Raw genomic sequence first — 144179 nt, forward strand, 5'->3', positions numbered from 1 at the left:
AATTGTTGGGGCAGTAGTTGAGATAGTGGCTTCTCCAACTGATCCCCGCCTACGCCTACGGTTCTCAAACCAAAAGCGTATATTTTTCGGCTCGATTGGACCATACCGTCGGAGTTGTGCTGCAAGCAAGATAGTCTGCTCCACTGAAGGGAGTTCCCCTTGACTGTTGTGGAAGGCCTCCTCTAGAATCTCCAGCTGTGCCTTACTGGGTTTCCATCTTTGAATCAACGATCTAGTGCTACTCTCAGCAACTTGGGGAGTTTTGTGTTTTGGTAACATTTTCAAGTAATGAGATAACTAAGAGACAAGTTGGGAAGAGCTAATCACTACAAACCGAAATGTGATTATTCAAGATGATAGAAAACTGTGATGCTTAGAGTTCGAGGAGGGCGTACCCTTTTTATAAGGGAATGGCCGCGTGTTGTGGAAATCGAGAGAGAGCGACGTGTGTCACGGATATCGAGCAACGCGTTTTGCACAAATCGAGAGAAAACGATATGTGTCACGAGAATCAAGAGAGGGCGACGCGTGTCATGGATATCAATCAACGCATTTTGCACAAATCAAGGGATAACGATGTGTGTCGTGAGAACCGAGAGGGGGTGACGCGTGTCACAGATATCGATTAACGTGTTTTGCACAAATCGATGGAGAACGATGTGTGTCACGAGAATCGAGAGAGTGCGACGCGTGTCACAGATATTGAGCAATGCGTTTTGCACAAATCGAGGGATAGCGACATGTGTCGCGGAAATTGAGCGAGTGACACGTATTGCAAAATTTGCAAACTCTAGGTTCTTTTTATGTTTTTACATCTTTATTAATGCTTTAACTATAATTAATTTCATCCTTAGATCACCACTTGGGTGGGTGGCCTAGTGGTAAGGAACCGGCCGTGCATCCATGTGATCGCGGGTTCGAGTCCCCACTATGCCCAAGTGGTCTCATGCCCTGACCTTGCTTCGGGGGTAAGTGAGCTATAACCGATGATTTCCACCCATGAGGCCCCCCCCTTTTTTTATAACTACAAGAGTACCCCCTTTTATATATATATATATATATATATATATATATATATTTATTCCATTAACATTAGTATTATTATTATTATTATTATTATTATTATTAGATCAAATATATGTTGGGCATGCTTAGCCAATTGATGATTTGACATTGGTTAGTTATTTGAAAGAAATTAGTAAATTTTTATATTGCTTTCATTAAAATATATATATATATATATATATATATATATATATATATTTTTATATAGAAAATTTTAAGTTGTATTAACTTTTATAAATTTATACAAAATTAAAGGTTTCATCAAAATTTGTACTCCTAAATTAAACTTGGATACCTGATGGAAATTGAATATGTAATGAAAAAAAAAAATAGATATATTTAACTTGCACATGCTAAGGGATTATATATATATTGAATTTATTTAAATATTTAAATTATATTTAATTCTTTATAAATTTATACAAAATTAAAATTAAAATTAAAGATTTTGCTAAAATATATTTTCCTAAATTAAGCTTGAATGTTCTGTTGATAACTGAATATGTGATGTAAAAAAAAAATACATATTCATATCCAACTTATACATGCAAAGAAATTTTGGGTAAATTCAGATTTCATAATAGACTGTTTGTTCATATCTATTTGTATGTGTAACACTTCTAAATTCAGTAGGGTCTAATGAGTTATTTCTTATATATTTAGTGAAAATAACAACAGTGAAAATAATTAATTCTCAGATATTATTATTATATTTATATATAAAAAAAAATTCAAATTATTAATGCATTTGACAATTAATTATAAATCATTAATATGGGTACGTGTTTCTACAAACATAAATAACATATTTAAATTAATTAACGTGTCTTCAATAATACTACTATTTTTCTTAGAGAATTTATAATTATTACCTGTCCTTGGGAGCCTTCACGTAAATCTCATTTCCTCCAATGCTACTATCTTGAGGATCCATTCTTAAATAATGATCAAATGTTATTTTAAAATCATAAATCTATTATTAACGTATAATAATATAACAAACTAAAATAAATATTCTAAACTACTCAATCCTACCCAAATCATATTTTATACCTATGCTCTTATAAAATTTATATATTAGATTATACAGAACCTATATCCTATGCTCTGGTAAAATTATTTCTTTAAAGTCTACAGAACCTATAACCTATTGCTCTGATACCAAATGTAACACCCCGACCCCGAGGGGCCTGAGATATTAACTTTTTACTACTGATTTACAGCGGGAGCAAATAAACTCAATTTTTATTACACCAGAGCACTAATCATCCATATTACAATCACTTATTTCAAAAGAAGAAAATTACACGAACGTAAATATCTGAAATCATACTAATATTTCTAGTCAATCTTTATTTTTCTAATCCCCACCCGCATGCTTGCTAAGCCTGATTTCCGACATGTCCTTTAGAGTTATCTGAAATAAAATATGATTGGGGTGAGACGACGCTCAGTAAGTAAATAAGATTATTATTAGTGTGTGGCCAAAATGAGCTTTTAAAGAATTTCGTAAAACAATATTTAATACTATAACTTCAAGACTGCTTTTAGAATAAATATAAATTTAAAAATTTCTACATAAAACTTTTGTCATCAATTTCAACAGTAAATTTCTACAATCATATACTATAACTGCTAAATTAAACTTTTAACTTTAAAACTGTAAAAATATTTAATGATAAACATACATATACTTTTCCTTATATGTTTTCTTTAGATCGTCATTTAAACATTAAAATGATCTTTTTCACGTAAACTTACACTTTTCCTTCAAATCATCAGTAACTTTGTACACGTAATTAAATATGTATAAACATATATTATAAAAACCACCCTTAGGCCTGTTTGCGGTAAGTCATGTTTACCCCCATGACTGGGTTGTGCGGTCCGAAAACTAGACTTAGCTGGCTGGCCGACCAAACTAAATCAACGTACGTAAACTTTAAGTGAGATTTTCCTTATTAAGTCCTGGTGCGGAACCAGGTGTGCACTCAGGAGAAATCCACTAACATAAATAACCACTTTGTAAACAGTGTGGGTGCACTCTGATCCGTATAAACTTTAAGTTGCGGTACCGAACATCTGTAACTTTGAACTTCCGTTGCCATAAGGGGTTTTAAAATCTTATTATAATTTATGCAAATTTAAAAATAATATCGTGAAAATCTCATCTTTACTCATATTTTCATAAAAATGCAACGTAGAAATAAACTCATGCCACCCAATTTTTGTGTTAAAAATATATATAATTTTATTTTTGAATAAGAAAAAATGCTGAAAATTTACCCGAGGGGATTGGAACATTTCTTAACCTAAAAATAGATACAAGTATATTAAAGATAGAACTGGTATAATTAAATATGCGTAAAAGTAAACTCATGGAAATTTTGTGGAATTAAGTAACATAATTAAAATTTACGTACAAAATAAACTCGGGTATGAATTTAAAATAAAAAGAAACTAACATAATCAAAATTTACTTACCTTCTTCTTTTACCGTATGCTATGAACACAATAACTATCTTTAAAAAATGAGATCGGAAAGAGTGGGTGATTGAGAACTTATTTAAAAATTCTCTCTCCACCACAATTTCTTTCACTCACTAATCCTTCTCTTCCTTGGAAAATTATTGTGAAAAATGAAGGTTGAGAGCTCCCTATTTATAGGAAAATTTTGGGGAAGAAATGAAATTTATAAAAGTGTGAGGAGATGGGTGAAATTATAATTTTTAAAAATTAAAGAATGGGCAAGGTATGGGTTGAGTATGAGATAGGGATGGAGGCCATGTGGGAGTGCTTGCCACAATTCCCACTAAATAATTTTTTAATTAATTACTTACCTAATTAATTAATCAATAACTTAATTATTCTATTATTTTATTATTTTTTTCTAATCATTATTATTATCATTGTTATTAATTTTAAACTACTTTTAGTATTTATTTATTTTATTATTTATTTTTGAACAAGAACTAAATTTAAATTTTGAAAACTCATGTGGGCCCCACATGGTCTTGTGGGCCCCACACAACTTCGAGACCCGAATGGATCCTACGTAACTCGAATAACTCTTATACGATTTTATGCATCCTACATAGCTTTGAGACTTGTGTAAACCTCCATACGGCTTCGGGACTCATGTGGGCCCCACACAGTCTTGTGGGCCCCGCATAAGATACCTATATTATTATTATTTTATCATATATTTCTTCAAATTATATCAGTTAAAACATTATTTTATGTACTTATTTACGTATATAAACAGTGTCTTGTGGCTCCGAGACTCATGTGGACCTCACATAGTCTTGTGGGCCCCACATATGATACCTATATTATTATCATCTTATTATGTATTTCTACAAATTATGTCTGTCAAAATACTATTTTATGTATATATACTTATTTACGTGTACAAACAGTGTCTATCCTGTTTATCCTATGAAATTCCATTTTGACCAGGCCGGCCTCAAGGGAGCGACTGAGCCGCAATGGTCTCTGAGCACTCGCTAAGACAAGGTCTTTCTTAGGCATTAAACATGGAATCAATGATCCTACAGAAAAACACTTCTGTATTGATATTAATTTAATGACTATTTTTATTATTTTATTATTATTGTACTTTAATCATATATATATATATTTTTGGGTCATCACAATTCACGCAGCGAAAATAATAAATAACCTAAAAAGAAAATACTAGAGTGCTATATTTACATACGTTGGTCTATAATAATTACAACCTAATCCTTCTCATTGCAAAACCAAAATATATATATATATATATATATATTAACATAAAAAAAAAAAAAATTCGATCTGCTATATTTAACTCACAAAACCACCCTCGACCTGGAGCTATCTAAGCTTGATCACCTGGATAAACTGAAAAGATTTAGCATATGTCGGGGTGAGACACCTCTCAGTAAGGAAGAAATAGTTTATAATAGTGTGTGGCTGAAGTTTTAATAATACAATTAAAATATCCTCCTAAAATGTATACACAGTCTACAAGTAACCCAGATGTCATACCCATAATCACACAAAATCAACGTCATTATCGTCCTTTTACATATTCACAACCATCAGTATTTTCTTGTTAATTTTTGAGAATAGGGAAATCTACACGCCCATACAAGTAGGTTCCCTCTACTCTAGTGCTAACATTAGGGCACTCACCTTTCTTAGTAAGCCCTCAGGTTATGTATTCAGGTAAAAACATCGAGAATGGGGAAGATCACCTGCCCTACAAGTGGCTTCCCTCTACCCTAGTATCCATGAATAACTACCAGAGTACTCGCCTTCCTCAGCAAGCTCTCGGGTGGAATAATCTACTTTACCCAAAATACTTAATTTATTAACATTCGTACAAAGCCAACACAATCGCTTCACAAAAATTTCATGCATATGCTCATATCATAATCAATCCACACAAGATCCAATCACACAACATCAGTGTCCACACAAGACTAATCAACACACAACATCAGTGTCCACATAGAACTAATCATCACACAGTATCAGTGTCCACACAGGACTGGTCCACACAGGACAAACTAACCAACCTGTTCATGGTAAATAGGTAAACAACCTCCTCATAGCACTGCCAATGTTTACCTCACAGTATAAATGGCCATATAACGACCTCCTCATACTACTACCAACGTTATATGACGGTTATATCAGGTATGATATGACGGTTATATCAGGTATGATATAACGACCTCCTCATACCACTGCCAACGTTATATCGTCATTTACATGAATCACACCACAGATTAATAACACACCTGACTAATCAACCATGTCCATGCAATTACCACAGTATACTCAACCATCCAGTATTTTCAGCCAAACAAAGTTCACAATCCAACCAATATATTCAACCAAACAAGATTTATAGCCAAATAACATTAACAATCTTAGTGAATTCATCATTCCACTATGCTCATAATCATTTAATTGTCAAAAAGGTCTCAACCACACAATTTTTCCCAATTTAATACATATATAATTAAAATAGTATTTTCAATATCAGTTTGGTTCAGAAAAATTATACTTTTATATGTAGGATTTTTACCCAATTATAAAATATTTCCCTTTACCTAATTCCAGAAAAGCCCCTTAAAATGATCAGTCCTGCATCCACAGGGTTCCCCGCTCAACACCCTAAAATCCACATCTCTTAGAACAAAACTTCAGTATTTCTTCGCATATAATAATTCCTACAACTAGGGTAAAGCCAAATTTTACATAAAAATCCTTACCTTAAATTTGGGATGAATCCCCAACTAGCTCCACCAACGATCCACTCCAGTAGATTTGTAGAGAACTCTTTCAGGAGCGTTGTGGTAGCTTTAGATTATCGAACTGGTGGAAATTTGGCCCAAAATCCAAGAGAGAAGGGAGAATGGCCGAATTTCTAGAGAGAGAAGGTGAGCATGCAAGAATTCTGCGCTAAAATGAAAGAAAAGTCCTTTTATACCAAAGGATTCGTTGATGAGACACGTCGATTCGTTGACGAATCCTGTACACAGTTCGTCGACGAGACAACCAACTCGTCAACAAATTTCAGTCTATAAAAAAACCCCTCTCGGTTATTCCTCGTCAATGAGACACGTAACCTCGTCGACGAGCTAAGTAGAACATTCGTCGACGAATGCTTGCTGCCACACTCTTTTTCCAACTTATTCCTCCTCCCCTTTTATCTTCTTATAATTTTAAATTATTTAAAATTTTTCTGGTTGTTACATGGTTGGCCGAAGATATGCTAGGGATTGACCATGCAATCATGGAACACAAGTTGTAGGTAGATCCCAACCATAAGCCTGTAAAGCAGAAGAAGAGAAGCTTTGCATTGGAGTGGATCAAAGTGATAGATGAAGAAGTGACGAAACTAGTGCAGGACAAATTTGTCAGGGAGGTCAACTATCTGAAATGGCTAAGCAAGGTCGTTTGGGTAAGGAAATACCTATCAAAGAACAACTCTTTAAATCACTTCCATTGAAATTAGGATAGCTTTCCCAAGAGGGGGAGTGAATTGGTTTATTTTAAAAATTTTAACCTCTTTTGATTGTTTACTTGTATTAATATAACAACAAGAAACTAAATCAATCAACCAATAACCACAACCAAAGCACTCCACAAGATTCTGAAATTTAAACACACAATCCAATCAACCAAAGTATGAAATTTAAACAAACATGCAACATTTGTTAGCCGCCTTGTGAATGTTTGCAACCTGCTTTGAATGATATTTTTGTTTGCATTTCTCTTGATTTACAATTTCCGCAAATTAACCAACGTACTCCCTTTTGGGTTTCTGCAAACGGTTAATTAAAACGTACTTTCTAAATATCAAGAATCTTCCTTAAGTATGATTTTTAAGCCCTACAGCCTGTACTTAGCATTCACAAGAATATGTTGTGCAGAAAGCAAAGAGTAAGGAATAGAGAGACACAAAGATTTTATGAGATTCAGATTCAACACAACCTACTTCCTTGACTTTGGCAAACCACCAAAGGATTCCACTATCGTAGTTCCTTTACCGGGCGGAACAACACCTTTACAAGCGCTCCTTCGAATAGACTGGAGCCCGCCTGTCCAAACGATGTACTCTCGCTTGGTAAATGATCCAACAACCTGAAATCGTCCAATAACTACAAGAGAAAGAACAAGAGAATGTGTACAAAGAGAACTCACACAAAGAGCAAGTTAGTACAATTCAAATCTATGTGCTTCAAAAATCAAATATCAAGAAAGAAATACACTTTGAAGCTTCAAGAATAGAATTCACCAAACTCCTTTTTCTGCAGAAGAGAAATTAGCAGGTATAACTTAGAGATTGATGATCAATGATCTCTAAACACCAGCACTTTCAGTTTGCAAAAGTTGAGCAGGTAGGAACTTTGAGAGCAAGAGAGCTTATGGTAGATTTTTCAATACTTGGTGAGTTTTGATTTAGAAAACCATGTATTTGTAGGCATTCAAAGGGGTTTTCTTGTTGCCCAAGTTTACTTAGAGTATGTCCTATGCTTTTAGAAAGTTTGGAGCCCAAGCAACTAATATTTAAAAAATAATTTTTTTGAAAAATATGCCCGTTAACAGTGTTTTGACGACTGAACACTCGAGTTCAGTCATCTAAAGTTCTTGAGCCTTTTGAAAAAATGAACTGGATATAGGGTCAGATGACCGAGGTCAAGGGTCAGACAACCGAAGAGTCGAGTTTAGACGACTGAGGTCAAGGGTCAGACGTTTGAAGTGCTTCTGCCAGTTACTGTCTTTCACAAATAATTCTTTAAACGACTGAGCTTATTCTTCAGATGAACGAACTTGGAGTTCAGTCATCTGAAGTTGCCACTTCAGGCTTCTGAGCAGAAACTTCAGTCTTCTAAGGTTTTGTTTTTCTGATTTTTCAAACTTAATTCAAAATATGATTTGCTCTCTTTATTTATCCTTTTATAAAACTTTTTTTGGGGTTTTTAAATAGGTCTCTAAGTCCCGATAATCCCCTAAAGAAGCTTCGAAAGATATTTCAATAGATGTTTTGACTTTGAAGTACTTTCCTAAAACCTTATACTCTAAGCCTTGAAATCATCCACTTCATATTTGCTTTGAAATCCCCTTTGGATGTTAGCTTGAGCTGGTTTTAGCTTCCCATGATTTGATCAGTATAGTTGCTTTGAGCTTCTTTTTGGATCACTTGTTAGTTTATGTAGCTTGATGGTCCACAATGATCATTGTTTTCCTGAAACACCAAAACTCAACCATTCTCAGTTAAAATGTCTTTTTTTTTTATCACCAAAATTGATTAAAGAGCCTAGTTAGGCCAACAACTTCCAAGTCAGTGCTACCTTTACCAGCCTCTACTCCTCTAGTAGCTTCACAGAAAGTTACCAACGTTTTGCATCTCCAATCATCTTAAATGCGACATAATGGACCTTTTGCTCATCCGTGTAGTCAAGTATAGCCATGATCTCCTTTATCTCATGTACCCAATTCTCTGTAGCCATTGGATCAGGTCCTCCTACGAAGGTCAAAGGGTTTATTCTCATGAAATCCTTGATGTTGCAGTCTTGACCTGCATGTGGACACTTCTGCTCTCTCGGATTCTTCCTCATTTCTGCCCTGACCTGTCAGGCTATACCTCTCAGCATCATGAAGGTTTCCAAGTCCTCCTCACTGTCCCCGCATCATCTCTTCCTTCAGCCCTTACATCCTCATCCCTAGGATCCATTCTGAAAATAGAACAGGAAAGAGTTAAGAATCCCATATCATAACTCTAACAACACAATCATCAAACTTAAATCCAATATACATCCAAGTTCTCCTTATAAGGACTAGTCTCACAGCTCAGAAACGAAATCATCTAAGGTTTACCGTGGCTTGTCTGAGGCCGTCGACCACTTCAAAAAAATCACAGGAAATAGTCGACATATTTCCGCCTCTAAACTACAAAAAAAACAAAAAATCCTATACTTCTCAACACCTAACCTATCCATCTAGTATCCTCATCCTAACTGATTCCTATACTCAGGTATAAATCATCCCTAAGTTTGTAGAACCCAAAACCTTTTGCTCTGATACCAAATTGTAACACCCCGAACCCAAAACCCCGGTCCAGTGGGTCATATATGAATAAACCGTACTTCGTGGCACCCTGAACCCGCCTTGTGGGACCCGAGTGCCACGTAATCTATTTTCCTATACCTATTATTCCATTAACAATTACGCAGCAAAAACCATAACTACATACCTCAACCAATATAAACCAGAGTTCTCTACGTCTATCTACATTCCAAAATAAACCATTCATCCTTCTATATACACATATATACATATCTCCAAAAATATAATCTACAACTTCCAGTATTCACAACTTAAAAGACTTAAAACATAAAACATAAAACATAAAACTTATACATCCCAAAAGTATTATCAAAGTTTATACCCTTTTCTTTTCTATATCCAAAAATGTGATAACAACCATGAGCTCTCTAAGCTGGATCACGTGGAGGTCCTAAAAAAGATAAATTTGTATTCGCGTGAGACATATCTTAGTAAGGGAAGAGATAATATATTAAATCAGCGTATGGCCGACATGAGGTTTGTAAATAACATATTTCATCATTTGAAAATCATTAACATAATTTTTGAAATCATTTCCTAAGCTTAATCAAAACACATGCAAGATATTTTACCCATGATAATAACCAAGGATTGGGGCGAGTAACCGCCCATACAAGTAGCACCCCTCTGCTCTGATACTTTAGGCAACTCATGGTCACAACTAAAGCATATCAGAGCACTTACCTTACTCAGTAAGTCCTCAGGTTAAAAAGTAATCTCATACTCACACTATTCATACAAAGGTTTACTAGCGAAAACTCCAGAGAAGAAGGAAATTTACATGCCCGTACAAGTAATTTCCCACAGCCCTAATACGTTATGCAGCCTACTGCTACATCTGATACCTACTAGGGCACTCGCCTTTTCCAGCAAGCCCTCGAGCGAAGAGTTTACCCCACCCATAATACGTACTATGTTATACTAGCATAAATAGTGATAATACCATAATACATTATTCTTTCTTTCATTTATTCTGTATTTCTCATCTGTTCATGTTTTCAGCTTTGATATTTCGTAGCATTTCACTTTACGTGACTCTTTCCTATTTTACATCGTTCACATTTCATATTTCATTCACATTTCATTTCATTCTCATTTTCATTTCATTTCCCTTGCATTCATACTATAGCTCCTTTCAGCTGTACGTAAGTTAGTCCACATAGATATACACTAGCCTGCTACTATAGGTCATTTCAGCTGTCATCAGTTAGTCTACAACTTTTTTCAGCTATTCATTGTTTCCATGGTTACATTAACAATCAAATGTAGCATAATTCATAACACATTTTCATTCTCATTGCATTTCCTATATAACCTGCATCTCATACATATAACATAATTTACACAGAATTTCCATTTTACTCATGCCACACAATTTAGTAGTAAAATTTATACATTTCTTGTAAAATAAGCCAACCTACATTTAAAATTTATATACTGAAAATATACCTTTAATTTCTTACATAATTATCCTGAAAAATCTTTCACTTTTATCAGTCCATTTTCACATATACATAACTAATAAAACAGCCCTAGGCTTAGAAATCATAATTTAAACAGTTAGCATTTTTAACCCATAAGAAAATGTATACATATACATAAATTATCCATTTTTTATCTGTTTAATTCATAAAATCCTGGTTTAATATATATTCCCCCTTACCTGATTTCTTGAACTACGCCAACAGGGATCCCAAAACGATGTCTGTGGCGCTCACTTGAACCTTCATTCAATAATCCTAGTTCAATTAAATCAATCCTAAATAAAATACTATTTTTAACATTTCTTAAGCCCATAAATTCCAAATAAATAATTAAACTCTCAAGTGTAACCAATTTACTTAATTCCCTAAATCCCACTCTCGCTTTGGAGTGGTGCCTCGGAAAACCAAATTGAAAATTTACTCCAGCCAAAATGACAACGATTGAGACTAGAACCCTGTGGTGGTGCTCGATCGTCAATTTAGTTGAAGATCTAAGGAGAAATTGAGTAAAAAGTGAGAGTTTATCTTACCCCAGGAGTGGTGTCTGCGTTGCTCTCACGAAAAATCCACTCTGGTAGAAATGTCGGTGGCAGAGCTAGAAATCCAATGGTACCTTCCGTTTTCTGATCGGCCAAATATTTGCAGAGAAAGTTTAGAGAGAGAGAGAGAGAGAGAGAGAGAGAGAGAGAGAGAGAGAGAGGGGTGGCCGTGGAGGAGTGAGAGTTGGAGAGAGAGAAATGAGAGGCAGTACTAGAGAGGCATAAAGCTTCTAGCAAAGATCAAATTGAATTTGATCTTGAATTTGCATGAAATCTTCCAACCACTAACCCTCTAACCTATATAATAATATTATACTAATATCATATATATATATATATATATATATATGTATGTATGTATGTATGCATACTTATATATCTATCATACCATTTATTTAATTACTTTAATTTAATATGCTTAATTAATTATTTGATTAATAATAATTATTTATTTATTTATTTATTTTTCGGGTTGCTACATTCTTCCCTCCTTAAAAAAATTTCATCGTCAAAATTCACTACGCGATCACGTTTCACATTTCTAAAATTTATCAACTAACTATCTCACACAATCCAATACATATCATTATATAAATTTCTACATTATCTATAATTAAATAACATCATCATATAAACTTCGAAATCAACCATAGCCAAATTAAATCATTATTATCTTTATCATAAACCCATACTTGCGCCCCTGGTATTATCTGGCTCAGGCTGAATCAACAAGTAAACTCGTGCTGGACCACCTCTTCCTAGTGGTACTTGCTGTTTCCCCGGGTCCTGTTCGATACATGTATAACAGGCAACGGTTCCTGACAATTCTTCTTGATATGCCTCGATTTACTGCACCTAAAACAATTAGGAGTCCCAAACCAGCATTCACCCCTATGCCTCTTGTTACATTTCAAACATACGGAGTAAGACTGATTACCCTAATAACCAGCCCAGATCCCTTGTCTCTTGCCTCAGACCCACTGTGTTCTTCTTTTTCTTCCCTGATCCCTTACTGACCTCAGCTTGAAAATTGGATGGTGCAGACCTCTTCTTCTGCTCTATAGGCTTTGTGATGCTCTAAATGTTCTTCTCCAACACCGAAGCCTTATCAACCAAGTCTAAGAAATTGTTGACCTGGAATCCCACCACTAGCTCGTAAATTCTGTGTTTCAGTCCTTTTACAAATTTCTTGGCCTTTCATGGCTCGTTCGAGATCAGAAATGGTGCGAAGTGAGATAGCTCCACAAATTTCGCTATACTCCCCAACAGTCATATTCCCCTAGGTCAGGTTAGTAAACTCTTTAATCTTTTCCTCTCTGATAGATAAGGTAAAATACCTGTCAAAGAACAACCCTTTAAATCACTTCCAGGTCAGTGCTATCTTTACCAGCTTCTACTCCTTTAGTAGCTTCACAAAAAGCCACCAGCGTTTTGCATATTCGGTCATCTTAAATGCGGCATAATGGACCTTCTACTCGTCCGTGCAGTCAAGTACAACCATGATCTCCTCTATCTCCTGTACCCAATTCTCTGCAGCCACTGGATCAGGTCCTCCTACAAAGGCCGGAGGGTTCATTCTCATGAACTCCTTGATATTGCAGCCCTGACCTGCAGGTGGACACTTCTACTCTCTCGGATTCTTCCTTATTTCTGCCCTGACCTGTCGGGCTATACCCCTTTGTTAGCCTTACAAGGCTTAACATCCTGTTTTGATGTTAACAAATAAGAGAAACTTAACATATTTGGTTGAGTAATGATATTTCAGGACTCACAAGGATCAAACATATAAATGCTAGAAGTCAAGGATCCATTGCAAGCTTATATTTCAAAGAAGGATGATCATATGAAGCTTAAAGGATGGATCTCAAGATGATATTTTAAAGCTTGAAGAATATGAGAGAGAGCTTGAAAGTATATCAAAACTTGAAGAAAAACAAGTAGCAAAAAAGAAAGCAAAGCAAAAGAAAGCTAAAAGTATATTAAATCTTGAAGACAAGATGGAGCAAAAGCAAGCATGAAGACTTGGGTGCTTAGAATGTCAAAGTCTTAAGAAGTCTTTATGTAAGTACTTCATTCGATTTCAATATGGATACATGAAGCTCTTAGGTTAATTGCTTGGACATAGATACCTTTTAAAATACTTGAAAAAATATTTTTATTAGGTGAAAAGTTATTTCAAAAAGGTTAAAATTGTTTTTGGAATGAAAAGCAACAATCTCGAGATTTTTCAAATTTTGTTATTTTTTCTATATTTGTATTGATGAGCATTTTTCTCTATCAAACACTCCTTATTTTAAAAAGGTTCAATATGAAAGTTATGAGATTGTCTCTTAGCTTTCTGTTGATACTAAGAACGTCCAATTTGGAGTTATATAGAAGAAATCATAAACAAAATTCTGAAGGGTGATTGAAGCTATCAACACCTCAGCAAATTGACTAGTCAGCCAATTGACCAAAATGAACTGGTTTTGTCAACCAATTGACAAGTCAGCAGGCTGACCCTGTATAAACACCTACCCAGTCGCCTGTCTGGCCAACTAACCCTACAAGAAATTAAATTTTGAACTTTAACAAAAAAATTCTGTAAATTAGTTTTTTAAATCTAAACATTATAAAAACTTGAGGGACACTTCAAGCAACTTGGGAGACAAGGAAACTCACTTTATAAATACATGGTTTTGCAAATCAAATTATACCAAACAATTGAAAATCAATTCTCAAAACTAAAACTCTCATACTCTCAAAGCTCTCATGCTCTCATCTTTGCATATCTGAATTGCTGAGATTTTCTAGAAGCAACTAATCAATCCTTCTCTGTGTTTTTGAATTGTTGATTCTCATCTAGAAGGAAAACTTGGTGAAATCTCTTTTAAACTTCAATTGTATTTCACATTGATATTTTGATTGAAGTATACAGTATTTGAAATTGTAGTAATCAACCCTATCTGAGGGTAATTCTTTGTACACAGATTATTGATCTTGTTCTTATAGATTTGACGATTCAAGAATTGTTTGGATCATTGCCCAAGTGTGGTATTTTGCTTGGAGAGGCATTGCTCTAGCCTAGTGAAGGAGTGTTTGAGCGTGGGGTATCGCTTGTAAGGTTTTGTTTCTTCTGGGAAGGAACTAGTTTTAGTGAATCCTTTGGTGGTTTGCCAAAGGCGAGGATGTAGGCTGGGGATAAGCCGAACCTTGTAAAAACCCGGTGTCACTCTCTTTCCCTTACTCCCTTTACTTTCAGCATAAACAAACTTTGTGGATGTTTTAAATTCTTTAATCATATATATTACGTGTATTAGATATTAAATAAATTTAGGCTTAATTTGTTTTTGGGATTGTGGAAACCGAAAGGGAGTACTTTGGTTGATCCATATTTTGCGGAAATCGTAAGAGAGTACGTTGATTGGTGAAACACCCAAAGACTCTTTAAACTGAAAGTTTATTTAACGTCTAAGCTTTTGAAAAGAGTATTGAATGTTATATTGCACTTCATTTTGAGAAAGCAAATTCATTATCACAAGGCTTGCATTAACCACAGGGCTTGAATCAAACTTTCATATATACAGGGCTGCAAACAAACAAAAGCTGAATCTTATATCTTAGTTTGAATATTGTAGTTGATTGGAAATTTGATTGGTTTGGTTGATTGATTGGTTAAGTACTTTGTTGGTATATGGTTGTGGATTGAATATTATTTTAAGTATTTATTGTGTATTTGATAAATCAACAAGAAATCAAGAATTCATTGAAAGAATTAAATTAGGTTAAAGAATTCATTAAATATAATTAAAAGAGGTTAAGGATTCTTGAAAAGAATTAAAAGAAAATTGTTGACCTTATAGGTCACACCCGGTAATGAAAAATACTCTTGTATTTGATAGCTTTCAAATTCGTGTGCAAGTTTATATTAGCAAATCAATTGATGACACATGAAGTAAAGCCTGAAAACCCTAAAAATTATTTCTTATTGTAATTTATATTATTTGGGTATATAATTATTTATATCAGTCTGTAATAATTTCTACATGCCATGCATGTAGGTTTGTAATCTCAAAAATGTCATAGATTGACCATAGTGACCGAATGACCTTAGGGCACCCTTTGGTCGACTGATGCTAGATTTTTGGGCATACTTGAAAAGACCCTAGGTCCCTACATAAATGCACAAAATAGTCCTCATATCACATATATTATCAGGGAAAATAATTGAATAAAACATTAGACTTAATAGGCATAATTGTGAGAGGTCGGGAGACCGAACCCTAGGTGTTCAAAACACCTCGGGTGCCCGAACTGATGGAAAGTCAGTAGTTTGACTAGGCTTCGGGCAACCGAACCTAAAATGACCCTATCGCCCTCGAGCTATCGAACCCTTAGAAGGTTACTTTTCAACAACTCGGGCTGCCGAACTTTTCAGTTCAAAACAGGCCTCGGGCGACCGAATCCCTCAGTTCGATTAACTGAACGTATCTTTAGGCACCCGAACTGCGCACCAAAACTTTCTAACTTTGGTTCAGCCAACCAAGCCCAGACTCTGGCACCCAAACCTTCAAGAGTGGTTTTTCTAACAAAGTCTGTTCGAGCAACCGAACCAAGGTTCAGCCACCCAAATCTTCTCAGGTTACTTATTTTTTACCGAGGTTAAAAATAATTAAACAGGGTTAATTTTCCTAATTGGTTTAAAAACAATTCTAATTATGACCCCTATATCCTAAACGGTTATATTTTGGCCATTGTCTATAAATATGGGTTCATTTGGGAGAATTAACATGAGATTAGCCAAAATCATTAGCAAAAATCTTCTCTATCTCAAAATCTCATTTTGCCCAAAATACTCTCAAATATTCATTCCCTTGATACATCTTGATATTGTGAGAGTTTATTGATTGTCCTTGTGTTTATTAGATAGTGCTAATACTCCTATTTGTTTAGTTGATTGTTTGATATTATTTTTAGGGAGTCAAGCAAGAGTTTTCCCACAGATTTTTATTTGATAAATCTAGTATTGGGAAAAACTCATTAGCTTAATGATCTTTGCATTGTCATTGCAAAGATTCCTATAGCTTGATTTTGTTGTGGAAAATATTTTTAACAAGCTATATTATTCTTTCAAACAACTCTTGAGCATATTTCATTGAAGAAAATATTTTTGAGTTGATTTAAAGATTGTTGCAGCATCTTTGAAACTTTGATTCATTATTGAGATTTGGTATAACTTGTTTCAAAAAACTAGCTTGATTAGAACACCTTTGAACATTATTGTGATCATATCTTGTTGAGTGTTATTTGCACATATATTCACATTACTGAGCTTACATTACATATACTGTTAATGTGCATGTGATAGATTATATTGGGTACATATCTGCTTTACTTGAGAAGCATAATCACTATAGCAGTTGTGTTGTGAAAAAAACTGTTGTATTCCATGTGTGGACTGAGGGGGCGGTAATCCAGCCCATAAGGATTGTTAGGGCCTTCTCCACCCCGAAAGGGGAATTTGTAAAGGTTGAGGTCAACCCTGTGCTAATTGACATGGTTGTATTAGGTGCCGCTCCACCCATTAAGTGAGCATTAGTGGAATCTTCGGGTTTGCGAGCTAGAGGCGGGAACGTAGGCATAGTTGGCCGAACCCTGATAACATTTCTTGTGCATGCTTTTAATTTTCGCATTTTAAATTCCACCACATGAATGTTTGTATTTTACTATTGTGAATGATTGAGTTTATAATTGCATAGACAGACCCTAAGTTGAGTAATACTGTTGCTAGATTAATTGAACCTAGGAGGAAATTTTTAAATACCCAATTGACCCCCTCTTGGGAATACACCAAAACTAACAAAAATTTTAAATCCAATTCACCCCCCTCTTGGGACTACACTTTGGTTTTTATCCTCAGCATCATGGACGTGTCCAAGTCCTCCCCACTAGAAGTCTCCGCATCATCTCTTCCTTCAGCCTCTACATCCTCATCCCTAAGATCCATCCTAAAAATAGGATTGAAAGAGTTAAGAATCCCATATCATAACTCTAACAACACAATCATCAAATTTAAATCTAATATACACCCAAGTTCTCCATATAAGGACTAGTCTCACATCTCATAAACGAAATCATCTAACGTTTACCGTAACTTTTCTTAGGCCGTCAACTGCTTCAAGAAAATCACAGGAAATCATCGATGTATTTACGCCTGTAAACTATAAAACAAAATCCTATACTTCTCAACACCTAACCTATCCATCTAGTATCCTTATCCTAACCGATTCCTATACTTTGGTATAAATCATCCCTAAGTTTGCAGAACCCAAAACCTATTGCTCTGAAACCAAATTGTAACGCCCTGAACCTGAAAACTTGGTTCGGTGCTTTATACCTTAATAAACCGTGCTTTGTGGCTCCCCAAACCCACCTTGTGAGACTTGGGTGTCACGTAATCCATTTTCCTATACCTGTTATTCTATTAATAATTACGCAACAGAAAACGTAACTACAATTCTCAACCAATATAACACCAGAGTTCTATACATCTATCTACATTCCAAAATAAACCATTCATCATTCTATATCCACATATATACATATCTACAAAAACATAATCTCTAATTTCAGTATTCACAACTTAGAAGACTTAAAATATAAAACATAAAACTTATACATCCCAAAAGTATCATCAAAGTTTATACCATTTTCCTTTCTATTTCCAAAAATGCAATAACAACACCGGGCTCTTTAAGCTCGATCACGTGGAGGTCTTGAAAAAGATAAATTTGTATTCGGGTGAGACACATCTCAGTAAGGGAAGAAAAAATATATTAAATCAGCATGTGACCAACATGAGGTTTGTAAATAACATATTATTCATCATTTGCAAATCATTAACACAATTTCTAAAATCATTTCTCGAGCCTAATCAAAACACATGCAAGGTATTTTACCCAAGAGAATACCCAAGGATTGGGGTGATTACCCTTCCATACAAGTAGCACCCCTTTGCTCTGATACTTTAGGCAACGCATGGCCACAAATGAAGCATATTAGGGAACTTACCTTACTCACTAAGCCATCAGGTGAAAAAGTAATCTCGTACTCACACTATCATACAAAGGTTTACTAGCGAAAGCTCCCAAGAATAAGGAAATTTACCCGCCCATACAAGTAATTTCCCTCTTCCCTAATATGTTATGCAGATTACTACTACATCTGATACCTACTAGGTCACTCTTCTTTCTCAGCAAGCCCTCAGGCAAAGAGTTTACCCCGCCCATAATACATACCATGTTATACTAGCCTAAATACTGATAATACCATAATACATTATTTTGTATGTCATTTATTTTGTATTTCTCATCTGTTCATGTTCTCAGCTTTAACATTTCGTAACATTTCACTTTATGTGGCTCTTTCCCATTTTACATTGTTCACATTTCATATTTCATTTCATTTTCATTTTCATTTCATTTCCCTTACATTCGTACTACAGCTCCTTTCAGCTATACATCAGTTTGTCCACATAGATATGCGCTAGCCTGTTACTACTGCTGCTTTCAGCTGTCATCAGTTAGTCTATAACTCCTTTCAGCTGTTCATTGTTTCTATGGTTACATTAACAATTACATGTAGCATAATTCATAACACATTTTCATTCTCATTGCATTTCTTGTATAACCTGCATCTCATACATATAACATAATTTACACTAAATTTTAATTTTACTCATGCCACATAATCTAGTAGTAAACTTCATACATTTCCTGTAAAATAAGTGAACCTACATTTAACATTCATATACTGAAAATATACCTTTAATTTCTTACATAATTGTCCTAAAAAATCTTTCACCTTTATCAGTCCATTTTCACATATACATAACTAATAAAATAGCCCTAGGCTCAGAAATCATAATTTAAATGGTTAGCATTTTTAACCCATAAGAAAATGTATACATATACATAAATTGTCCATTTTTTTATTAGTTCAATTCATAAAATCCTGGTTTAATATATATTTTCCCTTACCAAGTTTCTTAAGCTATGCTAACAGGGACCCCGAAACGATGCTTTTGGTACTCACCCGAACCCTAATTCAATAATCCTAGTTCAATTAAATCAATCCTAAATAAAATACTATTTTAATATTTCCTAAACTCATAAATTTTAAATAAATAATTAGATTCTCAAATATGACTAACTTACTTAATTCCCTAAATCTCACTTTCGCTTTGGAGTGGTGCCTAGGAAACCCAAATTGAAAATTTACTTCGGCCAAAATGACGACAATTGAGACTATGACCCCGTGGTGGTGCCCGATCGTCAATTTAGTTGAAGATTTAAGGAGAAATTGAGTAAAAAGTGAGGGTTTACCTTATCTCAGGAGTGGTGCCTACGTTGGTCTCACGACAAATCTACTTTGATAGAATATGTCGGTGGTGAAGTTATGAATCCAACGACACCTTCCGTTTTCTTATCAACCGAATATTTGCTTAGAAATTTTAGAGAGAGAGAGAGAGAGGTGGTCGTGGAAGAGTGAGAGTTGGAGAGAAAGAAATGAGAGGCAGTACTGGAGGCGTGAAGCTTCTGGCAAAGATCAAATTTAATTTGATCTTGAATTTGCATGAAAACTTCCAACCACTAACCCACTAACCTATATAATAATATTATACTAATATCATATACATATACATATATATATATATATATTATTATTATGACTTACTTTATCATATTATACTATATATATATATATATATATATATGTATACTTATATATCTATTGTACGAATTATTTAATTACTTTAATTTTCTAATGCTTAATTAATTATTTCATTAATAATTATTATTTATTTATTTAATTTTTTTTTTTTTAGGTTACTACTTTTTTTATTTCTATGAGTCATCCAATATCACAAAAATAATAATAATAATAATAATAATAATAATAATAATAATTATGTTATAACTAGTTAGTCAAATTTCATTTTTTTTGACAAATAGGATAATCATTTTAGAAGTTTATTCTTTTGAAAATACTTTGACGAGTTTATGATTTTTGAGGTGGAACAAAATTTTGAATTTTAAAAAAACTAAGCAAGTGATTGTTGTACTAGTTTTCATATAATAAAGATTTTTAGGGTAACCAAAAATAGAGACCATCCCCAATTTTTTTAACCAATAAAATTATTTAAGCATTGCTTCCTTGGCGAGTGACAAGGAATTTAAATTTATGAGCTTAGCCAAAATAATTGAACTTCAATGGGAAAAAAAATCAATGATGCACTGTGGAAATTGATTTACCTAAAATTTATAAACTCATTCATGAGGAGAAACGATTACGAAACCACCATTAACACCCCAACATAACTGACATGCTAAAGTCAATATGCACATTCATGAGGGGGCATAGTTATAAAACCAAAATTAAAACCCTCACATAAATGCCCTTAAATTATCTGTAACCTCCAAAAACACAATAATGCACCTATAAATGCTAAATTGAAAGAGGGTCAACCTGCAATACTATGAAAGGGTACTCTGAGAGGAGGTAAGTATCTCATTCTCACTTACTTTTTTATTACTGTTGCAATTTTAAGCCTCCCACAGTTCCTAACTTAAGCATCAGAGTGATCCCCTAGAGTACATTCTAAGTCCTTCAAGTCATTTACTTTTGGTTCTTTTCAAATGATTGTGGTCAAAGGACAATTCACGAAAGCTATTCGATTTTTGGCAACAACAATTGGTGCCGTCTGTGGGAAACTTTGGGAGGTTTTTCCATCCTTGACCATGGCCGTATTGTATAACTCAAAGTCACAACCTGTTGTGGGTAACTAGTCACTCCAAATAATTCATTCTGCATCGATAGACAATGCTAGTGTACCACTGAATGAATTTATAGCCTTCTAGAAAAGGGTGGAAGACATGTTTGCTATGATCTTGCATTAGAAAAGGGATCATGGAGAACATATTCTAGAGGTTAATAGAATAGAAGCTACATCTAATGGTAAGGTTGCAGCCCCACCAAAAATCGTTGCTAAGACTTTTGATCCAACAAAAAAAGTTAGAAGATGAAAATAGTGTGAGCATCTATGAGTAGCGGTCCCACGAGCAAGAGGAAAATTTCAAAAAAATCAACCAGTTGGAAATGATGATGAAGGAAGTGCACAACTATCCCTCTGTGGTTGACATCTCTTCTATTGATTTCGATTTCTCTTTATCATTGTTGAAGATGAAGTTTCCCTTTTTGATGACCTGCTACATCTCCATATTGTGCGATAGAATGAAGATAGTCATCCTATTCTTCCATGCTAGGTAGTTATTTCCATTGAATATAGGTGGACAATCAACAAATTGTCCCTAGGAGAGTGGTGTGTCTATTATATCCGCCATTTAATCATGCGCTCTAGAATTTACTCCGATAAATCAAGCACCTTGCTCTTATACCACTTGTTAGCCCTAGAGTCGTGTCTAAAGGTGGGTGAATAAACACTTTTGCGAATTTTTATCCTTTTCTATGAAATAGTTAGACTTGGAAAGAAACAAGCAATTAAATCACAATATAAGCAAAATGAATAACATAATAAATAAAAGAGGTATAAGGGAGAAAATCTTAACACCATAGTTTAACGTGGTTCAGCCTCTTGCCTGTGTCCATGCCTTGAGACACACTCAAGGATTCCGAAATCCACGAACTAGTCTCCTTTCAAGGATGGAGAAACCTTTACAATCAGGGAACCAATCCCTTCACGCTCACCAAGAGTCAATCAGTACGGTTCACCAAGAACCCCTTTAATCCGATTCACCAAAAACCTTACGTTCACCAAGAACCCTTTTACAATCAAATGAAAGAGGATAAAATGTAGTTGATACAAAAGATGCTCCTTTTTGAGCTGATTACAACACAAAGCCTCACAATAATCTCTCTTGTAAAGCCCTTTTTTTTTTTTTCCTACTATCAATTACCTTTGATACCATAATAATAATAATAATAATAATAATAAAGACAACCAAGTCAACTCGGAACCAAAGTGGGGTACCGGGGATACATCTGTCCATACATATACTGTATTTATGTAGCGGAAAACATAACACATTTAAACTTTATTTACAACACCAGAGTACTACATGTCTCCAAAATATACACATAACCCCCAAAAATAAATCAACTACTATTTCAAGGTTTATACACCCATAATCTTATTTTCCAAAATAAACCTACATACCTTGCACCACAGGGTGACGTATCCTCTATCTCAGAGCTCGCTCCGTCTGACGTCTCGAATTTCCTAAAATATTTAAGTTCTATAGGGGTGAGACACCTCTCAGTAAGGATGGAATAAATTATTGTCAGTGTGTGACAAATGAGTTTTACTGCAACAATTACCTATACACTTTTCTTATGCTATCCTTAAATAAATAAGGCTTCCATATAATTAAATCGAACTATAGAATTCAAAACACATATATTATTAAATTTTATAATAAATTCATCAACATGTATATATATATATACTTATAACAGCATATCATAGATAACATGATGCAGTTTAATAATTCTACACTCTACATGTTCCATTCACAAATCACATTCGTTGGGATTGAGGCATTACGTCTTGGCGTCCCCCAATCCAGCCATACACATCAGATACTCACTGAGAGGCATTATGTCTCGCCGTCCCTCGCAGCAAGCCCTCGGGCTAAATCTCGAGGATTGGGGCATTATGTCTCGTTGTCACCCTTTTCCATTCTCAATAATCATCATCGGGGCATTACGTCTTGTCGTCCCTCGAGATCTCTTGGTAATTATTATCATCGGGGTGTTACGCCTCGCCGTCCCTTGGGATCTCTCTGTAATTATTATCATCAGGGCGTTACATCTCATCGTCCCCCGAGATCTCTTTGTAATTATTATCATCGGGGCGTTACGTCTCACCGTCCCCTGAGATCTTTTTGTAATTATTATCATTGGGGCGTTACGTCTCGCCATACCTTGGGATCTTTCTGTACTATTACTTTAACAATACCAGTATTTCAATAATTTCCAATTATTCTGGCAATCATGCCAGAACATCGCATCCATAAAGCAGTATAAATCCGCCATTTTCATAATTTAGTATTAAATCACAATTCACAATCCAACGCGGAGTCTATCATCATAAAATAGACTAACTTGTTATTCTCATGCCACACATCTTGAGTATAATTATTAATATAATAATTACCCTCTAAAAGTATAAATTTTGCTAATGATATTGTATACCCTATTCTAGGGTTTTCTCAAACTCATATTACCAGGGTTTTCTCAAATACACGTTTAATAAATCATAATAGTTTTCATACCTATAAAATTATTCAAAAAACCATAAACATTATTCCAATAATCACATATTATAATTTATTTGATTGAATTTCTAAAAATTACTGACATAATTTATTCCCCTTACCTGATTTCCCAAGGAAACGCTCACATGGATCCTAACTAGCACCTACGATGGTTGCACAAAACCCTGCATTTCACAACCCTAACTTCATCATTTCAACCCCAGAATGCCTACATCCTAACATTCCCCAGTCCACAAAAATTAAATAATTAATTAGTATTAAAAACAACTCCCTTACCCTGGTTTTGGGGTGGTGCCTAGGAACCCCAAATCATGATTCCGTTCCGATTATTTTGGAGAGAATCACCCCTGGAACCTCGTGGTGACATTTGATCGTTGAATCAGGCTAAAATTAAGGGAGAATTGAAGAGAGAAGGAAGAGGAACTGAACTCTTAAAGAGAGAAAGAGGAGAGAGGAATTTTTCCACGTTGAAAATGACGGAATGCCCATTTATAGGCTGGTACTCGTCGACGAGGATAAAAGGTTCGTTGACGAGTTAAAGAAGGACACTCGTCGACAAGAACAATGGGTTCGTCGCCAAGTCTTTTAAAGTTTGAAATTCCTGGCTTCAAGATCTCCTTGTCGACAAGCACAGGGCACTCGTCGAAGATTCCCTGCTATATTGCCTCTTCAAATTTCCCCCTTCTTCTTTTCTTTCTTTTTATTTTCTTTTTTTCCTTTTCCTTTATTATTTTCCTTATTATTACTTTTTTTAGGTCTTTACATCTAGTAAAGATTCTTCACAAGAATAAAGAGCAAGAGAGATTTAACCAATGAATGATGAACTAAATGCTTGCAATAATTAATCAATGACTAACCAAGGTGTTTATTAAGTGCTAGTAGCTTGTATTTATTGGCAAAGGGACGAACTAGCTATTATATGACTGTTGGGCATTTACAACATTAAAATACTTTGAAATCTAGTCGTTTTATACCCATTATGGTCAGATTCCCAATGCAAAGCATCAACGGTTTTCTCAAGCCAGAACACCATTTAGCTCTCTACCTAAAACCATCGAAGCACCTGGCCAAACCATCAACGATTTTCCTTGTTTCTTTCCTTTGGGTGCTTAATCTTCGTTTAAACAAAACTAGGACCAAGTGTTTGAAAGATTATAATACTAATGTAGTTTAAACCTTGTCCCTTATGAAAATACATTCGATTATAAGATATTATGCATGAAATGCATTTGAAAACTTGTTTTGTTCTAAGAATTGTTGATATCCTATATAATAGCATGCATATGCAATTGCTCTACTCTTGCTAAATATACTTGCTAGAATCAGAACTACAAGAGTTTCAAAGAATTTCTACCTCAAACACTTCCCAATATACATATGTTTCTACATGTGGTTTAGTTGTTTGTGCTTGAGCTCTTCTGAGTGAGTGTTTGCTTTGATCTTTGTATCTTTGAATGTTCTCCTGATCTTTGCATTTGATCTAGTATCTTCTTATTGTTCATGTACTAAACTTGATGCGCAAAGATTAGTTTAATTCATAATTACTAATGAGTTGTTATCATCAAAATATGTCATTTAGGATTATGTAGCCATTAAGGCTAACAATTAGAACACTTACAACTTTCATAAGACCTATCTCCTAAGTCAAACTTGTCAATCGGCTTTTGGGTTTTACCAATATAGATACATAGATCAAGTCTAAATATTCTAACATAATGAGATTTAATCCTTCCAATTTGAAAATTAGAACCCTTCAACTCTAGAATATTAGACAAGTCTGAAAATAAATTTCAAGAAATAACCTAAAAACATGCCAAGAGTAACTTAAAAACGTGTCAAGTCACTAAAAAAAAATTAATGTGACATTCGATTATTACGTACATTAAACAATCCAATCCATCGTCGTATCCATCCTTTGGGTTAGATAATGACATTTCATTGATTCACTCCCCAACATTTTACAGGCTTTAATTCCATAAGTACCTTTTTTACTTCAAAATATATAATCAACCAAAATGTAAAAAACATATTAAATTTGGGTTAAAAAAAAAAATGCTCCAACTCTTTTCTCACAAATAGGGGAAAGGGAACAAACTATTGGCTTCACCAGTGACGACTATAACTTTCTTAAACTAGATGTTAGACATAATACGCCTAGTTAAGGGTATCCACTATGAAGCTAAAACCTTCAGTCCCCTTTTATCCTATTGAAATCATATTATTTGGATGCCACCTTGGTGACTAACAATTTGATAAAAAACATAATGGTTGATTATACATTGAGGTATACTTATATGTAAAGCAACTCTTATAGGATCACAAAATAAGCTTCGACCTTATGCTTTGATATTACATGTTAGAAAATTTCTATAAGAAAGATCTTCAACTTATTTTATGAACCATGATCATCTAAAGATAAGGAAATTAATTCAAATATATCTTACCATATTTCCAACAAGACAACCAAACTTCGATGCAATTAGATTTTATTTCCTTCTATTCCTATTGATCAAGTCTCTATTATGCAAAAACTACTTAGTCTTCTCTTCCCTTACTCACTTTTATATTTGGTTTAGTAATAGAGATTCTGCCAAACTTGATTGTTAAGTGGAGAGAGGGATCAAGAACCCTTTATATAGAAATCCACAAGTGACTCAATCCATCAAAGAGTCATAAATATACATATGATTGTACCTTGATAAATGTGACACATTCCTTAATAATACATTAATTGAGGAGCTTCATGACTTTGTCCAATGCATCTCTATTATTTCAATGTATCTTGATTGGGAGATTCTTCATTAACCAATATAGATACATGACTTTGGTCATTGAATTTTGCACACTAATAAATAAGGTACATGAATTTGGCCAATGTACCTTTACATATTCATTACTAAATTAACATAAAGCTTATTACTTAATAAATTATTTATATGTGGGCACAAACACTATGTGATCATGAAGATCACACATACATTCATAAAAATTTCCAACAACGTTTGCAATTAATGTATGGCAAATGGGGGGCAAAGCAAGCTAGTGCTAATTGTATTAGGGGTCTCATGCATTAGGTGATTGTGTGGGTTTTTAGGAGATTGGGCTTGGGTTGAATTTGGGATGAGTTGGATCCTATGTGGGCTTGAAAATTGAAAATGTAACTGGCTTCAATGATTGGGTTTAGGTGTGGGTTTTACAAATTAAAGTTCAATTGGACTCAGATTTGAAAATTGAGGGTCCAATTGTGTCTTTAATAGTAGGTTCAAAAGAGAATGAGTGTGGGTTTTGGTTTAAGATTCAATTTCATTGAGGTTTATCCAAATTGAAATTGATATTTGTTCCATTGTTTGTGTTTGGGAAGATGGAGATGAGAGTGGGTTGTGCTGATATAGTGTTTGTAGTTTGATATTTTGGTTTTTATTTGTTAACACTTATCTCATGTTTTTAACAAATTAACACATAGACAAAACATGATGTCAATAGAAAAAAAATTATTCAATATTATGGAGATCATAATTGTGGTCATTAATGGTATCTTTTACTAAGCCTATATTTGAAACTTTTTAAAAGTACTTACTTCTAAAAACGCTTAAAATAAATACTTGTCCCAACCAAAAAAAAAAAAAAAAACATTGTTTGTGTAGTACCCAAATAAATACATCTTGCAAAAACTACCTTTTTTTTTTTTTTTTTCATGGATGGGGAGGGATGGGATGTGAACTTTTTGAAAAAAAAAATAATTGGGATTACTTTTTGAAAACTCAAGCAGTTAATGTAGATTAGGTAGTGGCAAACTTGTAAATTTAAGTTCCTGGCAAACTTGTAAGATTTTCTCCAAGTTGAATTTTAAAAAGGAAGAGTATAGGAGAAATTTGATCTTTGAATGTATCACAAGAATAAGAGAAAAGACCTTCAAGCAATATATATATGGATATAAACTCAAGCCTTTTCAAAAAATCCTTAGAAATTTTCTGTAAAAATATTTTCAAAAATGAAAGGAGGAGAAATTTCAATTTGATCTAGAAAATGAGTATAAAGTATAAATAGGAATCAAAGAATAATCAAATATACTTTCAAAATGATTCTCTTAAATTTTCCAAGTGATAAGGTAGGGTTTATATAGGCAATTTCAAAATATGGTTGTTATATATGCATTTTAATAATAATTTAATTCAATTTTTTATGACCATTGGAAGCTCAAAATGGCTTCAACCTGAAAGGTTCAGTCGACTGACCCAAGGTCCATTCAACCGCCCAAAGGGCGAAATCCCTTTTAGCGCGATTTGGTTTGCTAGGCCAATGATTCGGTATGTCGAATCATTTCATGTATGAAGTCTGGTCAACTAGACCCTTTATATTTGGCCTTGTCTTCTGTTCGGTCGATCGGGCTGAACCATCCGATCAATTGACCCCTATATAAATTTGATTTTTGCCTTTGTTTTGTTTTCAAAAATACTTAACCTATTGTGATTGATTAACTTTGAGTATAAAAAGTTTTTATGAAAATCTTGGGTTCCTAAGGTCAATTTATGGTTGGTGTTTGAGCTCCAATTTAAATCATATGATATGCATACACATTTAACACCTAAATACATTACAACTGAAATAATAACATAAGTCTTCAAGCTTTGCTCTTCTGAAGATCATGGAATACTTCAATTGATGTGTTCAATTAAGTACTTCTTGGCTTCCATTTTGCTTTAGTCACTTATGCTTACAGAAACATAAACATGTTCATACACTTAGCACACAAGTGAGATGTTGTGCTTTGTCATAATCAAAATGGGACAGAACTCAAAAAAGTTAACATCCCGCACAAAATGACCTTGATATTGTAAAGTTGGATGATACCACTGATGGCAACATGATAGAATAGAAAATTGATAATTCCTAGATAGAGGAATATAATAAGGGGTGCACTGAAGTACCATAGATCCCAACTCTGACCCTGACTCCGATAGTGAGGAGGACTTCGCGATCGCATATATCGAATAAGAGATATTTGGATTACTTGTTACTAACTGATGCAGGTGAATGAGAGTGCTATGATGAAACATGTCAGGTGGATGAGGCTAGCAAGTGGGAACTTGGCATGAAAGATAAGATAAAATCTCTCACCAACAATAGGATTTGGGAGCTAGCTAAATTACCCAAGGAAAAAGAAGCTCTTGAGAACAAATGAGTGTACCGCATTGAGAATTTAGGTATACTCCCAAGAGGGGGGAGGGGGTGTAACGATCTTAATAAATCACATATAAATTACATTCACCAAACCATATAGTGCGTAATACCATAATTAACTACAATCCACAATAGTACTATGTTTATATACAATCCCCAAAACATGAAAAAATATATCTAGGATCCTACAACAAAAATTTCCTGATCCTAATTCAAAACTTACCTTCCTAGTGGGGTATCACAACTATCTCAACGACGGCCTCGATCCGCCGATCTTTTTGGATTTCCTGAAAATTATTTAAGTTGGGGTGAGACACCTCTCAATAAGGGAAAATAAACTAAATATGACTGTGTGGCAACAAGAATATTTAATGTTATAATAGATATACAGTACATTTCACATACTAGAAAAACATTGATCATAACATAACTAAGTAAACATATAATTTCATAATTCTCATAAATCATACTGTTCATGAATTGTCTGATATAACTAATAATACTGAAATTTACCTAGGACGTATAGCTAACTGATATCATGTATTACCCCCATAACGAGTTGTGCAGGCCGAATGCAGAACTCGACAATGGTTGGCCGACCACTACCGAGTAAAAAATGTTTGTAAGTACGATGAGCGCTCTATACCCTAGTCTGGACTGTTAGGTGGACGTCTACAACTCTATACTGAAAGCCACATCGACTATCTATCTCCCACCCCCTCTACTTGCTGGGGCAGTTAGCACAAGTCTGAACTATATAGCTACGGTACCGTGCTCCTGAAACTGAATTGAACTATCATCAAGATTCTGATAACATATAATACATGATAATATATTGTTTAACGTAAACAGATTGATAGCATTTTCTGTAATAACATAAATAAATGCGGCCTTACACCGATTACTTTCATATCTGCAGCCTTGTGCCGAAATTTTTCATAAATACGGCCTTGCGCCGAAATCATACATAATACACGACCTTGCACTAGCTATCAATCACGGTCTTCACCGAACATTTCATACATATTAATCTGAAATAATATATTATTTATCACGTATTCTAAAATCACAATGTACTGTATTATTCCATAATTCTTGAAAATCACTAAATTATACATTATCTGTAAAATTACCTTAACATGATACAATTTACATAAAATAATATTTATGCCACACAATGCTGAATAAAACCATACATTCTATTCTGAAATCATATTTTCTAACATTTTATACTAAAAACATACATTCTAGTGTAACAACATTATTTTTCCAAATATGCATTTACTCAAAAATACTTAGATATAATACATGCTTTCTGAATATAAATCTACTAATAATTTAATAATAATTTTCATGAAAAATTACAGCTTTAGTTTATTTCCTTACTTGACTCCTGAAAAAGCTCTTAAAATAAACTAGTCCCACACCCGCAGGATTCCCTGTTCAATACCCTGAAATCAACATCTCCTAAAACAAAACTTCAGTATTTCTCCATGTACAACATTTTCTATAACTGTAGGAAAGGCAAATATTAAGTAAAAAGTCTTACCTTCAATTTGGGATGAATTCCAAGGCAGCCCCACCGACGATCCACTCCAGCAGATTTGTAGAGAACTTTCTCAAGAGTGTCGTGGTGGCTTTAAATTGTCGAACCGGCAAGAATCCAGCTCAAAAACTTAGAGAGAAGGTAGATGGGTCGAATAGGAGAGAGAGAGAGAGAGAAATTGTGCGTGAGTTTCGATAAAAAAAATGAAATTTAAGCCTATTTATATACTAACCTCCGTTGACAAGCCATGTCACTTTGTCGATGAGGTCAAGAAGGAAATTCGTTGATGAATGCTCACCCTTCGTTGACGAAATTCAAAACTGCAAAACATCCTCTCGGTATCTTCTTGTTGACGAGACACGTCCCCGTCGACGAGCCCCTTATGTGTTCTCGTCGACGAATCCCCTGTGTTTGTAGACAAGACCCTGCATAATTTCTTCTTTAATTCTTTTTGCTTCTCCTCCTCCTATTATTAAATTATGATAATTATTCAGCTATCTATAGGGGGTGAATTGGGTTTTTTTTTAAAAAATTCTTTATAACTACAAGTTCCTTAGTTTAAGTATTAACCCAATAAATTGATTTTCAGCAATCACACAAACACAATGATATTGATCAACAATTCTTATAATTTTAATCAACAATCCTTTGAACAATCCAAACTCAATCTTTTATGAATGAATGATGTTAAAGACCAGCTTAACTAAAAATCTCAGAACTTCAATATTCAAAATTAGAATTTTCTTCAACAAAAAATAGTTACAATGTTAAAATAATTTTAGAAGATTGATTTTATAAAGTTTGAAACTTTCCTTTAATTAATTAAGCAAGATTAATATCAGATGTGATATAAAAATCAGTATTCAACTTTGAACTTGTTAAACCAATTAATGATAACCAATATGTTCCTTGATTTTAAGTTTGAAACAAAATTAGTATTTCAGCAACTTCCAATATGCAGTAAGTTATCAATAAACATACATGCAGATTATAAACTTACAATAAAGTAAAGAGACTATGGAAGAAGAGCTAAAGACTAGATTTTTTACAAGGTTCGACTAGAAGCCTACATCTTTGCTCCAAGCAACACGCTATGAGGATTTTCCTTTCCAACTTCGTTACTTGATGAAGTTACAACCTCACTCCCTCAAAGGTGGAGTTCGCCTCTCTAACGAGAATCCCCTCTCGCTAGGCAACGATCCAACAATCCTGAATCGTCAAGAAAATTAAAAAAAAAAAAAAAAGAACAAACTTAGTTAGTACAAGTAGAACTCTCTGTTAGAGCATATTTGTACAATTGAAAAACAATATACTTCAACAAGAATCAATGTAGAAGAGTGAAGCTCAATAGAATATCATCAGGGTTCTGATTTAAATTAAAATTCTCAGTAGAAAAAATTAGAAAACCGTGAGTTGTTTAAGCAAAATCACAACAATACTTTAGAAAATATTTCAGCAGGAGAACTTTGAATTTTTAATTTGTATGTACTTGATTGTTTGTGTATAATTTGTGAAAATAACAAGTATTTATAGAGTAGTAAAGGCACTTTACGTTTTCCCCAAGTTACTTGTAGTATTTCTCAAGTAATCTCTTGGAGCCCAAGAAATCAAATTTTGAAACTTTTCAAACGCTGTTTAAAAGTTAAAACACAAACTTCAGTCGACTATGCCTAAGGTTAGTCGCGAACTTCAGTCGACTATGCCTAAGGTTAGTCGCCTGAGCCTTTTAAGTTCAGCGTATTTTGAAAACACAGTGTTGGGTCAGTCGACTGAGCTTTAAGGGTCAGTCGCCTATCTCGATTCTATTTGCTTTCTCAAAAAACACATAAAAATGTCAGTCGCCTGATGATGATTCATCAATTGTCTGTCTTGCTTTCAGCTTAAGTGATTTTTCAAATGTTGATTTCAAAACTTTACTTGGATTTTGAAAAAACATAAGTAAGACTTTAAAAAAATTTCCATGATTTTAAAATAAGGTTTCTAAGTCACTTGAACTTTCCTAAGAGCTTCATGCATCAATACTAAAATCGTATGAAGTACTTACATGAGACTTATATATAAACTATAACTTTCTAAGCGCTAAGTCTTCATGCATTTTCTTCCATTCTTTGTCTTTTTTGAGCTTCTTTCTTCAATAATCTTTAACTTCATCAGATCTTCTAGCCTTAAGTACAAGCTTTTAATAAAACTTTTCAAGCACTTAATCTTGATATTTATCAAAGCATTTGAGCCCATGGAACTTCAGTTAACCAAACATGTTAAGTACCCTTGATTTGTTATCATCAAAATAAGATTCTAAGCCTTGTTAGCCCAACAATCTCTCCATTTTTTATGATGACAAATAAGGAGTAAAAGTGAGTAAGCCTTACCAAGGATCCCCTGTACAATAAGCATAATTTCAACAAGATTTGTAAAGTAAAACAAAATTCATATGAACATATATCATGATATTATCAATTTTCAACTATAACTCAATGCTCATATCAATAAATTTTTATATGCTCAATGCTTATATCAATAAAATTCCATATGCTTAGTGCTCATATCAATAAAATTTCATGTGCTCAGTGGCTCCTTTTTGCTCAACCTTTTCTCCCCCTTTTGATATCAATCAAAAAGAGAAAGATATAAAGAAAAACATAATCAATCAAAGTGTAATGCAGTGAGCCATCATAATCACAAAACTGATAATAACCATTCATTATGCATAAGAAAATAGTCAACAAGTTCCAAAAGAGCATGAGAAAAATCAAAAGAGCATAAGAAAAAAAATTGTATCAGGTGCACATATTACAATCAAAGTAGGTTTAAGCAAAAACATTATCTAAGCGTCAACTGCATTTTCATCGTCATCTTCATCTGCATCGACTGCATTGGAGCCTTTCTGTGTGAAGAAGATGATCTGGCCATATGTTGTTTAATCCGACCAAGCCTTTGATCAAGAGAAGTATAATTTTCCTGGAGAGATGCATAGTTTTCCTGAAGCGAGCTGAAACCAGAGCACATTTCACCACGAAATTCAATGAAGTGCTACTAATAAGCAACAAACCATAAAGGGGTATCATCTGCCTGAGGAGCAGGTCGCTGAGCTGATTGCTGAACAGGTAGCTCTTGTTCCTGAACTTGTCGTCGTCTCTAACCATATGTAGGAAACCATCCTTGATCAAGTCGTTCATAACCCATTTTCTTAAGTGTGGTAGAAGAAAAAAAATATCATAATGAGTTCTCTTTATGAACAAGGGGGATGGAGTGGTGACACTAAGATGTGCAAAAAAAAAGGTTCAGAACTCCACCATACATAAGAATAGCTCTACGAGCCTCTTCTCTAGAAATCATCCATTTAAGAATTAAGCTAGGCAAGTCAAGCTTTTTGCCTTTAAGTAGATATCACATGACGAAACAATCAAGATACGAAACATGGTTGTGTGATCCTACCATAGTGTTTGACTTTTTGAGTCCAATCCATGTTTTGATGCTGACAAAGCACCAATATCTTATGTATGTATTTAGTTTGTAAACAGGTTCATATTTCAGCACACACATAAGGTAAGAGAAATGGAAGCTAGAAAGGACTTAAAGCCCATATACTCCTGGCATATTCCATGGAAGAAAGAAGAACAAAAGAAAAGGAGGAAGAAGATATTTTACTTGTAAATGCATTTTGTTTTGAAATGCCTGTAATAATGCATATCATGCCTGATGGGAATGACAAGCTCAACAAAGATCGTAGACTGACCTTAGGTTCCCCAAACCTTTCATGAAAGCTCCCCTAAACCAAAAAGTCATGCTTATACAGGGGTGAATTCTTTTTGGGTCAAAATCAAGACAAAATTTAAATTTACAAAGACCTTGGTCTACCGAAGGTCGACTGACATTGCATTTTTAGGTTTAATTAAAAAGCCTCGGTCAACCGACCTGACTACATTATAAATGCCTCAGTCGACCGACCTTGCTAGCTGGTCAATTTACCAAGCCTCGGTCGACCGACCCAATTTGAACTTATCTTCCTCAGTCGATTGAACGTTAGGGTTTACTTTTTCAGCGTTCTCGGCCAACCGACCAAAATGACCTAGGAATAGCCCGATCGATCGTACCTATAAAGGTTTAGAAAATTGCCCTAACTCAGCCGACTGACACTTATCTCAGTCGACCAAGCCTGTTTTATTTTTGAAAATGCTAGAGGGCTCAGCTAATTGGTCGTGCGCTTGATCAACCGAACCTCAAAGTTTCACACTATTTTATTCGTTGGTTAGTTAATCGATCCTTAAGTCAGTCGACCAAACCTCTCGGGTTGCAGAAATTTTACTGCGCTAATTAAGGTTAATTTTTCACTTAAACTTTTCTAAAATTCCCTCTATGTCCCCAACGGTCAAAAATCCTAGGAATTCTATATATACCCTATTCATAAGCTATATTAACACCAAGATTAGAAAATATTTTCTCTCAAATTTCATTGTTATTTCTTGCTTTTGCACTCACATTCAAGCATATATTTCCAAGTCTCTTTCACAAATTATTGTTTGCACATTCATTTAAGAAAGAGAGCATATAACTCACCTTCTTCATTTGCATATTCATTGCAACTTGAAGCTAGGTTAAGAGTTCATTATTGTGAGAATTTCAAGTTTTAATCCAAAGCTTAAACTCTCTCATTCTTGCATTGTTGAATATTAATTTTTGAGAGTAGCTTAAGTTATTCCCATTGAATTCCATTCATAATTATCTTTTGGGAAAACTCTCCATTTGCTTCTGATTCTTTGCATCCTTATTGCAAAATTCAAAGGGTTGCATGTTGTCATTGATAAACTTGTTTTTGCAAGCTTAAACCCTAGTATCTACTGTGCTTAATATTTGAGAAATATTATTGAGATATTTGATTAGGGTTTTTAAAGATCCTTTGATAAATACATTTAGTGTATATATTATCTTGATATCAAGAATCTTACTCTCACACACTCGTATACACATATTGCTAAGAGTTGACAAATAGTTTACCAAAATCTCATTGAACTTAAACTCCTATCATTTGTAGGTGTTTTTGTGCTTAAAGTTGTACATCATCTGCTTAGTATAGAAGCATTATATTTGTACACAAAATCCTTATTATTGTTGTATTCTTGACGTGTGGTCGGAAGAGGATTGCACTGGCCTATAACGTGCACCGAATAGTTCAGACTTAGTTAGGAGAACCAAGAGCACCTTTCTAAGGTGTGGTTGTAAAGGTTGAGGTATGCCCTATGAATGTAACCTAGGGTCTTCCTTGCCCAGTAAGAATAGGGTGTTGTAATAGGTGACGCTCCACCCGTGAAGTGAGCAATTAGTGAAATATATTTGCTTGTGACCTTGAGGCAGGGACGTAGGCATTATTGGCCAAACCTCGATAACATTTCATGTGTCACTCTTTCCCTTACTCTCTTTACATTGTAGTATTTGCATGTTCATTTAACTTGTTAATATTATTGCTTGATTCTTCATTTGTGGTTGATTGGGAAATACTGGAACTATCATAGTTGTACAGATTACTTGTGCTTCCACATATCTGCTGATTTAATAATTGATTATACAAACCCTAGGTTGAGTAATACTATTGTTATCCGATCTTACCAAGGAAGAAATTTTAAAATATCTAATTCACCCCCCCCCCTCTTGGAATTACATCATTCCTAATACCTAGGTAAGATATTATAAGTAATGAGCTTTTGTAGGATTTGAAGGTTTAGTTGTTCATAAAGAGGAGGACGACTAAACAAAACAGGTGGTTCAGTCATAACTAATGGGAGAAACTCTTCAAGTGAAAAATCTTGAGCCATAATCCAAGATTGGCCAAGAGATGGACACTCAAACTCGCCTTGTCTAATATTTAGAATGGTTGCTAAGGTATGAGAAGAATGAGCAATTGATTTCCCTATAACTTCAATAGAGATTATCGTATCCCTTTTTATCAAATTGGCATAAAAGAGTTTAACTATATTAGGATACATGCCTTTTTCCTGAAACGCGATAAACTTTTTCCATCCTAAAGTTTTGAACATGGGTAAATTAGCGGGAAAATCTTCTTCAAAGAATGTAGTATCTAAGACCTTACCAAAAATAGGTTCAAGAGATCGAATATGATCCTGATATAGCTTCTTTACATGAGGAGTTACAAGCCATTTGTCAATGTCATTGCTGTCATTGTTTCTAGAAGAAGATCCTTTGTTTCCAGTGCTTTTCATTCATGGCATGATTGATTTTGAGAAAAAAATGAACGGTGAAACCCTAGAAAATTAGTTAGGAATGAAGTAGGAGGATGATCTTCAAGGTTTAATTGGGAAGATTTTACATGAGGAAACACTTGGGAATGAAGTAGAAAAAGTTTTGGAGAAGGGAGGAATAGAGTTGGTAGACTGAGGATTTAAAAATTATGGTTTTACACACTGTTCGAATTTAAACTACCATAAGTCAGTCGATTGATCACGATATGTCAATTGCTTGACAAATGTGTTTTTTTGAAAGTTCTCCAAATAGTAGCAAGTCAGTTGACTGTGCCTCATAGAGTCAGTTGCCTAACCTTTACTTATTCAGTTTTTCTTCTCTAGACTACTTCTCTACTATGCAATAAACATTGGTCATGTCTTATAGAGATAAATTTATCCTCTAGAAGAGGTTTTGTAAGAATATCAGCCCATTGATCACTTGTGTTCACAAACTCAAGAGTTATATCCTCTTTTTGCACATGATCTCTCAAAAAATGATGTCTAATATCGATATGCTTGGTTCTTGAGTGAGATATGGAATTTTTGGAAATATTGATGGCGCTGGTATTATCACATTTTATAGGTATAGTCAAATACTCCAAATTAAAATCCTTTAACGATTGATTCATATAGAGAATTTGTGCACAAAAGCTACCTGCTACCACGTACTTTGCTTCTGCAGTAGATAGTGCTATGAATTTTGTTTCTTGGAGAACCAAGACACGAGATCTTCCTAGAAAGTGGCAAGTGCCACTTGTGCCTTTTCGATCAATTTTACATCATGCATAATCATCATTTGAATAGCTGATCATCTCAAAGCCTGTATCTTTAGGATGTTATAGACCTAAGTCAATAGTACCTATTAAATATCTTAAAATTCTTTTGACGACAATTTGGTGAGACTCTTTAGAGGCTTCTTGAAATCAGGCGCACATGCGCACACTAAACATAATGTCCGGTCTACTGACTATTAACTAAAGCAAGCTTCCTATCATGTCTCAGTAGTATTTCATATCTACCGATTTTCCTTTCTCATCTTTATTAAGATTTATAGACGTACTCATAGGGGTCCCTAAAAGTTTGTCATCTTACATATCGAATTTCTTAAGCAAGTCTCTTATGTATTTTGACCCATTTATGAATGTTCGAGTTTTAGCTTTGCTTAATTTGAAGTCCAATGAAGTAGGTCAACTCACTCATCATACTCATCTCAAATTTGTCATGCATACATTTTGCAAAGTCTTTGCTTAGCTCTTCATTTGTAGCACCAAAAATGATTTTGTCGACATACATTTGTATAATAGGCATATCTTCATTTTTAGCTTGAATAAATAGTGTGCTGTCCATTTTTCCTCTAGAAAAACCATTTTCCAACAAAAATCTACTTAAACGTTCATACCAGACTCTAGGAGCTTGTTTTAGTCCGTAATGCTTTTTTTAATATAAACACATGATTAGGGTAATGAAAATCTTCAAATCCTGAGGTTGTGCTACATATACTTTTTAATTTATAAATCCATTTAAGAATGCACTCTTCACATCCATTTGATAAAGTTTAAAATCGTTGTGAGAAGCATAGGCTAATATCATTCTAATGGCTTCCATTCTAACTACGGGAGCAAAGGTCTCATCGTAGTCTATGCCTTCTTCTTGATTATATCCTTGAACTACGAGCCTAACCTTATTATGCACTACAATGTCGTTTTCATCCTTCTTATTCCTAAACACCCATTTGGTTCCAATTACTAAATGATCAGTGGGTCTAGGAACTAATTTCCAAACTTTATTTCTTTCAAACTGATTTAATTCTTCTTGCATGACTACTATCCAAGAGTCATCACTTAACGTTTCATCTATGTTATTGGGTTCCTCCTGAGATAGGAACACATAATAACTACACATATTTTTCAAAGATGATCTAGTGGATACTCCTTGTGAAGGTTCACCAATGATTTGATCCTTTGGGTGATTTTTTACAAACTTCCATTCTTTAGGTAGTTCATATTGATCTATAAGTCTATCATCTAAAGTTGAGCTCGTTTCCTTATTCTCATCTTTTACTTCTTGTATTTATAAGTCTTCTAGTCTTTGCTTTATTTCAGCTTCCTCAATATCAGATAGTTTAAAGAATGGATTTGCCTCATCAAAGGCTACATGTATTGATTCTATGACTGTGAGGGTCCTTTTGTTATAAATTCTAAAATCTTTACTATCCAATACATATCCTACGAAGATTCCTTCATCTGATTTTGCATCAAACTTTCATAAGTCTTCATTATCATTCAATACCAAACACTTACATCCAAATACATGAAAATAAGATATGTTTGGTTTTCTTCCTTTTCAAAGTTCATAGGGAGTCTTCTCTACGCTTGATCTAAGTGACCTATTCTTCCTTTCAACAACACTGTTTTGTTTAGGAGTATGAGATGTTGAAAATTTATGAGCTATTCCATATTCATCATAGAATTTTTCAATTTCTTTATTTTTGAATTCTCTTCCACAAACACTTTTGATATGTTGAACTTCGTATCTTTTTTCGTTTTGAAGCTTCTTGCACAAATTGATTAGAATCTTACATACTTCGTCTTTGGAGGCTAAAAAGAGTACCCAAGTAAACCTAGAGTAGTCATCAATTATGACAAAAGCATATTGTTTTCCTTATAGACTTTGTGTTCTAGTAGGGCCAAATAAATCTAAGTGAATAAGTTCCAAGGGCCTAGTAGTGGAAATGTGTTTCTTGTTTTTGAAACTTGTTTTAGTTTGCTTCCTAAGTTGACAAGCATCACAAGTTTTGTCTTTTACGAACCTAATGCTGGGTAGACCTTTGACTAAGTTCTTTTTAGCTAATTTAGAAAATAGATCCATACTAGCGTGTCCTAACCTTTTATGTCACAGTCAACTGGCTTCATTCATGGCTGTTAAGCATGTGACTTTCTGAGATATCAGGTTTTCAAAATTTATGCAATACACATTATCAACCCTATTTTCTATGAACAAGATATCATGTTTTTCTTTGTTTTCAACTACGCGTTTATCTTGTTTAAAGATTACATCAAAACCTTTATCACTTAATTGACTAATGCTGAGTAGATTATGTTTCAACCCATCAACTAATAAAATATCATCAATAGTTAAGGAGGGTTCTTTACCTACTTTTTCGATACCAACTATTCTACCTTTAGCATTATCTCTGAAGGTGATATGTCCACCATCGTTTTGTATTAATGTGGTAAATTTGGATTTGTCTCTGGTCATATGTCTTAAACATCCACTATCCAAGTATCATTTGTCTTTTGATGGAGTGGTTCCTAAAACACACCTACAAGAATGGTTTCAAGGTGTTACTTTTGGTACCCAAGCCTTCTTAAGTCATTTTTATTCAATTTTAGCTTCAGTTTTGACTCTCCATACTTTCTTGATTTTAACATTTTTTCTTTTAAATTGACATTCAAACTTTATATGTCCTTTTTTGTTACACAAAAAGCAAGTGGTATGTTCATATGCATTTGTGGAAGAAGTGCTAGCAAAGTGTTTTGATGCCTTTACAAAATACCCATGTAAAGGTTCTTTTTCTTTTTGTTTTCAACTCCGTTGAATCCTATTCCTTCTTTATCCAAGGAAATTCTTTATGATCCCACTAGTTTATCAAAGTTTTTTTTTCTTCTAGTAAAATTGTAGATGATTTTGTATTTATATTCAATTTTACTCTTAAGATCACATATTTCTAAAACCTTTATATCTTCACCTTTTACTTTAAACTTTACTAAGTCTTGAGATATCTTGTTTACTTTACTCATAAGTTCATCAATAAGTAAGTCTTTTTCCTTTCCAACTGACATTGAAGTCTCTAGTTGGTTTTTTAACTTTTCATTTTGTTCTTTCAATGCTATGTTTCTTTTGGTTACTTTTATGAACTTATTATGCAAAGAAAATAATTCAGCTTGCATTTCTCTATGTGAGGGCATGCTTTTACATGAGTCACTACATAATTCATCACTAGATTCTTCTTTTTGTGAGCTAGAGTAGGAATTTATCTCATTATCTTTTGCCATGAAGTAGAGGTTTGCCACATCTTGATCGCTTGATTCATTTTTTGATTTACTTGAACTTAAGTCATCCCACGTGGTAGCTTTCATCGCCTTCTTTTTCTTCTTCTTGGCGTCTTTCTTAAGTTGTTGACAATCAAGTTTTATGTGTCCAACTTTCTTACAATTATAGCATGTAGGAGGTTCATTTTTTGTTTCCTTTTTGCTAGTTTCTCCTTTATCATATTTTGAGCCTCTAAATTTTCGAGTAAATTTCTTGTGCTTTTTGAAGAATTTTCCAAATCTTCTAGTAATTAAGGCTACATCATCGTCATCTAGTTCATTGTCTTCTTCTTCACTAGAACTTTCTTTTGCAACCTTAAGGGCTATTGATTTCTTGTGTTTACTACCTTTAGAATTTCTTTCATTTATCGCCATCTCATGTGTGAGGAGCGATCCTATTAATTCATATAAAGAGGTATTTTTCAAATTTCTTCCTTCCGTTATTACAGTGGCCTTAGGTTCCCAAATCGGTGAAAGGATTTTTCAAATCATCTCATAAGTAGTATCGTTTTTCCCTAATGCATTAAGAGAGTTTATAATATGGGCAAACCTAGTATACATACTAGTGATGGTTACTTCAGGGTTCATTCTAAATGTCTCATACTCATTGGTGAACATGTCAATTCTACTATCACTTACATCAACCGTTCCCTCATAAGTTCAAATTTATCCCATATTTCTTTAGTTGATTTACATCCCATGACCCTATTGAATTCATTGACATCAAGGGCACAATATAGTGCATTCATTGCACTAGAATTTATTTGCAACATCTTTAAACCATTGTTAGTCATCTCTTTTTCTTTCTTAGGTATTTCTTTGTTATCTATGTTTTTAGTGGAGATGAGGTCACCATGTGTGACTACTTTCCAAACTTTCTAATCCATGGTTTGCAAATAGATTCTCATTTGTTGTTTCTAGGTGTAGTTAACACCGTAAAAGATGGGTGGTCTAGAAGAGGATTGACCCTCACCAAAAGGAGATACACCTAGGTGTGCCATAGGGATTTTTGTGTAGCTTCTAAGTTAAGATTTATTACAACCTAGCGCTCTGATACCAATTGAGAATTGGGTTTTTTACAAAATTCTTTATAACTACAAATTCTTTAGTTTAAGTATTAACACAGCAAATTGATTTTCAGCAATCACACAAACACAATGATATTGATCAACAATTCTTATAATTTTAATCAACAATCCTTTGAACAATACAAACTCAATCTTTTATGAATGAATGATGATAAAGACCGACTTAATTAAAATCTTAGACCTTCAATATTCAAAATCAGAATTTTCTTCAACAACAAATAGTTACAATGTTAAAATAATTTCAAAAGATTAATTTTATAAAATTTGAAACTTTCCTTTAATTAATTAAGCAAGATTAATTTCAGCTGTGATATAAAAATCATTGTTCAACGTTTATGAATAATTTTATTGTATTTTAAATTCAAACGATTGTCTTATTTTAATGTTAATTAAGAAGTATGTAAAATGAATGATAATCCAAAAAAATAATTCTAGAATTTAAAATCTTTCAACAGGTTGTCAAAACTTTTATTGTGAAAAAAATTTGGTTTCCAATTATTCAAAATAGTTAAAAGAAATTAAAAAAAAAAAACAAAAAGAGAAAAGATCAACAAACATAATCAAATAGGTTTTCGTAATCTATTTTTTCACTATTCAAAAAATAAAAAGAGAATGAAAAATAGAAACGATATCAAATAAACCAAATAATAATAAAATAAGGTATGAATGATATAATTGGGACTACAAAATAATAATGAGGACTATATCAGTTAAGACCTTTTTTTTTTTTTTTTCTTTGGAAAATGACAAATGGCACATGGCTCTTGGGGGTTTAAAGAAAAAAAAAGCAGGATTTTTTTTGTACTAAAAATAGTACATGCGTATAATGCATTGATTCAAGAAAACTAAGAGCTAGTTTTAAAAATCACAAAGAAATTTAGTGAGTTCACTATTTTTCAGTGAAGAAGTTTCTTCTTTTTACACTATTAGTTTTACCACCCACAATATTTCTATAGAAACATTTTAAAAAATAAAAAACTGACACCAAAGGAAATCTCTTTTCCATTTTTTATTTTTATTTTTTTGTCTTTAACATCAGCTCTCTATTTTCTTTAAACTATTATAGGGTGTTGGACAAAAAATGGTCAAGTTATATATATATATATTTCATTAGACAGAGATCAAATAATAGATAGAGTAATAAATTTTTCTTATAATTTCTTCAATTTAGTTGAGATTAGGTTAGGTTCATAGGCAACTGCATTAGTAGGGCAACTTACCATAATTCATAGATTGTCAAATCCTAGAGACTCTGCAAGTACCTAAAATTCTACTATTGCAATTATGGCTTTTTTAAAAATTCCATTTACAGTTTTATTTTATGTATAGTTATAATTTGTACTCTGCTCAATATAAACCATTAACGAATTATAAACCCATTAAAGCGGCGCAAGCCACCTAGACCAAAAACTAACAGCATCAAGAGCCTCGTCCTATTACTCCCTTCCCCAAGACAATAAGAAGGAACATGACTGCCTTAAATTGATAAAGCAAACACATCAGATGCATCCCAACCTCGACACGACAATTCTTCACGAATACCATCATCAACCAGAAGAAATCATCTACTCCACAGAGCAGCAACCGTACCACAGCTTCCTCTAGAAAACATGACTTCTCAAAGCTCAGACAGCCATCACAGCACTCTCAACAAGAACAGAACTAAAATTCTTTTTTCCGTCCTCTTCAAGCCATTCCATAGACTTCAAAAAGCTCCTGCCCATCAGTTGTGTCAAGAACCACTTTTCCTCCCTCAGGGAGAGAGAGAGAGAGAGTGCCAGAAAAGGGTAATCTTCTACGGATCCCCCTATGCCAAAACGAGAGGATACCCTTGGTTTCTGAAAGACAAATGCATAACGAAACCTAAAGCTATGTTGAAGCATGAAAATGGTCAAAATAATAACTAATGTTTACAATACTCTCTGCACAACTTACAGCAATTTGCCTCAGAGTGCTAATTAACCATTAATGTCCTAGTTTTAGCAAGAATGACCACAATGACACTAATCTCTATTTTCAAGTGTTTTTAGTATTCCATCTTCGTTTTGCTAGTAAGGCTCAAAAACACATGTATTTTAGGAACATATTAACCATGCAACCCAAAACTACAACAGGCAAAGCATCCTCATACTTCAGCACTTCCACTATGCTGAGTAAGGAGGAAATAGGAAAAAGGGCCCTGAGGGAGGGGGTGTTGGGGGTGGATTGGAGGGAAGAGATGTGCGAAAAATCCTTTTTTGTCCTCTAGTAGGGTGCAAAACTGAGCAAAAAATGGCAATGAGCCTTTCTACTCCCTCAAAAACCATTCCCCCCAAATAGTGGCAGGCAGAAAGAGACAGACTAACCCTTTAATCTGCATGAAAGTCTTTTTCTTGTCATATTTCTAAAAGAGGGGATGGAAAACCTACATTCCTTCCTTCACATTTCCATTTTCCCTTTAATGTTCTTTTCAGCCCAAAGTTCCAAAGTGACCAGAGGATTGGGTTTTCCTGCCAGGCCAACATTAAATTATAATCCTGGATGGGTTTGTAGCATGTGCACAGCCTCAGGCCCCAGCCAAATGTGCTCAAAGAAAAAGCACCAAGAAGAAAATACAGGAGGCAGAAGAGAAAATGCTGCTTTATGACAAGTTCACAGCCATGACAGAGCAACGCATGTTTGGACCCTATACTCAAATGTAATGGGGGCAAAATTGTAAAAATAATAAGTACAAACACGGTCTACTTCGCATCACAGTATGCATCATTTTGGCAAAACTGAGGGGAGGTTGGTGCATTTTACCCTAAATTTTATTTCCAACATCCACTTCAAGATACATTCATTACATCAAGAAGTCTAAAATGAAAGGATATGAACTACCATCCTTCATGTCTAAATTATTAGAATCTTCATTGCAAGTTCTTAATTCAATGCTTGCAACATAAAGAATCCCAGGCTCAAGTGAGAAGAACCCATCAGAAATTTACAAGGATGATAATTTACCCTTTTCTGCATGCTTATATTGATAAAACATGCACTAGACTCTACTCACTTATTTCTCATTTATCCTTTCTAAAATTTTCCTTTCAAAAAACATAAAGTCACCTTTATTTTTCCTTTCATTTCCACATTTTATGATTTTCATCTCAAATATAAGATATTCGCCCTCATACACCACTCATATTGGTGTATGACAAGTATCACATGAGTTTAACCCCATGAAAGTTGATATAGTAAGCAGAAACTATTAGTGGGACTGCTAACAACTTAGCCTTTCCTGATAAAAACACATTCCTGGAATCAAATAGACCTTAACAATCACATTTTAATTTGGGGCACTGGATGCACATAAATTGAACTAGATGGCCAAGCATGCTCCATATTCAAAATTCATAAAAGCTCTAAAATTTATATTTCTACTTTTTAAAGCTAAGTCTTCATTTTCCATTTACTGGACTTTGTCCAAAATAAGTCAGCCAACGAAGATGGAGAAATCACAAATTCAGCAACATGTATCCTAAAGCCATAATATGTGTAACAATGAATGTACATGACAGTGTATAACACATACTTATTGAGGGTTACAACAGAAATATAATAACGATTTTTAATGTACAGCATAAAACAGCACCTGCTTGCCTTGAAGTTCCTTCTAGAAGATAGAGCAAAAAGAAGCAGAAGTTGTGGTCTAATCAATAGTCTATGCAGTAATTTTCTGGCATATACCATAATGAGAAATCAATACCGTTGTCCTTCAATTTCTCTGTTGCAGGGCCAATTCTCTCCAATAGCTGCATTTGGCAAGTGTTAAAATTTTATCCAGATCAGGAAATATTCATATTAAGACAAAGGAAATGCTATTCAATTGCTCTTGTTTTAACCGCTTTCTTGCTAGATATGTTCATACATCCAGCAACAGCATGTTATAGATCAAAGACTCTCCAAAACCATAACTGAATACCCTTGGAATGCAAATTTAAGCTTGCAAGAAACTTCTTCCAGACCATTAAAAGGAACTAATAGTCAATTAACAGGGAATAGAAAACATATATAAAATTCCTCCTTGGAAAATGGCCTTGGAGGTTCACGAACAAACAAGATCATTTTTGGAGAAATACCATTGTTTAAAAATATGGACTTGACCAAAAAGGTTGGACTTCTAAATATGTTGATAATCCTATGGTGTAGGAGTTTGGGGAAACATTTAAAAGGACTGGAAGAAGTTTTCTCATTTATCAGAACAGACAAAGGGAATGGGGATAAGATTTTCTTTTGGCATGATATTTGACGTGGCACAAGGTTTCCTACTACTTTTAGCTTGATCTGCCACAAAGATGCACTTGTTAGCAATCACCTTCTACTATAAGCCAATGGGATTACCTAAAAATATTCCACTTGCAAGGAATAATCACAACTGGTATTTGGAGTGTTGACAAATTGAGTAAAACAGAACACCTAATCACAATTACAGGCCTCTCCTTTCATTTATAGTATATATCAAGTACATACCAATGACCATAATTCCCTTACTAACACTATTTAACATAACCCTGGCATATACTAATTATGCTAAATAACCAAAATAACAATTAATACTCCCCCTCAAGCCTGAGCATAGATATCATTTGCTCCTAGCTTGTTACAAATGAATTTAACATGAGCACCTCACCCCCCGCCCCCCAACAAAAAAATTCTTTAATGAACAAGTCATCAAACTACAAATTAGACTTTACATAAATGGTTGTAATGAGCTTCCGCACAAGTTTCTTCCGAAACAAGTGGCAATCAACTTCAATGTGTTTCGTTTGTTCATGGAAGACTAGGTTGGAGACAATACGAATAGCAGCTTGATTATCAACTCCATAGACCGAGAATATGGAAAACCCATTTCTTCCAACATGTTCTTCAACCAAACAAGTTCCACATGTAGTGTGAGGGCATGGCCACCACAGTTTGTTTCTTACTCTTTCAAGAAACCAAATTACCACCAACAACAATATAGTACCCAATTGTGGATCTTCTGTCATAAGTTGACTCGGCCCAATTTGCATTTGTATATCATATATGTGTACCCTTAATCTTGATATAAGAGACCTCTTCCAAATGCACTTTTGAGATATCTCAAGATGCAAATTACTACATGACTTGGTCTAGGAGAATCCAGAAACTGATTCCCAACATTTGTTGCAAAAATATATATGTCTAGTCGAGTGATTGTGAGATAATTCAATTTTCCAACGAGTCTTCGGTGCCATCTTGGTTCAGGCAACAAATCACCAATATCCGACACTAGCTTGCTGTTAGGATCCATGGGTGTATCAACAAAATTGGATTCCAAAATCCCAATCTCATCCAAAATACTTCCTTTGTGACAAAGCATTCCCGTACAAGATCTAGATACTTCTATAACCAAAAGTATTTCAATGGTCCCAAATCTTTGTTCTGAAACTTAGATTGTAAAAAGTGTTTCAGGCCCTAAATACATTGATTATCATCACCAGTACTCACAATATCATCCATACACACGATAAGGAGAATCCTACTAGATGAAGTTTATTGATAGAACATAGAGTGATCTACTACACATTGTCAAAGGCCAAACTCAAATACTATAACACTCAATTGATCAAACCATGCTCTAGGAGACTATTTCAAGCCATATAATGATTTCTTGAGCCAACACACTAAGTCTGATCCCCTCTAAGCAACAAACCCAAGTGATTGCTCCATGTAAACCTCCTCCTAGAGATCACCTTGTAGGAAGTCTTTCTTCATATCTAACTAATGCAGAGGTCAGTGACAAGTGGTAGCTAAGGGGATAAATAGACATAGGCAAGTTTGGAAGATTAGGCAAGGAAGGAGACTCATTGAGGTCAAAAGCACTAAGGAATTGAAAATAGCATGGTGTAGACTCAAAGAAGGTAACAATGTAACATCAGCACAGACAAAAAACAATGCAAAGTAGGACATAACAACGATATCACTTTTGAGTACACAAGTAGCCCAAAAAGATGCATTTTATAGCACGAGGATCCAACTTATCCACTCTAGGGGTTAACTAATGAACCAACGACACACACCCGAATATACAAGAAGGCAAAGAGAACAAAGGAGCAATTGGAAGGAGAACGGAGTAGCAAATTTACCACCAAGAACAAATGATGACATTCTATTGATAAGATAGATATAGGAAGTGAGTACAACATCACTCCAAAACACTGTAAGAACACAAATTTGATGAAGTAATGTAAAGTAACATCAAGGATATGTCTATTTTCCTCTCTAAAACCCATTTTGTTGTAAAATGTAGACACAAAATGACTAATGGACAATACGAAACTAGGTCATATAAGTAGTGAATTGGGTACTAAAGTACTCTAGCATTATCACTTCGAAGTTTGAAATAACTCAGACCAATATTTCATTAAATAAAGCCAAGTTATCCTTGAATAATCATTAAAAAAAATTACAAAGTATTGAAAACCCAACTTGGACACTACCTGGCTAGGACCCCAAGCATCATAATGGACTAAGAGAAAAGGGCCTACTGCTCATTTATTGACTCGGGAAGCAAAAGGAACATGATGATTCTTCTCTAATTGACAAGATTAACGCTCAAAACTAGACACATGACTCAAAGTAAAACTAGTTATTTTAACTTTTCCAATGAAGGGTGACCTGCGTGACAATGGATTTGGAGTGTTGTGGCAACAGAAGTGCAAGCGATAGAAGTAGATAGCGGATCAAAGTCATAAAACTCCCCCAGCTTCACGTCCTCAACTAATCGTCTTCCTCATCTTCTTCATCTTCAAATCTTGAATGACCATAAATTCAGAGAAGAATGTTAGTAAACAATTCATGGATTTGGCAATCTTGCTAACCAACATATGATTGAAAGAGAACTTGGAAATATAAAAAACCAAAGGAAGAGAAACAAAGGAAGTGGGAATTACAATCCATGTTCCCTTGATGGCAATGGTGGACCCATCAACAAGGCTAACATATAAGGTAAGTTTTTAGAAAACTGGAGAGTAGAGAAGAAATTAAGTATAGTTGTTATAGTCACTGGTAGCTGAATCACTAACCTAAGGACTAGGCCGAGAAGTACTGGATGACAAACAAGTTGTGGGATTACTTGTCTAAGCAAGAGATGCAATAGGAAGGGAAGCTTGTTGAGACGTTTGATACTGTTAGAACTTGGTATACTCTTCCTTTGACATAGATATAGTCTATTGCTCCCCACTTGGGCCAAGAGTGTGGAATCTATGGCAGCTACACTGACAACATGAAGTGGTTTACCATGGAAATCCCAACACTAATCACTAGTTTAACCTCCTCGTCCACAATGAATGCACTTGCAAGGAGGGCATCTACATTGTCCATCTCTTCCACCATGGCCACATGAACCACCTCGAGAGCTATTGTGACTGCTTGGTTGGAAAAAAGAATCGCCTGGTGTAATGAAAGTAGTTCTCTTAGAGTCGGGGATTCAAACACTAGATGCAAGGGTTGTGAAATGTGCACTAGAAGAAGCACAAAGTACATGAGAATAGATATCAGCAAAGGATGGCAACTCTGCACTACTAAATATCTCAGACTGGATTGCCTCAAACTCAGGTTTAAAACTCACTAGAACTCAAAGAACTATCATTTGCTCCCTCAGCTTCTAAACCTCGCGAACATTGCTGATTATGAATTGAATGATATTAATTTCCTCTTTTGCTCTTTTTCTCCTTTATTTCTTCTCTTCTTCTCTCTTCCAAGTATGACTTTTCATTATGAATAACGATTAACGACCCCAGATTGATTATGTATTCATTTTTTGTTTGTGGGGGGAGCAAGTATGCATTAATTTTTGCTACCAAAACATTCCACAAGAAAGTCCAATGTACTAAAACATAAGATTATGGGTACACATGCACATTGTGTTTTACATGCACAAGTCTATCACAGTCCCATTCATAAAAAATTTTGTAGGTAACACCAAGTATTATACTAACTTGAGGAAAGAGAAAAGAGAAAAGATCAACCTTTGGATGCAACGGACCATTAGATACCAAAAGAGACCTATCAAACACAGAAAAACATCCCCCATCCATTCGAGTAACTGTCCCACCAGCCTCTTCAACAATCTGCATAAAGAGGAAGAAAAAGACCCAATAAGCAATTGCAAGTTTGCCACAAAATTTTCAGAAGACTTTTAGTGCAGTAAATGACATATTTTAAGGAAGTAAGATATGGAATCCAAAGATATTGCAATTGACTGCCATAACTGTCAATATAAGTTTCTAGCTAACAAAAATCATCCAAAGTAATTTTTTAAATTTCTACAAGGATCCTAATTCTAGGTTGAAAATTGTTTCATCACTTAGCTGTTATTTTTTATTATTCTTGTACTCTCTTAAAACTTGTAGGGAGAAACAAACCAAAATTCAAGAAAGAAACATATTATGAAATGATCACTAAAGCTAAACAGTGAACTCAATTTCTTTCAAGGTACTGGAATTACAATAAAAATTCTAAAATGTAATGTGCCAAATATTTTAATTGGAAAATCTTGAAGGTGTTCTCTTTCCCTCATTCATTATATTCAGTTCTGAGGCCTTGGATAACATTGGCAGAAGGAAATTTGTGGTCATGAAGCATAGGAGACATCAAGGTAAACTCATTAAATCAGGCTCAGTCTCAGCACATTACATGCCCCAAAAAGTTTATTTAAGAAATCTTGGAAATTTTCCTTTCCCTCTTATTCATCATATTCAGTTCAGAGGCCTTGAATAACATACATAGAAGGAAATTTGTTGTCATAAAGAATAGGAGCCATCAAGGTAACATCAGACTCAGTATCAGCGCATTAACTTTCAGCACAGTGATCAAGAAAGGATTGTGGGCCTGTAAACTAAACAATGTTGAAATTTTGCTTGTTACCTCATGTATCCGAAAGAAGCATTAGCACCCTTCCAACTTTATTACAAAGGTTCAACAATTTGTAGAGAATAAACAGTCTTGACCATTTTATTTCAATAATGAAGACAATGCCACTGCAGTGGCTCTTCCTTCAACATTTTCTTAAAACCCCAAAGCATGTGTTAAAAGAAACAGCTGAATTTAAAAGAGAAAAGAAGAAAAAGGAGGAGCAGGGAGGAGAACCAAATGACAACAATCATAAGGTAACAAAAGAAAAAGTTAATTGAACTAAAATGATATAATGCATGACTGTATTGAAGGTTTTTCAAAAATACGAATCTGAAGAAGCACCTACTAACCACAGCCACATTATATGCCTCCCAAAGAAACAGTGCTATATCTCAGGGATAAAACATAAACACCTTCAAGTTTGTAAATTTTAGGTTAACAAGTACAACAAAAATATTTATTTCATGCATTTTTAAAACCTCATTTCTTTTCCTTGGACTTGAGAAAAATTGATCAAACATTAAAAGATGAAGAAAGGAGAGGTGAATAAAAGAAAACCTAGGCCACTACAGATTACTGTTTCAAGGCAATCACACCGAGTCAAGTATGAGAGAAGCAACTAGGAAATCCAACAGGCAATCTTTAGAATAAGATTTCTAGGCTTCAAAATCACAATTTTATGAAAGTAGGTTAAGAGATTCGTATACGCCTGAAATGCCCTCTTTAAGGAGTAAATGCCTCCATCCCATCCTACTAGTTTTCATAAATTTACAACTTCTCCTTATTTCCATTTCTCAACACTTCTCTATCTAAAGCGATCATCACTTGTGTTTTTGAATTCACACATAAGAGTGAGAAGAGTGAATAACAGGAACCCCAGGTAGCAAGGCAGAGAGAGAAAGTATCAAAAGATTGAAGGGGCAGAGAAAGAGAGAGAGGATAGATTGTAAAAGATACAATAAGATTTTCAACATTCGATTTCGTCCAACGTGCGATGTGGTGAGGATGGATTGGATGAAGTCACCACCTCACCTTTTGAGGAAAGGGATAAAGTGAGGAAACCCTTAGTGTTCTTCAAATATGACTACTATGATCTACAAGAGACTGGTTTGGGAGTCTGGTTTCATGTAGTGAAGGTATTAGGCATCCTACAACATCCATTCTTGGAATGGTTGCCATAGATGGTCAAATATTTGTCCTATGCTTCTAAAAACCTAGAAAGGGAGGAGAGTGAATGGATGGAATGTCTCTCTTGTGCACCCAAACCTAACATCAAGTATAATGTGATTTCGGGACAAAAGAGAAAGGTCCAAAGACTTTCCTTTTTAGCCAATCTTAAAAAGGTAGTTAAATTGAACGGATTTGTCTCCCTTGATCGCCCATATCAGCATCAATTAATGATGTGTGAACCGTCCTTGTTAGCTCGGAGGCTTAAAATGGAAACCCTTTTGAAAATAGGAAAAGTAGGAATATTGGAGACAAAGTTAAACTTAATGATGAAGAAATAAATAGCACTTGTAGATTTCGATACCATGGATCTATTATGCAAATTGAAAAAGAAATTGAAGAGGATATAATGCATAGAGTGAAAGCAGGTTGGGTAACATAGAGAAGTGCTTCAAGTATGCTTTATGATCGTAGAATACCCTTAAAATTAAGAAGGAAGTTTTATAGGACGACTATAAGACCAGCTATGCTATATGGATCAGAATGTTGAAGAAACAGAATATCCAAAAAGTAAAAGTTGCCGAAATGAGAATGCTTAGATGGATGAGTGGTATAACAGTAAAAGATAAATTAAGAAATGAACATATTCGCGGTAAGTGGTGTAGCTCCTATAGAAGATAAGATAAGGGAGGGACGACTCAAATGGTTGGGCACTTGCAACGTAAGCCACAAAGTGCGCCAGTGAGGAAGAGTGAGTTAGTTATTGCGAGGAGCAGTAAAGGGGTAGGGGTAGACCAAAAATAACTTGGAATGAGATAGTAAGGATTTAATAACACTGAATTTGTTGAAAGAAATGGTCCATGATCGCACAAATTAGCGAAATAGGATTCATATAGCCAATCCCACCTAGTGGGACTTAAGGCTTGGTTTTGTTGTTATGTTGTTGCTATTGTTGTTGTTTGAAAACAAGAGAGTTTTATATCCTTTGATCGCTCAAATTAGCATCAATCAAAGATGTGATTTGGGATGGAAGGATCAACTCTTGTCTTGATATAATCCTAAATTTTTTAAAATGATTTGAAAAGAAACAGTACCTAAAAGATAAGTCAACTACTAAATTTGAAAACCTCTGGGGTTTGAATTTGAATAAAAAAGGAAGGTGGTGAGAATGAGGCAAAGATAAATTTAGTATTATATTTACAAAAAGAATCTTAAAGGTTTGAATTGGGATTTTAAAATCAAGTTTGTTTTATGGAGGGGAATCCAAGTCAGCTATACAAACTCCTGTTAGGGAAACGTCATCACCCTGACGAAAGGGGAAAGGGAATGTATAAGATTAAAGGCTTATATATTTCTTACATTTTGACTTCTTACCAAAAATAGAAAAAACCTGTATCTTTAGATAATGATAGAAGATATAGAGTGCTAATATTATGCTAATTAAAAATAATAATGGAAACGTGATAATAGTAGGACAAATATCCCTTAAGAGTAGTACGAGCAATAATGGTTAACAATAATATTAATAGTAATAACTTATACAATAATAATAACACTAATAATAATGGTATTAATGATAATAACAATGGTAATAATGGTACTAACAACAGTCACAACAGCAATAACAGTGAGAATAATAATGTTAATAATAGTAATAGTAATAATAACAAGAAGATTAATAATGATAATAATGATGATGATGATGATGATGATATAATAATGCATTACTTAGGAAAATAATGGTAATTTTAGTGATAATAGGATAACAATACTAATAACAAATGATTGATAAAAATTATTTACAATTTATGTAAATATATATTTTTATCATTTTTCTCCCTTAAAAAAAAAACAAAAAACAAATCAGCAGAGAAAAAGAAAATAAAATGAAGGGAAAAAAAAACCGAGTCAACCCAGTTTAGACCAGTCACCCGGTCTGCATGCCTTTTAAAACACCCAGAGGGTCACAAGACACACCCCCCCCCCCCCCTCGTCTTCACCTTCATGCACAGCTAGGGTATCAAACACCCTAGCTCGAGTGGGTGATTACAGCAGAGGCACCCAGCTTATTCGTGCCATCTCAGCCTACCACTGACCAGATGCCAGTGACTCCACCAGACAATGTATTCGGCAGCCTTTAGCTGCCGAAGAATCCTTGAATCTTTCCAAAACTGGGTGTGTCTGGCAACTGCGGCCATGGCTGCCACCGGCCACTCGTCCCACCTCCAACTTACATTTTTTGTCCCATTTTTCAACCCCATCGCCATAGGCAATGCTAAACAGAGCCCCAGGCAGCATAACCTCTGCTCTCTCTCTCTCTCTCTCTCTCTAATCCAATCCTTCCAGCTCTTGCTGCCATGAACTTCACCTTCCCATGCCAAAATGACAACTGCAACCAGATTCAAAGGTATACAAAGAAAAAGAGACCTAGTTCAAGATTTAACCCAAATAAACTACATGCTGATGAACATAAATATACAATCCATAATCTAAGGACGATATTCATGATATTCATATATCTAAAAGGAACACACGCAAAAAAGATTTACCTTGCTTGAAAATTTGATTTTCCGTGAGAATTTGAGAAAGAAATAATGAATTAACCCCTTCGAAACTTGATAATAAGCTTCTTGATTCCACCGACAAAAGTTCTGGGTAACGATGTGAACTTTCGAGGAGTCCTTATTGATAGGGAGAGTTCAGTTAATTGCTTCAAAGGGAATAAAAGGCGTTTCAAACTCCCTTGGAAGAAAAGAGACCCTCTTCTCTTTTAATTTGTTTCCGTCCTCTTTTCTCATTTGTCCTCAAGATAGTCTAAATGTAAGACCCATCTCCCTCCACTCTCTCTCTCCAAAAAATGTGTCTTCACCTTGTTTTCCCCCCATATTTATAGGGAAAACAAGGGCTTGCCAAAACAATGGTTTCCAAGAGTGCCCCTTCCCCTTGCCCTCAAGGGTGTTTGGAGACTTTTCTAAGCTCAAACTTAGTCCAAATAAGGTCCCAAAATGAGAATAAACATAAATTGAAGCCTCTAAATTTAATTAAACGCAAAATTGGGCCCAAAGTGCTCTCAAAAAGGCTCAAAACCCTTGATTGGACAAGGGACCAATCAAAAATGGGCATTGACAAAGCTAATCTCTCATTTCTAGAGAAGCAACTCCATCCCAGTATTACTTTCAGCAACTGATTGCAATTATTTATGGCTAAGTGGAAAAGTGAAAAAAAAAAAATGCAAGTTTTAGTCGCAATGAAAATGAAAATTTGGTGAGATTTAGTAAATGGAACTTGGCATTAGTAAATCTTCATAGCAAACTAAGGTATTAGGGTTAAATGTTGGAGACCAAAACTTAATAGCTGACCATAATTTGATTTAGAAGTCATCCAAGAGCCTCTCTCGGTACAAACCATGCCTAGAATCCACAAAAGGGTAGGCAAATGTTATTATTGACAGAAGGCCACCACATGGATGGATGTATTTCAGGTTAACTTGGCCAAAAGATTGTTCTTAACTACTACTTGTGAAAGAAATATATCCTTCATATATGCTGCTTTAAATATTTTGCAAGTATATATCCTAGTTGATTGTTTGGCCCTTCCCATCTGCATGTGCATCAGGGTATGGTTGGTGTTAGCTGATATATTGTATATACTTTTCAAAATATTTAAGCCTATCAAGCAAAAGAAAGACAAAACATCGTCATAAGGTTCATGGCACAAAAGGAGTCTACAATAATTGTCACTTAGTAGTTTCAACTTGCAAAAATACAACTATATTTTTCTCTCATTTTCTACTAGTTGTAGGGTGTGATTTAGAAAATTATTTATGTCAAAAAAAAAAAGTTACGCAATCGTATACTTTGCCTATGTAACATAAATTTTTGTACACATAGTCTGTCCTATGCTCAGAAAAAAGGAGTGGGATTGTGTTAGGTACCTAATAGCTAGTGTAAAACTTTGTTGGATCTTATCATGATGAATTCTTACCAAATTCACTTAGGTCAAGGGAATGGACTGGGTCAGTATAAAAGGGAAAGGGTTAGTAAGTTAGCATAAGAAAATAATATTAAATTACCAACTTGGAATATAGGAACTCTTACAAAACAAAAAAAACAAAAAAAAAAATGGAAATAGTGAAAATAATGTGTAGAAGGAAAATTAACTTAATTTGTTTTCAAGAGACGAAATGGATAGGAGAGAAAGCTAGAGAAATTGAAAAATAAGGATTTAAACTACGGTACACTAGTAAAGAGAAACACAGAAATAGGGTGGGTATTATTGTAGACAAAGACCTAAAAGATAATGTAGTAGATGTTAAAAGAATAGGGTATAGGATCATTAAAATCAGGATAGCTTTAGGCTTGGAGATTGTGAACGTCATTAGTGCATATGCTCCCCAAATAAGCTTAGTAGAAAAGCTTAAAAGACAATTTTGGGAAGATATAAATTGTATTGTACAAGAGATACTAATGTCTAAAAAGACATTCATAGGAGCTATGGATATGGAGATAAAAATGAGGCCGATAATTACGATTTGGTTATATTGAATATTTGCTTTATAAAAAGAGAACACTAAATAACTTTCAAAAGTGAGTATAATAAAAGCCAAATAGATTTCCTATTAAATAAAAACGGGGATCGTCTATCTTGTATGGATTGTAAAGTTATTCTAGGTGAAAGTTTGACTACTCAGCATAAAGTCTTAGTACTAGATATATACATATTAAAAATTGGAAGAGAAGGAATAGCATAAATCAATGCAAGAGAACTAGATGGTGGAACTTGAAGGGAGATAACATGGTAAAATGAACAAAGAGTGTGATAGGATGGTAGGGGATAAGGTTTATGAAAATACTGCTTAAAATAAAATGGCAAATTCCATTGTAAAGATAGCAAAAGAGGTTTTAGGTGAGTCCAAAGGTAGATACTCAAGTAGTAAAGAAAGCCGGCGGTGGGATCAAGAAGTCTAAAAAACCCTTAAGGCAAAAGAAAATTGGTATAAAATATGGCAAAATTGTAGAAATATAGAAAATCTTAAAAAATATAAAGCAAGAAAAAATGCAAAAATGACTATTAGTGAAGCCAAACATAGAGCTTATGATACTTTATATACTAAACTAGATACAAAAGAAGGAGAGAAAGACATTTATAAACTTACTAGAGCTAGAGAAAGAAAATGCAAAGATTTAGGTGATGTAAAATATATAAAGGACGAGAATGATAATGTCTTAATTAAAGAAGAAGACATAAAAGAAAGGTGGCGGAGATACTTTGATAAGTTATTTAATGAAAACCAAAATGAAAATTGAACTTGAAGTGACAAAGGAGAAGACTAAAAATGGGGGATTTATTTGCAAAATTAGAGTCCTTGAAATTAAGATGGCATTAAGAAAGATAAAAAGTGAGAAATCTATAGGACCTGTTTAGGGGATACAAGAATTACTTGGTTAACAAATCTATTGAACACTATCATAAAAACCAAGAAAATGTCTGAAGAATGGAGAAAAAGTACGTTAGTACCTTTGTACAAAAACAAAGGCAATATTCAAAACTGAAATAACTATCGTGGAATTAAGATTATGAGTCATACGAAGAAATTATGGGAAAATGTGATTGAACATAGAATAGGATTAGAAATGAAGATTTCGGAACATCAATTTAGTTTTATTCTTGGGAGATCAACAACAGAAGCTATTTATCTTTTAAGAAACTTAAGGGAAAAGTTTAGGAAAAAGAAGAGGGATTTGCAAATAATTTTTATTGACCTAGAGAAAGTTTATGATAGAGTACCTATGGAAGACCTTTGGAGGGTCTTAAAAAGGAAGGGTGTGCAGTATATATATAGATATGAATGATAGAGTATGACTAGCATTAGAGCTATAGGCGGAGAATCTAGAGATTTTCCAATCACAGTAGGTGTACATCAAGGTTCTACTTTGAGTCCTTATATTTTTACTTTAGTAATTGATAAATTAACTAAAAATATCCAAAATGAGATTCCTTGGTGTATGTTGTTTGCAGATGATACCGTATAGTAGGAGCAGAGTGGAATCTTAGCTAGAATTTTGAAGAGCCACATTAGAGTCTAAAGGGTTTAGGATAAGTAGGAATAAGACAAAATATAAGAAAATGTAATTTCAATAATATAAGGAGTAGAAATAGAGAGAACATTAAACTTGATGATCAAGTGATTAATAGCCCTGATAGATTTAGGTATCTTGATCTATTACGCAAGCTAAAGGGGAAATTGAAGATGAGCACATTGAACTAAAACAGGTTGGGTAAAATGGAGAAGCGCATCAGGTGTGTTGTGTGATCGTGGAATACCCTTAAAATTAAAAGGAAAGTTTTATAAGACGGCTATAAGACCAACTATGCTTTATGGTTCAAAATATTGGGCAACTAAGAAACAACATGTACAAAAGATAAAAGTTGTTGAGATGCAAATGTTAAGGTAGATGAATGGTTTAACATTAAAATATAAAGTTATATACATAATAATATAGGCATAGCACCGATTGAAAACAAGGGATGGGCAGCTTAAATGGTTTGAGCATTTGAAACGTAGGCCTAGTAGAACACTTATGAGGAGGAGTGAGTTAGTTATTGTTTCTGGCATAAAAAGGAATAGGGATAGGCCTAAAATAACTTGGAATAAGGTAGTGATGAAGGATTTAACAGCCCTTAATCTAACAGAGGAAAAAGCTTTTGATCGAGTGAATTGGAAAAAAATAATTCATGTAACCGACCCCACCTAATGGGACTTGAGGCTTCTTGTTGTTGTATTTTTGCCAATGTCAAGACAAAACTCTGTGAAACATATCAAGCAAAAGAACTAGTTAAATAAAAAATATTACCAAAACTCCAGCAGCCATATCCCATGGTTTCAGGCGAAATTCCCAATATCCTTCTACTACTCCAAGGGCTACATGGCACATGTCCACAGCAGCAGCACCAAGCCTTCTGACACCCTATAAATCAGAATGCCAGCAGAGAGAGAGCAAGAAAGAGGAAAAGCTGACAAATAAGTACACGAGAAAACCTTGCATACAATCTAATGAAGCCATTAAGAACTATAATATCTAATGCAAAAAAAATGATTAAAAAGAAACACAATGAAAAAATAGAAGTGATGACAAGTTGACAACAAAGACTACAATGATGATGATGGCGAATATGATGATCAAGAAGAAGAATATGAGTAAAAAAATAAGAAGAAGAAGAAGAAGAAGATGAAGTAGAAGTATCATTACCCTGCTAATGTCAGTGAACTCTCTGAATAACTCCATGTTGGTAGCCCATGCATCATCATGTTCATACCCAAATCCAGTAACTAGAAGGGATTGCTCCACCTAGAGAAAGATTGAACAAATGTGAGCTATTAAAAACAAAAATAGAAAAGACAAAAATAAAGAAAGAAAGAAAGAAAGAAAGAAAGAAAGAAAAACAATGAGCGAACTTCAAGATGTTTGTGAAAAATATTGGCTGTGGGGATCTAGTTGTACATTTGAAAGACTTCCAATTACAAGGAATTGTGGGAATATACAAAGCAATGAGGTAAATTTCATTAAAAAAAATGTTTTATGATCTGCATAGATGTGGGTTTCTTTTAATTAATATGGATAACATAATTTCAAAAGTTATGTGACCCTACATATTCTCTAAAAAATCAGGTCACCAACAGTGTTGAGGGGGTCAAATATTCAGTCAACCACTTCTGCCGCCACCAAACATAAGAAATATCTTATTACCCCAGAATGAAGAATCATTCATATTCCAGCATCACATAGAATCAGAAAATGTGTGCACTAACAGTCTATTGAATTCAGCAATTTACTTAAATTTGCCACCTAACAAAATCTTCTATTACATTATTAGTTCATACCATAACCTGCGGCACAAGCAAGGAGCGTGCACACCCAACACTGCAAGCTATCCAAAGATAGAACTAGAGGGACCAAGTGTGGTAATGGATTTGAAGCTTCCAATAATGCTTCTTGGGTGGCGCCAAGTGCCAACCTACTACTTACCCTTGAAAATGATCTCAAAAATATAATGAAAATACCATAGAGGGGTTCTTTTATTCCTTTTTTTTAAGATATAAAAAAAATGCAACAGGACTGCAAAAAGATGATATTATAACTCACCTTGTCAGTTTGACTCACATGAACTTTTTCCCCATTACAAAATGCTCCCCCACCTAAGATGAAAAAGGAACTGATGTTAAATACAACTATAAGTTTGTCATCCAGAATAAATAAAGCATAGGAAGAAACAAACTAGATGAGACTTGTTTACCAGCAGTTGCAGAAAATATGCGGGTATTCCAACACATATGACCTCCAGAAAACTCCACCTAGATCAGGGAAACAAACACATTAAAATTCTAAAGAATATCAACCACATAGACTGCTCCGAATGAAGGGCAAACCAGATTCAAAAGGTATAATAAATGTAAGATCATTGGATAACAACCACTTTCTTGAATAAAGGAAGAAACAACCAACAAACAAATTTGGATTAGGCATCAGTCTTCAGGTCACCTACATTGAAATTCTCAAATTTCACTCAATTAGTACAATTTTACAAGCACAAATCCATGACTGAGATTTCATCTCATGCACAGATATCAATCAATAAAACAGCATTATGTAACTGATGGGAAGGTTTTTAAAGATGAAAAATTTTCATATAATCTTCAATTATGGAGATAAAAATATATGTATATATATATATATGACACATCCTTAGGAACACAACATGTTTGGTTCCTAAATTTTTTTAGGAAAAAAAAAATCCAAATAAAGTAATTTAGAATAACAGATAACTACAAAGGAGTTATGACCATTGTCTTACATTTTGACAAACTTTGCCAGAATTCTGTTGAGATATGACCACGTGTTAGCCCTAAGGTTTTATGGCCTGATTTTGATGATAACAACCCACTTAAGATCTAGTTACATTGTGCTTAAGTAGAACTTAAGTGTGACAAATAGGATATAAGTTAATACAAGCTTGAAGGAATCTCTAAGGACTTAGAATTTACCAAAGCTTGAAGAACTTCCAAGACCTCTCTTATACTTTATTTCATTGTAATTTTGAGCAAATTTGAGTTGTAATTGCATGTAATTACATAAGAATTTGATTGAGTTTGGCACAAAATAACTAAACCAAGATAAAGAGAGAGCAAGGAGACCAAACCAGGCTTTGCAGCCTAGGGCAGTCAACCAGTCCAGGCAAAAGGGCAAGGTAATCGATTGGTAGAGGCTGTCAACTGGTCTGCCCAATTCCTGGTCTCAACGGATCATTTGCCCCTCTAATGGTTAGTAAGCAGTCAACCAATCTCAATAAGCGGTCATCCGGCCTAACCAAAAAAACTGCATAACGACTATAAACGGCTAGTTTTTTATGTCTTAGTATATATATGGCCCTTAGAGAAAAATGCACCAAAACAAGACGTATCTCTTGCACTTTTTGAAAAGCTGAAGTGCTCCTCTATCAAAAACTCTCTTGTGCTTGAAAATACTCTCTTGTGCCATAACTCTCTTATTTTTCTTGAGAGTAATTCTTGTTATGAGCTCACACTTATGAATCCTCCCTTCTTGAGGAATTATTCTTACACTTGTTTCAATTTTATTGTATTGGAGTCCTTGCCTTCAAATAAAGTAAGGGGTTGTAAAGATTGTTAATCTAGTGGAACCTCAAGGCAGGTTGGTCCTTGAGAGAGTGGACGTAGGCTTGAGGAAGCTGAACACTTATAAAAGAGTTTGTGATTTCTTCTCCCTATCTTTTTAATTTTTGTATTTGCATTGATTGTTTGTGCGTATTAATGTTGTGTAAATTTAAATTAAATTTTTAGATAACCTAATTCATCCGCCCTCTTGAGTTGCCTTTGGGCTATCAAATTGGCATTAGAGCAAGGGCTCTAGTTCTGTGGACTTAACCATCTTAGAGTTAATCCATGCAACCGTTAATGTTGGTGTTGAGGAGTTATCCACTGTTAGACCACCATTTTTCAATGGGACTGATTTTTCTTATTAAAAAAAACAAATGAATCTTTTTCTAAACTCCCTTGAATTTGAAATATGGGATGTTATCCAAGATGGGTACACTCCCCCAAACATTGTGGAGAATGGAGAAGTCAAACCAAAACCTAGAAATAGGATGGATGAAAATGAGAAACACATGCATCAATTAAATTCAAAAGCCATGACCATACTTATTCTGCACATGACTGTGGTGAATTTAATCGAGTTATAGGATGCACCTCCACAAAGCAAATTTGGCACACACTCCATATAACACATGAGGGAACATCTAGAGTTAAACTATCTAGAAGTAATATGCTTGTGACTGAATATGAAATGTTTGAAATGAAGCATGATGAGAAAATACATGATATGCTTACTAGGTTTACAAAAATCATTAATGCTTTGAACTCTCTTGGCAAGAATTACACTAATTTCGAACTTGTGCAAAGTATACTTGAGTGCATGCCAAAGGAGTGGGAGGCCAAGAAGATCGTGATCGTGAAATCAAAAGATCTACAAGAACTCCCACTTGAGGAATTGCTTGGGTCTCTACTTGCACATGAAATGGAAACGAAAAAAAAACGATGGAAACGAAAGACATAAGGAAGACTCTTGCACTCTCTTCTACACATACTTCGTTGTGCACTTGATCATGGTGAATTTAATCGAGTTGTAGGATGTACCTCCACAAAACAAAGTTGATACACACTCCATGTAACACATGAGGGAACATCTAGAGTTAAACAATCTAGAATTAATATGCTTGTGACCGAATATGAAATGTTTGAAATGAAGCATGATGAGAAAATAAATTATATGTTTACTAGGTTTACAAACATCATTAATGCTTTGAACTCCCTTGGCAAGAATTGCACTAATTTCGAACTTGTACAAAGGATACTTAGGCGCTTGCACAGGAGTGGGAGGCCAAGAAGACTATGATCGTGGAATCAAAAGATCTACAAGAACTCCCACTTGAGGAATTGCTTGGGTCTCTACTTGCACATGAAATGGAAATGAAGAGAACGATGGAAATGAAAGACATGAGGAAGACCCTTGCACTTTCCTCTACACGTACTATGTGCACTTGACCGCAATGAATTTAATCGAGTTATAGGATGCACCTCCACAAAGCAAATTTGGCACACATTCTATGTAACACATGAAAGGAACATCTAGAGTTAAACAATCTAAAATCAATATCCTTGTGACTTAATATGAAATGTTTGAAATGAAGCATGATGAGAAAATAAATGACATGTTTACAAGGTTTACAAAGATCATTAATGCTTTGAACTCTCTTGGCAAGAAATACACTAATTTCAAACTTGTGCAAAGGATACCTAGGTGCTTGCCAAAGGAGTGGGAGATCAAGCAGACTGCGATCTTGGAATCAAAAGATCTACAAGAATTCCCATTTGGGGAATTGCTTGGGTCTCTAGTTGCCTATGAAATGGAAACAAAGAAAATGACGGAAATGAAAGATATAAGGAAGACACTTGCACTCTCCTCTACACAAACCGAGGAAGATTATGATAGTGATGAAGACATTGCACTCGTCACTAGGAAGTTCAAGAGATTCATTAAGAAAAATAAGGATGAAAGGAAGGGTGAAACAAGCGAAAAGGACCCAATCATTTGCAATGAGTGCAAGAAACGGGGTCACATTTGAAGTGATTGTCCAACTTTCAAAAAGGACAAGAGAAGGTTCAAGAAAAAGGCCTTCAATGCAATTTGGGAGGATAGTGACTCTTATTCAGGCTCCGACTCCGAAGTTGCAAATCTTTTCCTCATGACCACTAAGGACAAAGAGGAGGAAATTTCTCACTCTATTGATCAACCTTTATCTCATGAATTGTTTGATACCCTAAATGAAATGCATGATGATTTAGAGACCCTAGCCCTAGGCACCAAATATAAGGAGCTTAAGAAAAAACTAACCCTTTCGTCCCATGAAAATGAAATTCTTAGAAAAGAAAATGAAATTTTGAAAGTCAAAATTTCATCTAACTCTCCTACAAATGATTTGAAAAAGGAATATGAAAATTTGAAAAAAGAAGGTTGAAGACCTCAACTAAACTCTTCCAAAATTCATCCAAGGAGAATCTAGATAAGACTTTGGGTAGCCAAAGATGTGTTTTTTACAAAGCCGATATTGGGTACAAAAATGAATCAAAACAAAAATTTTACAAAAATATTTTGTTAAATCAACCCAATCAACAAGCCTTTTATTAAATGTAATTTTTGTGGAAGAAAGGGTCATTATTCTTATTCTTGCTCAATCAAGAAAAATCAAAATTATGGTGTAAAGAAAATTTGGTTGTCCAAGAGATCCAATCCCATTTAATGCCATACTTCAAGGGTTTGGACGCCTAAGCCTTGCCACACTGACATTCATGGACCCAAGAAAAGTTGGGTACCAAGAGTGATTGTTTGATTATGTTGTGTAGGTTTGCTTGAAGTCAAAACCAAGCTCAAGCAAATGAATCTTGGTTAGTGGATGCTCTAGACACTTGATCAAAGACCATTCCATGTTTTTCTCCCTTATCAAGAAGGATGGAGAAAGTGTCACCTTGGGGGGCAATGAAAAAGGTACCATCATAGGCATTGGTACCATTGGTAAGAACGAGTCACTCATTATTGATGATGTGCTTCTCGTCAAAGGTTCAAAGCATAATTTGTTAAGCATTAGCTCACTATGTAAAAAGATTATCTTGTTGTGTCTGATTTGGATTGTTGTAAAATCATGAATAAAATGGATAATCAAACCGTCTTTGTGGCAAAAAGTTTGATTTGAATTAATTGCTTGATCAAAATGTTAAATGTCTTTCCATTGTGAATGATGATTCTTGGTTGTGGCACCATAGACTAGGTCATTGTAGCATGCATACTCTATCTAAACTTTTAAGAAAAGATTTAGTTAATGGAATTCCCAATCTTAAATTTGAAAAAGATAAATTGTGAACCATGCCAAAAAGGGAAAACAAATTTAAACAAGTTTTGAGCAAAATAATGTAGTGCATACTTCTAGGCCATTACAACTTTTACATATGGATTTGTTTGAACCCTCTAAAGTTGCTAGTTTAGGTTGTAAATCATATGCCTTTGTGATTATTGATGATTTGCTAATAAGAATGATAATGCTGAGTTTCAATATTTTTATAATGAAAATGGATATGGACATAATTTTTGGCTCCTGAAACACCTCAAAAAAATGGAATAGTTGAAAGGAAAAATAGAACACTTTAAAAGAAATGACCAGAACATTGTTAAATGAATATAATCTACCTCGATATCTTTGGACTGAAGTCGTGAACAGATCTTGCCATATTTTAAACAACGTTCTAATTAAACCAATCGTCAATAAAACACCCTATGAACTTTGGCATGATACAAAACCCACCATAAAAGACTTTAAGGTCTTTGGATGCAAATTTTTTATCTTCAATATGATGGACAATCTTGGTAAATTTGATATAAAAGCAGATGAAGGAATCTTGTTTGGGTAATTATCAACTAGTAAAGCATATAAGAAAAGACCCTTCATAGTTGAAGAATCAATACTATGAAGGATCAATACCTATTAACTTCGGTGAAAACTTATCCACTATTTCTACTAATTTTGATGATGAAGAAGAAATTGAAAGAGAACAAGCAAATTCTAATGAACCGACAAAGGGTAACAATGAACCAATTAATGAAGCCTCAACTCAAAATGATCTACCAAGGCTTGGAAATATACCTAAAATCACCCTAAAGGTCAAATAATTGGAGATCCATCATTAGGGATTAAAATTAGATCAAGCTTGCAGAACTTTGTAACTAATATGGCTTTTTCTATCTGAAATTAAATCCAAAAACATAAATGATGCTAAAATTGATGAAAGTTGGGTAATGTCGATGCAAAGGAAATAAATCAATTTGGATGAAATCGAATTTGTAATCTTGTTGAAAGACCTAATAATCATCAGATAACTGAAACAAAATGGGTTTATAGAAACAAAATTGATGAATTTGGAATTGTAATAAGAAATAAAGCTAGAATTGTTGCCCAAGGTTTCAACCAAGAAGAAGGAATTGACTATGATGAAACTTTTGCTCCGGTTGCTAGATTAGAAGCTATTCGTATGCTACTTGTTTTTACTGGTCATAAGAACTTCAATTTATATCAAATGGATGTTAGAAGTGCCCTCTTGAATGGATTTATTGAGGAATAGGTATATGTTGAGCAACCTCCCAATTTTGAAAACAAAATATTTCCAAATCATGTTTTCAAACCCTCTAAATCCTTATATGGTTTAAAGCAAGCTCCTAGAGCTTGGTATAAAAGGCTATGTAAATTTTTTATTGAAAATAACTTTAAATAAGGAAGTTTGATACAACATCGTTCATTAAGACTAAAGATAGTGACATGGTTCTCGTGCAAATTTATGTGGATTATATTGTCTTTGGTGTTACTAATGAACTCTTGGGTAAAGAACTTGCAAAAGAAATGCAGGATAAACTTAAGATAAGCATGATGGAAGAGCTCACCTTCTTCCTTGGACTCCAAATAAAGTAAAGGAAAGATGGAATCTTCAACAACCAAACCAAGTAACCAAAGAACTAAAGAGGGTTGGCATGGATGATGCAAAGGAGATAGGCACTCCTATAAGTACCTCAACCAAACTCAACAAGGACGAGCAAGGTCTAAGCATAAACATCAAACAATATAAAGGTATGATTGGTAAGTCTTCTTTACTTGACAGCAAGTAGACCAGATATTATGTTGCATGTGTGCTCATTTAGCTAATCCAAAGAAATCACACCTAGTTGTAGTAAGACATATTTTTATATATCTAGTTGGTACTCAAAACTTAGGACTTTGGTATCTGAAATGCACCTATTTCGAACTCCTAAGTTATGTGGACGTCGATTTTTCCAATTGCAAAATGGACCATAAAAGTACTAGTGGGACTTCCTAAGACACTCACTTGTAGCTTGGTTTAATAAGAAACAAAATTCAGTTGCACTTTCCACGGTGAAAGCTGAGTATATAGCAGCCAATAGTAGCGTAACACGAACTCTTTGGGTGAAACAAACACTACTTGATTGTGTGCCTATCATGTGTGATAATACTAGTGCAATTAAGTTGATAAGAATCCTATATACTCAAGAACTAAACACAACGAAATTAGACATCATTTTAAAGCGACCATATGGAAAAAGGAGAAATTGAATTGGTTTTTGTGCCCACTAAAATTAACTTGCCGATATTTTTACTAAACTCCTTATTGAGGATAGATTTTGCACATTTAGGACAGAACTTGGCCTTTGCATCCTTTATTGATTATTTTGATCTTTTTAGTGCAAAGTCATCCAAATGATCTCTAAAAATCTTCACAATGTCATTCCAATGTCATCCTTCAGTTCGCCCTTTTTTCGTGTCTTCTCTTCTAATTCCTTAGCTTTACCTCCCATAGCTCATACAAGAGCACGAACAGGGTTGGTGTTTGGGCCAAACATGAAAACTTTGTCATGTGCAGTCTTGGGAACTTGAAGCAATTCTTCATACTCCTTAATGAGGGGAACCATGTCAATTGATCTAAATGTGAAGCAAAGGTAAACAGGGTCCCAATGCTAAATCATTAAGTCTAATACTTTTCAATTCACATCCACCTTAAAGACATCCACGATATGGTCATAAGACAAATTAAACTTCTTTGGCCTCTCACTGATAGACAATTCCAACAACCTAGAATTCCCACCACATCTTGTTTCTTCACCCACAAGCTATCAACATTGGGTTTTGAGAATTCCCACCACATCTTGAACACATACCACATAATGTAACCACAAAAACATCCACATGAGGCGGCTTGACTCACAAATGTCCCCAACAAAGTCGCCAAAGCTATCAACATCAGGTTTTGAGAACCAGTTTCGGTGGCAAACATTCAATTACCCTATTGAAATCAAGCAAGTGTAAACTTCCAAGCCATTGATTCGTCTAACTTGTCTTTTTCATTTTAGAAAAATAGAATCTCCACTTTACTTTAATTTTTGAAAAGGCAAAATAAAGAAAAACCTTTGAAAGATATTAAGCTCGGGAGTACAATTGTGACTAGGGAAGGTAACACCTTGAATTCTCTTTATTTGGAATTCAATGAGTTACCACCATAAAACACTCATTCTATTGAATGGTTACTTTGCTAACCTTGTGTGTGTGTATGTGTATGCACATTCCAATTTTTTTACAATTTTTGAAAATAAAACTTAGAACTTTGGAAAAACATGATGTAAATTTTTGGAAAACCAGGCGGTCGATCACCAACAAAGGCTGGCCGACCGCCCAACGCATTTTTCCAATTTCTTTGACTGTTCATTTTTAGAAGATTATCCCCTCCTTACTCCTTTGAAAAAATCATTAGACTTATGTAGAGGATTTAACCCCATGGCAATCTTACTACTTTAATACCTTATCAAACCGAATCGTGCAAAGATACATAAAATATGCAAACAAAATGAAGAAATAGAGAAAGACTTGAGTTTTTCTAGTTTGTTATGGTTGAATTTACTAAGTAGATTGCCTACATATCCTCAAAAGAGGAACCAAGCCATCTGTAGTTCACAAACCTTTTTTTGAAAACGAGTTTGAAAGGAAAATTTTTTATTGTCCTCATGCAAAATCATCATTGAAGACACTTGATATTTCTTGAAACCATTGAAAAACCTTTCATTGTAGATTAGAAAACAGATTTTTCAATGGTTTCTTCGTTAAACAAAGATTAAAAACAGGTTTTATACACTTTGAAACCATTTTTTCCATCCTCAAGCCACTTCATAGGTGATCGTCTTGAAAATGATTTTACTCGTAGAATACTTGGAAAATTTTGTGGATTTTTGGAAAGAGAACCACAAACTCAACTTGAAAATTAGGTATGAAAATTGGATAACACTCAAAAGCCGCATCATGGGTGTATGACTCCAAGGTATTAAAGAAAAACTTGAGAAAACTCTCAAACACTTTGAAAAACATGGATGAAAATGTTTGATTTTCACAAAAACTTGGTTTTTTATGGAAAAAACAAACCTTGAAAACCTTTGCAACATCAGTATAGGACTCCACCAACTACATTCAGGTGAGTGTAAAAACTCAAAACAAGGCCAAATCTCAAAGAAGTACCAAAAAAGGTGCAAATTTGCACCTTTCAGGATTTGGTCATCCAAAGGGTCAATCAAATGTCTAGTAGCCTAACGGCTACATTTTCAAAAACTCAAAGTCCAATCAATCGCCTACATGGGCTGGTCAACTGCCTACACTGAATTTCTCCACTTTCATGCCCAATTCGACCCTTTCATATGCATATTTACGTACATATTAAAGAATGACACACACACAACAAAATGACATGATTTGCATTATAAAAACATAGAAGAAACAAAGTAGATCACATTCAAAACTAGAACAAGCTTTTAAGAAACATACATGCCATACTTGTATAAATGAACGAAATTGAACAAGAGGAAGGGCTAGGCACTGACCTTGTGACGTTTACCCACTCTGTATATTATGTAAGGGTCACTCCTTATTCAAATCACTCCTTAAATGGCCTTTAAAAACTTGACGGAATGAGAATTTCCTTTTTACTTTTTTCAAACAAGAATACCCTTTTGAACCCTTATTCCTTGACAAAAATCTCATCTTGCCCTCACTTGGACGTGCCCCAATCTCTCCCCAAGATGGTCCTTTTATAGACCTATTGTGGAGTAGAGGGAAAATTCAAATTCAAAAGTTAACCACCAATAACTACCAACTATCAAACGCCATTGTCGGCAATTGACAGGTGGCATCACAAGAGCACATGGCAGCCCAAAACCTACAACCAACCAAGTTTTGCAACTCAAAAATTCAAATTTTGGGTAGACCGGTTAACTATCTGTAAAGGTCGGTCGACCACCTTTGGGATGGCGCCAACGGCTATTTTTGGAGGGAAGGCCAATCGACCAACCAAAGAGACCGGTCAACCACCTTAAGAAAAATTCTCTTCTTTTTTCTTTTTTATTTTTGCTTCAATCTTTCAAATATTCAAAAGGACCTTTGTTTTGGAAGGTAAAAAATTACTATTGACACTTACCAAATCCACCCAAGTCAAGGGGATAGACTAGGTAAATATATAAGGAAAATAACTAGGATATTAGCACAAGAAACTAAGATTAGATTAGCTACTTGGAATATAGGAACACTTACAAGAAAAAAAACGGAAATAGTGGAAACAACGTTTAGAAAGAAAATTAGCCTAATTTGCCTTCAAAAGACCAAATGTGTAGGGGAAGAAAACTAGAAAAATTGAAATATCAGGATTTAAACTTTGGTACACTGGAAAAGAGAAACATAAAAATAGGGTGGGAATTTATTGTAGACAAGAACCTAAAAGATAATGAAGTAGATGTTAAAAGAATAGGGGATAGGATCATTAAAATCAAGATAGTTTTAGGCCTAGAGATAATAAATGTCATTAGTGTGTATGCTCCCCAAATAGGCTTAGTAGAAAATCTTAAAAGGCAATTTTAGGAAGATATGAATACTATTTTAGTAAGGATACCAACATCTAAAAAGACATTCATAGGAGCTGATTTGAATCGACAGATTGGAAAGCATAATATAGGTTATGAAAGGATACATGGAGGACATGGATATGGAGATAAAAATGAGGCCGGTGATAAAATTTTAGATTTTTCCATGTCTTACGAATTTAGTTATATTGAATACTTGCTTTACAAAAAAATGAAGAACAGTTCATAACTTTCAAGGGCGGGCAAAATAAAAGCTAAATAGAATTCTTCTTAACTAGGAAGGCGGATCATCTATCTTGTAAGGATTACAAAGTTATTCCACGTGAAAGTTGTTGGTGATGTTTCAAATTCTAGCAATTTTTAGTTCTTTATTTTGTGAATTAACGGCAGCAGTTTTTTTTCGTCGTGTTAATTTTCAACTGTTTTTTACCATTAATCTGCTGCAATAACTGACTGGAAGTTACTCTTCTATGCAGCCTATAAAAAGGCTATCTCCAGCCCTTTCCAAAACACAACAAAAGAAACATATCTCTTCTCTTTCTTACATACTTTTTCTCTCCATCATCCAGTATTAGTCTCTAGCTAATATCTTGTTATTATTTTCTTTTCTACCATCCTATTCTTGTTTCTTTTCATTCCTCTACATTGGGTAACCGTATAGCTCCTAAAGCTCTGGAGTTTGTGAGTGCACACAAACCGTAGCCTAGCTGAGTAATCCTAAAGACCGTGAGCGCTGTGACTATTTGCACCGAGAGATTTTCTCCGTAGGCGCGAAATCAGGTTTAAGGACAGTAATCCTACCATGCCTCAACTTCTCTATTTGTAATTGTCTCACTAATTTATTTTAAGTTATTATTCTTATTACATCTTAATTCTCACAAAAGTTTGGCTATATAGCATAGAGTCCTAATACTAGATATACATACAAAAAAATGCAAGAGAAAGAGTAAAGGAAATCAACACAAGAGTGCTATGTGGTGGAGATTGAAGGGAGAAAATATAATAAAATTGAAAGATAAAATTATCAAAGAGTGTGTTTAGACCATAGGAGGTAAGGTAGATACAAATATTGTTTGGAATAAGATGGCTAACTCTATCATAAAGATAGAAAAAGAGATTTTAGGTGAGTCCAAAGAAAGATACTCGGGTAGTAAAGAAAGTTGGCGACGGGATCAAGAAGTCCCAAAAGCCGTTAAGACAAAAAGAAACTTGTATAAAATATGGCAAAATTGGAGAAATATAGAAAATCTTGAAAAGTATAAAGAGGCAAGAAAAAACGTAGAAAAGATTACTAGTTAAGCCAAACATAGAGCTTACGGTACTTTATATAATACACTAGATACAAAAGGAGAAAGAGACATTTATAAACTTGCTAGAGCTAGAAAAAGAAAAATGCAAAGATTTAGGCAATGTAAAATGTATAAATGACGAGAACGATAAGTCTTAACTAAAGAAGAAGACATAAGAGAGAGGTGGCGGAGATATTTTGATAAATTGTTTAATGAAAACCAAAATGAAAGATTGAACAACGAAGTGACAGATGAGGAAAAGTCTAGAAATAGGAGATTTATTCACAAAATTAGTGTCATTGAACTTAAGATGGCTTTGAAAAAATGAAAAGTGGGAAATCAATAGGATCAGATAACATACCAACTTAAGTTTGGAAATGTTTAGGGGATAAAGGAATATGTGGTTAAGTAATCTATTCAACATTATTCTAAGAACCAAGAAAATGCAGGAGGAACGGAGGAAAAGCACGTTAATTACATTATACAAAAGCAAAGGTGATATTCAAAATTGTAAAAACTATCACGGAATTAAGATCATGAGTCATGCAACGAAACTTTGGGAAAGGGTAATTGAACAAAGAATAAGACTAGAAATGAGGGTTTCAAATAATCAATTTGGTTTTATGCTTAGGAGATCGACAACAAAAGCTATTTATCTTTGAGGAAGATTAAAGGAAAAGTTTAGAGAAAAGACGATGGACTTGCATATGATTTTTATTGACCTTGAGAAAGCACATGATAAAGTACCTATGGAAGTTCTTTGGTGAGTCTTAGAAAAGAAGGGGGTTTAAAGTAGATATAGTGAAGTCAATAAGGATATGTACGATAGAGTAATGACTAGCGTTAGGACTATAAAAGAGGTATCTAAAGATTTTCCAATCACAATAGGTGTACATCAAGGTTCTACTTCAAATCCTTATCTTTTTACTTTAGCGATTGATGAAGTCTCAAGGAATATCCAAAACAAGATATGTTGTTTGCAAATGATATTGTGTTGATTGATGAAAGTAAATGTAGAGTGGAATCTAAGTTTTGGAGAATCGCTTCAGAGTCTAAAAGTTTTAGAATAAGTAGGAATAAGACAGAATATATGAAATGTAATTCCAGTAAATGTAGGGAATAGTGGAGAGAAGATTAAACTTGACAATCAAGAAATTAATAACACTTATAGATTTCGATATCTTGTATTTGTTATACAAGAGGAAGGGAAAATTGAAGAGGATGTAATACATAGAATTCAAGAAGGTTGGGTAAAATAGAGGAGTGCATCAAGCGTGTTATGTGATATCATAGCATACCCTTAAAATTAAAAGGAAAATTCTATAAGATGGCTATAAGGTCAGCTATCCTATATGGTTCAAAATGTTGGGCAATTAAAAAACATGTACAAAAAAGTTAAAGTTGCTGAAATATGAATTTTAAGGTGGCTAAGTGGTATAACATTAAAATATAAATTAAAAAACGGCCATATACGCAATAATCTAGGCATAACATCAGTCAAAGATAAGATACGGGAAAGATGGCATAGATGGTTTGGACATTTGAAACACATGCCTAATAGGGCACCTGTGAGGAGGAGTGAGTTAGTTATTGTTTCTAGCATGAAAAAGGGTAGGGGTAGGCCTAAAATAACTTGGAATGATGTAGTGAGGAAGGATTTAATAGCTCTTAATCTATTAGAAGAAAATGCTCTAGAACGGATGAATTGGCAGAATATTCATGCAGCTGACCCTACCTACTGGGACTTGAGGCTTGTTGTTGTTGTTGTATTTATTAAAGGATCTGTAATATGCTAACAGCCATATATTACTTCATCCTCCATATTATAAGCCAGTTATTTCATGCATTTTGTTAATCATATTTCGATTCCGAATGAAAAATTATTATATTAGTCAAATCATCCCAAGTTTAAAATAATTCCATGTTTTACAAGTCTGAAATTACGATTATTTTTAAAATGAAAGTCAATATCTAAATTGAAATCAAAATTTCCAAATAAAATGCTCGGATCCTGCGACGATGCCACAGGTACGTGAGCAATGTAATCAATGCCAAGAAGGAAGGGTCACTCTGTGCAATGTGTGGTGCTGAGGCAACTTGTGGCAGGCCTCTAGTCTGTGGAAGAACAAGGCCTGCCCATAGCACAATTGAGTAGAAAAAGGACCCCTGGGCTTAGAATGACCTTCCATCAGAGTGCACAGTGTGTTCCAGGCTGCTGCCAATACCAGGGGACTGAAACTGTGTTACTTGTCAACCAATAACTTCCTGCATCAATTGCGGGAGAGAATTTGAATGTCGGTAAGAGCTTGAACATTGAAATGTCAGCAGAGAATCATGGTCTTTAGGTCCATCAACTTAGCCACTTGACCATGTTAACTTGCCATTTAGGTTGTTCCATGCAGATCTGTAACAGTTATATCAGAAAAAGAATATCATCTAATGCACTGCAGCTCAGGGATGAGAATGCAGAAAGCTAGTGGGACAGTGAGCCCTCAAGGCAGAAAAGCAGCACGCACAGCATGGTCACCAGGAAGAAAATTAGGCTCAGTGTAAAATGTACAGCAGAAGGAAACCTGTGGTAACCTCTAGTCTGTGGGTAACAAGACCTAGCCCAGGGACGCAGATCAAAAGGAGAATGACCCGTTGGGACCAGAAAAATCTAGAATCAGAGTATGCAGCACGTAGTAGACTGCTTGCTCTCCCCACATCAATTGGGGAGAGAGAGAAGACGACCTTATAAGTGAGAAATTGAATGATGAAATATCAAAGAAACACACAAATGCATTTGAACACATATGCTGTATTGGTAAAAACTATAGCCTTGGACTCATAGTAATGGATATTTTTCTATGGTACAAAATTTGGAGACATGAATTAAAAGCAAAGGGTATAAAAATAAGTCGTTGAAGGGCTAAGGAAAGGAAAGAAACCAAGATTGGCAACAAAGGGTATCCATAGAGTATATAGTCCTCAATGATCAATGGACGAAGAGCACGTTAGGTGAAGGCTAGATGCAGTAAAGAGAGCTTCTAGAGCATTATAAAATTTGTATACCACATGCATTTCAATGAAAAACTTTACAAGACCACTGAGACTAACCTGCTTTCTAGTACTAAATGTTGGAGCTTCAACAAGCCAGATGTTTACTGATAAGCAAGGTGAAAATCAGATGATGTTAGAGATAAATGCATGAGAAAGCTGAGGTTAATGCCAACTAGGGAAAAGATAATGGAAAACTAAGATGCTTGGCCATGTGAAACAAACACAACTATATCACCAATGTTATGACCCCAGATAGACTAAATTGACAAGCCGAGAGGTCCAGGACTCAAGTAAAAAAGCATTAAATATTTGACAGGAAGGCCAATGAGTAGATTTGAATCAGTCATAAGAAATCAAGATGCCCCTCAGTTATCAATAATTTCTTCCATTAATTGGTATCCATGCCAAATATATTTTTACAAATTCTTTCCTCTTATATTGACATAAAAAATTGAAGATGAATATTTAAATCAGAAATTTAAACACAAGAAAAAGCATTTAACCAATGGTGAAGTAATAAATTCTACAAATGGGTATTATATGACCTCACAACTTAAAAGTAGATTGATGGTATTTCAGAAACTCTGTGATGTTCCCAGGTAAACATTTACAGAATTATGCAAATGCTTAAAAAAAAAACGGCAAAGCAAAGCAAAGCAAAGCAAAAGAATAAAAGACACAAATCAAATTATGCAATTAAATACCACAGCAGCAGCAGCTGGCTTTCCTTGAAACAGAACTCCCACAGAAACTGCAAAGCTAGGATAACAGTGCGCAAAATTTGTTGTTCCGTCTGTGAAGGTATCAAAGCGAGAGATATCAAAAAGAATTCTCATTCCAATGAAAGTAAAGGCAGACACAAAAGTGTCATATTGGTGTACATACAAATAATATACATAATGTCCAGCAAAATAAAATACATGTAAGCTCATACATAGTGCAATCATATAGTTCTGTGCAAATTCTGCATGACATAGTTCCCGAAACACATCTATCCCATGACTCTAACTCTCGTGGTTACTTTTACTCTCGCTCTCACTTCTAGGTCATAATGGATTCACTCATAGTTGGGTATCAAAGAGAACTTCCAGTCATTGGGAAAACAGTTTTCATGGCTCTGTTTGTAACTAATGCTGCAAATTTATTAGAGAATGCGCATGAATTGCACCTACATATAATTGAACATCCTACAAAGGTCAGAAATTTTAACTTGTTTTAGTTGCATGTAATGCTTCATCTATGCTATGTTAAAACATTGTGGAGTAATACTGTAGGGTCAAGTCGTACTCCAGCAACACACCTCAATTTGATGGATGAATTTTACAGTTGGGTAAATATTTTATTAGAATTTATTTTTAAAATTTTAAATAAATTATTCATGAAATATTTATGATCTATATACAATAATTAGTTAGTCCAATTAGTTTGTTTTAGTTGGGTCCTCCTAAATGTTTTTTTTCCTAACCATGTCATAGTCAACAGGTCAAGACCTTGATGAATTCATGCATTTTAAGAAGGGTTACTAACTATATAGAATTCACATAATATTCAATATTTAAATTTTATTTTTCAAAATATCTTTAAAAAAAAATCTTTATAATTTGCATAATAAACAAATTGTAGATGGTTATAGGGTCAGTTTACTGACATAAATATTAAAGATTAAAGCTGCATTTGGGAGCATAGATTTTGGACTATGGATTTGGATTTGGCTGGATTAAATTGCAATACAATTTTATATTATATTTTATCCAAATCCAAGGCCTCTACAAACATAGGGTTACTGTTATTTAGAATTTGAACTTCCTCACATTATTGTTCAAGTTATATGCTGTCACGTTAGTCTAGACTAATAATTTAGTGATTTATTCACATATTGAATTTTTTTACTTTAGTGTCATGTTCTGTATTAGCTAATATCTGGTGAAAAGCCTATTTATATTATTTAGAAAGAATATTTATTAAAGAATAAATGAAATTGTAATTAGACATCTCACATATAATGCATGACATGACATTTTATAAATATTATTTTTAGTTACTCGAGTCATGGAATAAAATTTGATATGCTTAGCATCAGTATAGAGGAAAAATGTGCAATACATAATATTGTATTTTAAAATCATCAACATACCATCTGCATTTCAATATAATTTGGGAATATGCTCATATGTTTATGTTTTGTGCATAATTATATATTTGTGCAATTTAATCTAGGAAAATAGGGATTTGGTGAAGAAGAAAATTGCATAAACATAGAGCATTATAACATATTTTGTGAGGCTCACAAGGTCTGATTTTGAAATTTTATGGGTGATCTAAGTTACATATGAACCGATCTTGTGGGAAAAAAAAAATGGTGTTTTATTGTGTTCTTCAATATGTTTTATTTAAAACATGCTTTTGCACATGATTCCGTATTTTGAAGTCCATAATAATTCTTGAAATTGTGGGGGTTGAATTTTGAATACTCAAATTTATGTACTTTTAAGAATTATAAGCAGCTTGTAGTAGAAAAGAGGCTACAGGTGACAACAGCCAAAAGGGCATATGGCTCTTATTCATCGAGAAAAATGGGATTACCACGTGCAGCTAGTAAAAGGAGGACTCAACCTCTGTGATTAGAGATCCCATGAAGTTGGTTCTTTTTATAATAAAACAAGGTATATTTGGTTGAGAGAGACAAGTTACAAACTAAAGGGACAAGAAGTCCACTCAAAAAAAATAAAAACAGCAAAAACAACAAAGAATAAAAAAGTAAAACATGAAACAAAAAACAATAAACAAAAAGAAGTAACCAAGGAAACCCCTTTTCAATCCCTTCCCATCGTAATTCATCGAGCACTTCAGATTTCCTAGCTCCCTCTGAGCCTTCTCTTTGAACTTACCCCAACAAAGCATACTTCCATTCCTCCAACATCACCATTGTCAAATCCAATTCATCCAAAATCTCTTGGGCTTCTAAATCCATCCTAGAAATCACCTCTTCTAGTGTAGGTAAAATACCATCATTGCACTACATTTTATTATCCCTTCCATTATTATAAAAAATAGAAACCTCCTCCAATCCTTCCAACGGTGCTCGATGAATGATGCAAATAGGTGTAGGTATATAATAAAAAATCAAAAAATAATGACTAAGGTTTCAAAATAGTGTTTTAGCAACCTTTCTCGATTCAAATAACTACTAAATCCGTACGACAACCAAGAGATGACGGTTCTGAATTTTAGTTCAGCAAATAAGACAATTTCTAGTCTCAACAGCAACTTAATCCTCAAATCAGTAATTGTTTTTGTGATAACCATACCCTTTAGGCCACAGTAAACCTGGTGGCACTAGAAACCGGCAGCAGCCACCTAGCAGCTCTGAAAACCAGCAGCCGACACCTAGCACAAGATGTCAGCACTGCAAGACCCTTGTTGCCACCAGCTGCTGCTGTCCATCCACGTTTCCAGCCTAGAAGGAGACACTTGGCAAGCATCTGGCAGCACATAGCTGTTGTCTTAGCCCTTCAGCGCTACAAAGCAGCCTCAACACAGAAAAGAATACCACAAACTCTTGGTGCACACACTAGTTCTAAAGAAAGAGGGATAGAGAGAGAACTCTGCAGAAAATCAAGGAAATTCAAAGAAAATCAAGAGAAAACATAGGAAATTCAGGGTGAACTTGAACTAAGTTTGCAGAAGCTGAAAATCAAGGTAGGTGTTCTTAGTTTTCATTTATTCGCCTTCGGATTTTGGGTATTCAAAAGAAATAAGGTAGAAACTTGCATAGAGTTGGATCCTAGTAAGGGAGATTTAAGCTTGTTATTTCTAATTACTTGATATGGCTGCATATATGTTTTCTTCAGTTATCATAGTTGCATATCTTGTTTAGTTGGGAAATTTTCATGTCGTAGATATTCATCTTGTAAGAATGATTGCTATACTTGCTATGGAAAAGCTTGTGTATGCATATGTTGAATTGATGTTATGTAACATAGCTGGCACCATGTGTTGTGCGGCTGTAATATTCAAGTAGGGATTGTGCCTCCTTTGAGTGAAAGGCCCTAAACCTTGGGAGGGTATTTCCGCATTAAGCAGTGGTTGGCCAAGCAGGAATTTGGCACTTATTTGAGATAAACTGTGCACTTCGTTGGGACAACACCGCCATGTTGAAAGAAAAATGTGTAAATGCATGCTTTTTGGATGTTTTGTGATGGTAATTTTAGATAAACAAAATGCTTAGAATAAAGAGTGCATCCTACACATTGCTTTGGATAAAAAGTGTGTTCATGCACCTTATGATTACGCATACATGTAAGAAATCATGTATCTAGTATTGAAAACCTCATTTGAATAAGGGGGAATTATCAATGTCTACTGAGCTTGTGGTTGCTCACCCTAGTCCCTGATAATTTCATATCCGAACTGAAGGAGACCTCCACTTGTTAAGTTCTCCAAGAAACTATCATTTTTGAGAAGTATTTTAGCTTGCAAGGAAGATAATAGGTGAAAACAGAATTGAATTTCTGTATTTCTTGAATAATTTTGTACAAGTCAATACAAACTACTTATAATACAATCTCTACTCTAAATATGGAAACAAGCTCCTAAAAGAATCTCACTCAATAATATTCAATAAATACCCCCTAAATCTCTCCAATATACACGGGATTTCTCCAATATACACAAGATTTCTACACTCCCCCTCAAGTTGGATCATAGATATTGATCATTTCCAACTTGCAGATGAAATCATTGAAATTCTGTCGGGCCAACCCTTTGGTAAAGATGTCTGCGGTTTGTTCCTCGGTAGGTACATACGTCCAAGGTCTTAAATTTCGATTTCGACTCAAATTTCGAAGCTCCAAAAGTACGGAAATTTCGATTTCGATTTGAAAAAATAACGGAAATTAGTAATAAAGCATGGAATTCGTTGTGAAAATTTAGAAATGGTTAACAAACATAATAATATAAGTTTTAGGACTAATATATTACAAATTAAATACATCTATGTTTAGTAGGAGGTGGAAAACTTCTAAAATAGTATGTGTATCAAACATTTTTGTAAGATAATGTACATTAAACATATTCAGTTAATACAAATGAAATTCATAAATCATTTAAATATTATTTAGTACACAAATAATGATAGTTTAGACATGAATGGTTAAATAAAATGTTACTATAAGTTTATTTTTTCATATAATTTCAAAAGCACTTGTAATAATCTTTTGTTTCGATAAAATAAATTAAGATAGAAATTTCACTTCACTCCTAAATTTCTCATTTGAATTCTGACAAAATTTCATCATATAGTTAAAATTTCGACAAGTTTCACTAAAATTTCAAGATTTCGATAAATTTCGGATGATTCGTTGAGATTTCGACGGAAGTTGATCGAGGCAGAAATCGACTGCCATTTCGATTTCGAGGGTGATGGAAATTTCAACAATTTCGTGGAAATTTAAGACCATGCATACGTCATACAAATGGTTCCTTCTTCAACCTTTTCTTTGATAAAGTGTCGGTCCACTTCTACATGCTTAGTCCTATCATGTTGAACTGGATTGAGAGAGATACTGATGGCTGCTTTGTTGTCACAGTAGAGTTTGATAGGGAGTTTCACCGGGATCTGTAATTCTTCCAAGAGTTTCCGTAACCACAGTCCTTCACATATCTCTTGTGCAGCTGCCCTGAATTCAGCCTCATCACTACTTCAAACCACTACATTCTATCTTTTACTCCTCCAAGTCGCCAAATTTCCCCATACAAAGGTGCAATATCCGGTGGTAGACCTTCCATCTTCTGTAGATCCTGCCCAATCTGCATCTGTGAAATCTTCTACTTCCTTGCTTTCACACTTCTTGAAGAAGAGTCCTTTTCCCAGAGAGCCCTTGAGATACCTAAGGATCTTGTACACAGCATCTAGGTGAGTCTTTTTGGGTGAATGCATGTGTTGGCTTACCACACTAACTACAAATGCAATGTCGGGTCTGGTATATGATAGATAGATGAGTTTACCAACCAATCTCTAATACCTCTCCTTTTCAACTGATATTCCACAGTCTTCAACTCTCTTTACTGCTTCAATGGGGGTTTCACTAGGTTTGCATCCAAGCATGCCAGTTTCGGTTTGGAGATCAATGATATACTTTTGCTGAGAGACATTAATACCCTTTTTTGATCTGGCAACTTCCATTCCTAAGAAGTATCGCATTTGTCCCAGGTCTTTAACTTCAAACTCAGTAGCTAGGACTTTCTTCAATCTTTCCATCTCCACTGTATCATCTCCAGTTAGGATTATATCATCAACATACACAATCAGAATTGTTTTTTTACCACTTTTAGACTGATGAAAAAATATAGTGTGATCTGATTGCCCTTGTCGATATCCTTGGTTTTTTATCGCCTTTGCAAATCTGTCAAACCATGCTTTAGAAGATTGCTTGAGTCCATACAAGGACTTCTTGAGTTTACATACCCTGTTTTCTTCACCTCTCTTACTGAAACTTGGGGGTATCGTCATGTAGACTTCTTCTTGTAACTCGCCATTTAGAAACGCATTTTTAATGTCGAGTTGCTGCAGTGGCTAATCCAAGTTGGCTACCGAGGAAAGGAGGACCCAAACTGTATTCAATTTTACCACTGGTGCAAATTTCTCTGTGTAGTCACTGCCATAGGTCTGTGTAAATCCTTTTGAACAAGTCGGGCATTATACCATTCAACTGTCTCATCAGCTCTATATTTCACTGTAAAGACCCATTTACAACCAACTGGCTTCTTCCCTCTTGGCAATTTCATAACGTTCCAAGTTCCATTCTTTTCCAGAGCCCACATTTCCTCCATTCAAGAATTTTCAAGGCTTCCTGGATATTCATTGGAAATTTTATCCTGTCAAGGTTGGAAGTAAAAGCACGATACTTTATAGACAGGCTTTTATAAGACCTGTATTTTGACCAGGGATATTGAGTACATGACCTAGTTTGTTTTCTAACTGCAATGGGTAAATTGATGTCATCAGGTACAGGCTTATCAGAAGAAAGCTCATGGCCATCTATTACCTAATTGGGATTGGGCGTGGACTCATGATTGCTCGAAGCTATCACCAGTTCCAACTCTCTTGGTGCCTTAGGTATGAGATTCTCCTTGTTCATTGTTTTTGACTTTCTTGAGTAAACAAGTATTTCTGTGTTATTTTGTTTTTCTACATCTCCCCCTGAGTTTAAGTGGTCTTTTTTACATGACAGGTCAAGAAATGATGCAATGGTAGACTCAGTGTATGGCACAGATTCATCAATAGAGAAATCAAAGAACCAATCTTCACTCCATTTCTCCCCTTGAAGAGAGGGCTTTGGGAAGTAAGGAGTGGTTTCAAAGAACATGACATCAAGGCTAACAAACAATTTTTTTGTGACAAGATCATAACATTTGTAGCCTTTCTGAGTAGGAGAGTCACCAATAAAAACGCACTTAATGGCACGAGGTTCCAATTTATCCCAATTGTGAGCATGAACATAAACAAATACAGTACATCCACAGATTTTCAGAGAAAGATTGGAGTGGAGCCGAGAGTTGGGAAAACATTCCTGGAATTTCTGGAGAGGAGTGGCAAAAGAAAGAACTCGACTAGGCATTTAATTAATGAGATATGTAGCTATTAAAATGGCACCGCCCCAAAAATAAATTTTCATATTTGTAGTGAACTAATATGCCAAGCTACTTCAAGAATATGCCTATTTTTACATTCAACAACCCTATTTTGTTGAGGGGTATCCACACAAGAACTTTGATGAACACTTCCATTTTCTTGAAGATAATGTCCCAAGATATCATTGAAATATTCCGTACCATTATCAGTACGTAAAATTTGAATGTGGGTTTGGAATTGTGTTTGAATCATAAAGTGGAAACTGACAAAAATAGAACAGACTTCAGTTTTATCTTTCTACAAGTAAACCCAACAAATACGAGTAACAAACCATCTCATGTGAGTGCAATTAAGAAAGCGTTAGGGCCCCCATAAATCACTGTGAATCATAGTAAAGGGTCTGGATGGTTTGTATGTGGATTTTGGAAAGGAATTACATTGGTGTTTTGCAAGTTCACAAAACTCAAACTAAAATTCAGAAGACGTTTTATTTGAACAAATGGAAGGAAATAAACGTCTCAGATATTGAAAATTTGGATGACCCATCCTAGAATTCCATAACAAAATTTCATTATCCCTAGAAACAGATGTTGAATCACAAATAGCAGTTTTACATTGTTCACTCACATTTGCCTCCTCAAAGTAATAGAGTCCCTCACACTCCTTAGCACTACCAATCGTCTTCCCCGATGATAGGTCCTGAAAAACACAATGAGAGGGAAGAAATTTAGCAGAACAATTGGAATTCTTAGTCAACTAGCTAATGGATAGTAAGTTGCAGGATAAATTAGGAACATGAAGAATGGACTCTAGTATGATGGAGTCAGAGAGTCGGATATTCCCTTCGCCTGTGACAGACGAGAGTGATCCATCTGCAATTTTAACTTTTAAATTTCCAGCACAGGGTGAATATGATGAGAAAAGATGATAGGCATCAGTCATGTGGTCTGAAGCACCAAAATCAATAATCCAAGGAGTTTTGGATCTAGAGGTTATATTCAAGACTTGGAAAAAATTACCTCTTTGAGCTAAAAAATCCGAAGAAATATTTGTGGAAGATGAAGCTCTGTAATAACTAAATGAGGTCTCGTCCGCCAACTACCTCAACATTTTCTCATCAATCCTAATCCCTCTGTTAGAACCAAAAGCGTCAAAGTCGCGCTTGAGTCTTTCCTTTTCTTCTGATCGAACTTCTTGCTCATCTTGGCCTACTGGTAGTAGAGGACGAAGAGGTACCTGTTGGCGTCGTAGTTTTCCTCGTAGACAACAAAGGCGGTATCGCAGGTGTCCTTGTTGGTGCCGATCCGTATCTTCCTAATCGCCCCATACTTGCCGAAGATGTCGTACATCTCCTTGCTGGTAATGTTGAAGGGTAGGTTCCGAACATACAGCACTCGGTTCACTTCCGCCGGCAGCCGGGCGTTGCCCTTCTGGAGACTAGTCGACGCTGCGCTTGTGAATGTAGAAGGCGGATGGCGTAGATCTAGGAGGTGTGGCCTTCGCCCTCGATGCAGATGCGCATGTTGACGCTGTTAAAGCAGTGGCAGCCGAGCAAGAGGATGGGTTCCAGCGTCTTGTAGCAGTAGGACTTCTAGAACCTGGCGCGAGCACTACGACCACTGAACTTCTTGGGCTCGCACCGCCAGGAATCAGCGACGAGGAGGGTATGGTCGTAGCGGACCAAGATGTCCTTGATCTCCTTCTTGGACTGCTCATCGACGTACTTCTAGTAGAAGGCGACGAGGGCCTTGGCGATGCTCTGGCGGAGGCACCGATCAAGGCGGAGATGGCCAGATGCGGTGACGAAGATTTCTCAAACCCCATGGAACTCTGTTGGAGAACCTCGTGGGATTCAGAGGTCATCAAACCTCTACTTTGGCCAGCGGTTTCCACCATTGATAGCTAGGTTTAGTCTCCTAGCTCTAATACAATGAAAACATAATTGAATTTCTGTATTTCTTGAATAATTTTGTGCAAGCCAATACAAATCACTTATAATACAATCCCTACTCTAAATATGGAAACAATCTCCTAAAAGAATCTCACTCAATAATATACAATAAATACCCCCTAAACCTCTCCAATATACACAGGATCCCACAATCCACCTAGGGGAGCAAATGCCAAAAATAGAGCTATGCTCATCCCAAAATGAATTCCTCAAGGTAGGCCTAGAAGGACCGCAAACTGAAGAGACCTGTCACTGACCCCTCCCTTTAAAATCAAACAAAACTGATAGAGAAAAAATCTCTTCAAGGTGTCCACTTTCAAAATATAGCATAAATCTCATAAAATAAGAATGCCCCCTAATGCACCCCTAGAAGGCAAAATTCCCATTCCCAATAACACTCACCCCAAATAGTCCTCACCAATCCCCTATCTATCAACTCCAATTTAGTTTCCTGAATAAGTACAATATCAGGGGAGCTATTATCCAATACCTCCTTAATCAAACTCCTCTTCCTCAAACTCCCTAATCCTCTCACATTCCATCTGAATATCTTCATTATCTAACACGTTTACGACCCTTCCCAACTCCTTTCCCGCCCCCATAATTGATCGATGACACCAAGTTATTTAACTCCTCTTGGACTTTCTTCTTTTTTCTCTCATACTCCAGAACTCAAACCCAACCTAACCACTTTACCAATTGGGTAAACCAACTCCAAACCCATATCGTCGAGGAGTTGTTGCGGATCAAGGCAGTTTCTCACACCTCCCTTAGAGCTAAGATCAAGATCTCCCCCTTAGAAAAATCATCCTTGTGGCAAAAAGTTACAAGAGAAGGCGCAGGTTTAATAGGGATGGGAAGGATGACTTTACTAATACTAGATATACAAAGGTCCTCCGAAAGGAGATATGTTTTCCCAGTAAGATTCCACCAAACATGACAAGGAACAACGGACTCAAAAACAAGATAGGGACTAAGCCCAAGGCTAGGGTCAAAAGGCAAGTTTCCCACAACACTTAAAGCATTCACATGGTCATGATTTCACTTAGAAAAATTTGTACTTGCTTGTGCAAGATTTGAGTTCAAGTGAAGATTAACATGTTCCATTTGCAACAAACTCGATTGCGAGTTATTCCCCTTGTTAGCCTCAACCTCTTTTAGCTCTTCAACGGGATTTTTGAACAACTAAAACAATCCTTCATCCTCGCATTCAGCTCTCATTTGATCAACTAGAAGCTCCGTCTAGGACTCACATATGCTACCCATCTCCTCATCAGAATCAAACATTGAACCCTCTTCCCTATCCCCTTCAGCATTCGAATTTGTCAACTCAACACGATCAGCTACTGCTAAATCAACTTGCCTGCCAAAATCTGCATCCTCTTTCTCAGCGCACTCTGTAATCGGTTCCATGAAAACAAATACTCCTCTGAACTCAGCCCACCAACCCCTTCTCAATTCTCTAGTAGACATTCCGCCCTTTCGAAACTAGGCCTACTATGTTGCAGTTCTAAATTTAGACACTCAACATTTGGGTCTTTTCCCTTAATGACCTAGACTGTTGTCATCTTTCTCTGCTTGGTAGAGCCCCTATGTTCGTTCAAGGTAACCATTTCTGGATCCATCTTCGGCTTAGGGCCTCCCTTGACTACATCGGCAAAGGATTTCTACAGCTGAAACACACTTCTCCTCTCAATGGGAGCCTCTGAACCAATGTTTGGTGAACCAGAGTTCAAATAACTCTAGGCGACTCTCTTAGCAGTAAGTGCATCGGAGGTCAGCAAAAAAGCCAGCAAGGCTTCAAGTAGGGCCCTCCACCCCTTTTTCTGATCACCCTTCGAAATGCGAATAACTAATGGAAACTTGTTGTCGCCTTTCACCAGCCATATTACCCTACCATTTTTATGGAGCTTCAAACACATGCTCGTCCCAACCTTACCGAATCTTGTTCCTTGTTGGTTCTCTGCAGTCGCTACATTAGCCTCTCAAATCACACCCAACATCTCTAGGATCCAGACTAGTTCTTTCTTCGCCAGCATGATGAATGAGACCTAAGTGTATTCCTGTAAAACGGTAAGTCACAGAATCCACCCAAACCACTAAGAACACTTTCCTCTCACTTTTAAGGGAAGCAAACATCCTTGATTCAAGCACCTGCAAGGGCCTTAGGCAATCAAAAAAGGTCGAGAGGGAATGATAAAAGAAGACCAAAGTGAACAATAGACTAACGAAAGGAAGTAATGCAAGACTAGAGTTTAACTCACAACCTCTCAAGCAACCAAGAATATCAAAGAGTCCTCTCAGAGGGTAAGGAAGATGCAAACAACCATAAGGGAAAGGAAGATCGTTAGGGAAAGGAAACGACCATCACAAGGCTTCTATAGGAGGGAGTTTCAATCGAGACAAGTGGTCAAGGTTAGTAGTCAAAAGTTAGATAGAGGGATACAATCGTCACAGGCTCCTCTACCGTCACTGGTGTTCAGTTCAAACTCAGCAAGGTTGTCAAAGGAAGCTAGATGACAAAGATAACGGAGTCAAACCTAGGGATCGCTAACAGAATGGACGATCAATGGCAAGGGATGCTTGGAATGGGCTACGAGGAGACATAAGGGAGAAGGCCGCCATGATCAAGGGGGGCTCTGATCTTAGCCGCTGTTCCCCCCCCCCCCCCTTCTCTATTTCCAGTGATCAAAGGTCGAGAATACACAGAATGTTGTGTGTCATCTCTTAATTATTTGCATCAATAAACAAATGATAGGTCCCCAAAATAATCATAGGATTCAAAAACACATCCATATTGTTCCTAAATCGCATCTAACAACAAACCCCCATCACACAAACTCACTTATGTCACCAATATCATTATCTAAAAAATCTCCCCATTTCTTTCCTCCTTTCCTTCGCTAACTCCATTACTTCCTACATCCTTCATCTTAGCAAGTGCATCTTCCAAATTCACCTGCAGAATGTCTCCTTAAAATCTTTAGGCTTATCTCACTCGAATGCTCTCTCTTCACTTTATATAACTTCCTTATTTCTGTACCCACCAAAGCAGCCTTATGACGAGCATACACCTTAAAGCGCTTAGATTGTTTAGAGTTCAAACCTCCAACATCAGATTTTGTACCCAAACCAACTTCTATTTTTCTATTTCTCTTGGATATACCAGCCTCTAACCCTTCTACAAAACCAAAATCAACAACTACTTTGACGTTTTTGTTAATATCATAATTTTCTTCCCAAACTGTTTTTGAAACCAAGCTAAAGTTGTTCCGACTACACATTGAATGTTTATTTACTCTATGTTTGTCTTTTATAATTGTAGAGAGGACTTGGGCTTTGTTAACAACTGTCTAAATGTCCCCATCCCCCTTTTTTGGCTTCTATGAATTTTGGCTAGGTGAATGGACATGTTTACTGGTAGGATCAAACATGGGAGGGGCCTGGTCACCCATACCCTCAAAATGGGCCTTCTTAGATGCAAGACCCAATTGAGAAATCCCCAGTTGAGGAGAACCCTCTTTTGAACTCAAAGAAAGGCCTAAAGAATTATTATTTAAACTCTGGGTATGTTCTTTTAAATGGCCCAAATTTGTTAAGAAATAAAGCTCTCCTTTCTCACATACCTAGCCCAAATCCAAGATGAGAACCAGCTTTTGTGCCCTCATCTTCCCTAGTTGCAACCCTAGCTATGTCTGTGACACTCGCAATGACCACCGAAGCCTATGCACTTCCACCTTATGGATGTTCTCCTCCGGATGAGCTATGATGTTACCTGGAGTTGTCGCTCTAGATTCCTTAAACTGCAAATCCACCCCCCCAACACCAAATACATTAATTTTTTGATTTTATACAACTTGCATCACCTTCACCTTATTTCCCTTCCAGCACCACCTTACTCCACAACTTGGGAACTGAAGAACTTGTTCCACCTGCTTCTTCAAGGTCAAGACAAAACTCCTTTGCAAACTCGAAGAACTCCTTTGCAAATCTTCACCATCCATTACCATTTACACCTCCAGGAACAAATAATGAAAAGTACTTCCCTTTCTCCCTAAGCTCGAGCTCCAAAAACTTCCCCACCTTCGTCCACCTAATGCCCATCCAACATAGATGACTTCCCTTATTAATGTTTTTGAATCTTTTTAGAGCCAAACGAAGGTTGATAAGCCATCAGCAACCCAAGAAGCTGTCTCTTTCAAGAGTTTAGACAATCTATTTTGAGAGTCAAACATGCACTATAAAGGGGTCACCCCCTCCTCCAAACTTAGATCAAAGAATTTATCTTCGATTTGCATCGAATGCCTTAACATCTACTGTTCTAACACCTATGATCAATTCAAGTGAGAATGAGAGACTCATTTTGCGAGAGACAAAGACCTATAGTTCGCTTATCAAAAAATTTGTCATCATGAAAAATGAATGCTAACTTCATGGGCAAAGTAGGAATGCACGTTTGCTCTTTGAAGATTGAAGTATCAAACTGTGAAATATTAGTCATGATTGTGGGATTGGGCTTATCCCTAAATACTATCAAGAGAATAAAGATCAAGCGCACGGCCTTCAATAGCGCTAACCTGCAAATAAGTCCTATGGCTGGTACCTACTGTGCGTGTGATTTGTTGAAATTTGGTGAAGGGGCCTAATTCAAGGCTTTAATCCATTATGGTTCCCTTAAAAGGAAACAATCAACACTAAGCAAGTTTCAAATTGAAAGATATCAATGCCTATAGCGTAGTATATATTGCCTGCTAATATGATTTTCATATATATATATATAGGAGCACAATTGAGAACATCTTGGATGAAAGCCAACCTAGGAAGGAAGTGAAATTGTTCTCTTCTAGCTCCCAATGTCCATCCCCAATGCCAATGTGGGTGTTCCGTCATGCACTTGTAACTTAAGAGTACAATTGAGGATATCTTGTGTGAAGGCCAACCTAGGAAGGAGGTTCTTTGGTTGTTGAAAGTATGGGGTAAAAGATTTGATCGCCACTGCTTACCCTCACTTAGTTGCAATTTCCCACCAACGTTCTTAATCATATGCATAGGTTCCTCATTTTCTTTTGGAGAAGTTGAAGCATGTGAATTTTTCTAGTGGTCAACACCCCCCCCCCCCCCAGGTGCTAGATTGTTCTTGGTGTGATTAATTGATTGCTTAGGAAACATAGAAGGTGGAGAGGAGTTAGGGACTAAAGGGGATTTTTATTTTGTTGTTAGGGATGTTTTGTATTGAAGTCAATTTCATAGTGTGGTACTTTAAGAATGATTAGTGGGATTTGAATAGAAAGAACATGGTGGGTATTTTGTGTTCCAAAGGAGATGCCCTTAATTTGATGTGAGTCCATGATGATGTGTGCTCTATTATTGTATTGTACAAAGGGACCTGCCTTGTTTTCAATTTTGTACTATAACATTTTCAATGGCATATTTTTGTAACAATCCATTTGAAATTAATGAAATATCATGGTGTAGTGCACCCATGCAATTATTTTGTTTGCAAATTGCAATAGTGATTGCACAATGATTCATAATAAGAGTACAGTGGAGTAAAGAACACGATGATTCCACAATAGTTGACAACAACATATTTAGGAGTGAAATATCATGTTCATTGCTCAACTCTCAATTTTTAAACAAAGATAACCTTGTAGCAACCAATGGAATGCTGCCCCACGAAATGCACCCTTGTTCACTCACAAATTGTCTAAAGAAGTTGTAAGTCAAAACAACCATCCAATCCCCTCCCATAATACAATTAAACCCATAACAGAATTCTCAAAAATTAAAACATGTATAATCAAAACAACCTATTACAGAGCAAACAATAACAATGTTTTTTTAAACCTATAACACAAAACCAAAAGAGTGTTAAACCCACAACAAGGCTGGCAAATCATAAAAAACTATTTTTCATGGTTCCATGCTTCTTTCCCGTATACCTTGAAAGCACTAGCCTCACCCGTGGTTTTCTACTACCTTGTGGTTAAGATGCTCTCCGCTAAGCATAAGATTGACCTTTCGTTCCCTTAGTTGTGTTCTTATGCTATTACTTCCTTGCTCAAATGTCCCTAGAGATAAACCCTCATTATCATCTCTACCACTCCTCTTCATTGCATAAGTGGTGCCTTAAGATGTAACTATTTGACTTATTCGCTCGAGAGTTAATGTTTCACTTCAATAAGTCATGAGCATGTTAAATAAAAAAAAAAAAATTAAAAAAAAAAAAAGAAACACTCACATCTGGCATCTGCCTCACAATTGTCACACAAGGCACCACATTCTATCCATTTTGTGCTTGTCTCCTTGCCTACACCCAATTGAGAAGAACATTTAAAACATGAATATAAATCCAGGAAATGTGACTCTTAGGAAAAGAACTTACTGGTAGCTTAGCTCTCTGCTTTTGTTCCCTCTGTTCTTCTTGTGCAAGTTGTGTGACGTGCACTTTCTCATCATGTGATCTCCAAATGTTTCTTCACACTGGGACCTCTTATTGTGCCCTTCCTAAACCCACACATTGTGCATGTCATCTAAACTCAATGTTTTGACATCTTCTTGGAATTCACCAATTCCTTTTGCTCCTTTCTCCTCTTTCTTTGCCTTCTCCTTTCTACAAGTTTAGTCGATGTGGGGGCTACAATGGGGCCAAAGTTGTGGACACCACAACAACCCACAACCTTGGCCCATGATTATATTTATTACATTTCCATAAGGTCTCATGAATGTATCAACCATGTATCGGTCTTGATCAAATGATTTTGGCACCATGTTCTTATGATCCATATAAGAAATTGCTTGAAGACAAGGAATACTAGAGAGATCTCACTTCATGCAACAACATGTGTTCGACTCTAAGTCAACAAACTGGAAAAATAGCTGAAATTGAGCCCCACTTGACCATTTAGAAATGCACCTCATCGATCCCTCCTTAGACTTGTCCAACCTTTTCAGCACATTAGGCACCCACTAAACTTCTTCATCCCATCTCTCCTGACAAACAATCTTTTCATCAAATAACACATCACCATCTCCAACAATGTGAGTATAGGCTTCTCTTCCGCATCAAATATACATTTATAAAAAATTCAAAACGGTTGTTCAACAGCATGTTGCACTTGTGTTAACATGAAAAGTGCAACCTTGACCATTGTGTAGGAGGCCTATCACATAACCAATCATGTGCTCTAGGTGAAGCCTTCTTAATCTTCGCCATCCAATGTTCATATTCTTACAATTAAGTGCTCCTCGCAACACACCACAAATAATCCTTCAATGTTTTCCCACTGAACTCCCTCTTGAAATTCATATACATATGTTGTGCTAAGTGTCAGTTTTTAGCATTAGGTATAGATCCTTCAAAACCTCAATTAGACCCTATAATCGAGGTGAAGAAATTCAAAGCTGAGTTACACAATAAATGCCATCAAAGGAAGTATAATGAAAGCAAGAGAGAAAAGGAGTATAATGCCTTCTACTTGTCAGACCTAAATATCAAGTGGTGGATATATTCAATAGGGCCGCAAACGAGCCAAGCCACTCATAAGCTATCTAGTGCTCACCTCGATAATGGTTTGCTCAAACTCATTTATTAAGCTAAGCAAGCCGAGCTCGAGCTGGCTCATTTACTAGCACTAGATATCTACAAAAACAACAAAAAACAAAGCCTTAAGTCCCACTAGGTGGGGTTAGCTACATGAATCCTTTCCGCTAGCGCTAAATATTTGAAGCACACAAAAAATTGAGCTAATAATTTCTGACCACATCAAAAGTAAATAAGCAAAACAAGCTAGTGCTCAAGCTGGTAGGGGCTTGTGTACAAAGGATCAAAATTTGGGGATCTATGATCGAAGATCCAAAGTTGGCAAGGCATGTATGAAGATTGATTCAAATAAGGTGTATTTCCGTAAAATTGTTAAGGAGGGGCTAAAGAAGGAAAATTCTCTGGTGGAGGATGTTTTAAAAAAAGACACGGATGGTAATTGTTTTATTGAAGGAAAAATTATTCAAAGTCAGTTTCAGATAACAAGCATAAACAAAAAAAAAATGGGGAGATTAATCAAACAATGGTAGTGAGTTTGATAGTGATTTTGTTTGTGATGAACTTCTACTCGATGAGGTTTGTGAATAAATTGAGAATGTTTCTGATTATTCTGATTTACTTGGGGATATTACTTATGTGGTAGTATCTCCAATTGAAGGTTTGGATATGTTTTAGAAGGATGGGTTTGATAAAGAGGTGTTGATTAGTAATCAAGGAATGGATGGTCTTTTGCCAATCACTATGGAGGGGATCAGTGGTAAGAGTATTAAAGGTCAACAGTTGATCAATAAGCTAGGGTTGTGGATGTCTAATCTTGTGGGACAAGAAGTTCACCTGGATGGTGGTAAAAGTACGGCAAAGAAATGCCAATCCGAATTAGAAAATTTATGGTGTTCTATAGATTACGATGGCAATAAATTAAAGAGGGTTTTTTTAAATACGAAGGATTGGTTCTTCTTATTCTTCAGTTTTCCTTCTTCTTTTTTTATATCTCTTACAAGGATTTCTTGTCCACCCCTACACTGTAATTGCTCTCCTTTCTCAATACATTTTCTTTGATTATTAGAAAAAACAAAATTGCACCTTGCAATCTTCAAGAATACACAACTCACTTGCTAACACTCTAAAAACACCTCCGTACAAGTTACCTTAGGGGATATTTGAAAATGGTTAACAAGGCAAATGGTCCAAGAAAAAAAATACACTATACCACACTATCCTAAGGTAACTCTTGGGGAAAACTATGCTGCTAATGTTGCTTTGTCCTAGAAACATCCAAGTACCACCACAAAACTAATAGACCGACTAAAGTCTTAACAGAAAACATGTGAAACAGAAAAAATAGATATCAACTCATCATTCAAGTAAGTTTTTTTATCAGAGGAAACCTGGAAACAGTTCTTCCTTAGAAGATAAACTACATAATGAAAAATGAAGCAAAGGTTTAACATATTTGTTGTTGGAACTAGATAGTAATATTGGAACAAATGACGAAGTAGAATAAAAACCATATTCGCTGCCAAGAACCAAAATTTTTTTAAAATAAAATAAATCTCATACATCAAACAGTTTGTGTGCATTAAAATTTTCTCAATATTTCTATTGAATACACTAAATATTTTCTTAAAACACAAAAGATAAAAAATGGCCACATTAAAAGATAATCAAAACAAGCATTGTAGTATGATATGTATCTGTTGAGATTTTTGGTAAAATGAAAGATCTAACACGATGATAGGCCTCTCCCTCTATTTATAATACATATCAAATTCATTCTAATGACCATAATACACTTACTAACTCTCACTTATTAACATAACACTAACACACTAGTAATGACCAAAATAACCATTAACACTCCCCCTCAAGCTGGAGCATAGATATCATATGCTTCTAGCTTGTTCCAAATAAATTTAACATAAGCAACCCCCAAAGATTTGGTAAACAAATCAACAAGTTGCATATCAAACTTCACATAAGTGGTGGTAGTGAGCTTCTGCATAAGTTTCTCTGAACAAAGTGGCAATCAAATTCAATATGTTTTTTTTGCTCATGAAAGACCACGTTGGAGGTAATATAAAGAGCAGCTTGTTTATCACACATCAACTCCATAGAATAAGAATGTGGAAAACTCAATTCTTCCTATATGTTTTCCAACCAAACAAGCTCACATGTTGTGTGAGCTATGGCCTTATACTCTGGCTGAGCACTTGACTCTGCCACTACAATTTGTCAATTTGTTTCAAGCTCTTCCAAGAAACAAAGTTGCCACCAACAAAGATATAGTACCTAGTAGTGGATCTTCTATCTAAAGATGATCCAGACCAATCTACATCAATATATCCTTGAACATAAATGTAACCCTGATCTAGACACAAGAGACCTCTCCCAAGTGCACCTTTGAGATATCCTAAGATGCAAATTACTATGTCCCAACGACTTACCCTCAAAGAATCCAAAAATCAACTCATAAAACTTGTTAAAAATATATATATATTTTCAACCAAGTGACAGTGAGATAATTCAACTTTCCAACAAGTCATCGCTATCATCCTAGGTTAGGGAACAAATCACCCATATCTGGCACTAACTTGTCATTAGGATCCATGGGTGTATCAACTAGTGTGGGTCCCAACAGCCCCCTCTCATCCAAAAGATCAATCATATACTTTATTTGTGACAAAATAGTTCCCATACGAGATCTAGATACTTCTATACCCAAGAAGTATTTCAATGGTCTAAAATCTTCGGTTTGAAACTTAGTATGTAGAAAATGTTTTAGGCTTTGAATACCTTGATCATCATCACCTATAATTACAATATTATCCACATACACAATAAGAAGAATTCTACCTAATGAATTATGATGATAAAACACAGAGCGATCCACCATATATCATTGAAGGCCAAACTCAAGTACTATAGCACTAAATCTACCAAACTATGCTCTGGGAGACTATTTTAAACCACATAATGCTTTCTTGAGCTAACACACTAAGCCCCCCTAAGCAAACCTATGTGGTTGCTCTATATAGACCTCCTTAAGATCACCATACAAGAAGGCATTCTTCACACCTAACTAATGCAGAGGCCAATGACAAGTGGTAGCCAAGGAGATGAACAAACGTACTAATGTAAGTTTGGCAATAGAAGAAAAGGTGTCATATAATCCAAAACATACGCCTGAGTATACCCCTTGGCAACAATAAGTGCCTTCAAACGAGCCATAGAACTATCAGGGGTGACTTTCATTGTATATACCTAGTGACAACCAACCACAGATATGCCAAGAGGAAGAGATACCAATTCAGACGCCAATTCCCATATATCACTGTGATGTAAAACATTCATCTCTTCAACTTTGTAAATTTTGGAATGAAACCACTATCATATATGTTTGTGAATCAATCAAGTTTAAAGAACAACCTATTGACTTATAGACATTGAACTAAGATCCAGTTCTTGTAAATATATTAAATAGTGACAATTCAACTATGTAGGCAATCCAGAAAAAAAATGAATGCACTTGAAATACCTCAAAACGTGACATAGAAGAAGAAATACACAGACTACACCTAAATTTCAACTAAATGAGAGATACCACAATTATCCTAAATCTCAAAGTATTCCTTGACTCCCTAAGCACATCAAGATTAGGGTCAAATTTTATTGATTTTAAGATACGCTGCAAACAATGAACTCCTACTTTGAGTGGGAGGGACTCTTGCAATCCCACACTCAAGGCCTGTTGGTAACTAATTACTAAATCCATTTCCCAACCATTTTCAAAGAAAGATTTCCCTTTATGTGGATGAAGTATAAAGCTTACAAATTTAGATATATCCAATGCTCCCTTTTTTGTTTTGAATAAAAGAATCAATTTATTAAAAGATGAGAGTTGATGCTTGCAAGATGAGTTCTAACCAAGTGATATCATGTTCAACAAAAGTTAGCGAAATTGTAGCTCAACATATAATATCTTATCAATTTAAATTTAAAAGCTCAAGATTGTGAATATCATTGTCATATATTGTACTAAAAATACCGAATGATATTCAGTTTTTATTCCTGAGAAAAAATAAAGTTTCTAGAGCGCCAAACCTAAAGGATCGATGCACCACAGATAATCTGAAGATGTGTCTCCAATAACCCCTCCCTCCTCCCCAAGGATGAGATGATTGCTGAAATTTTTTCTCACAGTTTCTAGAATAGCAGCTTCACTCATTTTATCTGTGCTGCACTTAAATCCAGATAGGTGATGTTAAAAACTTGTCAAAGTTTATCATGCCAAAATAATTTTTAAGAATGAAAAAATGGATAAATCTAAACTTCTTTTCGCCCACAGAAGCCAGAGGTATAAGAATTTGGGAGGGGTCAAAGTTTATGTGATCATACTAGACATACACTCAAAAAACATCCATTCAAAAACCAGATGGACCAATTAGCCAATGCAGGGTACTCTAGCAAATGATGGTAAGATCAAAGGCAATGCCTAAATGTAGGGAGAGACAAAGAGAAAGGACCCTGGATATTTATTTATAATTGTTTTAAAAAAATCATGAACTCAACGTTCAAAATCCAACTTTCAAGTTATTAACAACGAATCCCCCATTTGATAAGTTCAATTACTGAAGATTAAGATACTTAAGAAACCCAAAAGGATCAAAATGTGCTTCACTAATTCCTATCTACAACTATAATAAGATGCAGAGTATCATGCTAAATAACATGGACAACGCCCACCAAAGAAAAAAAAAAACTCAAACTTGTTTTATAGTTATTCCAATGCAAATCAGCTCCCAAATAATCCCAAAATTTCACATTCTTGTTAATAAGGTCCACATCAGCTGCCCTTCATGTAGAATAATAAGATTTCAAGTGGACTATAATTATTAGGAATGCTAGTTCAGAGAATTGGTTGCACTAATTCCTTTTCCTGGTGAAGGATAAAACCCTAACAATATAATTATAATATTGTATGACAGCTACAGAGCTCACACACAAAAGCACTCTACTAGTACACAAAACGCCTTACTCAGTCACCAAGTCAGTAAGTCCTTTGTAGGTGACATTCCGAGGCTTATTGACAGCATCCATCACAACCTACAATGAGAAGGAAAAGATGTGAGCAGCCACCCTGAGATGAATTGACATTTTGACAAACTAAAGCATCCCATTATTCATTAAAAAGTCTTTTGGATCAATAATGTTGAAAAAGGGGAGGATTAAAAATTGTTAAAAGAGAATATGCTATTTTAGTAATTATGTGGTGTGAGTAGTTGTGTTTTTATTCTTCATGCCTTTTTATTATTAATATATAAGAGGGCAGACCTGGATGTACATATGACCCAGGAAACTGCTACCTGGTCTTTTTTCCCTTCTTTTCTAGATCTCTTCTACATCACAAATCTAAGCGCTGTATTTTCTTCATAGAACCCTATTTTATGTCAGATTCACGACATGGTATAATGGTATGAGAGCATTGATCTCCTCTAAAAATCTGATTTATCTGAGTTGATTTTGGACATTCCTTTTTACCATTTTTTTCCTTACCATTCCCTAATCAGTTCCCAAATTTGATTGCTAGGCTGTGCAGCATCATTGGTTGGATGGTCTATGTGTTTGTGGTGGTTTGCTGATGTAAAATCAGCTGCATACTGTTTCTGGTATACTGATGTTCTTCCAATATTTAACGGGCTGATTCTGGCATGACAATGCTGTTTTGATGCTGCATGTGTTCATGGTTGATTGCTTCCAATCTTGTATCAGTTTCTGGTTTGTTTCGATTGATGTCCAATGGCTCTATTTCCAGTTCCTGCTGGCACTCGCTTCAAATTGCTACCAACAATAATGTATGGCTGCTGCCAGGTTGTTCATTAAGTGCCTTCAGTGCCTTGTTGTGGTCCGCCCTGTTCAGTGTGTCAAGTGATTCCTCCTAGGATATTGTATCTTCAGTTCGGTGACCATAGTTGCCTCTTGAAATTCTGGACATTTGAAGTTATGAAGTGCAGATCTGTGCTAGTGTGTGCTGCCTGATTCTGCATTGTTCATTCTCTACACTAGTGTGTGCTGATTGTAGTGTAGTGGGAGTGGTTCTAATCGCCTCAACAGAAAAAGATTTTGCTGATATTGTTGATTTAAAGATCACAACCATCAAATTGGTTGGGCCCTCCAGCTACTTGTGGTACATCAATGCAAAAAGGAAGTCGAAGTACTTCCGCATTCTCCTCCATCTCCACTACTCCAAAGATTATGAAGATTGGATGAAGGAGAATGACATATTGCTTATGTGGCTGTGGGATAGGTTGGAACCACATATTGATGTGTATGTGATATCTCATTTAATGCCAACAGCGCATGGGATAATCTTTGTGGAAGCTTCTCACAAGATAAAAATCAAAATTCACGTTTTTTACCCAAGGAGCTCTTCAAAATGACGAAGAAGGCAGGTCCATCAGTGAGTAATATGGTACTCTGGTGGGTATCTGAGAGGAACTCAATATCTATCCACAAGTAGTTAGTTCAAACATTGAGACGAATAAGAGGTAATGGGCAGAGTTCTTAGCTACCAAGTTTCTATCTTTGGTTGAGTCTTGAGGTTCAATCCATCCATGATCAAATTATTGCACGTGATCTTTACCATTCATAAATGAAGTGCATGCATCAAATTCTTGCCCATGAATATACACACCATCCATGAACAAAGCATATGCTAGAATCAGACAGATCACCAAAAGATGGCTCTCAGTTTTCTTCTCAAGCTTCGTCCTATGATTGATAGTTCAACTATGGTTACTCTAACCATGGTAGGAAAAGTGTTGGATGACTAGGATGAGGACAATGACGAGGGTGAGGCTTGGATGGTGGTCGTGCCAGAGGTATTCTATCAAGACGAAGAGTTTTCCATGACAATTCTCGTGTTTGCACACATTGTGGCAAGGGCAATATTCTTGTTGTGATATTCATAGGAAACCACCTTCGACCAATAAGCCTCTTGTCGAGGTGATTCTTGTGTTGGCACTTCAAGTGCATAGCCACTGTACAATGGAGTTGAGTACATCATCTAACGTGTCCCAAAAAAACTATCACATACGCATGGATCAACAACTCCCAAATCATTTTTCTACATCTAGAGCTACTGTGGTCCACTTAGGTACTATCATGCTTCTTCCATCTTCATCCTACTCACCCTAGCTTATTGATTCCAGTGCCTCCTCCTATATGGGTTGGGTCAGGCATCATTAACATTACATAGCATTTGGGTCAGATTTGACTGTTAGACCTAGTTAAGATTAATGGGGAGCCCAATGATTCAGTCAACCAATCGTTCCCAAATGAGGCCTTATATCCAATCAGACACAGCCCATTGTTTCCCTTCAGGAATCAGGCCCAAAATCCAAATAAATCACTAGTTCAAGGTGTTGGGCCCAAACTTAGTTCTTGTAAGTTACATGAGGGAAAATTTCAGGAATTGGCGGTCTATAATGGCAGAACAGTCCGCTTTTGAAAGAGGGTAAAAATGTTGGAAGTCAGACTTAACAACAAGGCTCAAATATAAGCGGAAACTCATGTCAACCTACTAGGATTGCATCGCAATTGGTGAGGGAGAGGTCAGTGGCATCTTCATCACAGGTGAGGGGTAATAATCCGGTGGGTCATGAATGGCAAGATCTGTATAGGACAGAATGCTCAATCAAATTGGGGAGCTAGGTTGAACATCCTTAGTGGGAGAGGATCATGGTCTTAAATTTCCACGAAATTGTGGAAATTTCCGTCGAAATTTCCAATTTCCCTCACCCTCAAAATCAAAATGGCATTTGATTTCCGTCTTGCATAATTTCCATCGAAATCTCAGCGAATCATCCGAAATTTTTCATAATATTGGAATTTTAGAGAAACTTATCGAAATTTTAACTATACAATGAAATTTTGTTGGAATTCAAATGAGAGATCTAGGAGTTAAGTGAAATTTCTATTTTAATTAATTTTATTTATTTTATCAAAACAAATTATTATTACAAGTGCTTTTGAAATTATATGAATTAAATAAACTTACAGTAACATTTTATTTAACCATTCATGTCTAAAATATCATTATTTGTATAATAAATAATATTTAAATGATTTATGAATTTCATTTGTATTAACTGAATATGTTTAATGTGCATTATCTCACAAATATGTTTGATACACACGCTACTTTACAACTTTTCCATCTCATACAAAACATAGATGTATTTAATTTGTTATATATTAGTCCTAAAACTTATATTATTATGTTTGTTAACCATTTTCAAAGTTTCACAAAGAATTTCATGCTTTACTACTAATTTCCGCTATTTTTTCAAATCGAAATCTAAACTAACATCGAAATCAAAATTTCCGTCGAAATTTCCGTACTTTTACAGCTTCAAAATTTGAGTCAAAATCGAAATTTAAGACCTTGGAGAGGATGGATCTCATGATGAGAGGCTGCCTAGTAAGCATATGCAGGTGGGTTACTAAGGACCAAAAAGACTGTGTCGATGATATCCAGGACAAAGTTTATGGTGCAGGGGAAAAGTCTAGTGGCAAGGGAAACAATTCTTATAAAATTAGGGGTAGTAAGATTTATTCTTGTTCAATGGCAGTGCAAGCACGTGTTGATATGAAACCATTTTTTTTTTTAAGAAGAAGAAGAAAAACAAGGTACTTTCAGATGCTATAATCTTTGGTCCAAATGTTCAAAAGGGTGAGGCAGATGAGATTGGCAAAGTTAAGAAGACGAAATGGGGTGATGTATCTGATAATGAAAGTGATGTCACCACTAAGTTTGCTTGTGATGGTGTTATTGCATGTGATCTAGAAACAATAAGGATATGTTACTGAATCAGTTGATTTACTTAGGTATATATTGCATGTGCCACCATCCCCAGTGGTAGGTTTGGAGGTTGTTCCTATTTTTGAGGGTGATGGACTAGCTAAAGAGGAGCAGTGTAGGGATGGGACTTTTCCCACCGCTCTGGAGGAGGTTAACGGGAATGTTTTAGAAGCTCATATACTGATGGACAAAATGGGCAAGGCTGTCTGATCCAGAGCAAACTAAGTTCGTTTAGGTAGTGGTAAATAAAGGTGAAGAAAGGCATGAACTAGCAAATTTGCAGTGGTCTATGAATTATGAAGGAAAGGGTTTAAAGAAGAGTGTCCTAATTGAGCTTTGTTAGTCTTTATTGCAATTTTTCTTCTCTTTTCAAAATTTTAAAGATTTTCTATATACTAGACTAAACAAATAAGAAGGAGAAAGAGACATTTATAAACTTGCTAGAGCTAGAGAAAGAAAATGCAGAGATTTAGGTGATGTAAAATGAATAAAGGACAAAAATGACAGTGTCTTAACTAGAGAAGAAAACATAAAAAAGAAGTGATGAAGATAGGGTCAGATAACATTCCAATTGAAGTTGGGAAATGTTTAGGAGATAAAGGAAATATTTGGTTAACTAATCTTTTCAACATTATTGTAAAAATCAAGAAAATGCCAAAAAGGAGGAAAACTACATTAATACCTTTATACAAAAACAAATGAGAAATTCAAAATTGTAATAACTATCTTAGAATTAAGATTATGAGTCATGATGAAATTATGGAAAATGGTAACTGAACAAAAATAAAACTACAAACGAAGATTTTAGAGAATTAATTTGGTTTTATGCCTGGAAGATTGACAACAGAAGCAATTTATCTTTTAAGAAAATTAATGGAAAAGTTTAGAGAAAAGAAGAGAGACTTGCATATGGTTTTTATTGACCTATAGAGAGCATATGATAAAGTACCTAGGAAGTTCTTTGGTGGGTCTTAGAAAAAAAGGGGGTTTAGGATATACTGAGGTCAATAAGGACATGTATGATAGAGTAGTGACTAGTGTTAAGATTATAGGAGAGGTACCTAGAGATTTTCCAATCACAATAGGTGTACATCAAGATTCTACTTTGAGTCCTTATCTTTTTTACTTTAGTGATTGATGAACTCACTAGGAATATCCAAACCAAGATATGTTGTTTGCAAATGATATTGTGTTGATTGATGAAAGTAGGAGCAGAGTGGAACCTAAGTTAAAACTTTGGAAAACCGCATTAGAATCCAAAGTCTTGACTTTTTGAGTCCGATCCCTATTTTGATGCTGACAAAACGCCTGTATCTCACGTGTGCATTTAGTGTGTGAACAGGTCTATATCTTAACATGCACATGAGGTAAAAGGAAAATGGAAGCAAGAAGGACGTCAAGATCATACATCCTAGCGTATTCCATAAAATTTGAATAGCAAGATAGAAGAAGAAGACATCTACTTTCAATTGTATTGCATTTTGTTTTAATTTGGTCTGTAATAAATGCATGGCATGCATGATATGAATGAGCTCAAAGCCCATAGTCTGACCATAGGGAAATCAAAATACCATAGGTAGACTTCAATCGACCGAAGGTTGACTAGCATTGGATTTTTGGGTTAAATTAAAAAGTCTCGATCAACCGAACTCTTTGCCTAAAAAATTTTCAAAATTACTTAAAACTTATAAAAGTTTCTAGAATCACCTTGCGGTCAAATTGAGGGCAAAACAGTAAATTTTAATGCCCTCGGTCGACCGACAATTTCGAGCTTTAATCAGCTCGATCGACCGAACCATTGTTTGCCCCGGAGTCAAAATTTTGACCATAGCTCAGTCGACCGACCCTGTTTTGAACTAACCTTCCTCGGTCGACCGGCCTTTGAAAATTTACTTTTCCAACCATTTGGTCGACCAAACTTATAGTTCAAAATCACATTGGTCGACTGAACCTCATAAGAGGTCAACCAGCCTTTTTGCCTTGGTCGACCGAACCTACGAAGGGTTTCCCTGGTCAACCGAACCGTTTAAAATTTGAATTCCCTGTGAGTGCTCAGCCGACCGCTGGCTTTCCTCAGTCGACCGAACCTCTCGGGTCAGGCCATTTTTTAAATGCTTAAACACGCTTAAAAATTAATTGAACAATTTTAAAAATGACCAGCGTGTCCCCAAAGGTCATATTTTGGCCAGAGTCTATATCTACCCCCTCATAACTCATAATTAGTAAGGTAATTAGTCCAAAAATTCTCTCAAATTTTTATACCTTATTTTTATCCCTTCAAGCTAGATTTTCATCCTCTCTTAGTTGTTTATTTGGAAAATCATTTTCCAAGAGTGTTTTATTTATCTTGGGCATTTTGTTTTACTCCCATCTTGCATTCATTTTTCAAATCATATCTTTTAAGAGTAAATCCATAGTTTCTCCCACACATTTTATTTGATAAATATCCTTGGGAGTAAATCATTCTTTGCTTGTGAATCTTGCACAACCATTGCAAGATTCCAAGGCTCATGTGCATGTGCTGGCACAAATATTTGGAGCCATAACACTAGACTCTCTAGCATTTCATTTGGAAAAATATTTTTGGAGAAAAAGTTTTATTTGGGCATAAAATCTTTGAGCACTCATATACACATCTTTATTCAAAGATTATTCTTGTGAAAAACACATTCTCACATTGAGTTTATTTTCACATCATACGTGAGTGTATTACGTATATTGTTGTACATCATCAACTTGTATTAGAAGCATTAAAATTGTACACAAATTATTGATTATCTATTGTATTTCCGACGGGTTGTCAGAAGAGGGAGGCTAGCCCTGTGAATAGTCTCGAATTGCTCTAACTCAGTTAGGAGAGCACCGGACTGGTTCAGACCCAGTTAAGAAAACTAGGTGCACCATCCTGTTAAGGTGTTGTAAAGGTTGGGGTCAACCCTATTAATCTGACCTAGGGTATTCTCTTGCCCAATAAGGAGAGGGAGATTGTAAACGGTATCACTCCACCCGCAAATGAGCAAATTAGTGAAATCCTCTTACTTGTGGCTTGAGGTGGGGACGTAGACAGTATTGGCCAAACCTCGATAACATATTTGGTGTCAGTTTTATTTTCTGCAATTTACTTTTGGCACCTGTATGTTAATATTTATTGCTCTAAATATTTGATAAACTGAGATTGCTTTAATTGCTTATCTATCTGCTTAGTAGTTTATCTGTTGAATTGGTATGTGCTTTAGACAGACCCTAGGTTGTGTTATATTGCTGCCGGTTAGTTGACCTAGGAAGAAAATTTAAAAATACCCAATTCACCCCCCCCCCCCTCTTGGGATTACACCAATTCCAACACAAAGGTTTTAGGATAAGTAGGAATACAACAGAATATATAAAATGTAATTTCGGGAGATGTAATACAGAATTAAAGCAGGTTGGTTTAAATGGAGGAGTATGTCAAGCATGTTGTTTGATCGTAGAATGCTCTTAAAATTAAAAGGAAAGTTCCATAAGATGGCTACAAGGCCGACGATGCTTTACGGTTCAAAATGATGGGCAACTAAGAAACATGTACAAAAAGTAAAAGTTTCCAAAATGTGAATGCTAAGGTCAATGAATGGTATAACATTAAAAGATAAACTAAGGAACAAGCATATACGCAATAATTTAGGTATAGCACCACTTGAAGACAAGATAAGAGAGGGGCAATTTAGATGGTTCGAGCATTTGAAATGCAGGCCTAGTTGAGCACCAGTGAGGAAAAGTGAGAAAGTTATTGTTTTTGGCATGAAAAGGGATAGGAGTGAGCCTAAAATAACTTAGAATGAGGTACTGATAAAGGATTTAATAGCCCTTAATCTAGTAGAGGAAAATGTTCTCAATTAGATGAATTGGAGGAAAAGAATTCATATAGCGTACCCCACCTAGTGGGACTTGGGGCTTGTTGTTGTTGTTGTTGTTCTAAGAGCTTCCAAATTTAGCTTTTCTTAGGCTTTTCCTTTTTGTTAAGATAATAAAAGAAAGTGTATTAGATTGAGAAAGAGAAGTTACAACGTAAGGGGACAAGAAATCTGCCCAAAAAAACAATACAAAATATACAAAAAAGAAATAAAAAGAAAAAACAATAAAAATAAAACATTAAAGCAAAAAGAGCAATTAACTCAAAACCTCTTTTCAATCCCTTTCCATCATAATTCACTAAGCACTTGCGATTTGCTAGCTTCCACTAACCCTTCTTTGCTTTGTACTTATCCCTATGGTCTTAAATTTCCACGAAATTGTCGAAATTTCCGATTTCCATCACCCTCGAAATCAAAATGGCAGTCAATTTCCGTCTTGTATAATTTCCGTCGAAATCTCAACGAATCATCTGAAACTTATAATTCTAGAAATTTTAGCGAAACTTGTCGAAATTTTAACTATACGATGAAATTTCGTCAGAATTCAAATGAGAAATTTAGGAGTGAAGTGAAATTTCTATCTTAATTTATTTTATTTATTTTATCGAAAGAAAAGATTATTACAAGTGCTTTTGAAATTATATGAAAAAATAAACTTATAGTAACATTTTATTTAACCATTCATGTCTAAATTACCATTATTTGTATAATAAATAATATTTAAATAATTTATGAATTTAATTTGTATTAACTAAATATGTTTAATGTACACTATCTTACAAATAAGTTTGATACACATACTATTTTACAACTTTTCCACCTCATACAAAACATAGATGCATTTAATTTGCAATATATTAGTCCTAAAACTTATATTAATATGTTTGTTAACCATTTCTAATGTTTGACAAAGAATTCAATGTTTTACTACTAATTTCTATTATTTTTTCAAATCGAAATTGACATCGAAATCAAAATTTCCGTCAAAATTTCCGTACTTTTGGAGCTTCCAAATTTAAGACCTTGCTTATCCCTAACAAAACGCACTTCCATTCCACGAGCACCACACATTTTTAAATCCAATTTATCCAATATCTCTTGGGCTTCTAAATCCTTCCTAGGAATCACCTTCACTAGTTTAGGTAAAATTCCATCATTGTGCTGCATGTTATTACCCAATCCATTGTTTTCAAAAAATACAAACCCCCTCCAATCCTTCCAGCAAGGCTGGATGAACATATGAGAGCCAATCCTCTGGCCCAACCTTCTTACCCTTATTTTCCCCAACTACAACCCTAGTCATCTCTTCAACACTTGCAACGACTATCGGAGGCCTACAAACTACCTCCTCATGGATAACCTCCTACAAACGAGCAACTAGAGTCATCGCTCCAAGTTCCTTCAAATGCAAATCTACCCCACACTGAGATCATAAGTTCTTTGACATTGTACTACTCACACAGCCTTAACCTACCTTCCCTTAGGAAACCACCTGCCTCCAAGATCTGGGAGCTGACAAGCTTGCAAGTTGTAACACCTGCTCTTTCAAGCTTGGGATGAAACATCTTCACAAAATCATAGAACACATTCACAAAGCTTCATCATCCAATACCATTTACACCTCTAGGAATGAACACCAAAATATTCTTCCCTTCCCCCTCAGCCCTAGCTCCAAAAACTTTCTCACCATTGTCCAAGTAATCACCATCCAGCAGAGAAGATTTCCTTTCAGAATATTTTTGGATCCCCTACCCAGCCAAACGAAAGTTTAATCCACCTATTTCAAGAAACGTTGCTCTCAAGCACACACAAAAATAGGGTTTCCCCCTCCTTCTCCAAACTTAGATCGAAGGATATACGTTTGACCTACACCAAGCGCTTTAACATTTTCTAACGCTAGCAAATCCATGGTCGAGTTCATGCAAGAGTGAGAGAATCGTTTCACGAGAGAGAGAGAAATAAAGAGAGACCCATTGTTGAGCAAAAACGCAAAAACTTTGAGCCTTGAAGAGAAAGCTTAGAGAAGATCAATTCAACCCTTCAACAAAGAATAAGTTGCTTCAACAAAAGATGCTCTGAGCCTAGCTAATGTCACCATTAAGCAAGCTTGAGATTTTCGACAAAGAAGGTTGCGAGGCAAGGGGAGAGGTTCAATTGGCTTTCTCCTTTTTTTTATTTCTTCTTTTTTGAGGATTTACTATCCTCTCCTAGGTTGTATTGTTTTTATCTTTGTTAAAGCTTGATATACATTGTTGGCCTATAAAGTGGTAATATAATATGCTATCAGAGCTAGAGTTGCCAAGAGGTCCTGGGCTATAGTCTTGTTGCCCGTGTTTACGTGTTGTGGTTAAAAATTATTTTATTCACTGCAATGAGTGTAATTTGTCATTGGTTTATCTTTCCATGTGCAATCGAGCTACACATGGAGTAAAGAGTTAAAGCTTTTTGGCCCACATCCTAACATCTTAAGCTTTTAGTTAGTGGTATTCTAACAACCTTCTTGCCTAATACATTTTCTTTCATTATCAAAAATAAAAATAACACATTGCTTCTAGTGGGTATTCGGTTATGGCATTTTCCTTTGGAGTATGAATCCTAGCATGAGATCATCTGCAGCAAATATGGAATCCAAAAAAATGGTTAGAACATCAAAGTTGGCAGTAATGCCACCCATTCAAATCCTAGGAAGGTTATTTCTCAGATTTTTCAATTTCTTTCTTCCTTGGGTTGAACTTTTTGTTTGTACAAGGAGAAAATGTGTTTTCAAAGAGGATCTTTAAGTTCAGATTGACCCCTTTATGTACTGCTTATCCTTGTCTATATTGTCTCTAGAGTAGTCATGATGCTCCTATATTTAATTTCTTGGTTTCTAAGAGGGATATTGCTTCTTTGGGTTTTTATTTCGAAGGGAATGCGAATGAGAAAGAAGCAGCTGAGCTACCCCTACTTAGGGGTGCTTAATTCTTTGTCTTTTTTTTTCAATCTACTCATTGATTCATAGGGTTTGGCTTTGGATGGCTTGGGAGAGTTCTCTTGCAAATTGTTTTTATCATCTTACACACGACTCTATTTGTTATCATTTTCCTTCACACTCTATGATCCATAAAGTTAGGACTTCATCCAAAATAATGGCTTTAATTTCATTTGCAGCGCTTAATAGAATATACTAATGATTTGATTCAACTTAGAAAGCCTTCCAAAGCTTTGTCTTCCGTTTATGTTTACCAAGTAGGTTTTCGTGTGGCATTTAGAGCAAGCATTTTGGTGTGTTTGGAAAGCAATGGGCATGCCCTTCTTCTTCAGAGACTTAGTTTCATCAAAGATTTAAGGGTTTTGGAGGCCAAAGGAAGAGGAAATCCTTGGAGGTGTGTTACTTTTTGTCGTCGTGTGAGAAAAAAAAACCTTTTCCAACCATCCAACCGCTTAGCTACCTTAGGCACCACCATATCCCAAAAGGCTAAAGAACAAGGCTTGTCTCACAGAGGGACTCCTAAATAGAGCGATTATGTAACACCAAACCCAGCTAGGGAGGCCGGCTTCAACACCCTTTTAGGACTAAAGATTAACCAGCTCAACACCACTCTTACCCAAATTAATTCTAGGGCGAAAGAACCTCTCAAAAATCAACAAAATAGTGAGAACATTAACAAAAGAGTCAACGTGGTCATCAAAGAAAATACTAGGGTCAAAGACGAACTACAAATGAGAAGCTACAACCTCATCCTTACCACCTTGATACCCTTCACAACCCCCTAACTACAGCCATGTCTGTCATTCTACTCAACAAATAGGAAGGAGGATAAAGATCCCCTTGCTTAACTTCCCTAGAAGAAGTAAAAAATCTTTAGACTGCTCATTAGTAATCATTGAAAAATAAGCATAAGATAAGCACCCCCTCATCCTATTCCTCCACCTAGCTCAAAACCCTTTCCTCCTAAGCAACCTATCCAAGAACTCCCAATTAACTCTATCACAAGCCTTCTCAAAGTGCTCTTCTTCCTAAAAGAAACATCCTCCACCACCTCATTTGGAATCAAGATGGCGTCCACAATCTGCCTCCCTCCCACAAAAGCACTTTTGAGTTAGAGAAATAATATCACCAAGGACAAAACTCAGCCTATTAGCAAGCACGTTAGCAATTATCTTATACATGCTAAATACTAGACTAGTAGACTGAAACTCTAAAACTTTAGTTGACCTAAATGAAGGCAGAATTAACACTTTTCCCCAATTTACCATTACCATGAAACTCAAAAAAACCATCACTAGATCCACTATCATCACATCCCAACACTCCTAGAGGAAAAGCTATATTGAACCCATACAGCCCCAAATCCTTATCCCTCTCTAAACTAAACACTATTGCTCTAAACTCCTCCTCCTTAAAGGGCCTCTCCAACCAAGACATCCATGTATCCACAATAGGATTCCACCCATCCCCTCTAAATCTTCCTCAGTGAACAAATCTTCAAAGAAATCAGTGGCCTCTATTCTATCATCCTAACATCAAACACTACTTCCCCAACCATCAAGTCCAATTCTATTATACATTTACACCTCATTTGTCCATTTGCTGCTTTACGAAAAAAAACTTTAAATTATAGTCCCCCTCCTCCCTTACCCATTTCAACTTGTGTTATTTGCCTTCAACTCCTAACCTCCTTTAAAAGTCCCTAACTTATTTTTTAAATTCACATGCTTAACTCTCTCCTCTCCATAAACATAAAGCCCTTCCTCAATCTCTTTCCTACCTAACACACTCAGCTCACTCAAAAAGTCAAAAAAACTGATTTTTTGTTTTACTCTAGCATTTCTCAACACCTCTAAATTCCATCTTTTAACACGTCTTTAATCCCTTTCAGCTTTTTCATAACTCAAAGCCTTCTTGACCAACAACATCACAACTACTCCAAGTCTCTTTAACCACATTATTAAAACCATGATGACCCATCCACATATCTCAAATTGAATAGTAGGGCCTCATTTAACCTTTCTAGGCTCCAACCAAACAAGAAAATGATCTAAAAGAGACCTAGCCAGAATTTCAAGTAAGATCAAGAAACTTATCCTCCCACTTTAGAAAGCAATCTCAACAAGGCATTTTTCTTAGGGTTATATCTTCAAGATTCTAGGTTATTTTTATTTAGGAAACTACTACTTTGGCTTAATTAGGTTTTAATTTAGTTTCCTTATCTTCCAAGCATTGTGAAAGCCCATAAAAGGCCCTTATGTATTAGATTTCACTTAGATAAGATTGAGAATTAACGTTGTTGGATGTTGATCCTACATTAAGCAGTATTAGAGAAAACTCTAATCCAATACAGCTATCAGTGTTATTTGACATGGTTTGCAATCCAAACTCAAATTGCCAGAGTATCAATGATTAACAGTGTTATTTGCAAGTTTTCTTTTAAACTCGCAGGCATGTAGGGTTCGCATTTCCAAATTAAACTGCCTTGCCACCATCACTCCCTCCATCTCTCTATTGATCAATCTTTTACATTAGTGGCAAATTATTTAAAAATAAAAAATAAAAATTGTTCCCTCAGCTGAATCCCTTCAGAGCCATCGAATGACTTCATCTCCTTCCTTGTTGATTAGCTACAGCATTTTTTTCAAGTTTCCGTGCTTCCCAAATCCCCGAGTGCCCCATGTTGTCGTCATCGATTTTGTCATAATCATCAGCATCAAACCTTCCCACTGATGAATGCGGATTCTTTGCCGAAACCAGCCTAAACAGAGGCCTAAAAGACCTTCACCGAATCGATTCCCTTCATTGTCTCCGTTTCCATTTATTTCCAGCTCAATTTTGACCCCCACAGTCAATCAACACACTGCATAAACCTTCACTGACCAAGGGAAACACAAACTCGAACGACATTCACGATCTTCACCATATTGTCGCCATCTAGCCCTGCCACCATCACCACTGATGCTTAGATTGAAGGTCCTAGAATTTGTCCAACAACAACTCCTTGATCACCATCATCTACCATTGAACTTCTCGCTCTTGATCACCTCCACTGGAGCTTCCCCCATCATCTGTAGCAGTTGAAGAAGCAATGCATGTAGAAGTAGAGATGGAGCAGCCCCCAATCAACCATTGAAGAAGCAATGTCCTAACTTTTGTTCTGTAAGTATCTAACCAGTTCTGCCAGAACCAGTCCAACTAGACAAATGTGCAGCCAGACCAGAAAGGATCGAACCCAAAAAAAACACACAAGAAAAATGGTGAAGAAGGACCAATTTGATCTAGTCGTTTACAAAGTGATTCAAATATTTATGTGGAAAGAACAAATCTGGAATAGACCACTCAGGTAGCTCCCCTCAATTCTCAAGCAGTCACTTTCCAAAAACAAATTATCTCTAAATTTGATTGTCTTGAGTCCACTCTCTCTTCCTTCCTTCTTTGATTAGATTCAAAAACCAAAGGAATTTGTAGAACCAGATAGCAATTTAACTATTGTTCGTGTCTGTAATACCTTGCCTCCTCTCACACAAACTCCCAGTAAGCCAGATTATGGAAATAGGATGCTTTCCCTGAGAGCACTGAAGAGGGCACCACAAAGCTACTCTTTGATTGGTTCAACCAAATCAAAAACATCTTTTCTTATCAGTGTCTATTCAAAGGAAAAGTTTGGTATGGTTATTCTTTGTCTCAAGGGCCTCGCATGCACTTGGTGGTCTTATTCATCAATGTTGACTACAGAGGCCAGCATCACTTACTAGGTGAAACCTTACGTGGCATATGATGGTGGAAAAACGCATTCTGATCAAACGTGATCAAGAGATGCCCTTCAAGTTGTGTACTTTGACCTACAAGATAAAGATGTTGATGCATAAATGCTTTAGTTTCTCAAATTAGTTGCCCGAAGATCTTTTGATGAAGATAAACAGAAACATATCAATCAATACCTTAGGGGGACTTCGTTATGGCCCACAAGTTAAGCTACAATCCTACAACTTTCATTCTGCAGATCAAGATGCTGTCTGGGCTCTGTTAAGGGTTACTTTGGTCATTTAGCATAATTAATATGTGCTAATGTTATGTAAGTTCGTGTCAGTATGGGTACTATGGTCATCGGTATGTACTTGACATACATTATAAGTAGAGAGAGAGATCTATGATGGTGATTAAGTATTCCATTTTACCCAATTCTTCAACATAGAATCAAAGCATGATTCTAATTCCTAAACCTTAAATGTCACAGCCACCATCAAAAACAAAGCCTAAAACCCTAAATCCGCTGCATGTCTACCATCATAGGAGAATTTCCTGCACCACCATAGGCCTGAAAACACCCAGCAGCTGCCGAAAGCCACAGTAGTCACTGGAAATCCTAAACAACATTGCCAGTTCAAGAACACAAAAAACCCATTAGGTTTTGCAAAACCAACACTATAGCCACCCACAGACATTGCCTATCTGCCCACCACTAAAATCCCATCACCAAAGCTCCTCCCACATGCCCTCAAGCACTAGTCAAAGGCAGGCAGGGAAGAACCCATGCGCCAGAGCATGAAGGTTATTCCGAGCATGTTTCTGACTAAATTCGTCCTATAGTGTTTGAATCCCTCTATAAACATATTTTTGAAGTTTTTTGGTGATGTTTTTTGTCCAAATATCTCACCCTTTTTTTATTGGTACAGCACCCAGGGAATGATTGTTTTGTACTGCTGGAAGCTATGTGTCAATGTTTACTGAGTTTATTGGGGCCTGAAACACTGGTATTTTCTATGTTTATGATTTGTTCGTCGTGTACTTATAATTGCTCTCGTTGTCGAAGGTTGTGTGCATTGCGATGGAGTGCCAGGATTCCAAAAGCATGTTGTTCACCATATATTCCTGATTTGCTGTTGTATTGAGGTTGCGTATGCGTTGGGATGAAATCCCCAAATCAGAGAAGTATGTTTCCCTCGTTAGTCACTTTTTCAGGCGGATAGTATACTATAACTATCTGAAAGGAGGAGTTTGCAAGTTTCCTGTAGTATCACACATCCCAACACGCATCTCCTCGCATTGCATTTTTTTGCTCAGAAAGGAGGAGCATCCTATGGTCATGTTGATAATTTCACTTGTAGAAAATAAGAGAAGGTTGTGCAGCTTAGATGGTTTGGGCATCCGCAACATGGGGCAAATGGTGCACCAATGGAGAAAAGTGAACCAGTTAGTGTTAGTGGCAACAAAAGAGGTAGGGGTAGACCTAAAATAACTTGGAAAAAGATAGTAAGGGTTTAATAGCCCTCAATTTTTTTTTTTTTACCAGCAGAGAGAAAATATATTAGCAAAGCTTTGAGGGGATGCGAACCCGTTTTACAAAACATCAACCACTCTGAAGAGTGTCACAAACATCAAGGATTACATAATGATCATTAATAATTTTCCCACTATGCCGGCTGGAGACAGCAGCAATCCATTGGTCTTTGCCTGAAGCGAAGTAGTTGAATCTTTGAAGGCTCACTTATTTCTTTCTTTCCAAGCACACCAAAAGATGGTGAGAGGGATGAGGTTCAAAGCCTTACGCTTCTCCTTGGTGGCTCTAATGCCTTTCCAAACACAAACCTCCCCTCCAACTGAATTTGCCATAACCCACTGCTGCCCAGCCAAGGAAAGAGCCAAATTCCACAAGTTCCTTGTCTAGGGGCAGTGAAGAAGAATACAGTTGACTGATTCTGTATCAGCCATACAGAGAAAACACCTATTAGTGATTGTAAGCCCTCTTTTATGCAGATTAGCGAGGGTTAAAATATTTCCATGTACAGACTCCCAAGTAAAAAGGCAACCTTTGAAAGGGCTGCCATCCTCCAAATGAGAATCCAAGGGGAGTTATTGCAATTTGTTCCCAACTATGACAGCTTCTTGTAGAGAGATTTAACAGCGAAAACATCATTCTTGTCCAAAGCCCATTTTGGTTTGTTGGGGATGTTTTGGTGACAAAATTTGTAGAGAAATCTGTGAAAGTCAAAGAGTGTTTGAAGTTCCCAATCTGCCACCTTCCTAGTAAAAGGAATGTCCCATAAAATTCCATGATCGGTGATCTGGAGATGATGACTTATAAGGGCATTTCTGTCACAAGCCAAGTTGTAGATGGAAGGAAAGGCAGCTCTAAGATTACTATTCTCACACCACACATCTTGCCAAAAGTAAACATTGACCCCATTCCCCACTTGAAATGTCACAAATTGGAACAAATCATCCCATCCTTTCCTAATGAATTTTCACATTCCCACTCCATAGGGACCCCCCTTCTATTTTGAGTGGTCCAATCATTGTGCTCAAGCCAATATTTAGAAACAATTATATCCCACCAAAAGTGGTATTTCTCCTTTATGACCCTCCATAACCACTTCCCGAGGAGGGATTTATTGGAAGTGAGGAGAGATTTCAACCTCAAACCTCCCAAACAAATGGGTTATTTGACCACTCCCCATCTAACAAGGTGACATTTAAACTCCTCACCTAAGCGTCCCCAAAGAAATCTTCTCTGAATTCCCTCCAATGTCCTAGCAACTAAGGCCGATAAAGGAAGGAGAGACATGAAGTAAATTTGAAGATTCGTCAAAGTTCTCCTAGTAAAAGTGAGTCTGCCTCCTTTTAATAAGAAATTTATTTTCCATCCTACTAATCTCCTTTCAAACTTTTCAATAATAGGGTCCTAGACTCCTTTGTCTTTGAATTTGGCTCTGAGGAGACCAAGGTAATTAATGGGAAAGGTTCCCATCTTGCAACTCAAAAGACCAGCAAGGAAAATCTCCCCATGTTCTCTCCACTTGGAACAAGCTCATTTTTACCAAGGTTCACTTTTAGGCCTAAGACAACCTCAAACCCTAACAAAATGCATCAGAGGTTGAGGATAATGATAGTATCCTTTGTGAAAAGAAGATGAGAAACTTCTATAAGCCTTCCATTTCTGCACATCTTGAGACCTCTAAAGATCCTTCCTTCAGTAGCTTTCATCAGCATAAGGCTAAGCACCTCCATGACCAAAATTAACAGAAGCAGGGACAAGGGATCTCCTTGGCTCAAGCCTCTCAAGGAGCGAAAGAAATCAAAAGGGCAGCCATTTTATGAGCACTAAGATGCTTGACGTTTTGATGCATTAAGCAATCCAACTACACCATAGCTTCATAAAGCCCATTTTCCTAAGGAAATAAAGAAGGAAGTTCCTGTTGACATAATCAAATGCTTTCTCCATATCCCATTTCCACACTATTCCCCTTTTTCCCTACTTCAAATAGGCATCCACCACCTCATCAGCAATAAGGGCAGCATCCATAATCTGTCTTCCAACCACAAAAGCATGCTGATATTGACCAATGACTTCCGGTATTGCTTTTTTGAGCCTCTCATCTAGTGCTTTGGCAATGATTTATTAATTGGGCAAAAATTATTGATGTTAGCAGCCCCAACTTTCTTTGGAACAAGAATGATGAAGTGGTATTTATGCAACTGACGAATTTTCCTTATCTATGAAACTCCTCAAACACGTATAACAAGTCATGCTTGAGGAGGCTCCAATTAGCCTAAAAGAAAGCCAAGGAAAAACCATACGGTCCAAGGACTTTATCTCCATTGCAATTTTTAATAGCTTGGAGGACTTCTACTTCTTCAAACGGTCTCTCAAGCCATCTCGCACTAGAAGAACTGAGAGACCTGAAATTGATGCTATCCACTGTAGGTCTCCAAGCCTCTTGTTCAGTGTGAAGGTCTATATAAAAATCACAAATACCTTCCCTAAAATCCTCTTCCTTAGTTAAGGTGATTTACCCAATTTCAATGTTGGATAAGATGTTACTTCTACGATGACCATTTGTTGTCCGATGAAAGAATTTTGTATTATGGTCCCCCTCTTTGAGCCATAAAGCTCTAGATTTTTGCCTCCAAGATATCTCTTCAAGATTAATAACCTCGTTCAATTCTCTCTTAAGCATAGCTATTTTTGCTCTCTATTCATCATCAATACCCTCGATTATTTCCTTCTCATCAATCACTTTGATGACATTAACAATAACAATCTTCTTCACTTGGACATTACCAAAGGTGTTTCAATTCCATATCTTTAGTTTTCAACTGCAAAGACAAGCACAAATCCATGGGACTAGAATAGCAGACCACCCAGTTTTCACTAACTCCCCAAAACCATCATGTTTTAATCACATATTCTCAAAGCCAAAGGGGGTTGGCCCCCATTTAACTCCCCCCATGTCAAGGGAGACGGGGAAATGATCTGAGATGGGCCTAGGAAGTAGGCTCTAAATCACGTGAGGAAAATGAAGTTCCAACACAACCAAAATTAGGAATCTATCAATCCTTGAAAAGGAAGACGGCTCCCTAGAGTTGGACTAGGTGAAGTTGCCACCAATAAGAGGGAGATCAATGAGAGCATTCACATTGATAAAGTCAAGGAATTCTCTCACGCTACTGGTCTGAAGGCTAACCCCACTTCTTTCATGCGGATACATAATCATATTGGAATCACATCCAATAATAACCCTAAAATTGTCTGAGGAAATTGCCCACGATTATATATATTGGCAGAAAAGAAATCATGTAACTGACCCCACGTAGCAAGACATAAGACTTGGTTTGTTGTTATTGTTGTTGTTTGTTTTTTGTGAACGGTCATGTTGATAATTTTCAGGTTGTACAATTATCTATACAAATAATGTACGAGTTATTTACTTCAAATGCAATTTTTTTTGGGTTGGCACTGCTTGACCTGAGCAAGTCGCCCATGGCAGGGTGCACAGTGGCATCTGTACACCTAGTTTGGAAAATAACTTGGAAATTTCACAACTGTTTTAGCCAATGGAATATGTGCAGCTTATAACATTTAACAAAACAAGCTCATTATTTTACCCGCAATTATCAAACTGAACAGCTCAAAAGTCACAAATTGCAGCCTCGAAATTATCAGTTCTCACAGCTTGAAAACCGAGAAAATCTAATTTTGTTCATAGAAGAGGCCTACAAAGACTACGAATTCATATAGAAAGTATGATCCACATTTAAGCGAAATTCAAAACTAGGAACTCAAACAAAGAAATAGAGAGAGAGAGAGAGAGAGAGAGAGAGAGAGAACCTCAGCGCCAGACTTAGCAGCACTCTCAACCACTTGAAGAAGCTGATTGAGTGGTACTGGTCCCATTGATTGGGCACCTATTTTGGGGTACTGTTTCTGATTGGGAACCTCAGATAATACAGCTCTAGTACAAAGCATTCTAGTGGATGTTGTATTTGAGAGTCGAGGGCTGCAAAATCCACGCTGCGGACCTCCATAACTCCTTGAGGAAGACAGCCTAAGACACGGATTCGAAAGGCAAAATGATAGAGTTGAACTGGGCATTTGAGAAAACGGCAAAGGAAAATTCACAGAAGAGAATAGAAATCTGCCCATTCTTGAAAAGATAAAGGGATTCTTCCTAGCTTCTCCTTATGATCACTGCTGAAGGTAGCTGTTACGGAGTTGCGCCCAACAAATTTCGAATAAATGAATTCCACAAATTTTGATATGAAAACTGTAGGCTTCTCATCATTCCAAAAAATAATAAAATAAAAATAAAGGTGTGTAGTGTGTACTGCATGGTGTGGAATAAAAATCAGTTCCTTTGGTATGTTGTTATTTTCAATTGTTTGTTCTTATTTTTTAGGAACGAAAAATTATATTATAAAAATGCATTTGTTTCTATTATTAATTTTTTTTTTTCTATTATCGATTTTCAGCTATTTTACAAAAAGTTAAAAATCAAATTTTATAATTTTCAATCTTTTAGAAAACTTATTGCCAAAAATTTTAATATCTTGAAATAATTTTTTTAGATTAAATGATTCATTTTTACAATTCTCTTGATAGAGGGAGGAAGAGAGAAGGAAGAAGAAAGTCGTGCAAGAGTGATTTATGTGCTCTGGGATTCCATGGGGAAGATAAATTCCTTACTTCCTGTTGCTTTCATTCTTATTGTATTCACCTTAATGATCTCAACTTCGTGGACTCCACGTAAGATGGCTCTGATACCATACAAGGTCGGGAGCCCCTTAGATCATACAAATGTGCAAACCCTTATATCTCATTAGAGATCACTAGTTAAAGAGTACGTCCAGACCACCGCTCTTCCCCATGAAATCCCAAAGCAAAGAAATCACTCCTACACGACTTTCTTCTTCCATCTCTCTTCCTCCCTCCATCAAGAGAGCTGTCTCTTCAAAAATCGCAAACCTTGTAGAATATTCCTACATACCTGATTCAGCCTAGATTGAAAAAACTTATCTTCCTCTCCTAAGTTCCTACAATATATTTCGCAGAAAGAAATCTTTGGCACAACAAGTGCGAACACTTATATCTCATTAGAGATCACCAATTAAAGAGTACGTCCAGACCACCGCTCTTGATAAGTGTCTCATTCCTTCCTCTTCCAAGGAACAATATGTAGACCTTAAGATCAGCCAAGATATGATTGATCAATGGATCAAGGAGGTTTTTACCCATCTCCATTTTGGTTCTATCTGTCTAATTCCCATTCTCCATGGTCGGAAAGGTCTCCCAGTCACTGCTAGAATTACCCTTCTTAACACTACATTCACTCAGTATGAGTATGTCGTTATCAGTACCTCTCTCACCACTCTCCAGGCAGGAAGCATTTCACTTACTTTCTTCCCCAATTTCAATATCCCTCTTAGGGATAAGAATCTCAAGAACTGTATGAAGATCCAGTTGCAAATCTTAGGAGCTCCACAAATAGCATCTTCTTATATGGCTACTCTTCATCATTAGCTCATTTATCGACTACAAGATCATGTTGTTGATCTTCCACTCCCAGGAAATGTTGAAAATACCATACTGATTACTGTAGAAAGAGGAGATGATGTCCCCTCCATTCTTCAAATTCCAAGGCAAATTTCCAAAGACGATTTGAAGCAGCTTATTCCTTTAGAATGGATTACCAGTTATGAACGACTTCATCAGCAAAAGGAACCTATCCATCTTTCAGACGCCAAGTTTGAAAGATGTTTTGATGGAAAAGTAAAGACAGTGTTTAAACCGCCAGAGGCTCCTTCATCCAGCACTCCTTTTATATTCCAGTCTCTTATGATTCGTCCTATCACATTTAAAGACAAAATTCCCATAAGCTATGTTAAAGCTTATGGATTTATAGTCTATACAGACAAGATTGAAGGACATTTCATATGGGATGTGCATCCCTCTATGTGTGATGAAGATTGTGATTGCGGTTTCGTTCCTCACCAACATCGGAGTACGTGCAAACCTCTTCCTAAACGAAGAGGATCAGATGATCCAGATAGTCCTTGGATAGGGCCTAATCTTGCCAAAGAAAAGCCAAGACCACTATGGATCTATGAAAGAGCTCTCCAAATCTTAACAGAAGAAGGATTATTATCACCGGAACTAGAGCCCATACCTGAATTTCCTAAAATTACTCCTCATCCAGCTCCAGAACCCATTCCTTATTTTATGGCTTCCTCATATGATAAAAATTTCCCTCCCTTCGAATCAAAATCACAACCAAAGGCAAATCTTTATTCCAAACCCTTTGCCAGCCTACAGAAATCCAGCCTAATGGAACCAAAAAGCTACCTTCTCAAGCTGAGCAAGTCCTCAATTGGCAAACTCAATACGCCATGGTTCAAAATGAAACTTTTAAAACTTTGGACCACAAAGTCGATAGATTAATCTCTCAAAGCTCTCAAATGGACAGCCGCATAGGCCAATTTGATTCCATAATTGAACAGATGTATACCGATCTAAAGGCCAGAATTGACCAACTTGATGCAGATTTAAGATACTACATAAAAACAGGGTACTTCGTAGAAAAATTTGATTTCAAAGAGGCAGAAATCAGAAAGCTCAAAGATAAATTATCCTAGATGGAGCAAGATTTTCACAAACCTCCGCCTTCACCATCCTTTTATATACCCAAGGCTTATCCTTACACTCCTTCTTACTCCTCCTTTTCCTTACCATCTCCCCTATCCTCATATACACAACCTGATTATTCCAAACACTTTAAGTCCACAACTGTAGTTTTTTATAAAACATTCCCTCATACATAAAAAAGCAAGTTCCAACACCTCACAGCCAAATCCTCCATCACCTAAACCAGTACCATCTACCTCTTACCCAGAACAAAAACTCAAGGCCCTTGTGATTCCGTCTGAATTTGAGCCCAAATACCCATCCTTACTTGTAAATGAGATTTCTTCTCCATCGGAATCAACCTCTGTAAGTGATGATAACAATGATGTTTCCACTTAAGTCTTATTAGCCTCATCCCAAGAAGAACATGTTGTTGATATCACTCAGATGTTCATGGCTACTCGAACAAACCCTGAACCATCTTGGGCTCGGGATATAGATGATATGTCTATACCACTCCAATTGTTGAATAACCCACAAAAGCTTAAACAAGAGCTTAGGAACCCCAAGGAATGGCCCTTGGTTCTCCTTTGACGATATCCTCCAATCAAATAGAGAGACGAAATAGGAGAATTCAGAGCATGGATTGATCTTCAATTATCCAAGACAAGGAATGTTTTAGAATCTGTTTTAATGGAACTCGCATCCAGGTTTATTGGATCTCTTAGAGATTGGTTTCAAGCTCTAGGAGACTACAGATAGCTGCAATTTATTAGATCACAATCTCCTACCTTTACACTTGGCACTCTCTACCAGGAATTCATTGGAGACCTAGATACGCACGCCACTCAAGTCAGGCAAGAATATTTTAAGATGCGATGTTGTTCTCTGAAGAGAAAAGACCTTGAATTTCATTACCAAAGAATGTCTAAGAGATACTACCTCTTAGGAGGTTTCAATGATGAAAATTTGAGACATGTCTATATTAACTCTTTGAGGAACTTCAATCAGAACACAAGAGGAAAATTAATTCTCTCCAAAGACCACTTAGAGAAATCTCTCTCAGATAAATTCAACAACTGGCTCTTGCTTCTTTGGATAAACTCTGTGATACTCATGAGTTATTTTCCAAGATGCTTCAACAAAATCACAGGTTTAAAAAGCAGTGTAAAAGGCCCTATTTATAGATTAAATGCAAGGATAAAAGCTGCACGTGTAGCTTAAAAAAGAATAAGCATTTTCACAAAGTCTCTAGTCATAAGAAGTCCAAGAAGTTTAAATTCTTTAGGAAGAAGCACAAAAGAGGAACCAAGAAATCTTCCCAATGCTATATCTGTGGCAAGAAGGGACATTTTGCAAAACAGTGTCCTCATAATCGAGCAAAATCAGCAAAAATGATTCAACAATTACAAGTTGAAGATGTTGATATTGAATACATCTACTTAGAACAAGAAGAAATGGATAGTGATACAATCTTCGTTCTTCCCACAACTCATCCTTCTGATTCGGATTATTCTAATGATGATTATTCTGATTCTCTTGAAGAAGTGTTCTAGGCTCAACAGATGTTCCTTTCAAAACAGACCCAATTAAGCCCTCATGTCCAAATCTAAATTCTCCTGAAAAAATATAGCAAGCCCATTCCTGCTATCACATATATTGATACAGGTTCTTACAAGACCATGATTAATCCAAAGATTCTCCCCTCAGAATATTGGTCTCATAGTACCCAGTTTCTCAAAGCAGACAATGATCAAAATTTTACTACTTCTTTGATATCCAAAAGGAAGGTTGGAATCAAGCTTCTTCCCAACTGTACAATTTAGGCTCATGTCATTGGAAGTTCTCTTCTTTATAAAGATGTCATATTAGGATCAGATGTTTATTGCTAGTCCAAATCCCTCAGAATCCTTCCCACAAGAATCAAGTGCAAGCGGGAGTTTAAGCCTTTTACTCCTATGACCAAAGTATATTCTTTAGAAGAAGGAAATCCAGATTATCAGCCTATCCAAGATCAATTATTAAAGCTCTGTGCTGAAAGCCATGATCAATTTGATCACCGAAAACCTCTCTGGAAAAATTTTGATTTCTTTATCGAGCTGCCTTTCAAGCTCAATGAAGATGTTAATCCAACAAAATCTTCTCATCCAGGTATGACACCCTCAGATATGAAAATGGCAAGAGTTGAACGTAGGCAGTTGCTAAAAGAAGGCCTTATTGAGCCCACAAACTCTCCTTGGGCATGTCAAGTCTTCTATGTGGAAAAACGATCAGAGAAGGTGAGGGGAAAAAAGAGATTGGTGATTGATTATAAGCCCTTAAATGCTTTCATTAAAGATGATAAGTTCCCTATTCCAAAGCACATGAATTTATTCGTTCATCTTACAAAAGTAAAGATTTTTTCAAAATTTGATCTTAAGGGAGCATTTTGGCAACTTGGGATTCATGCTGATGATCGATACAAAATAGCTTTCTGCATCTTAAATGAACATTTTCAATGAACTATTCTACCCTTCGGGCTTAAAATGGTTCCTTCATTATTTCAGAAGGCCATGACAAGGATAGTCAATCCTATTCTCCACGGTGCTTTGATATATATTGATGATATATTATTCTTTTCCAAGACCCAGGAATATCATTATCAACTGCTGCAATACTTTCATCATTTGGTTGATCAACATGAAATTATGCTCTCTTAAAAGAAAAGTAGCATTCGAAAGCGAGAAATTGATTTCTTAGGAATGAAGATTTTACATGGTGAATTTACTCTTGGACCACATACTGCTGAAGAATTATTAGGCTTTCCATATGAATATCTTTTGAAAAACCAAATTCAACAGTTTCTTGGCATCATCAACTTCATAAGAGATTTTATTCCTCATGTGGCTGATTTCACTAGCCAGCTGTCCAGGCTTTTGAAAAAAGATCCACCACCGTGGGGCCCATATCTAACTAATGCTGTCAAGCACCTTAAAAAAGCTGCACAAAATCCACCACCTCTCACAATCCCATCAACTGGGAATCTCATCCTACAAACTGATGCAAGTGATCACTTCTGGGGGAGGGGGGGGGGCATTATTGCTTGAAGAAAAGGATAAAAAAAGAAACTACTGTGGACATGCCAATGGAGAATTCAAACCTTCACAAAAGCATTATCACACGGTTTATAAAGAAATCCTTGTCGTAAGATACAGGATCCAGAAATTTGATTTTCATGTCAGAACTAGACATTTCATAATCAAGATGGATAATTCTAGCTTTCCAAAAGCACTTGAATTTTAGAACAAGATTCTCCCAGATCCCCAAATACTTCGTCTTAAAGATTGGTTTTCCAGATATGATTTCACTTTGAAACATATAAAAGGAAAACACAATATATTAACATATATGCTCAGTAGACCAAAACAATCAACCCTTTTTATCCTTGCCAAAAAAGTCATACCCTTAATCTTCATGGCTTCACTAGAAGAAATTTTTCACCTCTCTACTACAAAAGAAATGATCTATCCTCTAGAACTCCTCGATCCCCTTCCAGTCCAAACCTTCACCCCCAGTCGCATAAATAGCTTTGTCAAAGCTCATGTTCCAGTATATGCCACCTTGATTAGACATCATTTTCCTGGCCCTTCAAACCCTTCCTCAACCCTTATTTCCTCAGTCCGTCCTCATTATCTGATCCTAATATTTTATAGTATATCTAGTGTATGTCTGTTTTGCAGGTACATACAATCATTTTCCCCCTTCAAGAAGTGTATGAACATTTGTACAAGCCAACCAATAAAGACTCTCTCCTTCGGACCCTTTTCCAATTGTTTGACCCTTTGTCCTCATGGAGAAAGAAATTGATTGAATTAATGGGAAATCAGAACGTCTGGAAATTAACTTTAGAAGAAGCCTTAGGGGTTCATTATGTGTTCATCTTACATAGGCCCTACTTCTACAATACCCAGAGGAATCTGTTATGGTCCCATAACACAGCTTCGAATGGGAAACAGTCCATGATCTCACCAAGCTTTGGCCAAGTTTCAAATAGTCTCTAATTCAATTTCTCTGTGGACTCAATAATATCTCTTATGGCCCCGAAGTTATCCAGCTTGTTCCTAACAATCTCATTCCACCAAAAGACATCCCTGTAAGAGATCTGTATCAGGATTCCCATGATCCTATGGAGACTGATGAACACAACGACTTTCTACCCACTTACTACCATCCAGTGTATAGAAAAATTACTGATGAGGACTACATCAATCTCAACTTGTCTCCTTCACACCACATGTAGACCCAGCACTGCCAAGTTGTTGATTGTCGGGTATCGTGTCACTTTATTAAAGTAGCTTGTGTCATGTCACTTTATTAAAGAAGCTTTAAGTCATGTCATTGCTTTATGTCATGTAAAACTTTATGTCATGTCTCTTTATTAAAGTTTCTTTAGGTTATGTCGTTACTTTATGTAAAAGATGCTGCTTTTTGTTATGTAAAAGTTTGTGTCAGGTAACTTTATTAAAATTACTTTAGTCCTAATAAGTTTTGTAATAGTGAGCTTTCATATCTATAAATAAGGGGGTTGCGTTCCTGTTCGAGGCAACACCACAACGCCAAACACCAGAAAACCTATCTAAAGTTTTCTCTTCTTCCATGGCTTTCTAAATTCCAAATTCCTAAAAACTGTTGCTTGAAAGGCTTTTGTATCCACCTTTATGAGCTTGTAAAAAGGATTCGAGTATGCTCTATGCTTGCCTCTCCAGGAGGATCCCGCACATTAGAAAGATTTTATGGTCCCCTAAGATCTACCTTGTTTTCGGTCCCTTTGATCTTTCCTCAAGGACACTTGTGGATGGCTTAGAAGTACCCTTTGATGAGTTTTGGGGAAAAATAAGCCTAAGTCAAGTGTCTGAAAGAGTTTAGAACTGGCGTTTTCAGACATTTGTATGATCTAAGGGGCTCTTGACCCTGTGTAATTTTTATTGTAAAGCAAATTTTGAAATAAAACAATTCTAATAAAATTTATTTTTATTATAGTAATTTTTTAATATAATATTATTTGTAATTTTATTATTTTAATCATATTTTTGTAGTATTTTGATTTGAAGATGAAAATGAGCATTTTTTAATTAATTTTTGAATTTGCATTAATTTTTTAAATGTTAACAAAAAAAGGTTGCTGATTTCCAATTTTTAGTTTCTATTTATGGTTTTTGGTTTTTCATTTTTAATTTTCATTTTTCTAATTTTTAACAATAATATCAAACGACCCCTTAATTGCAAGAAAAAAATTTACATGTTAGGGAAGTAACATGTTTCAACTACTAAAACTGTATTAGGTAAGTATTTTGATTCCATACAACCATGATATTGTGTGCTGTTTAAAATCTTTTTAATGCCTATACTTCTATGCTATTATATTAAAATAGATATCTTAAATTTTAATTTTTAAATTTTATATTTTTTTAGAAATAAAATTTTATTTTAATAACTTTCTTATTAGTTAATTGTTTTGATATTTTATTCAATTATTATTAGTTAATACAAACTTGAAATTACAAATTTATGGGATCATTTTAAAAATATTAATCATTTTATTTATTATGTAATTCAATATTTGTCCTCTTAACCCCAAAGTTTGATCAACTTGATTTTGATAATAACAAATTATTTTGTATTAATGACTGTATGTTTAGTTGTCTTCAATAGTTTTAAGTCATTAGAGTTGAAGATATGAGAGAAAACTTGAAATTGTTTCTCGTATATGTGTTAATCTTTTAAATATAACTGAGTTATAAATTGTATATCTCTAAGAATATGAAGGATATTGTAACACCCCAAACCTGGAAACCCAGTCTGGTGCGTAATACCTGAATAAACTCTGCTTCGTGATGCTCCGAAGCCGCCTAGTAGGACTCGAGTGCCACGTTATCCATTTTCCTGTACCTGTTATTTCATTAACAATTATGCAGCGGAAAACATAACTACAATCCTCAACCAATATAATAGCAGAGTTTTCTACATCTGTCTACATTCCAAAATAAACCATTCATCCACCTGTATCCATATATATATATATACATATCTCCAAAAACATAATCTACAACTTCTAGTATTCACAATTTAGAAGACTTAAAACATAAAACATAAAACATAAAACTTATACATTCCAAAAGTATCATCAAAGTCTATATCATTTTCCTTTCTATAATAAAAAATATTATAACAACCTCGAACTCTCTAAGCTCAATCACCTGAAGGTCCTGAAAAAGATAAATTTGTATTCGCGTGAGACACATCTCAGTAAGGGAAGAAAAAATATATTAAATCAGTGTGTGACCAACATGAGGTTTGTAAATAACATATGTATATGTATTCATCATTTGCTAATCATTATCATAATTTCTATCCTTTCCTGAACCTGATCAAACACATGTAAGGTATTTTACTCACGAGAATACATAAAGATTGGGGGTGATTACCAACACATACAAGTAGCATCCCTCCGCTCTGATACTTTAGGCAACCAATGGTCACAACTGAAGCATATCAGGGAACTTTTCTTACTCAGTACACCCTCAGGTGAAAAAGTAATCTCGTACTCACATAGTTCAAACAATAGTTTACTAGCAAAGGCTCCTAAGAATAAGAAAATTTAGCTGCACATACAAGTAATTTCCTTCTACCCTAATACGTTATGCAACCGACTACTACATATGATACCTACTAGGGCACTCGCCTTTCTCAGCAAGCCCTCAAGCGAAGTGTTTGCTCCGCCCATATAAATACATATCATTGTAATGACCCTGACTTGCCACATGGGCCCGGGGTGCTGCTTTAGTGACGTCTATATGCCTGATAACTTATTCATCATATGTGAAACATATACGCAATGAAAATAAAATAAAAAATCCTCAGATTACATTACCATAATTCTAACTATCTTTATACACAAATATCTCTATTTTCACATAATTACATCCCATAAAACTATACAAAAATAAAATCTCTATCCATACACACCACCTATATAAATTTAAACCACTAGCTTGACTCCTCTAGCCTGCTAGACTCGATCTCTAGGATTTCTTGAGAAGATAATTTGTAAAGTAGGGGTGAGGCACAACTCAGTAAAGGAAATACTGAGTTAATGTCAGTGTATGGCCAACATGCATTTAGTGTACAAAAAATAACCAATTCACTAAGTAGATAGACGATTTTATGAAATCATTATTATTTTATACTCACACACACAATTAACCGAAGATAGGGAAGATTACCTGCCCATACAACTAGCTTCCCTCTGCTCTAATACCATTACTGCTACTAGGGAACTCACTTTTCTCCGCAAGCCCTCGACGTTATCTTATTAATTATCTATACTGACATAAATTAACAGATACGAATATAAGACACTTCCAGTGACAAACACGCCATTTACTTCCCCCATGGCACAGGTTGTGCAGCCCAAAGGCTGGACTAATGTCTTGGGGGATCCACCTAGACTATAGTCATCTATACTCTCTACTAACATACTCCGCAGGCATATGCAGCTTTAGCTGCTGGTCCGATTGCCCTTACCCAGAGGGGTACATTCACCTTACGTAGGCAAATCAGACAAGGTCACCTTACATATTTCCGCACAGGTGTGGGCGCACATGGCCGCATAACAAATCACTAGCAACGATACCGTGCTCACAATACACTAGTCCCTAGGGTTCTTAAAGCATATCATGCAATTTAGATAATAGAAATCACCATTTAAAACATCAATTCACATATATTTCCTATTATTCCAAAAACCTAGCCCCCGACCACAAATACAATCTGACTCACAGTTGTTTAAACAAAACCCCAGCCCTCGGCCATCATATCAAATCCTTGCATTATTCACAAGCATTTCTAGTATTTTGCAAACAATTTCAGTATTTCACAAACAGTTCAATATTTCAAAATCTCAAATCCAGATATACAATAATCTGTACCAATTAAATCATTCGGCACATGATTTCAACATTTAAACATAACCATATAAACAACCAAGCTTTCCACCATTCATTTTTATTCAAAATACCATGTCATATATCCAAAATTTGTAAAATCCATTTCGAATAGTTGGTTTTCAAAACTTTAAATTCTAAAATACATATATATATATATATATTGTTGACCTCATTGGTCACACCCAATTTTGATTATGACAAATACTCTTGGTACTGATGGTTATACTGAGAATTGCATGCAGGTTCACCATGTGTGCACTTTAGGACTGAAAGACATATCATGATGGCGTGCGGTGTTCGTGCCGAAGAATGAAGATCTGTGTGATGTATTTTGTATTCATTTGATTATTTCTTCAGTCTGGGATGTAATTTATTATAAACTCTGTGTGTGTATGGCTTGTAATAATTTGCATCATGCATGATAGTTAGGTATGCTCAAAACGACCATAATTGAACTTTAGGTTCCTACACAGACCTTAGGGATCACCCTTCGGTCGACCAACGCTATATTTTTTTGATAAGATAGAAAGACCTTTGGTTTTTAAACAAATGCACTAATAAGTCCCCATTATTATCCTCATATCAGAGGAATTATAAATTGGGTAAAATTGGACTGAAAATTGAAAAGGTTGAGAGAATTCGGGCGACCGAAGCTATGCCGTGTAAAGCGGCTCAGGCAACCGAACAAGTCAACATGCTGATTTAGCTTATGGCGACCGAACCTCTTTCGAACATATCTTCGTCGAGCACCTGAATGCTTGTCAGAGCACTTTTCAACTACTCAGGTGACCAAATGTTTATGTTCAAATAGAGGCTTGGGTGACCAAACTACTAGGTTCGGTTAACCAAACTCAGCTTCGGGCACCCGAACCTTGGACATTTGGCTACTAACTTTAGTTCATCCAATCGGTCCTCAACTCGGACACCCGAACCTCTTAAAGTTGAACTTTTGACTGTGTTTGTTCGGGCACCCGAAACTCAGGCCGAGCACCTGAACCTTGTGGGTTAAAATAATTTTTACTAATTTTTTAAAAGGGGTAAACTAGGTTAACTTTCTTAATGGTCTTTCAGACAATTCTAATTATACCCATTGTGTCCCCAACGGTCAAAAAATCCTCCTTGCCTATATATACCAGTAGGGGTGTACACGGTTCGGTTCGGTTCGGTTTTTGCCAAAACCGCCAACCGAACCGAAGTCCTCGGTTTTCAAAATAACTGTACCGAAACCGAACCGTATACCGTCGGTTTATGAACAAACCAAACCGTGAACTTCCCGGTTCGGTTCGGTTATTTTCGGTTTTACCGAATTTTAAAATATCAAAATAATATTAATACTCGGGCCTGGGAGCCACAGCCCATCACGACACAGAACTCCTGGGCCAAGGCTTTAGTTGCAAAGCCCAAACCTTGATACATGTTCAAAGAAGGATCCATATAAAATATATAAGGTGGGATCCTAGTTCATTTCCCATTTCCAAACGATGTGGGATGGCTAGCAGGTTCCTGCAGCTGCATGTTCCTTCGCAGATCTGCTTGCCCTTTTTGCAGTTCACCGGTGGCCACCGGCCTCTCTCTCTCTCTCTCTCTCTCTCTCTCTCTCTCTCTCTCTCTCTCTCTCTCTCTCTCTCTCTCTCTCTCTCTCGCAAACACACACACACAAACAGAGATGGAGGTGCGCACTGTGCACTGCACACCAAGACGGTGAAGAAATCTTCTCGGTAGCCGGCAGGTGATCGAGAAATCTTCTCGGCAGTCGCATGACCCTGGATTTCCACGGCAAGTTCTGGATCCGTTTCACCAACAAGAAGATCATCCAAGAAGTGGCCATTATCCCCTCCAAGCGCCTCCGAAACAAGATCGCCTGCTTCTCCTGTTCTCCACCCACCTCATGAAACGGATCTAGAAGGCAGAAGGGTTCTGTGTTGATTGTGTTCTGTCCGTCGTGTCCATCGTGTCCGAGGCATCTCTCTTAAGCTCGAAGAAGAGGAGCGCAAGCGTCGCATGGAGCCATGGACTTCGTCCCAGAAATCTCCGCCATCTAGACCGACCAGAGGTGGATTTGGAGGTGGTTTCTCGCCGGCGACTGGCGATCCAACACGGCAACACCAGCAGCATCTATAATATATAATTATATAATTATTTTTATTAATTCGGTTTTCGGTTTTTTCGGTTCGGTTTTGGTCCCAAACCGAAACTGAAATCGAAATCGAAATTTTTTATATTCCAAAACCGAAACCGAAACCGCAAACCGAAAAACCGAACCGAAATGTGTTTCGGTCCGGTTTCGGTCCGGTTTTCGGTTTTTCGGTAAATTTTGTACACCCCTATATACCAGTTCATTTGTCTTAATTAGCGGGGATTAGAAAACTTGATTAGGGTAAAAATTCTCTCAACTTTCAAAACCCTAAAAACCCTATATTAGCCAAATATTTCTTGCAAACACTCACATACTGCTCATTCTCTTTCTCTAAGCATTGTGAGTATTTCTTTAAGGCTATTGTGCTTGAATTCTTCTAACTAATACTCTCTCTTGGTATATTGATTGATTGATTGATTTTACTCAAGAGTATAGCCTAAAGTTCTTCCACCGATTTCATCTGATAAATCTAGTGTGGAAAGACTTTGAGGGTTTTGGTTCTTGCATTATTGTTGTAAGTTACCTAAACCTAGATTTTGTGTGCAAAAATCCTTTTATAAAAAACTAGTTTTTCAAACAACTCCATTGTTCTTTATACATTGAAATATCCTATTGAGTTTGTTTGATTTATCTTGCTTAACATATTTGAAACCGTGATCTGACATTGTGACACTCAAATATTGTGTTTCAAATCTTGCTTAGATATACACTCTAGATCTAGAGTGAAAATATATATTTGATTGAGTGTTTAGCACACATTTGAGCATTGAGCATATTTATATATCATTCGTGCTTGCATTATTGACTGATCTATATTGGTGCACTCATTTGCTTGTGTTGAAGTGCATTTCCATGTACAAACAATTTTATACACATTGGCTGTATTCCAAGCACGGGCCTGAAGAGGGAGACTAGCCCTGTGGAATAGTCCCAGATTGGCTTAAACCTAACTAGAGAAGCTAGGTGTATCATCCTATTAAGGCGTATCGGTTGAGGTCAGCCCCTTGAATTGACCTGGTTTGTATAGGTGCTACTCCACCCGTTTAAGTGAGCCTCATTGTGGTAATCCTTGTGCTGGTGTGGCCAAGGTGGGGACGTAGGCACAGTTGGCCGAACCCCAATAACATATCATGCGTGTTCTTTACATTTTCGCAATGTACATTTACTGCATGTGTATGTGTGTTTGATGATTGCATAGACTGACCCTAGGCTAAATTGCATTGTTGTTAAAATCAGTAGACCTAGGCAACAAATTTTTAAATACCCAATTCACCCCCCTCTTGGGGTTGCACCATAACTATCAATTGGTATCAGAGCCTCGTTACTTAGACTTAGAAGTTATTTAGTAAAAGATTATGATGGCTCGTGTTAGTGCGTCCCCTTTCTGTGAGGGAAGATTAGTCACACACCCACTTGTATTCTGTGGTATTGGTTATGTTATATAAAAGTTTAGAATGACTGTGTATGTGAAAGCTTTAAATTGGAAAATTTGGAAAGTCATTGATCAAGGTGATTGTGTGCCTATGAAGTCTATTGGGTGTACTAATGTTCCTAAATATGAGTTTGAAATGAATGATCATAATAGGGACTTAGTACAGGTAAACTTTGATGCCATGAATACCTTACTGCATGCTTTAGATTCTAATGTTTTATACGAGGTTTTGGCTTGTAGTAGTGCTAAGCAGATTTGGGACGAACTTGAGTGGAGATATGGTGCGTCCATGCAAAAGGGAGTAATCTCTCCATGCGACTCAGGCTTCACTGATCTTAAGAAAGGTAACCGGTGTTGTGTAGCTTTAACCAATGATGAGGTTACTTCAGTCCCTTCTATCTTAGTAGATGAATATGTGCATGATTCTTGTGCTGATTTGAATACTACATTTGATACTGAATCACATGATAGCAGTGATAGTGAAAACATGCCTACTTATGAGGAATTGCAAATTGAATATCTTAGGACTCATAAGTTACTTGTTAAATGTAATAAGAAATATTCTATTTTGGAAAACAAGTATGAAGCATGCATGAAATAATGTGACTCTAAAGTTCTTGCTGAAAGAGAAAATATTTTGAAAATCAATAGTCTAGAAAGCAAGAATTAATCATTAGAAAATGAGTTAACTGTTTTGAAATCTAAAATTTCTAATGATAATAGTAAAGATTACTTGATTGCAGATCTTGAAAGTAAAGCAAACAATATGTTTAAAGAACTCTTGAAACTTCAGAATATTTGCAAAAATTTGGAAAACTCAAAAATTCAAGATCTAGAGAAGAAAATAGAAGACCAATCTAAGATCATCTATACGTTCACTAGAGGCAAGGAAAACTTTGATAAATTGTTAGATGCACAAAAATGACCTTAGATAAAGAAGGTATAAGTTATAAAGGGATTGAAAACAAGAAAAGAAAGAACCTATACATGGGGTACTTTATAAAAGAATCGAAACACTATGTCAGTACCTCCTCTAGTCCATACACTCACACCACATGCATTTTATGTAAAAAGAAGAGGCACACAAAATTTGATTGCCCATTTAAAAGAAAAGGTGTGAAACTCAAACAAGTATGGAAAGCCAAAGAATCATCAACTCCTAACCCATCAAAAGTAAAAAGAAGAAAAATGGTATGGGTGGTTAAGAAAGAAAAGGAAGGACTTGCTCAAACAGGAATTACATGATCACATAGCTCTTCCTTAGTAGTTAGGATTAGCTGTAGGGGGTAGCATTCTCCAAAAGGTTTGGTCGTGGCTTGAGTCTAATTAATATGAAATCTTGTACTTTCACCATTCAAAAGCATACCAAGCATCATGGAGAATTAAGACAATATGTAAATTCAAGTACAAAACCAATCTGGTCTAAATGAGTATTCTTGTTGGTTAAAATATAAATCATTGGCTATTTCCTAGATAGACATGGCATATGTGCCTTGCATTTAAACCTCATATTGCTTAACCCCTTGCTTAAATATGATCATCCAACGTTAAGCATACTTAGTCCATTGTTCAGCTTTGAGGTTTGGAATTTAAGTCATAAATCTTGCCATAATCTTACCTTGAAGCCATTTCAGTGTCCTAACCCCTACAGAAAATCCATAGGGTCTCTTGCTTCAAGAAACAGATCAAATAAGAATAAATAGACCCAAATCGGGTGACTGAACCTTTAAGTACATTTGTACTTCGGTCGACCGAACCAGAAGGTTGACCAAGTCGTTGACCACATTTTGGGCGGCTGAATCTTCATGTTCAAATATGCTCAGCCTGCCGAACTGTCTTTGGGTCCTCAAATATATATTTGGGCTACCGAACTAAGCATTTTGGGTGACCAATTGATTCAGTTCAAAATCTATTTGGGCTGCCGGCCCTCGAAAATTCAAAAATGGCCGTTGAAATTTAGCCAACCAAACCTGGCTTTGGGCTGCCGAATAGACTTAGTAACCCCTCATAATTAAAGCTGTTCGACCTACCAAACCAATGCTCAGGCGCCTGAACCGCGCTAATATATATGGTTCTCCGTGAAAAATGGTTCATTTTTCTCTATACATTTGAGAGCCTCCTTAGCTTTCCCTCTCACATCCTTTCCATCCTTCTGATAGATTCATTTCCATGGCAAGAGATGACAGACGTGTTGCCGCGGGTGTCCCATTAGATCAGTGGTTTCCCCCGATCGGAGAATAAAATATGAGAGGGTGTTTCTTCTCAAGGATCCCATTCTCGATATCGAATTCATGCAAACCCACTTCAACAATGTTCTAGACATGTTTTGATATCAGGGATGGTACGAGCTTATCACCTTTCAGCCCAGGGGGATGTACCTGTTGCTCTTTTGGCTCTTCTATGCCAACCTTGTCCAAGATGGCCAGGGCTATTACACCAGGGTACTAAAAACAAACATCCACTTCAATAATGCATACCTTGCAGAGACTTTTGACATCTAGCGTGGCGACTTCATCTGCCCCGATTCCTCCTCCACCTAGATAGCCGAGTAAAACTTCACTGTGAGTACCATTGTAAATTTGGTCATGACAAACCCTGTAGCTGAGTTGAACCATACCCCCAGCTATAGATCCTTGACTTTGGAGGCAAAGGTGGTACACCACCTGATTTCCTATAATATTTTGCCCAAGTCAGGATCAAGGGATCATGTGTCTTGCTTCATCATGTGGTGCCTCTTCACCAGGAAGAAGCTAGACTTGCCTAGATTGATCCTACGGTGGATGTTTGTCAAAATAGTGGGAAAGAGGATCATTTTTCCCTACGGTGGGATTCTATCTAGGATATTTGTTAGGGAAAGACTGAATATGTCACCACTAGATACCATCAAGAAGGTGCGACCCTCCGACGTCTTCAACTCCACCACCTTGAAGTTGATGGGATACGAGCTCAATGGCAACATGTGGTTGCCTACTGCACATGAGAGAGAGCTAAGGGCTCAGGAGGTCCTATAGGAGCTGCCCCATGTACCATCTACCACTGAGATCATGGCAGCCATCACCGATCTCTTCGCCTCATTTCAGGAGTTCCGAGTCTCCATGATTGAGTAGGCATCTTCTTCTCAGGCTAGACTTGACTCCCTTTACAGTGAGTTCACTGATTTCTGATCCGAGGTACGGGCTAACTTCCACATCCTTGGTGAGCGACTGTGAGAGATGAATGATGAGGACATCGGTGAGGATGACCAGATGGAGTTGAGTGGGGAGGAGGGAGATTATGATCATGATGATGGAGAGACCTAGGAGTGCTTCATGAGGATCCAGTCCGTCATTCTATAGCTGCTTATTTGATTATCTATTCTATTTTATGCAGATACATTTTTTTATTTGGTCTGTATCTATACTTAAACAGCTTACATATCTATTCCTATTTGACTTTCACATTCACCACACACACACAAATACTATGATTTGGTGACCGTGCTTTTGATTATGATATATATATATATATATATATATATATATATATATATGCAGTACTTTGATTTGCATGTGCTTGTGTTTAAACGATTATTCTGTTGGAATACATGATTAGTATAGAAAGCCTCTTGCATAGCGGATGCAGTGGATAAGAATTGCCTGCTGGTAGATTATAGGTTCTCGCATGCCTTACTCTTGAAATACTACCTATTTGAGAATCGTTTTTGTGCAGGATAATTTTGGGGAATATCCTGTTTATAGTCGGTATGCTGCTGAATTTTCTGTAGACATTTACCCAAAATAATGGAGATGATGTGCTTTGTTGTGTGCAAATTTGATTTATACTTAAAATCTAAATTCTTACGCTTGTCTCATTTGCTTTAGATGGTTAAACCCCTTGGGGCTGGTTGTGCGTATTTATTTAGAATACTGGCAGATTCTTATGGATTGCTTACATCTTTAGACAAAATGCTGCCAAAATTTTTGAAACCTTTGCACTTAACCTAATGTCATTTTCTTAATACTAAACTCCTTAAAACTTGAGTGCATTTTTAAGATAATTTGTGAATTTTACTCAAGTTGATTTTTAAAGAAAATGCATATTCATAGGGGGAGTCCTTTATCTCAAAATCTTTAGGCTTTGAGAAATACATATATATATATATATATATATATCTATCTTGCATTCATTGCAATATCTTTTGAAAAATATAATAACAATTGGTATCAATGTGCACATCTCGGTAAATCTATATTTGATATCATGTTCATTTCAAAACTAACAATATGTCCTTATAACTAGTGGTATTGTTTTAACATTGGTATCTTCTCTACCACGTAGTTATAAAGATTGGTATTAGACTCACAAGTTTAATATACTGTACCTAATTGGCATACTTGTTTGTTTTGGAAACTAGAGATGATTATGATAACATTAACTTTAAAATATTTTTGAAAGGATAAGTGAAAACCAAATGAAAGATTAATCTTCATCCTTGCATAATCATCCATTGGGGGAGTATAGAACATTAAAATTGTTAACGTGCTACATGCTACTTATACTTCCTTGATGCATATTCTGTTTGGGTTAATTGATTGAAATATGCTATATACTATTCATTATAACTCCAAACAGGTCACTTAGGTACAGAGTTATGATTGGGAATAGTCTACTCTCAAACGGCATGCTTCCGAATTTTTTTAATCTTCCCAATATACTTCTTGTATCTAATTGATGTTCTTTGCCTTCGCGCTTTATTGCTTAACCCTTTTTGCTGTTGCCAAAAGGGGGAGAAGAGGAAAAAGTGGGTATTACTGTGCTTCATTTTACTTACATCTCTTATTACCTATATCTTTATGCATAAAGTCAGGGGGAGCCTTTCTTGGCTGAACCCACTTTTGCATAAGGTATTTGTCATCATCAAAAAGGGGGAGATTGTTGACCTCATTGGTCACATCCCGTTTTAATTATGACAAATACTCTTGGTACTGATGGTTGTACTGAGAATTGCATGCAGGTTCACCTCGTGCGCGCTTTAAGACTGAAAAATATATCATGATGGTGTGCGGTGTTTGTGCTGAAGAATGAAGATCTATGTGATGTATTTTGTATGGATTAGATTATTTCTTCATTCTAGGATGTAATTTATTATAAATTGTGCGTGTGTATGGTTTGTAATAATTTGCATCATGCATAGTTGGTAGATATGCTCAAAACGACCATAGTTGGACTTTAGGTACCAACACAGACCTTAAGGATCACCCTTCGGTCGACCTTTGGTTGACCAATGCCGGATTTTCCCAATAGGATAGAAAGACCTTTGGTCTTTAAACAAATCGACTAATAAGTCCCCATTATCATCCTTATATAAGGGGAATTATAAATTGGGTAAAATTGGACTGAAAATTGAAAAGGTTGAGAGGGTTCGGGCAACCGAACCTATGCTGTGTAAAGCGACTCGGGCTACTGAACAAGTCAACATGCAAACTTAGCTTTGGGCAACTGAACCTTTTTTGAACGTATCTTCCTCGGGCACCTGAATGCTTGTCAGAGCACTTTTCAACTACTCGGGCGACTGAATGTTTACATTCAAATAGAGGCTTGGGCGACTGAGCTGCCAGGTTCGGTTAACCAAACTCAGCTTCGGGCACCAAAACCTCAGACATTTGGCTACTGACTTTGGTTCAGCTAACTAGTCCTCAACTCGGGCACTGGAACCTCTTAAAGTTGAACTTTTGAGTGTGTCTATTCGGGCACCCGAAACTCACGCCGGGTACCCGAACCTTGCGGGTGAAAATAATTTTTACTGATTTTTTAAAAGGGGTAAACTGGGTTAACTTTGTTAATGATCTTTCAGACAATTCTAAGTATACCCATTGTGTTCCCAACGGTCAAAAAATCCTCCTTGCCTATATATACCAGTTCATTTGTCTTAATTAGCAAGGATTAGCAAACTTAATTAGGGTAAAAATTCTCTCAACTTTCAAAACCCTAAAAACCCTATATTAACCAAATATTTCTTGCAAACACTCACATACTCCTCATTCTCTTTCTCTAAGCATTGTGAGTATTTCTTTAAGGCTATTGTGCTTAAATTTCTCTAGCTAATACTCTCTTTTAGTATATTGATTGATTGATTGATTTTACTTGAGTGTATAGCCTAAAGTTCTTCGACTGATTTCATCTGATAAATCTAGTGTGGAAAGACTTTGAGGGTTTTGGTTCTTACATTATTGTTGCAAGTTACCTAAACCTAGATTTTGTGTGCAAAAATCCTTTTATAAAAAGCTAGTTTTTCAAAAAACTCCATCGTTCTTTATACATTAAAATATCCTATTGAGTTTATTTGATTTATTTTGCTTAGCATATTTGAAACCCTGATCTGACATTGTGACACTCAAATATTGTGTTTCAAATCTTGCTTAGATATACACTCTAGATCTGGACTGAAAATATATACTTGATTGAGTGTTTAGCATACATTAGAGCACTGAGCATATTTACATATCATTCGTGCTTGCATTATTGACTAAGCTATATTGGTGCACTCATCTGCTTGTGTTGAAGCGCATTTCCATGTAAAAACATTTTTATACACATTGGCTGTATTCCAGACACGGGCCTGAAGAGGCAGACTAGCCCTGTGGAATAGTCTCGGATTGGCTTAAACTTAGTTAGAAAAGCTAGGTGTGTCATCTTGTTAAGGCGTATCGGTTGAGGTCAGCCCCTTGAATTGACTTGGTTTGTATAGGTTCTGCTCCACCCATTTAAGTGAGCCTTATTGTGGTAATCCTTGTGTTGGTGTGGCCAAGGTAGGGACGTAGGCACAGTTAGCCAAACCCTGATAACATATCGTGCGTGTTCTTTACATTTCCAAAATTTACATTTACTGCATGTGTATGTGTGTTTGATGATTGCATAGACTGACCCTAGGCTAAATTACATTATTGTTAAAATCAGTAGACCTAGGCAATAAATTTTTAAATACCCAATTCAACCCCCCCCCCTTTTGGGGTTGCACCATAACTATCTTATATATATATATATATATATATATATATATATAGCAATTTAATCAGTTCAAATTTAATATAATTTTTGACTTAACTTAATTTCCTTACCTGAATTCCGAAAAGCCTGGTAAAATATCCAACCCACGCTTGGAGTGTTCAAAACTCCAAACCCTGAAATCATATTATCCCCAATAAAATTAACTTAACCCCAAAATTATAATTTTCTTATTATTCCTAAGCCCCCAAAATTCCCTATAACTATTTAACATTTCCTAAGCCTATAAACTCAAAATAAATAATTAGATTCCCAAAAATAACCAATTTGCTTAATTCCCTCAATCCCACTCTCGTTTTGGAGTGATGCTTAGGACCCGCAAATTGAAAATTCGCTCCGACCAAAATAACGATGATCGAAACTTGACCCTGTGGTGGTGCCCGATCATCGATTTAGCCAAAGATTCAAGGAAAAATTGAGAGAAAAGAAGGAGTATACCTTTTCCCAAGAGTGGTGCCTACGTCACTCCCACGAAAAATCTGCTCTGGTAGGAATGTCGGTGGCGAAGATAGGAATCCAGGGGTATCTTTGGTTTTCCGATTGGCAGAATATTGGCCAAGAAAATGAGGAGAGGGGGGAGAAGAACAAAGGAGAGCATGAGAGCTGGAGAGGGATGAGAGCACGCAGGATATTAGGGGGGGTGTGAATCTCTGTTATGCAGGAATCAAATTCTACCTCCTGAAGCTTTAGAAGCTAAAGCTTCAGGAGAGTTACCTTTTATATATTATATAATATCCTAAACATATATATATATATATATATATATATATAAATATAATATAATATAATAATATTTAATTAATAATAATTATTTAATTAATTAATTAATTAATTATTTATTTATTTTCTTTTTTTTAGGATTATTACATTCTCTCCTCTTTAAAGGAATTTCGTCCTCGAAATTTGTTAAATACAACCCCACATAAAATCCATCATTAACCTAATAAGTTTTGAGTTAATCTTTTAAACCACTCTATTAAAACTGGTAACAAACATAAATCGATGGATTATACACCCTGTCCTAATACACCTTGCTTTAGCACCAACACAACAACTTCAATTTTTCATCTCTAGTCTTCCAAAGATCTAATACCAACATTTCCTTCTTAGCATATAACTGATGCTCTCAGTGTGTGGCCAGCATGCATTTAGTGTACAGAAAATAATCAGTTCACTAAGTAGATAAACACATTTATGAAAACATTCTTTTTTTTCACTCACACACACAATTAGCCGAGGATGGGGAAGATTACCCGCCCATACAAGTAACTTCCCTCTGCTCTAATACCATTACTGCTACTAGGGAGCTCACCTTTCTCAGCCAGACCTCGAAGTTATCTTATTAATTATCATTATTCACATAAATTAATAGATATGCATATAAGACACTCCCAATGACAAACACGCAATTTACTTCCCCTATGGCATGGGTTGTGCAGCCCGAAAGTTGGACTAATGTCATGGGAGATCTACCTAGACAATAGTCATCTGTACTCTTTGCTAACATACTCTGTAGGTATATGCAGCTCTAGCTGCTGGTCTGATTGCCCTTACCTAGAGGGGTACATTCACCTCACGTAGGCAAATTGGACAAGGTCACCCTACATCTTTCAGCACAGGTGTGGGCGCACACGGCCACATAACAAATCACTAGCAATGATATCGTGCTCACAATACACTGGTTCCCAGGGTTCCTAAAGCATATCATGCAATTTAGATAATAGAAATCACCATTTAAAACATCAATTCATATATATTTCCTATTATTCCAAAAACCTAGCCCCGACCACAAATACAATCCAACTCATAGTCATTTAAACAAAACCACGGCCCTCGGCCGTCATACCAAATTCCTGCATTATTCACAAACATTTCAAGTATTTCAAAAACAATTTCAGTATTTCAAAAACAGTTCAGAATATCAAAATCCCAAATCCAAATATACAATAATCGATACCAATTTATCATGTACCACGCGATTTCAACATTTAAACATAACCATATAAACGGCCAAACTTTCCACCATTCATTTTTATTCAAAATACCATACCATATATCTGAGGTTTGTAAAATCCATTTTGATCAGTTGGTTTTTGAAACTTTAAATTCTTAAATACACACACACACGCACACACACACACACACACACACACATATATATAGCAATTTAATCAGTTCAAAATTTAATAAAATTCCTAACTTAAATTAATCCCCTTACCTGAATCCTGAAAAGCTTAGTAAAAAATCCAACCCATGCCAGGAGCGTTCAAAACTCCAAACCCTAAAATCACAATATCCCCAATAAAATCAACTCAACCCCAAAATTATAATTTTCTTAATATTCCTAAGCTCACAAAATTCCCAATAACTATTAAACATTTCCTAAGCCTATAAACTCCAAATAAATAATTAGATTCCCAAAAATAACCAATTTGCTTAATTTCCTATATCCTACTCTCGCTTTGGAGTGGTGCCTAGGACCCCCAAATTGAAAATTCGCTCCGATCAAAATAATGATGATAGAGACTAGGACCTCATGGTGGTGCCCGATAGTTGATTTAACCAAAGATTCAAGGAGAAATTGAGGGAAGAGAGGGAGTACACCTTTTTCCAGGAGTGGTGCCTACGTCGCTCCCATGACAAATCCATTCTGATAGGAATGTCGATAGTGAAGATAGGAACCTAGCAGTATCTTTGGTTTTCCAATCAACCGAATATTGGCCGAGAAAATAAGGAGAGAGAGAGAGAGGAGAAGAATGGAGGAGAGCGTGAGAGCTGGAGAGGGATAAGAGCATGTAGGATATTAGGGGAGGCGTGAATCTCTGTTCAGGAGAGTTACCTTTTATATATTATATAATATCCTAAACATATATATATATATATATATATATATATACAAAATAATATATTATAATATTTTATTATTTTAATAATAATTATTTAATTTTAATTAATTAATTAATTAATTTTTTATTTAATTAATTTTTTATTTATTTAATTTTTTTTAGGATCATTACAATCATACTAGCATGAATACTGATACTACAATAATACATTACTCTGTCTGTCGTTTATTATGCATATATCATCTGTTCATGTTCTCAGTTTTGACATTTCATAGCATTTCACTTTACGTGACTCTTTCTTATTTTACATTGTTTACATATCATATTTCATTTCCATTTCATTCCCATTTCATTTCATTCTCATTTTTATTTCATTTCCTGCATTCGTACTACAGCTCCTTTTAGCTGTACATCAGTTAGTCCACATAGATATGCGCTATTCTCCTAGTGCAACTCCTTTTAGTTATTCATTAGTTAGTCTACAGCTCCTTTAAGCTATTCATCTGTTTCCATGGTTACATTAACAATCACATGCAACATAATGTATAAAACATTTTCATTCTCATTGCATTTCCCATATAACTTGCATCTCATGCATATAACATAATTCAACACAGAATTTCCATTTTACTCTTGCCACACAATTTAGCAATATATTTCAAACATTTTCTGTAAAATAAGCCAACCCTCATTTATCGTTCATATATAAAAAAAATACCTTTAATTTCCTACACAATTATCCTGAAAAATCTTTCACTTCCATCAGTCCATCTTCACAAATACATATCTAATAAAACAACCCTAGGCTCAGAAATTATAATTTAAATGGATGGAAACATATACATATATACATAACATAATTCATTTATCTGTTTAATTTATGAAACATGGTTTAATATATATTCCCCCTTACTTGTGTTCTTGAACTATGCCAACAGGAACCCCAAAATGATGTTTGTGGCGCTCACCCGAACCCTGAATCAAAAACCCTAATTTAATCAGATAAACCCCAAATAACCTACTATTTCAGCATTTCTCAACCTATAAATCCCAAATAAATATTTAAACTCCAAAAAACTAAGAATTGTAACCCTTACCTCAACTTTGGAGCGTTTTCCGAAATGCCCAGTTTAGAAATCTGCTCCGCAAGATATGTATAGAATTTTCCCTAGAATACCGTAACAGTTTTCGTTTGTCAATTCAAGCTGAATCTGGGCCAAATTTGAAGAGAGAAGGTAGAGAGGAAGTTTTAGAGAGAGAAAATCGGAGGAAAATATGATTTCTTCACAAAGAAGCTTCCCTAGGTCTTTTTATACACGATGTTGCCACGTGGCTTCTTTGACAAGAAGAAAGGGTCTGTCGACAAGTCATAGAGGGGTCTTCATCAATGAGAGGATGTATTTGTTGATGAAACTTAAAATCTATAATTCACTCATTTGGGATTTCTTCGTCGACAAGGGACTGAACTTCGTTAACGATTTCTTGTGGAATACTTGTCGACGAGAGCAAGATATTCGTCGACAAGGTCTGTTGTTGTTCCTCTTTTAAACCTTCCCTTTCTCCCTTTTTCTTTATTTATCTATTCCATTTATTATCTTCCTAATTATTTAATCATTAATTTGGGTCGTTACAGATATGGCACAAATTGTGAGGATTGATGTAATCCCAAGAGGGGGTGAATTGGATTTTTAAAAACTTTGGCTAATTATTTTTCTAATTCACCAGAAAATAATATCTCAATAAAAAATAAAGCATTTATGTAAATCAATCACAACAATATAAATAAAAACATACACATGCGGAAGTATAAATGAGATAAGGCTAGAGAGAACAACACTGAGATTTTTACGAGGTTCGACTATACCTGTAAAAACCCGAATCGTGATATATGGATTAGTTGTGTAAAAGAAGGGTAAAATGGTAAGTTGAGCAGAGTTCGTTGATGAGGCTAGGGTTTGTCAACGAAGTCCCTTTTGTTCTCGTTAATGAAATTCAAAGGCTCGTCAATGAGGGAATGCCGAGAGGTTTGGGAAAATTGGAAATATTTGGCTTGTCGATGAGGTCACCATCTCGTCGATGAAGGTAACAACGGACTTGTTGATGAGGACGCCAGTTCGTCAACGAATCCACCCGAGTCAAAGGCCTTTAAAATATTTTTTGGGGTTGCTTCTTGGCTAAGATTTGGAAATTCTCTCTCTCTATAATTCGGAGCTCTCTCTCTCTCTCTCTCTAGATTTCTTCACTGTTCGTCGCCTGATTCTTAAATCTGACGTTACTACATAGATCAGAGCGAGTTTCTCTTCGTCAATAGTGGATCAAAATCTCGTTTTGGGATTTTTGGGTTTCGAGCTAAAATCGAGGTAAGGCTTGGTTTTCATTTTTGTTTCGGAATATGTATAGTAGTACATATTGTAAGCATGTATTGTACTGTGGGTTGTAGGTTTCGAAGTCTCGGTTCGTAATTTTGGGGACCGTAGAGTTCATAGTTAGAATTCGGGTTAAGGTGAGGGGATTCAGTTTATATCAGTTTATTTTCAAAATTGGGATCGGTAAGCTTATAGGCTACAATTGCATGTATGTTTTGGTATCTTTTTTGGGGAAAATATGGGATTTTCGGGTTACAGTTTTTGAGAAAATTTGGGGATTTCAGGTATCATCTCTACTTTGATTGGAAAACCACTTGTTTTGTTTAAACTGTATTATTGAGATGACCGTTATCCATATTTGCATAAACTGTATACTTGAATTGGAAAACGATATGATTTGCCGTAAACAAAATAATTGTGGAATGTATGGTTGTATGTAATTGTTCTAGGTA

General features: G+C 35.7%; 1 protein-coding gene across 2 annotated transcripts; it reads right to left on the minus strand.

The window, feature by feature from the left end:
- Positions 1–45589: 45589 nt before the first annotated feature.
- LOC131159738 (phosphatase IMPL1, chloroplastic) lies at positions 45590–117639 on the minus strand. 2 transcript variants are annotated; one of them, XM_058114882.1, is made up of 10 exons: positions 117128–117639; positions 97330–97397; positions 96396–96529; positions 75872–75960; positions 60548–60605; positions 60397–60449; positions 59503–59601; positions 59107–59220; positions 50200–50301; positions 45590–45960 (listed from the first exon to the last, which is right to left on the minus strand). In XM_058114882.1, exons 1-10 carry the CDS (start codon positions 117440–117442, stop codon positions 45862–45864), a joined length of 1131 nt encoding a protein of 376 aa, XP_057970865.1. In that variant the 5' UTR covers positions 117443–117639; the 3' UTR covers positions 45590–45861. The 2 variants fall into 2 exon arrangements, with proteins under 2 accessions (XP_057970865.1, XP_057970864.1); XM_058114881.1 differs by having other exon boundaries at positions 45590–50301; positions 117128–117629.
- Positions 117640–144179: the final 26540 nt, after the last annotated feature.

This window comes from Malania oleifera, chromosome 7 (assembly GCF_029873635.1).
Source record: "Malania oleifera isolate guangnan ecotype guangnan chromosome 7, ASM2987363v1, whole genome shotgun sequence".
In the NCBI taxonomy this organism is placed as follows: Eukaryota; Viridiplantae; Streptophyta; class Magnoliopsida; order Santalales; family Ximeniaceae; genus Malania; species Malania oleifera.

Bases quoted from the DNA above. Each gene is read 5' to 3' on its own strand.
- LOC131159738 (XM_058114881.1), bottom strand. From the start codon at position 117,442: ATGGGCAGATTTCTATTCTCTTCTGTGAATTTTCCTTTGCCGTTTTCT. The intron at 96,530-97,329 runs GTAAGGCGTTTT...ATTTAAGTGCAG, and splicing joins CTTACTGACTTGGTGACTGA to CACAGATAAAATGAGTGAAG. The intron at 59,602-60,396 runs GTGAGTTATAAT...ATCTTTCTCTAG, and splicing joins ATGTGAGTCAAACTGACAAG to GTGGAGCAATCCCTTCTAGT.